At 41.4% G+C, this 144179-nt stretch overlaps 8 protein-coding genes across 8 annotated transcripts in view; 2 read left to right on the top strand and 6 right to left on the bottom strand.

The window, feature by feature from the left end:
• Positions 1–36124: 36124 nt before the first annotated feature.
• Positions 36125–42436, bottom strand: cpz (carboxypeptidase Z). The gene is given in 14 exon segments (XM_026360339.1): positions 36125–36643; positions 36764–36909; positions 37107–37206; positions 37375–37514; positions 37614–37749; positions 37881–38039; positions 38146–38307; positions 40000–40235; positions 40439–40654; positions 40748–40847; positions 40849–41071; positions 41221–41272; positions 41765–41797; positions 42185–42436. Coding segments are annotated over 14 exon segments (2004 nt in total). The 5' UTR covers positions 42282–42436; the 3' UTR covers positions 36125–36439.
• A 613-nt stretch (positions 42437–43049) lies between these two features.
• Positions 43050–47715, bottom strand: gpr78a (G protein-coupled receptor 78a). The gene is made up of 3 exons (XM_026360403.1): positions 47024–47715; positions 46762–46875; positions 43050–43582 (listed from the first exon to the last, which is right to left on the bottom strand). Exons 1-3 carry the CDS (start codon positions 47698–47700, stop codon positions 43339–43341), a joined length of 1035 nt encoding a protein of 344 aa, XP_026216188.1. The 5' UTR covers positions 47701–47715; the 3' UTR covers positions 43050–43338.
• An 8971-nt stretch (positions 47716–56686) lies between these two features.
• Positions 56687–61044, bottom strand: LOC113162098 (serine protease HTRA3-like). Its single transcript, XM_026360104.1, has 10 exons — positions 60462–61044; positions 59759–59864; positions 59225–59447; positions 58648–58842; positions 58514–58546; positions 57689–57803; positions 57542–57592; positions 57361–57418; positions 57085–57180; positions 56687–56911 (listed from the first exon to the last, which is right to left on the bottom strand). Exons 1-10 carry the CDS (start codon positions 60937–60939, stop codon positions 56743–56745), a joined length of 1524 nt encoding a protein of 507 aa, XP_026215889.1. The 5' UTR covers positions 60940–61044; the 3' UTR covers positions 56687–56742.
• A 2038-nt stretch (positions 61045–63082) lies between these two features.
• On the bottom strand, positions 63083–72959 carry pi4k2b (phosphatidylinositol 4-kinase type 2 beta). Its single transcript, XM_026360105.2, has 11 exons — positions 72441–72959; positions 68652–68803; positions 67967–68047; positions 67545–67664; positions 67162–67293; positions 66270–66423; positions 65977–66047; positions 65453–65555; positions 65099–65232; positions 64905–64964; positions 63083–64445 (listed from the first exon to the last, which is right to left on the bottom strand). The coding sequence occupies exons 1-11, from the start codon at positions 72763–72765 to the stop codon at positions 64272–64274; spliced, it is 1506 nt and encodes a 501-aa protein (XP_026215890.1). The 5' UTR covers positions 72766–72959; the 3' UTR covers positions 63083–64271.
• Positions 72960–75459: 2500 nt separating this feature from the next.
• On the bottom strand, positions 75460–77516 carry zgc:195282 (LIM_TLP_like domain-containing protein). Its single transcript, XM_026358851.1, has 4 exons — positions 77330–77516; positions 76224–76318; positions 75913–75967; positions 75460–75797 (listed from the first exon to the last, which is right to left on the bottom strand). The coding sequence occupies exons 1-4, from the start codon at positions 77370–77372 to the stop codon at positions 75787–75789; spliced, it is 204 nt and encodes a 67-aa protein (XP_026214636.1). The 5' UTR covers positions 77373–77516; the 3' UTR covers positions 75460–75786.
• Positions 77517–86587: 9071 nt separating this feature from the next.
• Positions 86588–108891, top strand: rnf38 (ring finger protein 38). Its single transcript, XM_026359828.1, has 13 exons — positions 86588–86685; positions 87687–88382; positions 98236–98297; positions 103363–103565; positions 103655–104021; positions 104112–104276; positions 104542–104712; positions 104938–105123; positions 105244–105347; positions 105450–105534; positions 105809–105930; positions 106042–106141; positions 106629–108891. The coding sequence occupies exons 2-13, from the start codon at positions 87767–87769 to the stop codon at positions 106689–106691; spliced, it is 2244 nt and encodes a 747-aa protein (XP_026215613.1). The 5' UTR covers positions 86588–86685; positions 87687–87766; the 3' UTR covers positions 106692–108891.
• A 4934-nt stretch (positions 108892–113825) lies between these two features.
• Positions 113826–121392, bottom strand: chrnb5a (cholinergic receptor, nicotinic, beta 5a). Its single transcript, XM_026359694.1, has 8 exons — positions 121347–121392; positions 117080–117225; positions 116861–116905; positions 116663–116772; positions 115389–115915; positions 114794–115287; positions 113962–114107; positions 113826–113841 (listed from the first exon to the last, which is right to left on the bottom strand). Exons 1-8 carry the CDS (start codon positions 121390–121392, stop codon positions 113826–113828), a joined length of 1530 nt encoding a protein of 509 aa, XP_026215479.1.
• Positions 121393–132600: 11208 nt separating this feature from the next.
• chrna6 (cholinergic receptor, nicotinic, alpha 6) overlaps positions 132601–144179 on the top strand; it is a 21206-nt gene continuing 9627 nt past the window's right edge. The window contains exons 1-2 of the mRNA XM_026358761.1: positions 132601–132727; positions 143498–143637. Coding sequence (XP_026214546.1) covers positions 132670–132727; positions 143498–143637 — 198 coding nt within the window. The 5' untranslated portion in view covers positions 132601–132669. The remainder of the gene's footprint in view (positions 132728–143497; positions 143638–144179) is intronic.

Consider the following 144179-nt stretch of genomic DNA (forward strand, 5'->3'; position numbering starts at 1 on the left):
TACCAAGACAAGGCTCGTTCCTTTCAAGACAAATTACAAAATTGCAATTTCGTTGTACTGTTGTACCAAGTGTGACTGTACAATGACAATAAAGCTTTATCTTAAAATAATCTGCACTTTAAAAACACACATCAGACTCCAGAGTGAATTCACCAACTAGATGAATCCTCCCAAAACAGAAACAGAGTTGTTTGTTTTCTTTAATAACACGTCTTTGGTGTCATCTGCTTTGTGGAAAGTGCATAACTTTAAATTATTGTTGGAGAGAACAGGAACAATCAGCAATCAGCAGTAACAGCTAGTTATATTCAGGACTAGCCAATCCATTTAAATTAATTTAATTAATAAAAATGAAAGAAAAATTGTGTGAATGTCAACTTCAGAATCCAAATATCTATAACTATGATGTCACCTATATAAACTACGCATTAGGAGCGACCAAACAGGCAACTTCAGATGAGTTTTGAAATGTGTCTTTTAGATTTCTTATATTTTGTTAGAGACTTGTCATAATGGCCTTTATTTCAAATATTTGTGCTTCAAAGTGTTGAAGCATAAGTTTTAATGTCTGGAACCTCATGATTTTCCCAAGACAAAAATATATTTTCATGCTTTATTGATCCCTACAGGGAACCGTTTAACACTCCCCGTGCCACAAACTCACTGGGAACAGAGTGGAACTCATTCATCATCATATCATCATCATCATATTGTGGCATCATATATATATATATATATATATATATATATATATATATATATATATATGTTGCAAGTTATGTGACTTAATCAATGCTGCCCTTTGACCTCCAGTACACTTACCCTTTACATTTTTAATAATAAAGATTTATACTGCTCCCCATTTCTAAATAATTCCTGCAGAATACTAAATGAACATATTAAAGACAGAGGCAGACATTTTGATGTAAATTATGTCAAAAACCATGACATAATTTGTTCATCATGGCTCCACTGCACCACATACTAAAGACATCTCTGGGGCTTTCATGTGCATCATTATGCATGTGATTCACTGACACCGACTGTGTGTGTGTGTGTGTGTGAGTGTGTGTATTCTGTGAATAAAAGAGGCCTGTTATATCCAGCAGGCTGTCTCGTGTTTCAGAGCTGCTAGAGAGTCACACCACTTTTCAGTACCCACAATCCCTGGCGGCTACCCACTCAGACATGACGACAGACAGTCAAGATGCAAGGTGTGGCCAAATGGTATATTAGTAATATTTAAGTTGAATTTAATGGAGACATAAACTGAAGATATCTTAAAAGCAACACTGGACCTATGGACTGCAGAGAACAAGGTATTTATTTTTATGTCAAGCTTTTTTTCTTCCACTTCCATATTAAGTACACTACTTCAGAGCTTGTTGTTCGACAGGCTAATTGTTCCTACTGGGCTCTCTTCATTTTGTCACTCCATCTTCCTGGTCCATTCTTGCACTGCTTGCCTCCCGCCTCTTGCCTTGTCATAGCTCATCACAGTAGTCTGTGCATTGAAGCCCGACAGTGTGTGATCATGACTGAATGAGAGGGACTGAGGAGAAGAGTGTGCAACAAGGACAAGAGAGAAAAGAAGGAGGAGGGACGGCTGAGAACAAGTTGATGAGTGTGTGTTTGTGTTGGAAAAACTACAATTACGTTTGTATTTCTGCATGGGTCCGCGCCTCTCTATAGCAGAGGTTGGGAGCAACAAAGTGCCGTTCCTGTTGGGTGGAGAGTGACTTAGTGTGTGCGTGGACACTATGCCTGTGTAAAACTCTCTGGCAGCTCCTTTCTGCATGACTAGATGGGGGCCCCTCTCTCAGCTCGACAGTTACTTTAACCTCTGATGACCTCTCCCAGTCATCTGACAAAGGTCATCTCCCAAAATGATGGAAGAAACCACCCCCGACCATATTTCTGCAACATAGAAGCACAAAAAAAAAAAAAAAAAAAAACTATCAACAAGCTTTTATATGGCTGAACCTGTATAGATGCGCCATTTTTGGCTCCATAGGTTCTTGATGTGTGCAGTGTATTTCTAAGATATATGCAGCTAAATAGTTCCTGATTTAGTGCCAACCACAATAGCATTTGATAAAACATGCTACATAAAAAACAAAGTGTAATCAGCATTTGCATGTACTCTCTGCAATATCCGTCGCCTCCGACAAGCCAATGTATGGATTCCCCTGGGGGTGTCCCCGATGTGGCAACCCGAGACTAGAACTACATGACACAGCACATTGTAAAGTAAACAACATGGCTATTAGTTAGAGGGGAAACCTGAGACAGGAGGTCTGTGTATGTGTTACACTTAAAGACTGTTTGATGGCCTATTGATCTGCTAATTTACCCCCCCCCCCCCCCCCCCACACACACACACCTCAACCCCCCATCCCCAATAATGCAAATTGCTGGAGGAAATTGAAAGATGGCGAATGGGATGAAATTAGATAAAAGCAAGTGGTACAGACAAACAGATAAGAGAGTGTAGGGGTGAGAGGAGATGACACCAGATTGGACCAGGGCCAAACATTAATTGCACAGCAGGCAAAGTAGGAGAGTAAAAACTAGTTTGTACAGTATAAACTGGGCCAAAACTTGTATAGGTTGTAATGTTGCTGAATAAAAGGATGTGTGGACCAGTTCACCAATGGATGGACAGACATGCATCCCTGTAAGCCGACTGTAACTAAATGCTACTAAGAGATAATGTATTCAATTTGTCTTGTGTGATTTGTTAATTTCATTGAACAATAAACGTTACCATGTCACTTTAAAACTGATTTGAATACAGTAAAATATAACATAATACGATCCAATATAACCAGAAAACACATTCCATCCTCTCAGCTTTTGGCTTTTCATCTTCAGTATCAGCTGCAATCTGTAAAGTTATTAATAATTACTTAAAACAGCACATTTTCATTTAGCTTTAAGTGAAACTACAGACATAACCCAACTATAAACAATAGATTCAAAGACTCCATTTAGATCAAATCTATGTAAAATAATCTAAATGCAATAATTTATTCATTATCTCAAACACGCAAACTCTCTCTCTTGCACACACACACACACACACACACACACACACACACACACACACACACACACACACACACACACACACACACACACAGTGTATCAATTAAAGGGCATTGTCTCTCACGTCCTGTCCCCTCAGACACCCTTGTCAGGATAATGTGCCATTAATCTACCACTGAAAACACATTATTGGCAAATCAATAGGTAAGATGGAGGGATAAAGGGAGAGGAAAGAGGAGAAGGAAGGACAGGGCAGGAGACAGAAGAGGGATGCTCTAAGTCTGGGGGGAGGGAGGAGGGGTAGGTCAACACTTAGCCATAACACCAGAGAATGAGTTTCACTGTGTGTCGACATGGAATACTGAATGTGGTTTTAAAAAATCATTTAGAAATAATGTTGGTGATATTATGTTACACACATACACGTTCACTCTTCAGTATATTCGAACCAAACGTTATCTATATTCATGCTCTTATCACTGCTGGCTCGAGTTAAAGCGCCCACATTCAGCAAAGATTAGACAACTACACTAATCGCACAACTCTATTTTTACATCTTTTAGGCACACACACTAAACATTATAGACACTATTAAACTGTTTTTGTGGCACTGAACACACTTACAATATGTACACACACAGACTCAACCAGTCACAAACACTTTAGACCACAGGGGCACGCACAACTTTTCCCATGCACACCTTGATGGTCACAGGATGCAGTCATCCAGATCTAAGCAGAGCAGAACATGCATTGTGCATGTACTGGAGCTGACCTGCGTGCCTCTATAGTGACATGACACACTGCAACACCCAGAAGACCAGACAGAGACTAGCGTACTAATATTTAGAGCTTCAGTGGATACTGTTAAATGAACAGCTCGAGTGAAATCTGTCTCGAAACACACAGCATCCAATACTGTGCACATGTAACCTGCTGGCATCAACAGTTCCTCTCACACAGTTGCAGAACATACACGCTAGCTTCCCGCAGTTTTTGCAGTATGCTGTGTCACTTTTTGGCCGAGACAAAAGCTACGTCAAGAAATACACTTCTTTGATGTCTAAAGTCAGACTTTTGCATATCCATGAACGGTATTGCTCTGTTAAGTTGCAACAGAAGAACAAAAGGGATTTGTTTTACTAGAAAGGATGAAACTTTATAGATTTACACTTAGGCCCTGATTTACTAAAGGTGTGTGTGAACTAAATCACATGCAAACTTGACAACACCCGCAAAAGTAAGGGCTAATAAGGGAGAGCACTTTGAATTGAACAGAATAGTGCCCTCTGTGGACTTTGCCTTCAAAAATTTGCAAACTGGGGTGTTTTAGCCCAAGTGGTCACTATACCCCCCAAATGAGTTACTGTTCCCCCTTAACTACAGGGCAAGCAGTTGACGCTGCATTTTTTATTAATTACAGCACATCGTCCTATTTAACATTTGGTGCATCCACAATGCTTCACAAAACAAACAGGTACCTGTAACACAGAGAAGAAAATGACCAGTGTCTTTGAGATACATAGCAGCAATAGGTACCAGCAGAGCAAATATGGGATGATTTTCACTGTTACTTCTCCTGACTGCAAAAAATATTACATTATAGGCAAGAATGTGTTGTGCATGTACTGCACTGTTCAGAAATTAAGATAAGATATACTGTAGTACCCAGCCCATTCTTTGCACTTGGTATTGTCATGATCCCAGCCTTTATATTTTGGTCTTGAGCTTCACCCTCTCTTACTCACACACTCTCACTTTCACACATTCTCACCTGGCCTCTCTCCCCAGTCTTACACACCCCTGCCGCCATGCTCCTTCTGTCTTACTGAAAATAATGGTATCCCTTCGGATCAGTATGAGGCTGACTATGTGACAAAGTGCCTGTATCTGACACCCTGGGAATGAGAACAGGCTTGGGAAACAAATACATCTAATGCACATGCAAATAATTGATGCACAAGACAATAATGATGCTGGTATGATCACTGAACTAAAAGCCTGTAAATAACCACTTTCCTACTTCCTACTTTAGAATTTTTGACTTACATGCAAGGTATTTTGTATTGTTTATCACACTTAATCAGACATGATAATTATGTTACTTTCCCAAAAAACATACACAACAAATACACCTCTTAGGCCAAGTAGTGAGAGGATCTCTAGAGGCTTGTGCTCCCTTTTGGCCAGTTCAGCGGAGGCTCTAAGTGCTCTGTAATAGCTGGCAATCAGCACAGATGGATAGAAACCAGCATCTTGCCCTCAGGAAAGAAATATAAATAAATAAGATGAATAAATAAAAGCCTGGTGTTCTCACAACCACATATTGCATTGGGTATGTGTTTTATAATGAATATAGATTGAAAGGTTGAAATATTTATGGTCCGGGGGCGGTGTGAGGTGGGGGGATTGTCTAATGGTGTGAAATCGCATCCCAAGTGGACGGAAATGAAAAAGGAAAATTCCTCTTGGTCCGGAAGCTTCCAAACAAGTTCCATTTGTGATGCCTCAACTGGGATTCTGTAAACATGCTTTTAGCAACACGCCTTTGGGATGGATTTCATTTATTCATTTTCTTTACTTGTGTCATAAGCATTATCCTAGCTAGACTATCATTATAGAACCTATAAGCTAATGGTCAACATCTGTATTGCTCATGACATCCTCACAAGCCCTGTGTGGTGCTATACAACACTCTAACCCCTCAAATACAAATGCCTTAACACTTGGTGTCACCTGAATTACCCTACACACCACCATTACCTAATTTGCTGTATGAAGCTTGCACCTAATAGTCATAAATAGTTAAAACCCTGCATTGGTCAGTGGAGAGGTGTCTGGGTATACAGGCTGACTAAGAACAGCCCAGGGGCCAGATGAAGAATAACTGAGTAGAATGCTGTAGAGGGGGAACATATTGTTCCTGACAGGAACAAACATTAGACTGATAAATAAGTGGCTCGGGGTGAGCAAGCATTTTAGGGAAGCATGAGAGCGAGAGGATAAACTGTAAGCGGTAAGAGAGAGTCAGAAGAGATGAGCCAAGATGAGCGCCGGCTCCCAAAATAGTCACATCGTGGCCTCAGGAGAGCTCGGAGGTTCACCGTTTCTCTTACATCATTACCTGGGATCAGCCTCAAGATGTTTTGTGTCTGTGTGATTGTATACATGTGAGTGCGTGTGCCCTGTGCGTGAAAGAATATTTGCGACGCTATGGATGTGCAGAAAAGCCTGTCTGAGTGTAACAAGATAAAAGTGTAAATCCACTGCTTTTACTGATCTTGGAATGAACCACAAACACTAGAAAGCGTTGAAATAGCTCTGGTTGAGCTCTGACTCACTAAGGCAACTTAGTTCATCAGAACACTGTACATCAATTAAGCGGACAGAATAGAGATGAACATGAGACCTAAGTCAACATTAACTACTTTCACCCTGCAGCATCGAGATTGTCTATCAATACGAATGTGCATGTCTCATAAAAGTGTCTCCCGGCTTTTCTGACAATAAAAAAACACGTCATCCGAGAACTCTCCTTTCATAGCTGCACTTCTCCCGGCACTTTCACTACTTAAGAGGCATAAAGCCTGCTTGTTGTCAGACAGAAAAATATTTCTGTCTTGCAGTAAATATTTTGTCCCGTATTTGAGGGGCGGTTTGAAATGTAAGTGTTTTAAAGTGTCGTTTGGGGTTAGGGGGCTCAGCGGAGTGCTGGGGAATATTTGAAAGAGGCAACTTCTGACAGCAGATGGAATAAAAAGTTGATAGTCTTTTGGGAGGGTTTAATAATGAAACAAGAACATGCAGACTTGCTAGAGTTAAGTACACTTAGGAGTGCACTCAGAAGTGTTGTGGAAGAGATACCGGATGACAAGTTGGGACGAGGAGGTGCCAGGAAGATGGTTAACAAACCACAGCTCTAAATCTGGGTTCTCTTTATCTTTGATTCTCTGTCGATCACAGAAAGTCATCTGTGAACTCAAAATAAAACAAGCCTGAGACGTAATTAACAGACTGTCATAAAGCACACAGCTTTAATTTTTTTACTGTGACTTATTTCTTACTATATAAATTTAGAGACGCTATGAATCCATCTGCTTTATAAGCAAGAATCGCTGGGTGCTGGTGACTGAGTGTTGTGATAGAGCAGTCTGAACAATAATTTTAAGTGCCTTCCACTTGTGTGTATCAGCATAAGAATGTGTGTGTTTGTGTGTAGGCTTTCTACCATCAGGAGGTTTTAATAGAGTAGTATATTCCTTTGCATTTTACATGACTTTAGGGCACGCTGCTCTCGCCTGTCTGCTCTGCTCAGATCAGATGCTCAAATTGGAGCACAGAATGGACTGCAGGTTCTTCATACTATCTCGCTCTGTAATCTGTGTGTGCCTCTGTGTGTTTACAGGCACGTTAATTCTCATTTAACATATGCAAAAGTACATCCTACATTTTAAACTGTACAGCACATGTTGCCTCAATTGTAGTGAAGGCAGGCAAAAATTCAAATACCTTAACAATCATCTGGTCAGGAAAAAGCCTACAGCCTAAGAGACGATGACCAAAAAAAAAAAAAAAAAAAGAAAGAATAATGGCCTTTGAACTTGTACATAAAAGATTTCAGATCTGATGTCCAATATAATGACGCTGGACATCAGATCAGTGAGCCTTACATACTCCTGATATTGTCTCCAGATGTTAAAAGCAAAAGAACTCTTTGCTTTCAACATTTTTGAACAATAACAAGTTATGAAGATGGAAAAACAGACAGAGATGGGGATGAAACGAGTTCAACACAGCTTTCTCAGCCCCCATTTTTAGCAAATGTCATCCCTACAGTAGGACAGTCTCTGGAGATGGACGCTGACTCATTTGCCTCTGAAGGTGTGGAGCAGCTCCAGTGATTCCTGTTGACCTGAGCTCATTCAGTCTTGGCTTGTAAGAGTCTACTGATAACCTTCCCTTTCTGAACCTGATGCAGCAAAGCAGGCCCAAATCATGATGTTTCCTCCACCATACTTTGTGATTAGGATTATGTTTTCATGATTATATGCAGTGACCTTTTTATGCCAGATGTAGTGCTGTGTGTTCTTTCCAAATAGTTCAATCTTAATTTCGTTGTAGATCTTATAAAAGCTTCTTTTGGTGAGGCATGGCTCACATAAGCATTAAGCATAAACAAGTGTTTTTTTGTCAGTCAAATTAGCTCTAGTCTACACCTCCAAACTAATTTTCTTTCAGGTATATTAATGCCTGACTCCAATTAGCTTTTTTTGGGTTATTATTCCAAGGGTTGACTTACGTTTTCTGATAGCATTATGAGGTTTTTATGGTTGTTTTCAAATAAAGACACGGAAGAGCTGAATTATAGGCACATTATATTTGTTAATACTCCTTTAAAATGGGACAGGCTAAACAATAGACAACAAACAGAATTACAGAGGTTGGGGTGATTTTTATTGTTGTATTGTTACAATATTAACAATATAAATCATTCAATAATATTTTTATTTGTATTGTTGCAAAATGCCTTTTGTTATCCGATAAATTACAAGACATAAAAATAATTGCGGAAAAGATATCAACTTGATAGATGATCTGTTGTAAAAAAAAACACTCACACTGATCTATTTATTATTATTAGTTTATTAAATAAGTTTCTACTCTAGATTATATGTAGCCTTAAATAGTAAGTAATTATGCCTGGTTTTAGAATTGAAATCAAGTGAACACTGGTCTTTCTGTTACTGTTATACTGCATTGTACCATTATTGTTTGATTTTTTTTTTCTGTTTATAAACTTGCCCATAACTATATTAAAATCGAACCTCTGTGCAAACTAGCTAGACTACACGTATTGCAGTGCAACTGCTCCCTGTAAATGAATAAGTAAATAAATAAAACAATGATAACAAGTAAATTACATTTAGATTGTAGCTTTGATATTAATGTTACCATTTGCTGTAAATATACTCTAAAAACAAGATCTACTGTTGCAAACCAGCTGCCATAATTTGCAGATTAGTAGGCTAAACATTGGCTACAGATGGAGTAATGCTAACCAAGACCTGGTTTGTGTTCTTTCACTTTCTCTGGCAGTGACGTCTCAGACTATTCACTGATGCATTTCTGTTTTCACAACAGAAACAGACCTCTAAGGCCGTTTCTCACACTTCCTTTCTCCCACGCCCCTGTCAACTTCTTTCTTCAATACATGCTGAACTTTTCATGGTGAATTCTTTAGAAAAGGAAAGTTTAATCATTTATCCCTTCATACTTTAACAAAGAATCAAAATCTTGAAAATATTTCAAACAAAGGAGTAGTGCTGTTAACGAGGGGTTGCGGAAAATTACACTTTCAGTTTCTTTGAAGCAAATTAATTTAACATGTGTAGAGCAGGTCCACTGACTGGATGCCATGCTGCAAATTATTATGTCAAAACCACAAACGCAACTGCTTGATCACAACTGCCCCGAGATCCTTATTTTTATAAACCAAGAGCTGCTATATTTTCAACGTTACCAGGACAAATGAATATTACACTTCACATTGCTTACACTAAAACTGCAGAGTTAACTACTGTCACATGCAGGCTCACTGAGCACTCAGAGAGCCAGAAGAGTGACTGACTCTCACATTTCCACACGAGAGAGCAGTGAACTGAACTGTATGACCAGAGCGAGAGAGAGAGAGAGAGAGAGAGGGAGAAAAGAAAGAGTGAGGGGGGGTTGACAGCAGATATATAAAAGAGACCAGATGGAGACAGGGACTGGAAAAAATTAATGTTGTGTTAATAGGAGAGACAATATTTAAAACACTCTAACTGGGAAATACTCACCAGGCACATTAGGGTGAAGACAGTTATATTAGAGCTTACTGCATTTTATAGAAATGTCATTAGAGATTAAGTTGCACTGTGTTTGTGAGAATATTAAACACAGCATTTGGATGGTGGAGCCTGTAAATGGGTGTGTGTGTGTGTGCTGCTATGTACTTCTGTGTGTGAGAGCATTTATGTATGTCTTAACTTAATGCAAAATTAATGAGACTTGCCCTGCTTGCCTGAAGAAAAGTGCAGCCAGATCCTCTCTTCCCCTCTGACAGGGCGAGGAGTGAGTGAGGAACTATTAAATGTGAGTAAATGCCTACAGGACAGATATGTCAGACAAAGGTGCAATTTAGACTGAGGAAAATAAGCTCATACAGTAAAACATGATGAACGTGAGGGAAGAAGAGAGACAATATAATGTAGATGTGGGTCAAGTTAAAGGGTAAGGCTGGCAATACCCTGTAGTTTCTTTTTTTGTCAACATATATCATGAGGGCCAAAAATATAAAAATAAAAAAGATAAATGCACTGTATGTATAGCTTTATAATGCTGATTAAAAACAATAATTATTACATATGCATGTTTCTGCCTTTGTGTGTGTACAGAGTTCCAAGTGTAGGTCAGTAAAGCTTTTATGGTCTTTCAAGAGACTTGTTGACAATGATGAAACAGTGCCAGCACTATTTTCTTGATTTCTAAATATCTTCCTTGCTTACTTGACACCAAACAGACCTCTGGACGCTTTTCTAGTCTGACCACCTAAAAATATCCCCTGTATGCAGCACCCCCGCCCCCCCCACTCCATCTTCACACTAACTTGAATGACTGAACACAACTCGATTCACGGAGTCTGGGTAGAGTCACTGATAAATATTAGATGGGATACTTTTATTGCACAGAGCATGTTGTGTTTGTTGTTTCAAATGAGTGCTGCCTGTAGTTACACAGCAAACCAGAGAGTGAAAAAAAAAAAGACTGAGAAAAAAAAAATTTAGGCTAAAAACAAACTCAAAGACCAACACAAATAGTGTGCATGCCTCTAGAAGGAAAAAAGAAGGCTCGATGCCGCACTACCTTTAATACTGTCGGGATTTCACCTGGAGTGATCAGATGTTTCGTCCTCTTTGGATCTCTAAAAAGCTTTTAACAAATGCTGCAGCATCTTCTTGATTCAATCAATATTGCAGGCGTGTTGTGGGGATAAATAAATAAGTGAATAAAACACATTTCGGGGCTGAAATGCTCTTACAGCTGCAGAATTTCCATGTATGCCCTCTGGCTGAGCAGCAGAGGAACATGTGTCCCATTACAGAGTCGAAATGCACGGAAACGACAAACCCCAGCTCTTTGTACACAGAATAAAAATGAAAACAGTCCGTGCTAGACTGTTTTAATTATCAGGCACCAAAGCAAAGGTCTTTTTTTTTTCTTTTCTTTTCACGTTTTCACTTTGATTGTTTTCGTCTTTAATCGCCTATCGGGTTACAGACAGGCCGAGAGTGACTTCATCTGCATCTCCCTGTCCTGTGAAACCCATCCACCAGATTTATTATGATTTCATGAGCTACATGTGTGTGTATCTGTGTAAAGGGAGGGAGACTAACAGTGAGAGAAAGAGTGTGTCTGCATCTTGATTTATGATGCCGTATTGGTAATCAATATGGTTCTTTTAAGTCACGTAGTAGCAGTGATTGATACTTCGAGTGGTCAGCATATGGGCCGGGAACTCGAGCTGTAAGTCTGACCGTTCCCATATGGGTAACACTATCTCCACTGATGCCAGTGCATTTATTGTTTGTGCTCATGTGAATTAGTTACAAATAAAATTGTCAAAGAACTGTTGCCTTGATACATCTGAAATAAGAACGCAAACTAATCTTTAGTCATTGGAGTAACATCTGAAAACTAACAGGTCTTCTTTGGGGATTCTCCAGCTCCCCGTTTGCAGCACACAGGTTAGTGTAGGGGGTGTTTCTTGTTTCTCTTTCATGTGCAGGTTGATTTGACAGGAGGGTTAGATGGAGATAAGAACATACAGAGCCCTCTCTTTGGCCGTCTGTCAGCAGACAGAGACAAGACTCCCTCCGACAGACATACTTTACCTCCGGCCAGGCACAGGAATAAAGGTAGCTATTTTGATTGAGCTTTGATTAAATGTTGTTAACAATGTTGAGAACTGGTCCGGCCTTTTTCTAACTTGGCCGCCATACGAGTGGAGCGGCCATGGACAAAGACCACAAAGAAGTCCCGCTTGTAGGTTGAGAACATAAGAAAAGCTGAACTCTAAGTGAAGCTGCTGGCAAATTAACCTGTCATGTCATGGGTTCAACTTTTGGATGATTATTTCATTGTTCTTTGAAAGGAGATCCAGGACTAATAAAAGACTAAGCACATGTCAGCTTATGGTATGTTTCTCCTTAAAAAAGAAATAAAAGATAATCAGCTGGGTAAGAAAATAAATTATTTTGATCATGTCACATTTCATAACAATCTTTTCAGAAAATTCAGTTTTAGTTCTGTCTTATTTTAGTACATTTGCACATTAGCTCCACACATACAACTGATTTTTTCTGGCTTTTTGCACTGATGCATAGATAGTGTTGCTCCGACTATCTTCATCTAGCATACGTTAACAGCCTGTGAGGCTGATCCAAATTAGAAAGGAATGTTTCATCCAGGCCGATGAAAGACAACAACTGCACTCATCTTATCAGGTCTTGGTGATCAGGACGGATATTTAAAACCTTACACTGGGGATCTGAGACCTGGATACAAATAAAGCCATACATATCTGCAAAATGCCACATTCTTACACACAATAAATATAAATATAAGGTACAATAATCTAAATAATGAGTGACCAGCTACTTACGGATGCTGATGACAGGCAAAATAGCTTTGTTGAGAAATAACCCTCCCAACCCAACAATGACTCCGTTATTTCAACTTTAAATCCTCTGGAGCTGTGACATGGTGTGTTTGAGTGATATCTCAAATAAGTCACTTTTTTTCTGCAGAGGTTTTTCATTTCTATTTACATTTTTTATTCTATTATATTATTTTAGTTAAAGTTTGTTTTTGTTTTACGTGAAAATCTTTTAGAAAAAAAAGAAAAAACAGATTAAGTTTGAACTGACCTGATTAATGTGGTGGTGGTGGTGTAGTCCACTATAAAGTATGTAAGTTGTGTAAAACTTTTTTTGGATATAATAAATTTGATTTGATCTAAGACCCAGACTCATGATCTAGGAGCTAGGACAGAAAAAGCTTGGGCTTGAGTTATTTGTCTGATCATTTGAGAGGCCTGGTAGACCGGTGGTGGACAAATGATGGCCCAACGGCTCAATGCTACTTGAAAATACCACACTGTGTAACACCACATTAAATGGATTTTACAATGAATCCTAAATTTTATAGAAACCAGTACAACAAAGGCAACAATAAAACAATAAAACATAAAAAATAAATAATGTGTTGGTTATTTGCACAGAAAGTAGAGCCATGAACCTGTTATATAATTACAATGTCTCATCATCAGGTTTGTGCAGATATACACTGTTTTTACAGTTTATCAAGTAAACCTTCAGCAACGAAATTTGGGTAGAAGGAAATAAAAGAACAGAACAAAACACAAACTGATTTCCAGTATAACAGCATGCAGCTGTAACTCTAAATGGTGTTTGTGGATAGCATTTTAATTCTCATAATAACAGTAGATCCAAGCGCAAACACACAGTCAGTGTAGCATCTTCAATAAAAGCAACAACACAAACATGCACAAATGTGAAAAATGCCTCATCTTACATATTTCACAACGGCTCTACTAGTTGTCTCATTGATTATTTTGGACTGAAACCGTAACAAAATCTCAACAGGCATCTGCACAAACACACACACATACATATACACATACATATCAGATCTCACTGGCCTGTATTTCATGTCCAGCACTGCACTGATTGCAATAGATTTCAGATGAGAATCAACACTTTGAAACTGAGTCTATGACCTGAGGGCTAAGAAGAAAGAAGGGAAAGACATGAAGAGAAAGACAAAAGGAAGGAGGACAGAGAAACAAACTGGTTGAAAAAAAAAAAAGGAAATGAAAGAAAAACACAAACAGGAAGAAAAGAAAACCAGTAGTACAGGTTAGTCACCCAGAAACGCTTTTAGTGAATCAAAGTCAAGGTGCTAGTGTGGATGTTATGGCTACAGTGTGATAAAAAAAAAAAAAACAGCCTTGACACATTCACAACTATTTGTGTTCTCCTGAGTGAAATCTGTGTGCAAGAAAGATGTATTCATACCTTGGCATTCATATTCCAATCTGTGACTGATTTAGCTGTCTGCTGCCCAGGAGCCAGGCAGTCGCAACGGGATACCCCATCTAACACTCTGCTTTCCCACACTGGGACAGTGGTACACCAAGATACCCCCATGAGGCTGGAGCTGTGTTGGAGTGGACCGATCACCTTAGTCTAAAGTGACATGTCAGCTTAACACACACATGCACACGCACTACAGGTAGTGTGTATGACAAGGGTGTGGAGGTGATGCTGCATCTGTGAGGATATGTGCTTTGGCCCGTGGTGTAGAATGTCGTCCCTGAAGGGGCTAGAGGTGTGCATGTTTGATCTGCTCTATGTGTTTCTAAGTTTCTGTGACTATGAGAGATTGAGCGTTGCATGTTTTGGCATGTTCTCCAGCAAGTAACGGAGACACAAAAAGGTCTTACAGATATATTTTACTGCCCGGTAATGGTACATTCGAGCAGCCTGAAAGACATTCACAATCATACAAAGCAGACTGAGGAAATACTCGCTGGCATTAATCCTCAGGCAATGATTTAAAATTGCCTATGCCTCGATGTCTGGATAATCGTTAACATGATTTTCACCACCGTCTTTCAAATGTTCCTGGCTGTAGCCTCTGGCTCTTTTCTGTTTCTAAAATACCAAAAAAAGCTCCTATTATTGTTTTTCATACATAGATCACGGTCTGAAAATATACCACGGTGATGAATATTTTGAGTAATGGCTCCTCTCAAACCCTATTTGGCCTCTGAGTGAGTGCTAGAAGAACTTACCAAACCTAATCTATAACTGTAGCCTGCAATAACTGAATCTTCTTTCAAGGCCTTTGAGTTAACAACCAAAAACCAACAGAAAAACATCCTGGGTCAAGGGGTCACGGTACCTAGGGGGTATTGTTGTTCTGTGGATCTCTTGCCTCTCGCCCTCCATAATGAATATGAGAGGCCTAATAGACCCTCAGTCTGACCTCCAATAAGTGCTCCACGCTCGGAAACATGAATTGCTGTCTTCAAAGCGTTGCCATTTCCTGAATGTTGCCCTTTCATTCAAAGTGTGAAGTGTGTGTGTGTGTGAGTGTGTGTAGACACACACATGCGCTTGAAACCAATGCGGCAGAGGTGACTGCCCCCTGAAGCAGTGCAGAGAACCAGGGGATTCCAGACTCAAACAAATTCAACAGTCACAATTATTCCTAATTGCAGAGTAACGTAAAGTGTGTGTGAGTGAAACAGAGAGAGAACGGCGAGAGAGCCGCAAACTGACAAACTCAATAAAAGGCTCAAATGAGTCTAGTGAACTAGTGGGAAAAATAGAGGAAGAAAGATGGTGAAACTTCGTCTTTGGGCAAGGTTTGGCACTGATAACGTTTTAACAGAGGTTCCTGTCAATACATTGAAACACTTCTGTTTCCCAAATAAACCTAAATGAAGACATCATCCAATAACTTTGATTATTTTAACAGCCCTAATAAAACTGGTTCCAATCTAACACAAGCCCAAGGAGCAGAAATCATGCAATTTGGATTTTCAGCTCAGCTTTACCTGAAGATCATAACAAAATGATCAAAATGAAAAAAAAAAAAAAGTCCTCTCTTGTACTTTATAAATTATTACAGTTAAATGTGCACTTTCACAGGCTTCCTCACACAGGACACAATCAACTGCAATTAATCTGATCAATGGAATGTTAAATGGCGTACAGGATATGCTGCGGCAACACTAAGTGCCCTCGAGCCCCAATGAGGATATTCGACGTGATGGAGAAAAACCATGTCCCCATCTCCTCAGGGGGCTAAATCTCTCCCATGTTAGATAAATTAGTCTGGGTTAGTACCTGGACTTCCTATAGTCAACTTGCAACCTTTTGATCTCTAACTACGGCAAAATGGATCCAAGCTGATGAATTTGTACGCCTTGGTTATGATTGATTATGTGGGTGCTCAGGACGGAAAGGCCTGTCAGTGTTTATTTTGAGGATTTTTAGCCTCAGCAAGTCCGTTTCTTTCAATATTGTTGGATTGTGGTTGAAACGGGAACAGGATTAGAGGGAAAAGTCAGAAAAAATAGAGAACCATCACATAAAGGCACGCAAACACAGGAGGAGAAGTCATTGAGTGTAGCTAGTATAGAGTGACTGTGTGTGTGTGTGTGTGTGTGTGTGTGTGTGTGTGTGTGTGTGTGTGTGTGTGTGTGTGTGTGTGTGTGTGTGTGTGAGAGAGGGAGAGAGCATGAGTGTGAGACAGTGAAGGTCTTGGGAGTGGCACTCACTGTGTTGGACAGAGGGCAAGTCTGAAGTTAAATGATGACCCTAATGAATGAGCCCGTAATGATCCCGTCTGCAGCGGCTGGTTCCTATATAGACCAGTAAGCAAGGCTGGAGGCCACCACACATATCCACACACACACACACACACACACACACACACACACACACACACACACACAGGATAAAACAGAAACACATGGTGGCTGTGTAGATGTGTCCGCTGTGCGTAGGACACACTAAAAGCATAAAATTACTTCACACCCAACACTCACTCTTCTTTTTCCTTTTCCTTCGAGCCTTTACACAATAAGCAGCAGGAAGGAGCTTCCTGTTTATTTCAGTGACCGATTTACAAGACCTTTGCCTGCTCAGTTAAGACGCAATGGCCCATTTGGTGCATTCGCATTTTCACAGATAATGGAAGCTAAGCGAAAAATACAAACAACATTGACAAACAGTTAACAACCAGTTGCATTTGATTGTACAGATTGTAACTGGTAAACCAGAACATTTATTTACACTATAATAATTCTATTTCCATCATAGATGTTTCATTCATCCAGTAAACCCACCCAACAACATGCACACTGCAGCTTTGGAGGTGATTTCTGTGTCAGTCTAAACTTTTGCCTACCTTCTTCTTCCTGCCTGTCCAGTGTGCGCATTCAAAGAACTCCCATTGCAAATTAGATGTTTGTTTGCAATGAGCAAATCAAACAACACAACTAATGTTACAAGTAGTTCCTTCTAATTCAACACAAAACACAACTTTTAATAGCCACTGCAGTCTCAAAATTATTCAACCCCTTCATGGGAAGCCTCATCAGCTCCCTTTTGCTTTTATAACCTGATGCAACATAACATGATGCATAGTCAGACACCTACTTCTGGCAGTGGTCCTGAGAAATCTCAGCCAATTCCTAGTGGGCAATGGCCTCCAGTTAACACCTATATACTTGGTGACTGAAACTGTATCTACAACAACAAAGGCACAACATACACTCAATAATATCATCCTAAATGTAATATAAAAGAATAACAACCCTCCCTTCACATTGTTCACTAGATAAAGTTTAAAAACAATGAATATGTAGAAATCTGTCACTATGGCTGTGGATTCGCTTGTCATACTTCACTTCACTGCTGTCTTTAGCAGAAAATCTGTTAATAATAAATGAAATTTGATAAATGAAATTTCTTTCTGCATGTTTAAGAAAGCTTAACAGTTTTTTAAGAATGACTATTATTTACTTTTTACCTGCTTTAATCATGCGTACAGTATCGAGCACAGTTGACTCCATTAATGAGTTACACTTTACCTGAGATCTTTGCTACCTCTCAGCCTGCTGTTCACTGTATGTGTAGAGGATTTGATTCAAACAGACGCAGACAAAATTAGGCAAAATGGCTGCTCCAGTAACATTTTACAAACCTAATCAAGCACCTCCAAAAGCCTCATGCTTGAGAGCACAATAAGTTCCCACTGTTGTACAACTTTTTTATTATTTTCAATTTTATTTGCTTTCATTAAAAAAAAAAAAAAATTAAATTTTCCTTAAATATGTCAAATTAGCATTTTAGGTAGAACATTTTGCCTACCAAACCTTAATAAACATTTATTATTTGTACTTGTTTATACTGCATATATTAGACCATTAATGATGGTAACAGTGGGCTTTTTAAATTGAATAGAAATATTTTAAAAGAAAGAAGGAAGTTGTTCATGGTTGTTTTGTCAATAATGCCTACAGTTAAAACATACCTCACACAATGTACTGTAATACCTGGGGTTCTTAAATTTGTCCTGTTATTTGTCTGTCCACTTTAGTTTAGACTACAGTGACGTTATTTTACAGTTTCATATCAGTCCAATCAGCTGCACCATCCAATCATCAAGAGACTTCTAGTAGAGGTGTGTGTCGGACCATCAAAAGACAAAAATGGCCTCATGTATCCTTGTTCATAGCTCTTTAGAGATCCCTCCCTCAAATCAGGGAATTGGGATGTACGCTGTATGCAAGTTGGAGGGGATCGATAAAGGGTGTGGTTGTGTTCATATAACGTATGTGTGTGTGTGTCTTAGTCCTTAACATTTCACATTAACAGTGAGTGCTGGTATGACTTACACCCTGAATAAACACACTAAATAAAAAATAAATATAATTTGATCTACTTTCAATGCCTACACCTTTTCATCATTCTAGCCTTGAGCCCCTCCCCTCCCCCCACCAGTGTAACCATGGAGATGACCAAATGCATATCATATGCATGCATGACTTTGTGTGGCTTAAGCGCTCAGGGCTGGGCGGCAGGCGGAGGGGGAGAGTGGGTAGAGCAGGGTGCGACACAGAAATGTGTTCTACTTAAAATGCTAATTTTACATATTTAATGCCGTGGAGCAGTTTCTATTGGGAGACGAGCAAAGAAGCAGTGAAGTGAAAGGAGAGGGGGGAGTGCACTTATACACTCGACTATCCTACATGAGGGAGGGGGCGAGGGGGACAGTGAAAGCACAAATTCCCTTCTCTCCACTTAACTCATTATTCATCTGTTTGTACCCTATCCCTCCTGCCTCTCTCCTGTCCTCAGCTCTCTTTCTTCCTCAGTGTCTCGCACCTTCTTATATAATTGTTCTGAGTGTGGCAGATTCACTGACAGTGGTCCAAACTATTTCTCAACCAAAGAGATTCTTTGACTTGTTGCTGAAAACAACAACTTTCAATGTGGCACAAGATACAATACAGAACAGAATTACATAACACAGAAATAGTAGTTAAAAATAGTAAGTAAAATCCATGTTAGATTCACATAAGTTCTCGCTATTAGTTCAATGTCCCAGAGTTCTCTCAAGGTCTCTTCCTGTTGTGCTCCCTGACCCCAGCTAACATGCAACCATCAGTGTTTTCATGGTTGATTACAGCTGTTCCTGGATTACTCCTGTGTTGTTTTTGGGGCTAAAGGTAAAATCAGATTAACTCGACTTTGGATCTGTGAACTCAGCTGGAAGGCCAGAGGGTTGGTTCTCATGGAGAGATGATGGACACGTACATCCATGGAGAAATAGCGCATACAGCATCCAGCATCCAGCACACACACACACACATAAAGATCAGGATAACATGTCGGGAACTAACGGGGCACAGCATGTAAGATTGGGTGCCTGTGTCCACCAGCACTGCATCTGTAAATTCTTTAGGGTAAAGGGATAAATCATAACATCAGAGGTACAGTATCATAATAACTGGAAAAAGAATTAAGTGTGCATTTTCTAACTTTTAACACGGCATAGAATAAGTAATATTACAAAATCATTCCTGTCTTGTCCTAATGTGTGCTCAGGATATCAACTTTAAGTGGATGCTGAAAATGTTCAGTTTGCTCTTGCGCAGTAATTCTGATTTTATAACTTAACATTTAAGGTTGCTTGGTGGGATCCTCGCTGTGCTGGATGATGTCACTTGTTGCTGTTTACATATTTGTGAATCACGAGGAAATGTACTCAATGTATTCAATTTATGCTGAAATAAAAAATAAACACACGTATAACTTTATCAACACATCAAGTTGGTAAACTTTCAATTCCACATTCCTCAGTAGTAATAGTCAGGATTGTGGCTTTCCCTTGCTCCACTCATTGTCTGTCTTTATAACTCCTGGATTCAGCCTTAAGTCCAGAGGCCACTAGCATGCTGTTTCAGTACAGTTAGTTTCCGAAAGAGTCAACTCCTGAACTCTGAAGCTTTCTGTATCACACTGACAGGTTGCCTCTGCTATGGAGGTCAGTTTAGCCAGAGAGTCCTGGGTCTCTCTCTGGCTGATCATGCCTATGGCTGGCTGGAGCTATTGACAGTCTCCTACACTGACAGCAAAGCAATCTGCCTCTAGAGTCCCCGGGCTCGCAGTTGGTGTGTATCTACATTTGTGTGTGCACGTGTGTGCATTTGACGCAGTCAACTGACTTTCAATTTCCAAAGCTTTCTGCGTGAAAATGTGGAGTTAGTTTAACCTAAAAGCCCCCCCTCCCTTGGATCTAGGCTCTTATAAATGGGTGGTCTGCCTGGGTTATAGGCCTGCATGGATTATAAGGCTAGAGCCTAATCAAGGGAAAAACTAGGCAGCATGAGTCTCCAGTGATTTTTTTTTTTCACCTACAATGAATATGTTTAATAGGTACAAATCATTATTTTCCCTCTTGGAGTAACCCTGCTCTTGGTGACATCTTATCTGACTTTATAGCAGCACTGTCATCATTTCGGAGTGTACTAGATGGCCTTTTGGTCATTGTAGACTTGAGTGAGCATGCCGTCTTCCAGTCACAGACATCCTTACCGACTATTTTAGTCTGAAGAAGGACAAATAACATAAGATAAAACTGACAGGTTAACCTTTTCAATTATCTCGTAGCCATGAGGAAAAACAAAGCCCACTGTTAATGCGATGTGGCACGAAGACAATTGAAATATCATTGCCCTCATATCCTGGGGCCCTACACACACTGTATCTCCATGAGATACTGCACAAAAATGCCCAAACAAAACAGCTGGAATTCTCATTTTGGGCATGTTTGTAAAGTTCAACTCGCCAGTGTCAGTACAGTCTGTGTCGTATGTCTCAATAAAACAAGCCATAAGCCATAAAAAAAAAAAAAAGAAAAAAGAAAAGGCACACACAAATCTCGCTGAGTGGCCTGCTAGACACACAAAGTTTCCCCAATCCTCCCACAGGCACCAGTCCAGCCCATGAGGTCATCGCCTGCCGAGACCCAGGATTATAACTCCAAAGGGACCCTTGGAAGCATGTGGTTATACGTTCTGACAGCCCAGCAGCCTGATTAAGCCCCCTGTTTGCTAATGCTAATGCTAAGCTAATATTAGCTTTGTCATCAGGCTAAAAGTGCCTTTTTGAATTGCCCCGCCAGGCTGAGCTATGGTAGGCTAGGCTAAAGCTATGCTAATTTCCCCCCAATGCACCCCTGTATTTCCTCTGCAAATGACTTAACGCACTGTGAGAGATTCATCATCATGTAATAAGCTCAATGCACCGAGCTAACAGAGGATCACTTTGGTCTAACACGGGATTAAGGACGGTCATATGCAGAGGATTTGGCTTTAACTAGTTTGGAGACCGAGGGAACAAGACTGAAAAGAGTCAAATGGAGGGATGCAAGCTCAATGCTGCTGCCTGCCCTCAAGATAAAACGTACTTCAGCAACTGAATGAGCTGAACTGTACAGCAGCTGCTTTAGCACATCATTATGTAGAACTAATATTCTTTAAAAAAAAAAAAACCTGCGTAACCCTTTTACCACCTCTTGATAACCACAGCAGTCAGAACCTCGTTTGGTTCAGCTGTAGCCCAATGTGAACCCATAGGTCAAAAAATGTTTTGCACTACCTAAACCAAGGGTTTTAGTCCCATGTATTAGTTTGTTAGGAAATAGTCTAAAAAACCTTGGCATAAATAAACTCAAAAAATAGTTCCAAATTCATTCAGGTGTTTTTTTCATGAATATGGCATGTGCATCCTGTGACTGTGCATCAATACGCAGATTGCTTTAGTATAAAAATAGGATGTTTCATTACCATTTGAGGAATCGGCTGTTCAATCTGAGTTCTAAACATCTGAACAATTCAATAATGGACTGTTGTTGCATGCCACCTCTGACTAAAGCGTTCCACTGTCAGTGTCATGCAAAGGCAATAAAACCTTCACAGCTGATGGAAATTAAGCTACCCGAAGAGGATCAGCTGTTTTTTCATTCAAAACACATATTCAAGTTAGCGTGGTCTTTTCATGTTCGTGGAATTTCAGCATTAACATTTAATCAGTTTGAGTTGCCCTGCTCGAGAGCGACCCTGCAGTGTAGATGCCACTTCTCTCAATCTCTCCCTACATGTTACCCATCAGTGCAGTGAGTACTTGGTGGTTTTAACATCAATTAAAATCCCAGCGCCACTTGCTGAGCCGCACTGTGCACTGTCACATCGCGTTGTGTGATCTCGCAGTGTGATGAGCAGTGACAAAAAGCTCCATAGAGTTTCTCCGCAACACACACGTTCACAGGGAAAAACACTCTCTCTCTCTCTTTCTCTTCTCTCGTCTCCTCTCCCTCGCGGTATGTAAACATGCAAACGTGTCTCTAGCATACAGCCATTGTAACAAATGTGCTTGTGTATACACATTTAAACCAAAGGCTCGTGCATGCCTGCACAAGCAAACACAATTAACATATAATAAGATTTGGCCGAGAAATCAAACGGAAAGTGTCATTAAATAAGATGGGACAAGAGAGAGAAAGAGACTTGTGTGAGAGAAATCAACCATCATCATCTCCATCAGTCAGAGTTCTCCGCTTCATTCTCCCTGTCCTAACACATCGCCCAGTAAACAGGCTGAGGCCAACAGCTCAACTCAACGCCACCACATGTTATCCCAGATTGCCTACTTATGCCTTCCTGGGTCTAATCAGCTTTGACAAACCAAATATCTCTGAAGAATTTATGGCACTTGGTTTGACTTGTCGATTGACTTTTAACTATGTAGCATATCGCATGGCTTTGAGGTCAAAAGCTTTTTCTACCGTCACAAAATACCTCAAAGAATTATACACCGGAGTTCTACTAGTTACAGTAAAGTAGGAAACAAAAAATAAAATCATGATAATGTAAAAAAAACTGATCTGAAGACTTAACCCCAGGGTTGTAACATTGACAAAACTATATTTAGCTATATGGCTAAATGATGCTGTTGTCATTTTCAGAAACAAAACAGTTTTATTTCAATATGAGAAGAATAATGGTACCATCATATTCACGATGGCTGTCTCAGTAGCTGTGTGTTCAGTGATGCCGACCGTGTGTGTTCACTGGTGCATTCACATGCTCTTGCATGACAGCTAAAGTAGCTCCGTCTAACGGCACTGATGTTCCCTGCCATTTGCCTTCAGGGCCTTTCCTCATTCTCTCCCTTCCTCAGTGACTTTTAAAGTGTGTGTTCTCCCTAAGGAAATGTGACCAACAAAGCTTGGCTTTAGAAAGAGCGAGGCCACTGATCTTAGTGTCTGTTTAGTGAGTTATCGTGGCCCTGTCAAAGTCTTCTGCCAGTTTACATGTCATTCAGTAAAATACAGGTTGAAGAGAGATGAGATCATGCGAACATGTGATCCAGATTGTGAGAAAACTCTCAATTTCAATGAAAATTTATTTTCGCCATGTATTATTTTATACGTGTAGTAATCAAATAAGGTTAGCGGACTGTCCACTAATGATTAATTAAATTGTTCTTTAATTGTGGGCATATGGCTCTCAGTTTCAGGTGCTTCCTTTCAACAATTTTCTCTTTCCTGAGTGATCCCACTTGAGCATACTATTTGGTAGCCATGTGTAATAATAACACATGGTCTACTTCTCAACATAGCATCAGGACTAGATGGGAGCACAAGAACAACAGATGCCTCGGGGTAACAAGCACCTAATTGAATTATATTTTAGTTCACTACTTTCCACAGAAACTAAAAGGGCTGGAGATTGAGGAAAATAAACAACACATAAAAAAATAAATAACAACAGCTTTACCTGAATTGTACAAAGACAATTTCAGAGCACTCTCTGTAAAGATGGTAGCTAATATCTGTCTGTTGTGTCTTTTTGACCTTAGTATTGTAGTAAAATATTCAAGTCCTGGCATTTTTGATGATATTTCAATTTTCACTGTTTGACTTTGCCAACCCACTTTATCATCAGTCAGACAGTGACAAGAGAGATAAGACATTATTTTAATTAACTAAATGTTCTTACTGCTTGTCCATAAGGAAATCTGTACAGATTCTAAAATAAACTAATATCATTAACCACCTAATCATTTTGCCTCCATATGCACCCTGAATTTGATCCTGATTTAGTTTGCACTGGAGCAGATAATTGTCACAGTGCTTTCACCTTTTTTCTTCTCTACTTGATCATTGCTCACTTCCCTCTGAATCATAATGACTAATACTAAAAATATGTCTTTCCATAAGTGCATTCTCTGGATTTATATTTGTTTCTGTGGCCACATGGCTTTAGGGCATTTTACTGCTAGAAAAACAGCTAGGATCAGATGAATTTTAGAAAGCTATTTGTGTGTGTGTGTGTGTGTGTGTGTGTGTGTGTGTGTGTGTTCAGCTGGCAGTCTTAACTCCAAAAGGCCGTTTGAAGGTTACAACTTGGTTTTATGGTTAGTCTGTGGTTAGTCCTTTAGTTGTCATGGTTAGTGTAAGTCTATTATGTTAACAATTTTTTGTATTAATTTGCTGTTGGCTTTTTTTGTAACTTCTTAGTGTAGCCAGGTGGTAAAGTTACTAGGATGCAATTTTTCTGAATAAATCTCAAATCTCTGCAATTTAATTATTAATTATTGTTAGTATACATTCCAACTAGGACTTAGTGTTTACAAAAATGTATTTATTTTGTTTTATTTTGTGTATATTCATAGCTTTCTGCCATATTATTGTTGCCACATTTTTCTCTTTTACTCTTGCTTTTACGCTAAAGCTACAAGTATGGCAGTTAATTTCACTGGACTGTGTTATTTTGAACGTTATCACTCATAGGGGTGAATCCCAAACTCTAAAGCAAAATAAATAAAAGTGTGCTGTTTGTCAATGACTCGCTTGTTTTGTCTTGGGCAATACTCCAGCATAGTCCTTTTCTTTACAATAGTGTTTTCACCCATTTCTAATGTCTATGGCACAACCTCTCTCAGCCAGGTTGTGCCATAATTAGTTCAGTCAAAGGGTTTGACATTAAAAGATCAACATGAGACAATAGATGAACATGTCAGTTTTTATTTCCAGGTGTTTATGTCTGGATCCAATAAATAACTTAGAAGATAACACCTTTTGTTTGACCCCACTACTTGTTTATGTGAGCAAAAGTATTGGAACACTTGACTGACAGAGTGACAAACAATTGTGAAGCTGAGAGATGAAAAATCAACCACTGCACAAACATTGATCTTAACCAGTACAACCATTTGGAAGAAGCTGAACGAGTAGGCTAAGAAAGACAACAGCAGTTGACAACAGAAACACTGTGAGAGTTGTTACAACAGTTAGTAACATTAGCAACAACCTCCATCGGGCAGGAGTGAAGGTATCACAACCCACTGTTCGCAGACGATTTCCTCAGGCTGGAATTTGCCAAAAGATGAGTCTTTACCAAAGTGATGAAAAAGCAAAATTTTGGAAAAAGAAAGAATCTACTCATGACCCCAAACAGACAAGTTCATCTGTGAAACACGGTAGAGGTGATGTCATGGCTTGGGCTGCATGCCTTCTTTAGGGACAGACTCCATATATATTTGTCTCCCGATTTAAAGAAAGATACAACCAAAGTTATTGGGAGATCCTTCATCATGCAGCAAGACATCGACACAAAACTCACTGAAGAAACAACAAAGGAGTTTATCAGGGGCAAGAAGTGAAATGTTTCAGAGTGGAGAGTCTTCATTCTTCATTGCTCTCGGAAAAAGTTCAACTTTATTTATTGTTAAATCAGCAAAGGATTAAGACTTGTTAGCTTAACAAGGTTCAGTAATTACAAAAAATATAAACAGTTACAGCTCTCCACCAGATTCATACAGAGGTAAGTGATTAGGTTACAGTGATTAAGGGTGGTGAAACGCATTTCCACAGAAAAACAGACTTCCCTTTCCCTGAATCTCCTCCCGAACCTCAAAGGTTCAGGAAAATGCTAATTTCTTTATTCACCCAGCAATAGATATGGCAAGGCCAATACTCCTGTGCTGCTATGATAATAAAGAACTATATCAGAAAAATCTCTGCACCTGAATGTGACAACATTATGCAATATAAAACTAACCAACAAGAACATGAGACATCTGTGCACTGTGTCTTTTAGGGTGTAATTTATTAATTCACAGCATTTGTTTTTCCAATTGAGTCACAGACTATTTGTGGTTTTCAAGTGCAAAGCATATTTCCAAGTCAACTAGTAGTCATGCTAAATAATTATTTTCTTCAATATGGAACAAAATAATGTTCTTTTACACAGTTTGCCAGATATTGTGCATGCTATCCAACTTTGAGAAGGTGCCGACAGAAGTTGCCCTAGGAAATTGATGTAATCACACACAAATGGTGAGTTGTGTCCAATTTCACAGGTATTGTTGCTGCTTAGGGCTACTTTGCCCTGACCTCTGACCCATTCAGCAACCAGGCTGGCTGCTGTGGCACAATTTTATGGCAACAAATCTACAACCAAATCAAAAGCAGATACTGTCTTTTAACAAATCATTAGCAATGTAATTCAACCTTGTGAGAAACTCCAATGACTGATTTACAAGGCAACCAAGTGTTTTAAGTTAAGCAGGAGTAATACAAAACTGGTACTGTGACAGTAGTGCACTGAAAATTGTTATCTCATGTATGTAATGTTTCAGTGTTCCTATTAATTATCTGACTTTCTATCTGAGCAAAAAAGAAAACCACAACAAAAAAGGAGTGCACAACGAGGGATGAAACTGCCACTTGTCAAAAGAGCTTAAACTGGCAAATTAGTTTTGGGGTCAGACCCTGACTCTGTTCTATTGTCTGCCATGATCCTAGTTTGTCATGCCTCTGTAGAGAAAACCAAATAAAACAATAGCAGTGTAACAGGAAAGATCAGTCGATGTTTTAGTAAAACCTCGTGATGGCCATTGTAGGAGTCATGGTTGGGTAGCCATGAGAGTGTTTAGTAAAGGAAGTGACTCAGAGAGATGTCCAACTGTGTGCTACTCACACAAGCTTTTAGTTATCACACTTCAACAGTTAAACAATGAATCTCATACATTTACAGTCTCTGAGTCCTTAGATGTCTCCTTTCATCCATCATTACTAGAAAGTGTATGTATTTTCAAAAGAAGGAAAAGAAGATTTTTTATGGATTATTGATGCATTTAGAGGATGCAAACAACCATTAACTTGTTAATTATAAACTGTGAAGCTGTCAGCTGCAGTTGCAAGATGGATCTGTTTCAGCTGTTGTGGCTGCCCGACTAAGGAAGATTCTCTGTTCAATTCTTAAATCGAGCTTAACTGTATGTCTACATTTGCCCTTTCCCATGTCCACAAACACACAGACACACACAAAAGCATACATACACTTGATTTCTCATGCACCCCTTAACCTACCTTCTTAACACACACAGACACCCATACACACAGTCTTCTGTTCCTCTGCCCTTACTGTGTGTACGTCCAGCAGTAGCAGGCCTGAGTCTGTAATTGCCGCCTCTGTGGAGTGGACAGACAGGCGGACTGGGGATTGGAGATGACACGCACCCATTATTAGTGGACCAAGTGCTGTTTTTGCAATTACCAAAGGTTTGGCTGAGCACACTGAATCGGACTCTGGGATTCTCTATTCAGGACCCATTTCAAATCCAACTGGCTGCACAGCTTCTGTTGTCCTCATCCTACGCAGCACTGGACTGGGCCTCTCTGTGAGCTTGAAAATACATTCTGTTAGGGTTTGGAAAAGATAAGAAAACCTGTCTTCACTTTTAAAAGTGTCTTAATCAAGAGTGAAAAACCATATATATATATTTTCTCTCTAAGGTGCAACACAGAACTTGAGCATCATCGCTACAGAGAGCATTAACAGCTACTATACTTGGACTGAGCTGGAGGCTGATTTCTGTTCAAAAGGATCTTGGCTATTCACATGGTAAATCAGTTATCCACAAACCGCAGGAACTCTGGTTTAATGCCTGGTTACTCATAGCGGCTCACTATGTGTGGATAAAAGTGCCTGCAAAATGTCTGCTTATGTCTATTAATTGAATAGTTCAACAATATGGAAACAGATGAGAATAGTCAATAACTGTCAGTTTTAATTTTGCTAAGGTGTGCCAATAGTCCTCTCTCTGTAATTTCATATTTCCTTCCAAAACATGTAAAACTATAAATCACTAGCTGTCAAATAAGTGTTTAATTGTTGTTTTTTTTACATCAAATTTAGAACATTAGCTTATTATAGAGTTTATTTAACTGTTCCAGGTTGAATTATGCTGGTTCAGGCGGACATAGAGTCCTGTCAAAGGAACGTTTGAGAAGCTATATCCTTTTAATTGTTTATTTAAATTATATCCAGTTTTGCCTAATTTAGGGTGCAAGGGTCATGAAGCTAATTGTCCATCTCAATTGTCCAGCTGCTCACTGATCATGTAGCTGCAGTGCATGTGGCAGCAATGTCCGAGTGAGGCAGTTAGGTGTCTTTAGAGCTTCTTTCCACAAGGGGGTACCGTTGAGCTTTCCAACACAGCTGTTCCCCAAATATCTGAAAAACCATATTTTTTAGTCAAAGCTTAGAAGGTGCATCTGTGTCCTCTTCTAAATATTTGGGAGGCTGGATTAGTAATTAGTAGCAACTGCTTATTTTTTTTCCACTGAGGCAGTCTTAACTCATTCACCTTTTTCTGTCTTCTGTTCTTTCCACTTGCCCTAACCTGTCGTGGCAGATGGCCGCCCACCCTGAGCCTTCTCCTAAAGGGAGTTTTTCCTCTCCACTATCGCCCAGTGCTTGCTCAAGTGGGGTTATTGGGTTTTCTGTATAATTCTGTATGCAGTTAGATTTCGTAAGGTCTTAAACCTTAAACACATGACTTCTGTGATACTGTGATGTATCAAATTGTATAAAATTGAATTGAATACAACTTAATTGAATCTGATCCAGAAAAGGTCTCTGTTACACAACCCACTTGCCAGAGGACAAGCATTGATACCGGAGTAAGTTCTCCGGTATCAATGCTGTTCGGTATCAACCGGTATCAACCCTCAATTTCTGGCATTTGGCAGGTAAAATCTGATGAAGGCCAGGGAAGAGATAGGATAGCAGGAAGACATCTGTATCAATGCTTCTAAGTATCTAAGTGTACACAGTCATGGCAGTCATGCACTTAGCAAAGTTCTGAATTAGTAGTTTTGTAGTAAGATGTCTTTCATCCAGTACAAATGGGTGGATAATTTCTACCTCAAGATCCACAGCACAGGGGAGTCTAACTTATGATGACTATGATGAAGCCTATTGCTTCACCTTATTCTGGTGCCAAGGAAGTTAAGCACCATCAGAAGGAACATGCTGCTTTGACTCGAAGGCTTTGACATTTCGTGAAGATCTGTGTGTTTGAGCGTGTGACAGGATGTGCCCTTCTGCTGCTTTGAAGTCCACAGTCTCACATGCTGTCTCAGCATCAGAGCCACCCACCCTGGGAAGTGGCCTGGGCCAGCTCCTTTCAAGACTGAAATCTGGCAGGGTATGGAAGATGGAGTCAGTAAATGCTGACCTCTTCAATTTAACGTCATCTGGTTCTGCTACTGTGGCAGGAATAACCAGCCACTGTTTACGTGGTTGAAGCTGGCTGAAGCTTCCAGCTGGCCAGGTCGGTTAGGTTCTGGATCTTTCCCACACAAGTTCCAATAAAAACCTTATACTGGCCAGATTCTGAGCTTAACTAGTATAGCACCGTGGTGAAGTATGACTGGAGGAAAACATGGTTTATGGTCACAGTCAACTCAAAGTGAATCGCACTGGCCATCTGAGGACCAGTGAGGGCTGCACTCACCTCCAAGCAGAAGAGGCAATGAGAGCTGTTTTAGGGGGGATACTCTTGACTTGGCTAATATTAAGGCAATGTAAACCTTCCTCTGATCATCTGTGGTGCACAAGTAGGCAACAGCTCCTAATGCCCCATCTGAAGCATCACAGAATATATGGAAGATCTATAATGGAGGATGGAGACATCAGATCATAACCATTTGGAGAATCTTGACGTTTTTGGTGATTTCAGGACAGCTCCCAGCTTGGACTGAACAAACTGTCTTGGCTGGCCACACTTATCTTGCAGTGCCTGTAAAGTGGGCTGTGGTTTATAAACTTGCTTAAACCCCTTTCTATGTTAAGGTGGAAATAGAGATGAAAACTGGCAGTTTTCAGCAGTAAGAAGGGAGGCAACTTTGGCAAGTTTGGCCAGCATCAGCTGTTTCTGGGACTGCCCTGTCCATTTGTCTGATGTGTTGCTTTCAATATGGCTCAAAGGACCAGTTACAACAGAGTTTAGTGAACTGCTCCATGTTGAATTATGCTGGTTCAGACAATATGGACATAGATTCCCATCAAAGAATCAGGCTCTTGAGGAGATATGTTCTTTTAATAGTTTATTTTAATTATGTCCACCTCAGCCTCATTTAGGGTACAATGTTGGTTGTACATAAGTGTTGCATATGAATGCATATAAGTATGTGAGTGTTGTATTGATTCATTAATGCACACGGTTAATTGTCCCTTTAATTGTCCGTAAGCACACTCCTCATGTAGCTGCAGTCCCCATGGCAGCAGTATTACAGTAAGACAGCAGACATTAGGTGTTATTAGCAGTTCTGTCCACAAAGAGGTACTGATGAGCTTTCCAATTGCTTCTATGCCACACATTAATACTAAAGTTGTTTTGTTCTGTAGATACTTTCCTATCAGCATAATAGTAGTTAAACAATCTCCAGAAATACTGTCCAGCTGTGTATTCTCAGGTAGACAAGTTCCCAGGAAGTCTAGACATACATATTAGTTCTGCTCAGGAGCTCAGTAAGAGAGGGGGCTGACTTGGAGCCAGCTAGCCACTCAGCCATGAGGAAGGTTTGAACTTAGCTAGTCTATATGGCCTGGTGTTGGGGCTGAGGGTTGTCGCTGTTGTGCCGGCAGCCAGTGGCTACTGCGTACCTGCAATCCCCCTGATGATAATGCACCATGGCAGCCCAGAGGGCAAAGCCCATACAACTTTCTCAGCCCTCTCCGAGTAATTGGTGACCCCTGAACCTGCCCTCCACATAAAGGGAGGGAGAGAAGGAGAGAAAAGAGGAGGGGGAGACAGGACATGGAATAGTCAACAGAGACACTGGAAAAGGGGAGACAGGGTCATAAAGAGGAAAGGAAGACAGAAGGCAGAAGAAAGAAGAAAGAAAAATCAAGGAGACACAAGCTGGGAGGAAAAGGTTAATCTCTTTTACTGTGGATAGTTTAAAAGTTCAACAGAGACAGAAAAAGTCTGCAGCCCAGTTATGTCTATTACACTTTGGGGGCAAATAGGGAAACCCTTCACCTCCGGTTTGTCCCTGTTACAGACATTACATTTAGCCTTCACTCAGTTATTTATCAGTATAATCATAAGGGCTGTTTATTATGCTAAACCAAGCATACCTCCCTAAAGATAGCATTTTTATATACCAACGTTTGGGCCCACACAGGAACCACCATATTTTCAGGAAAAGATACAGGTCTTCAGCTGTGTTACCATCATTTAAAAAGGGTTTTCTATTAATAATTATCCATTTAAATTAAAAAAGATTCTATGTGCAATTGGAAGACAGGACTAATATTTACTGATGGTAGACCTCTGTTGGTTTATGTAAATAGTCCTTTAAAAAACAAGTTATTTACAATATTATCAATGTCTACACTATATTTCTAATTAATTTAGTGTTGTAAAAGTATCTTTTTTCTATATAGGTCAAAACTTTTAACTGGGAGTGTACTTTTACCAAATACATTGAAGATAGCAGATTTTGAGCCTCTCTTATACCAACACTGAATGAACTAAACCGAATCTCTTTTTTTCTTCAACCTTGATGATGTTTCATTAGTTCATTAAGTTAGCAAAATTCCAGTAGAGCTTTTTTTTCAGCACACAGATACAGAGTCTGCACACTATTTGCTCTGTTCCTGCTGTTTCTCAGCATGAGTCTGTTATCTACAGATAGCTTGCAGGCTAGAAGTAACTCCTCAGTCTATCCCTAGATGCAGTTGCGGTCAATATTACACATGCGCTGACTATTACTTCCTTCAAAGTTAGTTGAAGCCATAATTAAGGTGAAAAGTATAATTTTTAGTAACCTCATCATGTATATTTAGTTCCTAAACCTAGCCCAGATGTCTTTATGCGTAATCCCAACAAAATTGCATTTGCACTGTCGTAATTCAGTCACGTGACGCAAGTCAATGACAAACATCATAGTAGCAAACCTGTACAGTTAAATGGGTAAAATAACATTTATCAGATCATGACAATGTCACAGAACAGCCGAAGGACTCACAGTGCTGATACAGGCTGCTCGAAGTCATTTTAAAATATGAATTTCCTTAGCCACTGATCACACCCATGCACAGTATTTCAATATGCAGCACAGACATTTTGAGAGGTTTTTGTTCTTAGAGCCCATTCTAGAAGAAGAACTATTCTTTACCGGAGGTGCTCTATGTTCCCCATCTCTACCTTTGGGCAGTACAGATTACTCCGTTCTACTACATTCATTGCTGCATCCCTGTCTGTGTGGGTTTTCCTATGCAGTATGAATCCATTTGTCTCCACTGACGGAAAATAATTGGAAAGCAAACAAATCATCTCTGCCACATTGAGCAGGCCTCTACTCCTGGGGCATAGCAGCTAGATAGCTACAAGAATGAAAGACAGAAAGACAAAGAGAGGAACAGAGAGAGAGGAGGGACAGGAAAAGTGAAGGATAGAGGGAGTTCAGAGCAAAGTGGTTTGGCATTATATATGCAGAGTGTTAAAAAGTGTTATGTTAGAGAAACTGATGCAGTCAGATTGAAAGTGACTACATGGTGCATTGGGAAAACCAGACAAGAGAGACACACAGCGAAAGAGAGAGGCAGAGACCCCAGTGGAAGTCTGCCAGATGGAAAGTCACTCCAGGAACATAAGGAGAAGACATCTGGGAACGCACTGCTTTGAAAAGAAGATAATTATAGCACGATGCAAAAAGAGAAAATGTACCAATGCATCGTCAACTGTTCATGTTATGCTGTATGTCACGAACATTATCAGTAGATAGGGTTCAATGATGAAACAAAAAGATACCTGAGACTCAAGGTAGTTTTTTTTTAGCAAGTTATACACAGAGTACACCTACACCTGCAAAAATGTGAGTTATTATACTTGTGCATCCTTTGTCAATACTCGGCAATTACACAACCAAATTGCTAGGTGGCAGTCAAGTTGTATAATGACAAACATCATAGTAGCAAACCTGTACAGTTAAAATATAATATTGGTATCATTTCATATGTATGATTAAATAAACAATAATCAAAGTTAAAAGTTTCAATGCAAGACATGAAGAGTTTACCAAAAATAAAATTCATCTGAATAATTTGACTGTTTATAAAATCACTCTCTTGTTCACAAATTCACTTCTCCTTATCCAACATACACTTCATAGTTGACTAGTGAGCACTGAAATGAAATTTCTAACACTATCTAATCATCTTTTAGCATCATTGTCAGCAGTCATGTCTCTATTATTGACAAAAATGAGAATCACTGTAGTGTGTGTTGTTAACAGAAACACCACTGTTTTCTACCGTAATTCCATCAATACATTTAAACACTCGTAATTTGGATAGTAAAATCTAATGGTAGGCAGTTCTCCTAAAAGAAAAAACTAAAGAACTGTTCAAACACTGGCAGAATAATAAAACACTGTCCAAAAAAAAGAGTTACCACCTGTTTTTAACTAAGCAAACAGGTAGGAGCTTCCCATTAGATAATTCTTAAACAACCGTGTTCATCCTGTGGTCATAGAAAAGATGTTAATCTGTTTCAGAAGGATCAAATTATTGGCATCAATCAAGTAAAGAAAACATCTGAAATTGATGAAACTACTACAACTGGGTTAAGAACTGCTCAATGGAAAAAGGGTATGTGGTCTGATGAGTCCAGATTTACCCTGTTCCAGAGTGATGGGATCAGGGTAAGAAGAGAGGTGAAGTGATGGACCCATCATGCCTAGTTTCTATTGTACAAGCCTGTGGGGGCAGCGCTATGATCTGGGGCTGCTGCAGTTGGTCAGGTCTAGGTTCAACAACGTTATATGTCCAAATAATGAGGTCAGCTGACTACCTGGATATACTGAATGATCAGGTTGTTACATCAATGGATTTTTATTTCCCTGATGAAATGGGCATATTTCAAGATGACAATACCAGGATTCATTGGGCTCAAATTATGAAAGAGTGGTTCAGGGAGCATGACACATCATTTTCATACATGGATTGGTCACAACAGAGTCCAGACCTTAACACCACTGACAATCCTGGGGATTTGCTGGAAAAGACTGCAGTGCAGTGGTCCAACTCTCCCATCATTAATACACGATCTGGAAGCAAAAAATTAATGCAACTCTGGACGAGAATACATTTTGTGACATTGCAAAAGCTTATCATAATAATGACACTGTGAATGCATGTTGTAATCTAAACTAAAAGCGGACCAACAAAATATTAGAGTGTGTGACTTTTTTTGTCCTAGAAATAAATGTTGCAGACAATGTGTGTGCTGAAAATCACTGACTTGTGTGTATGTGATACCTTGTTTTGGTCTTTACTTTGAACATGTAGCATCACACATATCCACAACTGCATATTCTGCTTGTGCCTCCAGATTTTCATCCCTAAATTTACATGTATTTTTTCTCACATTAAAATAGGCTTATTACTTACATATGATAGCTATAAGAACACACTAGTCTGTTGCAGAAATTACTGCCATGAAATTGACCTTAACATATCCCCAGTACACATTTCCTCCTTGCACACACTGGTGTAACCAATGTCAATAACAATGAGATCACACCTTTCAGGTATGCTGCATACTGACTTCCTGTCATGGCAGTACAGCAGATTTCATGATTTAATTTGGGGCAGCACTCCCCCCATTGGGTGTTCAAGGAACATTGGCGGGGAGGCTCACAGATGAACCTTTCCAGGTGGTTGTATAACAGGAAGGAATCATTTCATTTCAAGTCTCATTTTATTTATAATTTAATGAAAATGTGCAGATTTTGATTATACTCTGTTTTTTTTTTTGTTTTTTTTGTTCTTAAAGAATATAACTTATGTCTGAGGTTGAAAAAAAAAACAATGCTAATGTTGGACATTTGGCAGTGACACTCAATGTTATGGCACTCATAACATGGTCATATCATTAAATGACAGCTAAAAAACATAAAGCATTCTTTGAGGTGGTGATAGGTTCTGGGGCCATGCGTCTGAAAGCCCAACGACTGACGTGTGTCTGCAGATTATTTATGACTTCCTATCTTCCACTTCAAATCTACAAAATAAATGCCAAATACCAAACAAACCCTATTATCTTATTATTCTGTTATGCAGTTTGTAAAAACATAACCGTAAACTAATTACTGAATTACAAAAATGAGTTTGTGAATTAATGTACATTTAGGAATGCATGCTCTATTTAACATCCATCACTAATTAAACCAGTCATTCTATGTTCTCTGGCGCCCTCTGCTGATCAAAGGCTACAAAACACCCGTGTGAAAGGTGTCACGTACAGTACTTGTAGGGCCAGTGTCCATTAAAGTATGGTCTGTTAAATGTTTTTAAAATAAAATAAAAAACAAACACAACATACCTGAAATATTTGACATTTATTTTTGATACTTGAAACAAAGCAATAATTTCAAACGGCACAGTATCGCTGCTAATCCAAGCTTAAGTGAAGTGCTGAATATGAGATTTGGAGTGGCTTGCGTGATGCGTTAAATGTGGCTACAGTACAAAAACAAATCCACCTGTGTAATGTAATAACACATAACATTTTTTGACAGTGAACACTTTAAAAGGTGGACCATTTAGGCATTCGTTATTCTTTAACTTTTACAACAAATTAAAAGCAACTTCAAAGAAAATATTGCCCAGAATTCCACTTAAAGGCCTGAATTAAGTTCACATCACATTAAGTCACATCCTTCCAAGAAGCACTGAAACCTATTTAGGTACTGCTGATTTCAGTGTAATAGCTCCTGCTACAGAGACGCCTCTGAGAGCATCAGTAGGATTTGATGTGAGACCGTCCATGACCAGTCTCCCTCTCCGGTGGGACGATGGGATCTTTATTGTCCTAAAGTTGGATTAGACATTTCGCAGTAGCCACTGTGGAGGTGACACACTGCCAGACTGGGAAAAGTAGGCCCACCACCAAGGCTTCTCCTGCTGCTCGATCATTTCTTCATTCTCTGGCTCCCTGTTGCGCTCAAACTGGTTGTAAGGGTCAAATCGATCCCATGTGTCTATTGTGGGGAATAGGTGGTCGTCAATATCAGGCTTCACAGGGACCTGGATGCAGGTGGGGGGTTGGGGGTGAAGGTGGAAAGCAGAGGTGATTGATGAATGACCATGCATGTCAAGAAAGTGAGATTTAAAAATAATGAATTGCGTCAAAATGAAGACTCAGACCTTCTTCAAGACAAAATCTACTCGACCAGCTTTGTTCATGTTGGCGGGCAGGCGAACCCTTTTGCTGACTTTGGAGTAACCTTTGGCTGTGGCTGTCAGGATGTGAGTGCCAGAGTTCAGCAGCCGCCAGTAGTCTCCATCTTCAGCTGAAGGCACAGAAAAAGAGGGAGTAGGAAGAGAACAGGATGCAGTCGACATGTCAGACACGATGTGACACACATGAAACTAAGAAAAGCAATGTCAATGCTGATGCGGCTGAGAACAGTCTGGCTTATTCCAGATATACACCATGACACAGCAGCATGACAAGGAACAATAAATAAGCATGGAAGAATGTGTTCACCTGTGGTTATGTCTTTCCTCATTCCCTTGACAGAGATAGTTGCACCTTTTATCCCATTTCCATCCGGATCTGTAACTTTCCCCTTTAATCCTCGATGGACCTGTTCAGGGACAGAAACCACGATGACAAGACATGTTATTTCCCTGTCTGCATAGGGGCTTTGAGAGAAATTATGCTGCTTCACATTTTCATTGTCAATGATTCATCTTTTAGTGTCATTTAAAAACATTTAAACACAAAGTAGTCCAGTTACTGAAGCCTTCCTTACAGACTCGAGAAAACTGAGCAAAGCTTCCTTATTCCTCTTCCACTCTGGATAGAGCTCCACCTCTGAGGGGAATTTATCACAGCCCAGCTCCACAGTGATCTCCAGACAATTAGTGTGCAAGTAGTTGAAGTCTGGCATGCCTGTAAAAAAGACGTGCACATAATGGGTCACTCTCAGTCAACGTTAGGAGTACACAAAACAACGTGTATGTATCTGCACTGTGAAAAGTGGTGTCTCACCACCAGCAAAGCTGTACCACTGTGCCCCATTGAGGATGCCTCTAGTTCTGTAAAAGCCAGCGCCACACCTCTCCGTGTCGTTGTTTGACATGGTGGCGTGGGCATCGGCGTAGGTGCGAGCAAGCTGCTTGAAGATCTGACATTTGGGAGATCACGAAGAGAGGTTTATACACAGGTTTTTAGATTTGAAGTCATATTAAACTGTCTGTGGAGTACAGTAAGTGATTAATCTACCCACTGATTCACAGATCTATCCTTCCATCTTACCCTTTCATCTGGAGTGGGGGAGAACATCCTCTCCTCAAGCGGGTGTCTAGAAAAGTCAAATGGATAAGTGACCACCAGTTCCCCTCCATGGAGACTGGCAGACTGAACAAATGGCAGTGACCTGGTCCACTTCATCACTGCATAGGTCTCTGGTGCCACCTGTGGTCCAAAGGTAGAATTGGATTGTTTCGAGATCAAGGCTGAAATATCCAATGCAGATAGTTTTACATATGGTCCTATAAATGGAAACGAATGCCCCCCTTACCTTTTCAGACCAGTAGGAGTCTGGAATTGGGATGTGGTCAATGCGGTAGTGTCTGCTCCGACGGTTCCGATAGTAGATGGTGGTGAGGTCTGGAAAATTTCGATTCAAGTCGATGTTCTGGGCATTCGTCCTGCCATTGGTCCAACCATTTAACAAGTGGCCCTGAAACATGTAAGTTCCAAAAGCTCGCCGTGTTAGACAGAACTGTAAAACACTAATCATAATAATGACGGTGATATTAGTGGAAACAATGATTATGTGATGGAGACGTTAGAGAGAAGTACAAGAATGAACATGTTAGACTATATTTGTTAATTCTATTGTTAACATGTAGACAAGACCATATATCCGTCATGAGAAAATCTGTACATGTGGGGAAATAATTCATATTTCAGGTGAGAGGAAAATGCACGAAATCTATGATTTTTGCATTCAAACTATCAAAACAGATTTTTTTACTTATGCAAACTGTAACATATTGTGCACATATATGTATACGTTGCCACATACAGTACAAATATGGTAGCTTGAGGTTTAAATTTGCTTTCTGAAATAACAACATGCAATGCAAAATATATGACTACATTCATAACTTCATTCATAGCTTCATAACATTTTAATTCAGATCGTATTAATAAAAGGCACAATATTCTGCACACTTTCATTAATGTGTCACCCGTACGTATTGTGCATCACTAACACTGGTGCCAGCTACCAGATTAAAACCCATGCATGTAAATATATCAAATGTATTCACTCTATGCTTGCATTTCAAGGGCGTCTTCATTGATTTCCAGCTGACCGCTGATGAGTCTTATTCAAGTACATGCACAATAGCTCTGTGCTTCCACAGGAAGCTGAAGATGAAAATCGGTGAAGTCACCCTTTAAGAAATAAAGCTACAGATTACATTTTAGATTGCACGTTGCATACATGGCCAATAATTATGTTCACAGTAGACCTAACAGTGTGATCTGCACAGTCCTGTGCCAAATGACTGCTGCACACGTTTGAGCAATTAGGTCTACAGCATAATCATATTGGGTGAATGCTGAACTTGTTAGAGGTACTGTGACAAAGCCAAAGGCAAGGACTCGCGTGATTAGTCCTTTTCATGGTTGTCACGTTGCCTGCAGAAAATCAGTGTCGGCTGTCTGAACAGTCCTACAGGATAATGTGCAGTAGAATCAACACAGAGGAGAGAGACTGTGACAACTGCAAACAAACCGCTACAGTAATTAGTACTTCAATCTCTGGTTAGTAAAAACATAGCATGCATGCAGTTATCCCATTCCCCATAATGCTTTGTTAATGCTTTTTTCTAGAACTAGTGAGTCTTTGCAGACAGATAGGTAGGAGGTGGAAGTCTTAAGTAGTCGGATTATATACAGCTTATATCAGTTTAGCAAATGTAGCTACAGTAACCTCACTACTACCTATTCTTCTTAACCAAATTACCCCTTAAATAGCAACATCATCATATTACCAATAGTAAAATGATTCATGATCAAGCTGCCAAGGATGTGAAATACAATCAGTATAACTAAGACCATTGCCCATGCTTCAGGATAAGAAAGTTAAAGGTAAATATTTCCTTTTCTATGACTTTTTATATCAGTAGCCTCTGTGCTGACTGATACTCACTGATATAGGCTGTCGCTGCTGTACATTTTTATAAGGATGCTCTATTGTGCCCTATTTCACAACCCACAACTGCCCAGTACAAACCCTTTGCAATAAGAATCTGAAGACTCCGTCAGCGAGTACCTAATTCCTCCACCTCCACACCTCAAGCTTGAGGTGGCATGACAGCGGATAATGGCTTTGTCTTTTTTGACTGTTAACAATATTTACTTCTGGGTTGCTGAGTTCCGGGTCATCGCTATCCTCTACCTCTGAGGCGGCCACCTCATAGCCATCGGGGTTCATGGATGCCAGAATATGGATGCGTGTTGTGTTGATGATGGACTGAATTCTGTGGTTTCCCAGAATGTACTCTGAACACAGGTACTGGGCCAGGTAGATGAGAAGCTGGCGGCCCAGCACCTCATTGCCATGCATGTTGCCCACTAGCTTGATCTCTGGCTCCACTACAGTTCTCAGGGAGAAGCAAACAGGATTAAAGCTGCATTCAATGTTTTTTGACCACTTTGTCACAACACAATGTTGACTTACTATACGATGATGAAGGTTATGGCACATGTGCTGGCTAAAAGGATGGTAAGTCTCATTAGCTTCTAATCCACTTGGTACAATTAGTCACAATCAATCTGCGCTGCAACGTCTTACTCACATAGCTCATGCTGCCCAGGGTTGTTGGTAAACTCAATAACTAGCAAATCTCTGCCCTCTGTGCTCCGTCCAATGCTGTAGACGTGAGAGATATGGGAGCACTTGGCTGCTGTTCTCCTCAGTATGCTGTACATCTGAGAATTGGAGGTGTGGGTAAACTGGATGATGGTGCTGGGTTCCTCAGGAGAGATACCAGCCATTGCTATCTCCTGTCTGGCTATAAGAGAGATACCGGGCATTTAGAAGGGTGTTTTTATTTTGTTTTTACAGGTTTGAATCTGTCCAACAAAAAAACTGTGATGAGCGTTACCTTTGAGCCCTCCCAGTGGGTCAAAGCAGCCTTCTTGGTCACTAGCAAAAAAGCGGTCACAGTCGAGGAAGTACGGCCAGGCCATTTCGATAGCCTCAAAAGGCATGGGCACAGTCCTTCCTCAGCGCCTCACATGTGCTACGGCAGGGCTTGATCATCTTATTATCCTTGCAGGGCGAGGCCAGTACCGAACAGCCTACGAGGCGTATCTCGGGGGAGCACTCCCCATTGAGCAGGCCATGGATGACGCTCAGGAGGAGGTACTCTGCCCCCGATTCAGCCTCCAAGCGATTCTGGTGGCCAAGGATGTTTGGGAATATGGTTCTAGAGGAGCAGTGATTCAAAACATGATATTTACATTTAGATAACAAGTCTTCATGTCTTATGAAGAAATATTAAAGCAGGAAAAGATATGTATTTTTAGCTATCACGGATGTCCATGCATTGGTGCCAACTTCTACACTACGACCCACCTAGAGTATTCCAAGTCATTGCAGTAGCCCAGATTCAGCTCTGTACAGGTAGCTGTGAGAGAGAGAGAGAAGGTAGAGAGGCCAGTATTTACAGACACACTATTATTTAATAGCTTATCAAAACACATAACTTCTTGATTTTAAAGAAAATCTTAAACTAGCTAAATCCTTTTGTGCTGAAGATCTGCACATCTTTAACAGGATACATTAAAGAAACACTATGATCTTCACACTATGAACAACTAGAGCTGAGTAAAGCACCTGGCGTACAATAGTACATTATAGGATGTTTAAAAGTCCATAAATCCTGCTGGCATGCTGCAGCTGAAGAGGAGACATGTTGCATCTTGCAGCAGCATTTGGCTTTTCGAACAGCCCTGAAGGTGAAATGATGACCTGATCTTTCAACGTCATTCCACTTTACAGCAGATGATGGAAAACTGTGTTCAGCAATCAGAACTTCTTACGCTGGTTATTTACTGTACTGTACTGACACTTAACAACACACACATGGAAACAAATAATGAAGGAGTTATCCACCTACGTTTTTCTTCATTTACACTGTTGCTGCATCTTCCTGGGAAATAAAACACAGAAGACAAAAAAGAACAAACTTTAAAAAGGTTATAAACGCGTAAGTGGCTCACGAACAGGACGCTAGGGGGCGATGTCTTCAAGAGCTAGACTGATCCCAAAGCAAAGACTGTGCCTAAGTTAATCATTGTTTATTTCAAGGCTGTTATGGTTCTGGAGCAAACAGCAGGTGACAGTGTGTCTACAACATGAAGTCGCTGTCAGCTTTGCGTGACGGCAAAGCCATGGAAGAATGAGAGGCAGGATGAGCGCTGAAGCCGCGGCAGCCCTAAGAATAGAGACTTTGGCGATTCACCCTCCATATTACTCATTCCACTAGTCCTCCAGTCGCCCAGCACGCACTGTAGCCTCAACCCTGAAGCGAGCTTACCTAACGCCTCGTCTCCAGGATCACAGCTCTGCTGCGGGGCGCACCAACAACTTCTCGTCCAGGAGACAAAGAGCACCAGGAGTCCTACTGCGTGCATGTTGTCAACGACGGAGCGTGATGTGGCAGTGCGTGTTTGAAGCTGGAACTTTCTGCGCTCCCTGTATGATAATTACCACCCACCGCACGGAGACCTCCTTCCTTTGTTTGAGCGCAGAGCATCCATGACCTGAAAAACGAACGTGTGTGTGTGTGTGTGTGTGTGTGTGTGTGTGTGTGTGCGCCAGCGCGTTACGAGGGAGCGCAGATCATATTTCACTGCACAGATTAGTGTGTGTGTGTGTGTGTGTGTGTTGGTATACAAGGAAGAAACGTGGCTTGTGAGAGTTGACAGAGTTTCATTACCGATTAACTTTTATCTCATCCTTTTGTATTTATGAACTAATAACTTATGTTCAAGCTTGACCCTCTGGGGAGGTCCCAAGAAAGTCCTGTCAACAGGCAAAGGAATAATAAGAGGAGCCTTTCTCGGTGTTGGTTTTCTGATGTCTTTATTTCACCTCTTCAATCCTTTCATTAGTTTGAACTGCGTGTGCTAAGATTTAAAACAGTGGCAGTGGAGTTACTTCTTTAATGTGTGTTGTTGCTGTGATATAACATTATGGCAAATCCTCACATCGATTTCTTTTTACACTTACGTATATGGTTACAGATGGCACTCATTAACACACACTTTAATAATAACTTCAAAACAGTTATCGGAATAAACAATTTTTCAGTTTTCACTGAAACATGAAGACCCATCTTTACCAAGTCAAACATTTCCACTGATGATGGTAATAAACATGGTGTTGTGGATTGTATGTGGTGTGTCCTTGGCAAACCGACAAGCCCTGTGGAAACAACAGTCTGTGGAGTCTGAAAAGGCTTTTGGCACACATCAGAGGCCAGTGAGCTCTTACTGAGAATACATTTTTTGTGTCTTTCGCAGCTATCCCAGTGCACAACACTGTGGTTCAACAGTCTCATGCTTCAGCCCTCTGTTTTAATGTTGTTGAGCAAGACACTGACTCCTTTCCGCCTTATCTATTAAGACACAGACCCAAGAACAGATGCAGGTGTTGAAAGATTTATAACACAACCCTAACACATTGACCTCAGGTGATTCTAGCAATACAGTTGTCATCTGTGGTGTCCAACGTGCTGCTCATGCTGTGGGCGGACAACAAATACCGATCCTTTCTCAGAACCCGGCTGATAACACTGACCAGGACCTTTCTGTATTGCTGCCGCAGCAAACAGTAGACAAACGGGTCGCTGGAAGCCTTGGCATAGGACAAACATTTGGTCGCAATGCCCCAGTAGCGAGGAATGGGCACAGAGAGCAACAACTCCACCAACCTGCAGGAGGAATACAAGAAGAAGATGTGAATCCTGAGCCACCTGGTGTTCTGAATATGAAAGCTCAAAGAAATAAATAAACAAAAAAAAAATCTTTGTTATTTCCCCATTGAGGGGAGCTTTTCCCATGATAACCAGATTGGATTAAATACTTTTTTTTCAGCAAAATTAAGGCGTGACTGTGGCTAAGTTGGTCGGGCAGTCCCCCGGAGTAGGTGGTTTGATTGGCGGGTCCCCTCAACTCTGAGCCATGTTTCGAAATGTCCCTGGATAAGACATTGAACCCTGAGCCCTACCCTTTCTCTAAGGACATTAAGAAAGTATCAAACAATACCCCATAAAGACAATGTGAAAGACGTTTGTTTGAAATCTTTGCAAATGTATTGAAAATAAAAAAATGAATATATCACAGGTACATAAGTATTCACAGTCTTTGCTTAAACTCTGGTACATCCCTTTTCCACTGAGCATCCTCCTCCCAATGAGCACAGTGGCCTCCATCATCCAGGCACCACTCCCCACGTTGCCAATACCAGCCCTACAGTGAAGCATGGTGGTGGCAGCATCATGCTGTGGGGATGTTTTTCAGCGGCAGGAACTGGGAGACTAGTCAGGATGAAGGAAAGATGAATTCAGCAATGTACAGAGACATCCTTGACGAAAACCTGTTCCAGAGCACTTTGGATCTCAGACTGGGGTGACGGTTCATCGTTCAACATCATAATCAAAAAGACTTGATGCTGTAATTGGTGCCAAGAGAGCATTGAGCGTTGTGAATACTTACATGCATGTGTGTACATGTGTTGTTTTTTTTAAATATATTTTTAGTTTTTATAAATTTGCAAAGATTTCAGACAAACTTCTCTCATGTTGTCATTATGGAGTATTGTTTGCAAAATAATGAATTTAATCTGTTTTGGAATAAGGTAACATAACAAAATGTGCTCTGTGAACACTTGCACTGTAGTGAGACTGTGATGCCAAAAAAATGTCAGCATATTATTTCACCCAGTGCCATAAAACATGTTTACATCCATGTCACAAATCTCTCTGGGCTTCAACACAGGAGAATGCTGACAGTCAACAATATATAAAAACCTATACAGAATGGTGCTTGGGTTCATAAGCCCTTTGGAATTTTCTCTATTTCTGCATAAATATTATTACAATGGGATTTTCATGCAAGTCTACACAACTAGAGAAATAGAACCCTATTAAACTAATGAGACAAAAGAGGTGGCTTCCTCCTTGCAACACACTCTACACACTCTGTTGTTGTTGTGCTCTTAAACACATCCGATTTGCTCGTACCTTTGTTTTCATATTGATTAATTCCACTGTCTTCATAAACTGAAAGCAGTTCTAATGGTTCCCTATTTAGCATAGGACAAAAAAAGTCTGCAGGGCTGTATGCACACATAGGACTCTCACACAGAAATCTAAAAAAGGAAAGTGGAAGATGGTGGAGCACTAGACTCCAAATGGAAGAAAAGTGTCAGTAGTTCTGAAACCAAGACACTGCAGCACGTCTGATCTCTTATCAGAGAAAAATAAAATGCATCTACTCTTCTGGAAAACAGACTTACCCAGAGTTATCTGTGCTGAGCAAGTCTGCTGTCATATTTGTATCATAAGAATGCTAAAAAATATGATTATAATTTAAATCCTATGATATTACATAACTGTAGAATCAACAAAAATGCAATAACCTGTTATTTTGCACAAACACGTCAGCACTCAAAATTGCACAAGAGTGCTCTTGAATATTTGTATGTTGTGCTCTTATCTAGGAGCACATCCCAGGTAGCAAAACATTTGTGAAGACGGTTCCTCTGCAGAGTGAATAAGGCCCATTGACTGACTGCAAGAGTGGCCTTTCAGTTTCCTAGAACTTAACTTGGGGTTTCATGTGACTGTTGCTGTTTCATGTTCTGCTTGTTGACTACTCCTTGGGAGAGTAGCAATGGTGTTAAATGTTTCCTGACCACTGAATGATGCAGTCCGTCAATTTAGGAATTCTTTTGTAACCTTTTCAGTACCAAGTAACTCTTCTTCTACAGTCATCAGAAATCTCCTTTGTTCGAGCCACACTTTAACAAACCTCTGTTGTCAAGAGCAGACATGAATAAGAGACTTCTTTAAATAAGGCAGAGTCTCCCAAACTCAACTGATAGCCATCCCACATAAGTTTCCAGAAATAATGAAAGTTTGTAATTTTCTGGTACATTTTCCCTTTATCTAATTTTAGGACTTGGACTAGGAAAATCAGATTTTTTTTTTAAATACTTCTTCAACAGCAGAGAAAATTCTTAGGGGTTAATAGACTCAAGCATATTTTTAAAGCATGACCACAGTCATTCCTGAACCTAAACCATGTGTTTATTATTGTAACAATGACAAAAGTTCCCCTTTATTGTCATTTTAAACCGACTCATCCGACTTATCCCCAAATTGATCTAAGCTGTTTTTGTGCCTTAATTTAACCAAAACTATATACACACACATATATATATATATATATATATATATATATATATATATATATATATATATATATATATATATATATATATATAGAGAGAGAGAGAGAGAGAGAGAGAGAGAGAGAGAGAGAGAGAGAGACTTCACAGGTTTTTTACAGATTTTCTTCTTACTTTTGTTTCTAGTGGCACAAATGAGCTTCCATACTAAACTATGACTGTGTGCAAGCATTTGTTAAGCTGGGTCCTTGAAAACTGCATGTCGTTTTTATGAATACTTGTACAGTCTAATGGAATAAATTGCAATAATTACAATCTGTTGAATTTGCTTGTTAACTTATTTAATCTGGGGCTATAAGTTGCTCTTTATTTAAGTATATAGTTGCAATATATTGGAAATACTTTTCTTTGTCAGACACAACTTAACAATAAGTAGACATTGAGAATTTTGCTAAGGTAGTATTTCAGAGCTCTTGTATTGAGTTGTACAAACTACTAGTCTTCATGATATTGTTTCTAGTTATCCCACAATAACAATCTGAAATAAACATGGTCAATACAAAACCCCCAATTATATCAACTCTTACAGAGTTTGTTTTTCATTAGAGCCACTATTGTAAAAGCACCTGGGAATGTAAAAGCTGAACAGTAGGTTAACCAGGATAAAAATAGGCAGTGAGCTGCTGAGCATGGTGTTACCTTGTTATAACATAGGGTGAAAAGCAGAGGATGAAGGAGCCGATGAAGATGCAAATCTTTTTAGTGGCGCGCTGCCTCCTCTTCTTCTGTTCAGCTAGACATCTCTCCTTCACACTGACACAGAGAAAAGAAATCAGGACTGGTATTACAAAACAGGTTTCATGCCATTTTTAGTCATATTTATCTTTATTTTTTACTTTATAAATATCAAACTGCAGTGTGAACATCATATGCAGTGCTGTCTCTAAGATACCAACTGTACCTGGGGTGGAGGTCCACAAGCAGGAGCAGAGTCTGCACTGTGATGACATCTATCCTCTTGCAGTGGGATCTGGCCACTCTCAAAACTTTCAGATAGGCGAAGCACAGAACAAGGAGGCAGAGCACAAAGCTGCTGAGGTGGAAGAGCACTGTGAAGATCCCGTAGGCGGCCCGCTGCTCGCGCCTCTCCTCTCTGTTCAGGTGCAGTGTGCAAGAGGCATATGTGTGGCTGTATCCTCCCCAGTCCATCAGCATCTGGGTCAGAGAAAAGGTGAGAGAGTGCAGCCAGGAGTAGGCCAAGATCAGCAAAGCGTCCCTGTAGCGCATCTTACTGGAGTAACTTAGGGGAAACACCACGGCTATCCACCTGTCCATGCTCAGCGCCGCCATGCTCAACATGGCATTAGTGGTAAGAAAGGTCTCAGAGAAGCTGACAGCTTGACAGAACAAGTCCCCGAAGGGCTTTGCGCGTTCGGCCACGCCGAGAAAAGTGGCAGGCATGTTGACAACAGCGAGGAGGACGTTGGAGAAAGAGAGGTTTATGATGAAGAGTCCCGGCACATGGGATCTTAAGTCTGCGCTCTGGGTGAAACATAGCAGCACTGACAAGTTCGTTAACAACGAGACCACAGTTACCACCACAATGGACACTTCCAGGAGGAACTCCGGGATGCTCATCTCTCGAGGCTCGGCGTTAGCAGCAGCAGTTCTGGGGAGGATGCTGTGGAGAGTCCGCCATGCGCTCTGCTCGTGCCCTCCACCAGCTGGTCCTCCTACCGGCGCACATGGCAGAAGCGCGCTTGTGAACACGAGACACGCGGAGAGAGCTGTCCAGTGTGCTGAAATTGTAGTCAGTGACATCAACTTGTTCTTTTTTTTTTACCTCACACGCATGTATGTTTGCAAAGATACCCAGATATTAAACTAGTGCTGGTTGTGTTTTCTTTTCTTCAGTGGGTAGTTACTGTTGTTGGATCCAAAGTAAGAAGCTGTGCAGATGATGACTTCAGGTTACCAAGTGCTTTCTCTCTCTGTTTACTCTCGATCATGCGCACTATCCAGCGCCTCCTCTCTGGCTGGCGATGCCGTGCGCTCTGCACGTGCCGGTGGTAGCTGGCTCATGTGATGCTTGAACAATATTCATGCAAGCAGGAGTTAATGTCTCAGATGTGGGTGTCACGGTGTTTGCGCACAAAGTCCAGTTTTTACCCCATAATGGGAGTTGTGTTTTGGCACAACTTGTGTGATGCTTGTGTGTGTGTTTTTTTTTTTTTTTTTTTTTTTTGACACTCTCTGAAATGTAAGAAATATGATTAATTTGTGGTCTGTCTGTGTGTGTGTGTGTGTGTGTGTGTGTGGGTGAGAGTTACTCTTTGTGTCCTTTCTTTGCATATATTTCATGTTATACCTTCCAGTGGATCAACATGAGCACATAGCCACAGTTACTCTGTGACCACAGTGACAGATTAAGTCTACGCCTCCTAAACATCAGGGGAAGAACACACACATGCACACACACATGCACAGAATCACTCATCTCCATAGCAACACCAAATCTCTGGTGGCTTCATCACTCTTTGAACTTCGTCTTCTTTAGCACTGATTTGTGTTGATCTCTCCTCAAACGTTTAATTCCACATTTTTGAAAATATGAGACGCTGTGTTTGCTGTAATCTACAGTATATTACAAATGCAGGTTGGAGCGAGGAAGGGGAAGTAAGCAAGGATGGAACCCGAGGCTGAGAGGAAAAATGAATAAAGATGAAAAATACTTCGGTACACCCTCTGAACTGTAATGCTAATGAGTTTTAATCATCATCATAATAGAAGAGGCTAAAATCTCTTTACATGAACAAGGTGGTGACAGTGATGTGGAAGTATTTTAGTACACATCATGTGTGGTTATATAAAAGGTTTATTTCAATTGTTATTTATTAAGGGTAGTCACAGAGAAACCCTGATCACAATTACCAGGAACCTTCCCAGCACGACCATCTGACCACTGCAGATCCACTGGAGCAGGTGGGTTAAGGGCCTTGCTCAGGGGCTCAACCTGGTTGGGGATTGAACAGTCAACCTTCTGGTGACAAACTCACTTCTCATTAGGATTTAAAATGTCTAAATAAAATAAAATAAAGTGGAAAGTGAGTAAAATACAGTAAATAGGTTTACTGTTATGTGTTTCATGTTTATGTATGCATTTTACAACTGCTGTGGAAACTAATGTGGCCTTTTCATCTTGCACTCCTAACTGTTTTAAAAATGTTATTTAAAAATAACACCACATGCAAATGTATGTAAAATCTAAAACTGAAATTGAGACTTTACAAAGGTATGTTGTTCTGTTTCTGTGGCTTCAAATTGTGTTTTAAATTTTCTTGATATGACTCTATTTGTCTCAAATTGAATTGATTCAATGTAGTTGAAAAAAAGACACATGTAACTGGGGTTTATGAAGCTTTGAGTCATAAAATAAATCAAAATAAGATAACAAAAATACAGCATTGAGCCACAGATTGACACACAAAATCAACACTCTGTACATGGAGAGATGCACAGAATAAAATATACCCTAACTACAAGACACACTGCACAGCTCATCATAGTGTTATTTGCTATAACACAGAGTAACAAGTCAATTATCACCCATACCCCTTCCTTGGTAACAGAATACAATGGCATGGTCAGGGTTTTATACACACCAAGATTACCTTGTTAGTGAACTGAAAACAGCATGTGGCCAAAACCATCTATCCCTATTGTAACTAAGTCAAAATCATCAGTATCACCAGACAATGTTTTAAAAGTGTTTGGTCATGCGTACATTGCCAAGATATGTGTTATCAATAATTTTACACAATGTACTTGCATTGCTAGTTGTCCCATGCAATTCTCCACAGCACTCAATTTGTCTCATATTTAATTGACTGGGTGCAGTGGATGGGAGGGACTGTAGACCCAGATAAGAGAGTTCAGGTAGGCAGGTGCTGTTGGGTTGAGCACTTTATAGGTAAGGGTCAGTGCTTTGAACCTGATTTGGGCAGGTACAGGAAGCCAGTGCAGAGATCTGAAGGGTGTAATGTGTACTGATGAAAAATGAAATGTGACGCTGCATTTTGAAATCTGAAGGGGTTTGACGGTGCATGTTGGTAACCCGGTCAGCAAGACATACAGTAGCAGTAGTCAGGACGAGGTAAGAGCAGAGCCTGCACAATGAATTGCGATGCATACAGAGGAGGTGTCGTAAGTGAGGCTTAGTTGATCATCAATGTCGTCAGCATAGCAACAATAGGAAAAGCCATGCAACTGGATGATGGGACCTAGGGAAGCAGTATTGTTATGAGAAAAAAGTAGATGACCAAGAACTGAGCCCTGTGGCACACCAATGGAAAGGCATTGTTAGTTAGAAACTTGTCCCTGCCAAGATACCTTGAAGGTTCACCCAGACAAGAAAAACTTAAGCCACTGACTTCCTGGACGTTAATCTGGAGTCTGGACCCTGGAGTGTCGATCTCATGAGTTTTTGGATGACCTTTGATTCTTGTTAAAGGTGTCTGGCCTTTTAATTGGGTGTCAAAACTAAACTTTTCACACACATGTTGTTTCTCTGTATTATGATGTCATTATACTGTGGCATGGAAGGTACTGTGTGTGACTGCTTGGGCAGCTTCTTCCTCAGTATACATTATACACATTATATAGGTTTGTCTACAGTCATGAAGTTGGGTTGTGTTGCTTTTCTTCCCTATGCCCAGATGTTTTTTATCCCCACTGCTGCTTTTATATCCAATTATTAACAGGTTCTCAGAAGATCACATTTACAGTATATGTTGTAATGCACTCAATGTGGTGTCCTTTTTGTGCTGTCCTCAGTGGACAGCTTGTTAACTTAAAGGCTCTGTCGCTAGGAAGGAAAAACCTCTTTGTTGCTAAGAAGGAGAAGGAGTGCGAGTGAAAAAAAAAAGAGGAACAGAGAGAATGAGAAATCACCCTTTAGCTGGAGGGAACTCTCTCATTGGTCACGTGTTTCTTCTGGTTTCTCATGGCTGGAGAGGCTGTTATGCAAGATGGCTGTGTTTTTGCACAGAAGATGCTGATGGCAGAAGCACTTAAGAAGTCCCGTTAGCAGGCGAGGGAACTATCCGACTTCCCCCATAAGCCACTGCCCCTGGTTCTGTGACTCTCTGTATATGCTGGGAATGTGTGTGTGCGATTACATAACATCACTGTTCCCACGGTCGGCAACACAACAAGCTCTCTCCATCACCTTAAGTTTGCATTTGTTCCTTTCCCTTTAAGCAAAAAAAAAAAAAATTCACTTTCTTTCCAGCACCCATCTTTGCCCATCGTTCTCACTGCTGCACGCAAGTCATCCTCAGTTGTCCTGTGGCTTGATTCACTGCAGGTGAATTTAGCCTATTTGAAACTGGAAAAATACATTTAAATGCACCATTATTCCAAAAGCCTGCACCTTTAAGTGTGGCTCTTTAGTAGTAGCCACTGAGTGAATAGAAAGACACCTTTTTGGCAGCAGTGACCCTGATCTGTCCGCTCTATTCAATTCAACTGTGCACTTGAAAGACCTGAGAGCAAGGCATTTTGCCGAGGTGATAGTAGCACGCTCCTGTCCGGTCATGATGGTGATGGTGATGAGAAGCGAACAAGATATAAAAGATGAGGGACGAGAAGCTGATGCGGGTAAGAAAACAAATGGAAACAAATGTCATGGGTGAGCGTTTCTGGAACGTGGGAGTCTGGGAGTATAAATAGGTCTTAGCCCTGTGAGCTACAGAGCAAATGCTCCGAACGCAGAAACGCTAACTCACACAGACACTCACATGTCCAGACACACACGTAGACTCACTCTCATGCATGCTCTCTGTCACTCTCCCTGTTCACTCCCTGCCTCTCTCGCTCCCTCTCAGTCACGTGTTCACAGTATGGGAGCCTTACCAGAGCACTAGTGTATGCAAGTGTACGATGCCAAAAAAGATGCAATACTTTTTCACGCGTTTGTCTGCAATGTTTAAGCTCATCTTTGTTGTTGTGAATACTCATTTTTTCTTCTCTGTGCACACATATATTTAATGGGAGTTCTGTGCACAGAATATCTTATAAATAGTTAAGAAATAGTTTCTACCTCAAAGTGCTACAAATAGTGTGTGGTATATGTTTGGGAGAACTGTTGTACCATCTAACTTATTTCAAATGGGTTTGAAATGTTCTAGGTTATTTTTTGGATATAGTTGGCCAGATAGGAATTTGTGTGTACTTGTGTTTGCAGACTCAAATTAAGGCAACATGTATTTTGAATAAGTGTCTCGGTGTTTGCTGAGAGATCCGGAAAACTGTTAATGTGAAATCTCCAAATAGGAAAAGGGACGGTACCTGGCAGATCAACCAGTGATTTGAGCTCATGTGACTAGAAGGAACCAAGTCATTTCTGCATATCAGAGTCTTCATGTTTAAAGTTACAGTCCACTGGTCACTATTTGGATGCCTATTGTCTTTGCAGTCCATGGAGGAGTTTATTATTTTAGAAATAACCATTCTGGCTGACTCCTGAGCCATTAGAGAACATGTATTTCTCCTTTGCAGCAAGATTACACTTTCTGTTTTTGTTGGCTGACAGTTTCTGTTTTTGTTGGCTGACAGACTCGTTATTTATTTTCACAAACGTGAGCTCCAGATGTCTCTTTTTCTAAATATGTGAAAAGGACACGTCTGGATATTGGATTTTTCAAAAACTGCTTTCTTATGTTGCAATTTATTTTGCAATTTGGTTTTACAAGCATAACAAAAGGTGTGTGACCAGTTGTGACTGCACAGCACCTCCTGCAAAAAACAAAAACGGTCAGGATAGCCAAGCAATACTAGATATAAATGGCAAGACAGGACAAGCTTTCCCTACCATAGCCAAACGCTGGTTTTCACACAGTAAGGCGAGTCTCTATTCAGAACAAAGCGGGGTTTATTCTCATTAAATCAGCTACACAGCTACAGTAGGAGCCAATTACTGTGTTTCTTCAAACACTAAAACTGCACCAGCAGAAGACGGGTGAGTCTAACATGGGTTACACATATAAACACGCCCACACGCACACCATCCTTACACTCCAAACCTAACCAGCACTCCCAGTGAAGCGCGCACACACACGCATACACCCACGCAGGGGTCACAGGGAGAGCGAACGCAACTGAATTATTCAAAATCCCAGAAAGAAGACGAGTTGAGGGAGAATGCAGCAAACTGGATTATTAAGGAAGAGACACAGGCAGACAGTGATGGAGAGAGAGAAAGCATGAGTCAGCAGTCTGCCAGAAAGAGGGAGCTGGAGGAAGGGCTCACAGGATTTAACTATCGCTGGAGCCCTGACAAAAGAATTTCTGGGCTCACTTTCCTGTGTGCGTGTGTGTTTGTGTGTGTTTCCTCATCAAGTTTGGTGGAATCTGTGTAAAACCACATCAGCACACTGACTTTAGAAAGAACTATGCTCAACAGTTTTGCTCAGGGCATGATGGAAATGCTTTCATCTCAGGGGAATAGTTCCGCATTTTGGGAAACGCACTGATTCGCTTTTTGCCAAGACTTAGATGAAAAACACTGATATCACACACTTGTCTTGTCTTGTACTGAGCCGTACCCATTAAGGAACTGGGCGATGAACTCATAGTTAGCCTAGCTTAGCATAAAGCCCAGAGACAGGGAGAAAACTAGGTTAGTTGAGCTGTAGCTTTATGAGACATAACGTGCTGTAAGTTTTTCTTGTCAGTCAACTTTCTTCTTTCTGAAATCATAATGCATTCTAGTAACAATCAGTCAACATGTGCGAACATTACACATTCAACTGACTTTATTATTTACTGTGGAAACCACAACAAGAGACACCAGGACTTGTTTTTCTTCTCAGGAAAGAAGAAACGAAAGTTGGAACAAGAAACAGTCAAGTTGTGACACTAAAGAGCTGAAATGAAGACAATGACGAATGACACAGATATGCAGAGGAGGTGAAGAAGTGAAACATAAAACCTTTCAGCAGCTGCATTGGCACATCTGTGCAAGGGTCACACATTCTTCGAAATATTCTGTTATCCTTTTCTTTCTTTTCTGATAGAAACCTGTTAGGAGGGAATAAAAGGACCAAACGCCAGAGAAAAACACAGGAGAGGAGACATCCAGTATCTCACTTCTGTCCAATAGCAGCTTTAATATGACAGTGGATTGGCTGATGATTTCCAGAAAAAATCTCAGTATGAAGAACTCGTACTTATCCAAGGATGCCTGGAATTCCAGTCTCCCTTAAATCTCCAGAAATCTACATGACCTTTGGAAAACTCAAATATTATGAAGCCTCGTAAAGCAGCAGTCTGAAGCATGTACAGTAGATTATGCTTGCGTGTACAACTTTGCACTTGAATGCAACATAAACTAATTTTTATTAGGTACACTTAAGGAGGAGGAGGTGCTGCGTAGATGCTGGGCAGAAAACAGCACAGCATATAAATGTACTCTGCTTATCCCTGTAGCCTTTAGCTTTATTACGCTGCGTGCTAACAGTATGTATGTGTTTGTGATGTGATGTGGTGAGCTGGGCTTCTGCATAAGTCTGCAAGTTCTGGTCAGTGACGCGATGAGTCATACAGGAAGACTTGGATGATGGAAACAGATGGAAGTAGTTAGGGCTCGTAGTACTGTAATGCCACAGTTTAACGGGATTTTATAACAAATCGTGTCGACTCTGTCTGTAGCTTTGCTGCCTCACCAGATTCCTCGGTCTGCATTCTGTGTCTCTAGGTCATCCATCTTTCTTTACCCAGTTTATCTGGTTTGCTAAAGATTTAAATGTAATTTTATAATTTAATTCTTCATTAAACCATGTGCATACAAGTCCTGAAATCCTTTATGTTACTGATTCACAGGTTAGGATTTGCATGCCTTAAGAGCAGAGGCTTGAATCCCAGGTTAAGTTGAATGACACATAATGTGTATAATGTGTCTGTTTGTGTATGTGTGTGTGTGTGTGTGTGTGTGTGCTTTCTTTCGGGCATCAGGGAGATGATGCTGATTACCATCCATTAACGGCACTCTGAATGTTATCGGGTGCTGAGGTCAGTAATGACTCACAGCTTCACATTATATAGAGGAATAATGATTGCAGCCTTTCTACAGTCTATCTCGACCTGACCCTGTCCCTACTCAGAGGAAGTGGGGTCACAACAAGTGTCAACATACTGTGTGTATGACTGGAATTAAAAATACCAGTGAAAGGGCAGAGGAAATCAGAGGAGAGGGTTATGAGCGGTGGGGATGAAAGTCGGGATGCACAAAGAACAGGAAAAAGGAACGTGAAACCTTTGTCTGCAACCCATAACAACAACAAGTAGACAAGTAGGGACAAGTAGATATTTTCAGCATTCAAATACATACAGACTCCCTCAGTGGCCACAATCCTCCTATACAGCAGTCCTATAATCATCTGACAATCTGAGCAGTTGCCACGTCAGGAGAAAATGTTTATACCCAACTCGCCATCTAGTGGCCGAACATTGTGTTTAACTTTAACTAGATTAGTTCATTTAACGGGGCATGCAGTCCTTAAGGGGAATATCCTGCATATGTTGCACTTTGGATTAATGCATTTGCACCTTATCTCCAATTTTAGCATACATAACATGCATATGCATACTATATATTCCTCTTAAGTACTGAATGTACTAGTTAAATTAAAGTGGCAGATTCAGTGTCACGTTTCCTCCACTTGCTCTCCTGGAGTAGTCTGGTGCTCTGCTATGACAAGATGTCTTGGCAAGACTAGAAAACACACACACACACACACCCAAACAACTAGGTCAGCAAGACACATACCATTACTGCAGCTAAGGCTCGAAAGATGTTAAGGGAGAATATGTTATTAAGGGGTTCACTGGGTTATTCTCTTTGTTATTCAAGCTTTTTTTTAGCTTCTGTGTCGACCACAGTGTCACAGCCAACTGAAACATGGCACAGCTGTCATTGAAGCCAGCAGTCAGGATTGTCTGTCTGGGTCCAGCGTGTGAGATTAACACAAGCGCCCAGCTTTCCAGTCCATTTATTCTTTCATGTTCAATATGCATAAGTGCATTTAATTTATAAAAATCTACAGTAGTTTTGAGTTTGGTCATTAGTTTCGAGGTACGCTTGGTAAAACTAAAACACCCCACACAGGACTTCTGTCCTTGACTCCAAGGTTCAGAGAATGTTATGCGTGACGAATTTCATTACCAAACCAGGAGAAGATAAGAATGGCTTTTCCAGCAACAGCACTTTGTTAGATACGTGTGTGCGCGCACACGTGCGTGTGTGTGTGTCGTCAATGTCTGTGGGTCAGTTTAGGTTTGTTTAAAGTAGGCATAGAGGAGGGAAGCGGGATGAGAAGACATAAACAAAGGAGCCGATCCTGTGGCCTGTGCAGATGGACAACAGCTGCTGAACCGGCTGCACAGACAAATATACACTGGTGTGTAGATCCTTATTTGGAAGCTTTTATTCTGAAACTCCCTCAGTACACTGTAGAGTAGAATACACTTTCCTATGCTGCATTTTGAGTATTGTCTGCTATTAAACACACTGTGTGTGTCATTCTGACAAAAAAAATCGAACAATATATACATTATCAGACTGGTATCAGTGGACAGGAAAGGATTGGTTTTTCATAACTGCTCCAGTAAACTGCCCAGTCTTCAGTGTAAGGTAACCTGGGGGTGGATGTTGAACAGTAGGTCGTCTCTGCCGCGATGAATCTCCAACAGGAGAGGCTGGTCACCCTGCAGTGCTTTGTGGATGTCTTCGGTGGTCTCCACTGGATCTCCGTTCACCTTCACTATAACATCACCTTTTTTGATCCCTCCTCTGAGACGCAGAGAAAGAAAACAGTAGTCAGCAATTTGGTTCGAGCATGTGCGAAGTGCAACAGAAGTACAATAGCCACGATTATAAACCGCAGTGTGGAACTGCACGTTTCGCCTGATGAATTCTTGCTTTGTGTTTCGCATGTGTGTGTGTGTGTGTGTGTGTGAACATACTTTTCTGCAGGAGCGTTAGGTATGACCTGTTGCACCAAAACTCCACTGCTGACGTCAGGAAAGGCCAGGTTATGTCGTTTTAAATTTGCTATTAGACTGAAAAGCAAAAAAAGAAGAAATAACGCTAATGCTAATGTTAATGGTAACACAAATACTGTAAAATGAGTACTAATACTCAATACTGAATATGGTTTACTGCTTGTGACATGTTACAAGAACTAGTTGTAATGAAATAAAGCCTTTGCAAATAAAAAAACTGTGTGTGTTACAACTCACGCTTTGGTGATTGTCTCCATAGTGATGCCTAAAAAGCGTCTCTTCACTTCTGATACTCCTAAAATCAACAGAAAATGATTAACCTTTAAGAAAGCCAGCGCAGCACCTGAAGCATGTAAAGGATCGTAATCAGGATATTTACACCCATTACGCCAGGCACTACTACATCAGCATTTCTCACCTGTGTCAGACTGTGGTTCCTCTGTACCTCTTCTTTGTGGTCTTGCCGTTTCTGTCAACAACAACTAGAGTGGAATTTACTGAGAAATGCAAAGAATGACCTGTTATTTCTACAGGTAGCAACGCTGTATATGGTTTCACCCCTGACCTTTGTTGTGTCTGGTCTGAGACTCTACGAGGAAGAGGCTGATCCTGTCTGAGGGTATGGCGAAGGCAATCCCCGCTGTCACTTTAAGAGTGTTGATGCCAATCACCTCGCCATCCTGGAAAAAATGCACACATACTGTTCACACAGACATATCTATAGCACATCTCAAAGTCTGTCCAGTGCCTCTGAAATACTCCCAGTGGACGTTAATAAAAGTTAATACAAAAAGAAAAATGTTAAAAATCAGGATTTGAGAAAAACATTGAATTCATTCAATATTAACACTTTTTACATCATTTATCGGATAATCTGCATAGTTAAACATATAGTAATGCTAATACTATACAGTATGTAGCATATACCACCACTGGTCCAATCATTTATGCAAATGCTGAAATCTGAAATTCATACTGCTATTACTTTGTGAATTTATTTGAACAGCTAAACAAATCTGAGAAGTAGTAAGTTCGATAGTGGAGCAGTCTAAAACCTAGAAATAGATACTTCTTCGTGTCAAAATAAAATCTTTAATTCGTAGATTACCAGCACAAGAGAACAACTTTATACATTTTCAGATTGTTGTAAACCCATTTTGATTCTTCATTTGCAGACAGTGGGCTTCAGACATTTCTAAGACAGAAACTAAGGCTATTTAAATTTTAATAAATAAAAAAAAAGTTAATATCTGAATGGTACAGTTGGTAGCTCTGTCATGTTCTTATATAATCATTCTCCATCTTGACAACCACCCAAAGTGTCAGTCCACTGTATAAGTATTACACCAACACAAACAGTTCAGTCATCACACAGTGACATATGACTCACCAGGTTCACAAGTGGTCCTCCAGAATTGCCGTACTGTGTACAGAATAGAAAAATATCATTATGATACTGAGTTGTACACAGAAGAAACAATCGTGCTATAAACAGGACGTATGTAAGAGTGTGTTTGAGCTCACGTTAATAATAGCGTCAGTCTGGATGTAGTCCATGTCTGAGTCTTTGATGCCCAGCTCCTTGCCGTCTCTCTGTGCTGTGCTGACGATGCCGGTGGTGACAGTGTTCTGCAGCGCGAAGGGGCTGCCAATGGCAACCACAAACTCCCCTGGTCTCAGGTCAGCTGAGCGGCCCAGAGACAGCACGGGAAGCTTCTTCTGCTCACACACAAAAAAAATACCAGCACACATGAGGCGAGACGTGGCGTGCACACAGTTAGATATGTCACACAGAGACATACTGAGCTAAGATAGTACGCTGAAAAGTGAATTTAGAGGACAGGCGGAAAGGAAGAAGAATTTAAAGCTTACAAAACTGTCCGAGTATTTGAGATGTGGGTGTGAGAATACACACATCGGCGTTGTGTCTCAGAGTCACAGAGCTTGTGTTTATGAAAAGTATTCCCACTAGCCTTTTGAGCGTCTAGCAGCGTTGGCACAGAACTCGTCAGGATGTGGGGTTTTGCATATTAAAGCATTTCAGGTGTGGAGAAGGACATTTTTCACGCTCCTGACTGGAGGATGTACATAAATGTGTCACCTCCGCATTTATCTTGACCGTGGCGATGTCCGCCCTCCTGTCCACGTCTCTGACCACGGCCCCGTACGCTTCGCCACCGTGGAGCTGCACGCGCAGCTGGGGCCTCCCCGTCACCGTGGCAGCAGGGGTTACCACGTGAGCGTTGGTCACAATCACACCTGAGTGCGTCACGATAAAACCAGAGCCGCTGGAGAGACGCATGTGGCGACCGAACAGAGGATGTCTGGAGAGAAAGAAAAGACAGAGGCTGATGAAGAGGGATGAAAAAATGATTCCTGACTGTAAAAGATTAAAATATAAAGATTTCTACAACTTAACCTGATGACTTTATCTTCATTTTAAGCTTGAGTACATCTTTTTTTTATGTTTTTCATATTCTTCCATTTGCCATTCTAAACTCAAAACAACAAATAACTACATATAACATTTGTGATCCTCAAAGACTAGTGTGTCTTTTCAGGGGGGAACATCAGCAGCAGATAAGAATTAAAGGCTGTTCTCTCTCTCCACACACACACACACACACACACACACCTTACAAACAGCTCGATGTGGACAACAGCTGGTGCTATTTTCTCCACTACGTCAGCGATGAAGTTGAACTTGTAGCGAGGGCTGCTGAGATGAACCATGGAAGCACCTTTATTGACAAGAAACCGCTGTGTTAATTACATACTCACACACACACACACACACACACACATCTACAACAACCACTGCAGCAGTAAATCTCTGTGAGCAGGATTTAAATGCTGCAGCATTGAAACACCACTGAACTTCTGACGTCTGTGACATGTCATTTGGAATCTAGGGTCACAAATCAAACATTTTCTGGTATTGAAACACTGAGGAAGAGACATGTCAGTAATAGAGAGTTCTGTCCTTAAACACAGCTATGAGGTATTTTCACCTTCTGCTTCTCCAAATTTCAGCTTCACTGTAAATATTATCATGTAGTTAAACATTAAAGTGATGAACACAATAATGCATCAGTAAATATAACTCAATAACTTCTTTTTCTTGCTTCTTTGCAAGATCACTTTGACTTGTGGAGCTCATAACTCCTACTTTTACACTTCTACTTACATTTTGAACGCAGCTCTTGTAACTTGTGGTTACTTCTACACTGTGGCATTGCTATTTTGTCTTAAGTACAATATGAGGACTTTTTCCACCACACTCTGGGCTTGAAGCCTCACATTCACCCTCCAGCCTTCACTCTCACCAACAGTCCCACCTGCGCCTGGAGACGAGCAGGCTCCTTTGTGCGCTTGGCTCACCGCGGCTCTCCCCGTCTGACGAGCTTTTCGGCTGGCTGCTCTCATCCTACACACGTTGCCGTACGTCCTCCCGTCGCTGCCGCACACTTCGTGCTCCGTCTTACACCGGCAGACCCGCTTGGAGCCCCGCCGCCTCCCCGGGGCCAGCGGCTTGCACTCCAGACCAGCCCCGCAGGGCAGGTCGTTCTTGCGGCCGCAGGGGTCTCCCTCCCGCGGCGAACACACCAGGCAGCAGTTACATCGGTCCGGGACGTACCCACCGGGACAGCTGGGAGTCGGACACGAGCTCACATCGCAGCGGGAGGCGCACTGGTCGGAGCGCACGGCTCCGGCTCCGGTGAGGTCGTGAGTGAAGAAAAGCGCAACTAAAAGTAACTGTGGAGTCGTTAATGTGGACATGGCCTCGCAGCTCGGATGGATGGACTGTCTCCTCATGAAGTCATGTTAAAATATTATATTAAAAACATCCAGTAAAAGTTGCCCACAGCTGGCTCCACTGGTGGCTGCTGTGAGAAAAGGCCTGGATGCAACTGGTTTTCAAAGATCTGTTAGGAGCGGACTCTTCAGTGTCCACTTGTACATATTTTGACAGAGTTGTCAGTGAACATCCTTCAGTGCCACCGCCGGGTGAAGCCAGAGGCTGAAGGGCAGCGGAGTCAACGAGCAGCCTATGAGAGTAAAGGGATAATGAGCGCCATCTAGCGAGGACGCGGACACATGACAACCCCGGTGGTTACAGCATTTCAACACCACTGATCCACAGTTTTTAATTCTCTCTGCACTGAATCAGTGAATGACCAATTGAAAAGAAGTTCTGCTTTCATAGAATTAAGTGGGCTAATTGCAAATATTGCATGAATTAAACCATTAAATCCTATAAGGAATGAACGAATGACTTGTTGTCAGCATGTTTACAGTGGGGGTCACGGGTTTGGGAGAGGACCTGCACTTTACATGCAGCAGGGACATTGTTGTGTTCCAAGGCATTCAGGGGATGAGACCAGAAGCAAGAGCTGTCAGCAAAAACCAATCTTGAGGACAAGGAGGTGTTCTGCATGAAGAGCAGGAAACGATAACTGAATACACACATAACCACATGCAGACTTAAAATCTTCTGCTCTCATGCGTATTCAGATTTACCTACACATGAAAACACAGCTCGTGAGTTAAATCCTAACCTACAGGTGTGGGGACAGTTTTCCACACGAGGGCAGTGTTAGTCAAGGTCACATTGGTACTCAGTGCTGAAACACACACACACACACACTACATACTTCTTTTCTTTTCAATTAGCGTGCGGTTGCCACGACTGTCTAAACAGGTGTGTGCTGACACTCGCGCCTGCCTTTTTTTACGCCACCGTCATGGCATGATGGAGGAAGAACATCTTTATGCATGTATTTTGATATCACGTGCATGTAAGGATATTTTAAAGAGACAGGTCAAATATGCAGCAGGATTTCTAAATTCATTGGTCCCAGGATGGTGGAAGATAGTGAAGATGGTGCATCTGATGAGGCCTAATCGCCTCTTATGGCACTTTTTTTCTCCATCACTGATTAGTTGTTTAGGTTGTTTAAGTTGTCCTGCACCAGTTGAGTGCAGCAGCATGTCCTAAGGATTTCATCCTGGCACCTCTCAGCAGTCAGTGTAGCTTTGACTATGACATAAAGGCCAGCGCACCCTCTAAGGATATGCCTCACCAGACCACCACTGATCCACCACCAAACCGGTCAAGGTCGATTACGTTACAGGCAGCATAGCTTTCACCACGCCATCTCCAGACTCTTTCACGCCTGTCACATGTACTCAGTGTGAACCTGCTGTCATCTGTGAAGAGAGCAAGGTGCCAATGGCCGATCTGCCAATTGTGCAGTTCTCTGGCGAATGCCAATCGAACTGCATGGTGCTGGGCAGCGAGCACAGGTCATACTAGAGGACGCAAAGCCCTCATGGAGTCTGGACTACCTGTGCAACCTGTTTGGGCTGCAGGTAGTGCCTCATACCAGAACTGATAAGGACAGCAATTAAACACAACATTTTTCAACACAGCCCATGGAACTGATTCACAATCACATGCTTCCCTAAGTATCCCTGATGCTGAACTGACTGGGTGTTATTTAAATAGTTAGTTAAGGGTCTCTTCATTTCTTTGAGCAGTTTACTAAGGAATTAATAGAAATTTGACTATGTTCCCCCTGCAAGGTCTTTGAAAAACCTGGATGGTCATCGCTTGCACCAGCAAACCAGTGTTTATATCTGACTACCTAAGCTAAGATATTTATCAACCTTAGCCGAGTGGAGGTCACAATCATGACACCAGATAACACTACAAAAAAGACAATACAGGCCGGTCGACCTGCATTAGAAGTCAGCAGTTAGTACTAACTGTTTATCATCATCTGTTTATCAAATGGAAACGCTCGTCTCACTCATGTCATTTTAGCTCTGCTAAATGTGTAAACCTTGTGTTGTGACTGTAAAAATACACAGTTGGTGCCATCTGATGCATTTCACACCACCTTCATAATTGCCTTTTCTTTTTAAATAGTCACATATAAATAGTGAAAACAATGACTCAATTTTCCCATTTTATTTTTAATTTTAAATATACAACTTTTCTCATACAATCATAATTGGAATACAAATTTCAGGATGCATACATAAGAAAACACAAGAGCATCGAGCAAGTGTGAAATATTTGTTTTTCCTCTTCATATAACGCATAATAAAGGGGAGGGATGAGACACCATCCCCCATGCCACGAGGTTCCAGAGAAAGCTGCTTACCAGCAATTAGATACATGTCATACAAGAAATACATTCATTGTTATGAGAAAAGGTTTTTTTTTTTTTTTTTTTTTGAAAGCATTCACTTGTATTGAAATGTTTAGGAGCAAGAATCTGTGTAGAAACCTGTAAACAGATTACATTCAAGCAATGTGTTTATTATTAGTCCTCCTCCTCCAAATGTTCTATTCAAGTTTCAACGATATTCTCGAGGTCTTTTCGGTGATCCTTCCACAAACAGATTTTGGCAGTAGTGAGAGTTGAAGACACTTGCTTTGTGTTGGTTCAACAGATGTGGTTTTGAAATCTAACACTGGGTGAAGAGCGGTCTGACCCAGCTGGAGGGGGGGAAATAGTCAAACACTTCCAGCACTGCAAGTGCAACATCTATATTTCAACAAGTAACCCTACAAGGCAAAGCAAATATTTTTGGACTCTATCCTAGACCAGGATCAACATGGTCCTAGAGAAAAATTCACTTTGTGGAGACATCTGAGAAACCAGTCCTTCAGATTCCCCAACAGTACTGCACCACAGATCTGGGTAAGGGACTGTTCTTTGGCTGTTAGTCCCACTACGAGACCTAGCAAAAGACAGTAGGTTTAAAGAAAAAAAAAGAATCTGCCTCCAAACAATAAACAGAGCCCAACCCTGTGCAAAAGCTGATTACCCAATCAAGTCACTATGGTGACCGCAAACAGCCCCCAGGTCTCTAGGAGACAGCGGTATGCCAGCCTCTCCAGCTCCCTGGCTTCTCTGTGCTCTCTTCACAAACTGATGAATGGACCTAAACCCAGTTTCTCACAAAACATTCTTCATTTCATCATTTATTTCCCAGCCAAGACACATATTAGCAGTTTCCAGTGTGATAATCTCATCTCCTCCTCCTCCTCCTCCTCCTCCTCTTCCCAAGAATTCATCCTTCCCCAGTACAGGACTGACGTTTGGACAGAAAGCTGTGCAGTCACTCTTTTTTTGCTACCAAGAGGAGAAAAATGGCCGCTTGCAGTGGAAGGTTTGCGTGAAGGCGTTGCCCAGAGTGACTACGCGTCCTTGGCCGCCTGAACGGCTGCGCTCTACAACAACTCGGGGCATTTGCACCAGCTGAATGGGACTCTTCCCGTCCTTCAATGCCTGTGTCAGGTTCAACACCTGTGGACAAACAGGATTCATGTGTGAAATATAGAAACTGTGCAATGCAAATAAAAAGAAAAGACCACGGTTAGTTACTGGTGTAACAACATTACGCAGCCTAAACTGAACATGACATCTGGAATAAGTAAATACAGCAATACTATGGAGGTTAACCTGCTGCTGTTGTCCTTCTTTGACCTTGCATATTTCCTTTAAACACTGTGAGCGGGTAGAATAATAGTGAAGGTGTAGGAGTAGAAAGAGAGTAAAGCTAAAGCAACACAGCAGGGTGAGAAATTAGGTTAAAATGGATGGTGACATGGTTATAAAGCAAACAAGTGAAGTGAAAGTGGGGCATTTGAGAGGAAACAAGAGCAAGGTAGGATATAAAAGGAAAGAACAAAAAAGAGGGCACAGAGGAGAAAAAGGCAAAAAAAAGACAGTTTTAAGGACCAATTCTTTAAAATGAAAACTCACCTGTCCCCTCATAACGGACATCTGTCTCTCAAACATGGCTTTGTCAAAGCCCTTATCTGTCTGAAATACAAGGAAATGTCTCATGTTAGCAGGTGTCCAGTCAGACAGCTGCTTACTTCCTGTTAAAACTAGCTTTATTTCAATCTTTATGAACAGAGACAAAGAAAAAAAAAAAAAAGAGAAAAGATCTGTACCTTGAACATCTCATAGAGGTCCTCACAAAGGTCCTGGACAAAGTTCATGTCAGAGAGTCGGGACAGCACCAGGTCTCTGGTTTCCTGGGAGAAGGCCACCTTAGCCTGGGGGAGCCATGCCCAGTGGAATGGGTCTGAAGAGGCAGCATAAAAGTACAGTTTGTTACTACACTGTATGACATTATACAACCTCTGCCTGTCATAACAATGATACTTCTGCTCTTTCTAATGACTGGTACAACATTTATGTCCATAATGTTGCTGTGATTTGTTCTGAATTTTTATTTTTTTATTTTTTTTAACCTAAAGCTGAGAGCTGACAGAGGAGTGAAGAAAGAAAATAGACCAACGTACAGGCTCTCCATTCATCTGGGTGTTTAAAGGGGAAGGCCAGGCCGTTGTCGATTGCAGCGATCTTGATGCAGCAGTCTGGACAGTTCTCTGGCCACTCTGCATCCTGCAGCGAGAGGAAGCAGTGAAGACATGACCAGTAACTGACTGACTAACTGATTAATGACTAGAAACTTGGCCAGGTATTGACCACTGTCCAAAGAGCTGATTAATTGGATGGATAGATGACAGCCCTTGCTCATTTATCAATACATGGCAAATAATGATTGATGATAGGTAATCGGATAGTATGGTGTGGTTGTTCTAACCAGCAAGGTCGCTGGGGCACTGGTGTGTCCCAGACCTGCAATATCCAATCCATTGTTTGCTTATGTGGTCTGTGTGAATGAGCGACAGAGCATAAAGTACACAAGTGTGTCTGTTTGTTTATGCTTTTGTGTACGTGAGTGCAACTATGCAAATTAAGACCTTAGAGATTCCAAATAACCCTTACGACGTGTTCACATTCCAGCAGATTTTGACCTCACCTTGTGTTCGTCATCCTCTGCTCCTTCTCCTGGCTTCTCATACTTGATCAACCAGTTGTCATTTCCCCGATCTGAGGAGGAAGACAAAGAGAAAATAAAGAAGAATGTAGGCATTGTTTTCACACAGAGGCACAAAAGTGGGCAGAGAGCATGATACTGAGCCATTATTAAAAAAGAAATGCTTCTTTTTAAAAACTGTGTAGGGATTAAACAAAGTTTGATTGATTGGCTGTTGTTCTGTGCTGCGTTTTGGTGAAGCTTGTGATAAAATGTCAACACAGACACACCCTCACCTGTGTTTCTGATAACATAATCCAACACCACCAGGCGCTCAAACTGTGACTGCAGCTGCTTCCTGATGTTCTCTGGCAGTGGTTCGGCTTCAAAGCGGCGCAGCCAATAGTCTGCTTCACGGTAACCCTCTACAAACAGCTGAAACGAGCCCACCTGCAAATACACAAACACGGGTTACATCACATATAAGTGATAAAGCAGTACATATAAAGTGTATATATATATATATATATATATATATATATATATATATATATATATATATATATATATATATATATATATATATATATATATATATATATATATATATATATACATATACACACACACACACACCACTGCAGCATTCAGTGGTGTCTATATGTGCAGTAATGATGTAACGTGAGCATCTTGACTGTCAGTGTGACAGTTGACCTGTGCTACCAACTTCCTCATATTACTTCCTGTAGGCGTATGTCAAACAAATTTTCACAACATCTAACTTCTACAAAGACATACATTAACCAGAATATTGTCTCAAGAAGACAAACACATGTTCTTGATAATACTGATACAGTACGGTATATAAGAGATAATAATAAATAAATTACTTAAGAACTCTATTTAAAGTTCAGATGACATTAAGCTAACTAAACCAGACCGTGTGTTCCTCTGACCATCCTCTGCAACTGCTTCATTTCACAGGGGAAATACATGGAAAATACATTTTTAGTAAATGTGTAAAAGAAATCACACAAAATAAAAAGATGTGCGTTTATAATCACTAGTGGTATATTTTAGTTGTTTATGCAGACAGGTATGAACCAAACAGGAGTTGTCAGCATATGCTGGTCGTGAATTGCTTAAATGAAAAACATCAGACGCTGAAGAATTAACAGTCTCTCTTACTTTGGGGGGCAGGCCCACTCTGTGGAAGCGTCGTCCCACCTTGGGGACTTTCTCTAAGGCATATTTCTTCCCTCTGGACTTTGCTCTGTCGATGGCACTGTAGTGGAAGGTTTCACTAGCCAGATACACCACCTGATAAAAAAGATATATACATATATTTAGTTAACACTGGTTTGGTTGCATTTTCTATTGCACTGCTGAATAATTCCCTAAGAGACAGGAGTATGTAACAAAAATATGCACACGACTGCATCTGTATCTTCTTTCTTTAAGACATTTTTAGGCAAAGTTGACCTCATTTACACATGATCACACATCAGTTTGACTGAATGCTGTTTCAATAATTTATGCATCGATTTATGCCATGGTAAGCATGCTCCCACCTTGGTTTTCGGCACCACTCCCAGGCCGAGCTTGGTATCAACCAGTGAAGCAGCAGCCTCTGAGAGGTAGCCCTGGTTAGGTAACAAGCAGCCACGGCCGAAACAACACGGACAACAGAGCTAATGAGAGAGACAAGGAGACGAAGAGAGTTGTGAGATGCAGCTGGTATCACTATCCCATTAGTCTATAATTAATTCAGAACACTTGTTTGTCTGTATATCTGTGTATGCACTGTCACTACCGACTGGTGAGAAAGTGAATGCCAAACTGAAATTCTGTTGTACTGGTACAATAAGTTAAATATAACAATCTATTTTAGGAAATGAGCTGAGAAAAGGAGACAGAAGGAGAATTTAAAAGTGAAAGTGGACGGCCAGGACACACCGCTCACATAACATGTAAGACACGTAACACAGTGTACCTTGTGAAAATATTTGGTCCATTTTGGGTTCAGGTGACCGTAAGGTTCCTCTGACTTTGGTTTGAAAACGCCAATGATTTTCTGTGAAAGAGGAGAAGAGGATGGTGAGGGAGGATGGAGAAAAAAAACAAACAAAAAACATAACAAATGCATTTTATCAATTATTTGGCACAAAGCTGACAAATGGAAAAAGACAACACAGTCATGTATAAGTTTACTGTTCACAGGGACGGCCAAGAAGTGTAACATGATATGCAACAAATGTAAAGTGACAGAGATGTGACTAACAAGTCAGATCAATATCCCACCCCTGTAGCTCACATTCAAGTTGTTAATGTGATGCTAATCGCGTACGCGGCCTGTTATCAATGCGAGCATCAGCTGCTGCATAATTCAGCGAGTCTCGGCTGTAGATTCGACTTCCTGTCTACTTCTCAACTCCTCACTTCCTTTTCAGTCCTTTCTGCCGCTCGACTCTTCTCGAGAGCAACGTGCAACCATAGGGGAGTTATATTGAGATAAAAGTCAAGAAGCTGGAAAGTTTAATCAGCAGCAGAATGGGGACAATGAAGGTGGTATCCTGTATTAAACTGCATAGCAAACACATGCACACACAAACAAGACCAATACAAAAAACTTTTTAGCTTTCTAATTTATCACTGGCATCCCTCTAACCCCAGCTCACCCCTTTGGGGTCTTTGACAAAGTAGCTCCCACTGGAACCCTGGGATATCCTCTCTGGAAAGACGCCATTCTCGATAGCTTGTTCTGCCTTTTGGATAATATCTGCAAACTCTGGATCGTCAGGGAAATGGTTGAAGTCACCACTGTTGGTACCTAGATGGGAAATAAGTGAAGGTTAATATCCGTATTCATAAACTGGAGCAATGACTTTGATTAAAAACAACAATAATAATAATAACGATATATCATAGATAGACATTATGATAGAATATTCATAATGCACAATCATGCCAGTTCCAAAATATTTATGTCATGCAGTTAAAATGACAATAGTAGCATCATTAGAAAGACACTTGATATTTCTAGATCATGAGCTTCAATGGCAAACAATTATGAAAACAGTCATAAGTGAAACCCTGCAAGCTAGAGACCACATTTTAAATGGTAATGTCATTATGAATAGCAAAAAAATGTTAAGAGCATATTTTGAACAGGGAAAAGGAGTAAAATGGTGAAAGCACTGGGCCATCTTTGAAGCACCAATCATTAATCATTGGACATCGTCTGTGTATGAATAATGAATGAGCTGCAAAATACTGAATTTGTTACTAGCCTAAATGATTGAACTAAAAACTGAATATTTAAGAGCATTTGTGAGTCATTTAGGTCTTTGCAGAGGAAAAGGATAATATTGTTCCATTTCGATGTAAAAGCAGATGCAAAGAATTTTGCATTAAGATCAATTTGCCAACAATCGAAGCTTAACTGAAAATGTCATAATAAATAAAGTTATTTCCATGGTTGCAAACCTTTCCCATCTTCCCTCTCCTTAATGAGCCACTGCACTGCACATAAACTGAACGTGATAGGCAACTGGAGCCATCTGTCCATTCTGCTCATCCTGTCCATGGTTATGGAAGGCTGTTCCCAGCACAAACTGCATGAGGCGTGGGGTATAACAGGTGGCTAGTCTATCAGTGGATGCACAGACACATTTCCAGGCAATTTAGAATGACCATTTCACCAAAGTGGTCTGTCTTTGGATGCACAGATACAACCTCAGACACAGGGATGCCCAGTTGGTCATTGAGTTAAGATCAAAGATGCTCTTTCTGTAAGAGGTGATGGCACCAAATAAACTACCACTTGTCACACAATGACATTTCCTTTTGCCTTGCAGATCTAATAGAAGTCTCTGGGATGTGGGGGGTGCTAATTATTCCTTTGATGAACGCCCAGTCATATGGCATGACACGTTCTACCTTCTCTTCTTCACTCGGGGCAGAACAGTCAGCTGACAGTCAGCTCCATATGCTCAGTCACACTGGGATGCAGGGAGAGATGAAAGGACAGACACAGGGGGGAGCGGAGGAAGAATGGACAAAGGGACAGGAGGACAGTTAACGTGCCATTTGTCACAGAGAGATAAGGAGAAACAAAGATGGCTTTGAAGCTAATTCACTTGAAGAGGGCCTGGAGAGAGAAGCAAATTAAAAAGGAGGAAGGAGAGAGGAGGAGGATGGAGATATGCAAATGGTACCACAGGGATCTGGATTATTTAAGAACAGGATATTTGTCAGGGTCCATGTAGACCTGACTACTTACTGATAAATATCCCAATAATATGAATAATTATAGAGAGGGCTTCAGAGGTAACTATATGTATACATGGTTTATGTAACAACTGTCCAAAAGCCAAAAGTAAAAGCATGATGTGCACCGAAACATACTCATGTTTTAAACTAGGCTGGACTTGTATTGCAAAATATACTAAATACTAAATAATACTGTAATATGATTTGTACCACAAATTGAGAGGGAACCTAAAAACACAGCAACTCCATCAGTCTGTGTGATGAAGCTCTATAACACGGCTCTCAACACAAGACTATCTGACCTCCAGATGAACCCAACTTCTATTAAGTGAAGGCGTTTGGAGCATGTGAACTGCAGCTCTGCGTCTGCTGAGCCATCTGTGATGTAAAGTTTGGTTCTTATAATTGTTCCTATAGCCCCAGGTCACAAGACATACGACCATAAAGATAAAACGGTTTCCAGTGAAGAGGAATTTTTAAAAACTGCTCCATGGTGTTTACATCCATCTAGTCCAGAGGGACTGTGCCTCTGGTTAACATGTGTAAAGCAGAGTTGACACTATATTTTATTGTTATCATTAAACGTCCAACAATAGATCCAGTGTTTACTCAGCTGTCTTGCCCGATGAGGGATGTATGCCTGTATTGGACTGTGCTGTTGGTGAAAGTCTGTGATAATGTCATTGTGTAGTGTGACTGCAGAAGCAGGACTATCGCTCTTCTTTCTCTCCCTTTCCATTATTCTCACCCTGCAAAAAGCCAGGGTGAAAGTAAACACACAGCCAAGCTCCCTCCTCATCATCACGCACTGTACTCGACTACAGAGTGTTGTTTGTCTGTGCATAGGGCCTTGTGCATTTTTAATGTGTGCATCTCTCCCAGAGCTCTTGGTCAGTTAATGGGCGCAGCAGAGTTCTTTCACAGTGGGAGTGCAGCTCACTCAGGCACCAGAGACCTGCTGACCTGCCGTGCACACGCAGCGTGTGAGATGTCACACAACGCTGCGTTCTGAGTGTGTTTACTGCAGAGATGTGTGGCCAAAATGAAACAACGCTCACATCCTCATTACATCAGCACTTTCCACACTGAATATATTTGTTTTTTTACACAATTACATGACAAAATGTAAATGTTGCAATGTAAATAAATGCATAGGACTCTGCGAGTCCCGATTTGTAAAACAGTGAATACAAACTGGAGCCTCAAACACCATTATTCTGTGAGTCCACAGGAAATTCAATGCTACCAGCTGTGATTTCAGCCTGTCTACCTGTGGCCTAGATTTCTTCACAGAACATGGCCGAACAATAGATCTCGACAGAGATGCAGGGAGACTAATAGGTGAATATAGAAAGAAAAAAAATCATTATGTTGCAGGGAGAAAAATGTGGGTGTTGTGAGGAGGAGTGGTATTAAATGCTTTAAGCAGTTAAGTCAGAATATGTGCTGCTTCCATGGCGACTAGATCACCTTTTCTGTTTCCCTCTCTACCTACCATCCTTTTTTATTTCACAGTCGAAAGCAAATCCAAGCTAGTGCCGTCTTTGTTGTGATGTCATTTTAGGATTGATCACACTCGGAGCTGTAGTCTGGACTTCCAGCTACTGTTCGTGTCACCACCAGGTGAAAGCGCCAGCTCATATCATGCAAGTGGGTGATAACATGCAGCTGTTACATCAGCTGACTGGAAAACACACACACACACACACACACACACACACACACAGGGTACAAACTTCATTACAATGCAAACACAAGTCAAACGCGTTCAGTCCAGCTTGGAAGTGTGATTAGTTTTCAAAACAATCACAAGAGTTGCTTGATTCCCCTGAGAAACCTGCCACTGTAAGTTCAGCTTGCTGCTTTCTGTTTAGCCATTAACCACAGTGTTGGTTTCCAAATCAGACCCTGCAGGGTCCTTGGACGTGGCTCCAGCTGGATCACCACCAACCCAGTTGACATTACCCACAAGGCTTAACGTTACATAACTGCACAGGGTTTTGACCACGTAGCACTTTTATGCTGTCATCCCTACACCTGACTGTAATCACCATGTGCCACCTAGTTCTGATTCATACCATATGTTCCTCAGCTCACATCCTCACTGGCCACGACTTGCTCTGACCTCACTGGTCGTTCACCTGCCCGGGATTGCTGTAACGAGATTTCAAAAGGCCTTGATCCGAAAGCGTTACCTGGGGAGGCCAAGGTGTCTTTATCCGACGACGAGCTGTGTCTGTTCCGCCTGCTCCGCTTGTCCCGGGCTCCCCGCGGCGACGACGCGCTCCCGGCTAAGCACGGCAGCAGCAGCGCCTCTTCGCCGGAGCCGTCGGTCTCTAGTTCGGTCAAGACGCTTTCGCGAGAATCCGAAATGCGAACGGCGGCTCCGGGGTTCGCCGCAAGCCCCAAACCTACCCGGTTCCGGTCAAATAACACCTTTGGACGATCGTCGCAGTGAAAGTTAGACTCCAACACGGGCTCGCTGCCCTCAGCCTCTGTCGGGTCGCATTCTGACATCATTGTCGCTCAGTCTTTAACACAACCCGTCACATTAAACTACACCGACTTCCCCTCAGCGAATCAAATATCCATTTTAAAAGAGACGCTCGGTTTTTATCCACGACAACATAAACCCTAAATAAATGATTGGAAAGCAGCCGATGCCTCCACATAATCCACCAGCGACGCTGCTGCTTCCTAGTTATCTCAACACGCATGCGCCGCACAGGCACAAAAAAAAAAAGAAGAAGAAGAAAAAAACGCAGTTGGGTTGAGATGCCTTCAGGTGCTTCTTGGTAAATAGGAACTCACGGAAGGTGTTAGATGGAAAAAAGTCCAAGTCCGTAGTGCATGTCACATTTCTAGAGTTACAACGCCCCAAATTACGGTCAAACTATTAGCTGACAGTCAGTAAAGCATGTAGTGTGTAAAAGTGGTTGCTGTGGCTTTGTCAGCCGGCCAATTGAATAATCATTCAGCCATCAACTTGCTTTGCAAAGAAACATGCCCTGACCTAATTTTAATTGTTACATCTGTCTGTAGAATCTTTTTAAAGTTCATGTTGTGCACGAAATAGGAACACCTACATTAATTTATGTAGCTACACTAACTTTACCCAGGAAAAGGTTTCTGCTCTATGCAGGGTGATGTGATGCAGCTTAATGGAATCAGTAAGATATATAAATAACGACAGGCATCATCATTTTATTTAGAAATCAATTATACACACAGGTTAAACATAAACAGATAGAATGTAACAGTTAAAATGAGAAAATCTGATATAGCGGGCTATTTAATTTATCGACATAGTTGAAAATGTCAACATGATGCCTTCACTGTCCATTCGCGTTTGCTTTTCGTTGAAATGTATCAGTAACTTTTAAAGCCACTAGATGTCGATAGTGATATACTAAAAAATGCTGCTGGAAAGGGCTGCTGCTTTCTTGTTCTAGATGTAAAATACAAGCGCTTTTTAAGAGAAATCTAATTATTGTTTGATTTGTATGATTTGCATGTTATAAGCATCACTAATAATTGCTGGCCTACTTTCAACATGTCTTTAAGTTTAGTTTGGCATTACAGATGGGCAGGAAAGTACTCAGATTATTTACCTCAGTAAAAGTAAAAGTAAAAGTAGCAGTACAGTGCAGACGTAAGGTTACCAATAAAAGTCCCAACTTCAATATGGCACAGGTATAAGTTAAAATAAATAGAAGATCAGAGCAAAGAAGAATACTCGAATTATCAAAAGTAAAATTAGGTTTTATGCAGAATAGTTGACTTCCCATCAGTGAGTATTAAATAATGAAATTATAGTTATTATAAAGCATTAATGTGTTCATCGATTTAAGGCTGCAGCTGGTAACCATGGAGCTGGTTTTACATTATATGCTGTTTAGTTTAGAATCACCTAATTTTAAACTTGAATTACTCTACATACTGATGGGTAACAGGTCAATTTAACAGCAGCAATTAGAATAAATCAATGTCGTATTATTATTCTATAACTTGTATTAGTAACCTGATTCTGAAAAGTAACTACAGTTGTCAAATACATGTATTAGAGTAAAAGTACTAGATTTGCCACACAACATGAACATAATGATACATTTTATTGAGCTACCTTTTCCAGTGCAGAGTGAATTAACACAGGGTGAAGAACCTCTGAAGAACTTTGCCAAGTTTAATACAGTATTTTATTCCTTTGTTTGGCTTTCCCCTCCTACTTCCTGTCTCCCCTATAAATTAAGGGTCCCTCTCCTTTCTTCTAATTCTCTCAGCGTCCCTCAATCACCCAGTGGTCTCCGGTAATCCTCAGCCCCTCTCCACCTATAACTCGGCCCCTCCACCATCAACCGTCTTGCTAATAAGCTAGCATAGCTGAAACACATGCAAATGAGCAGTCGGCCAGCTGGTATCACAGCAGTCATGTGATCTATCAAGGTAGGGGGTTAGGGGTGAAGGAGATGAGGAGGAGAGAGGAGGGAGGGAAGGAGGGGAAGAGTGTAGAGAAAGAGGAGGTGGGGGAATGAAGGAGCGATCCACGGGGGGGGGGTGAGAGGGAGATGGATAGATTCAAAGACATGTTGTAGAGGCATAAAGGCATCACTCTGCTGGCACTTTGCTAGATGTTAAAATAATTCCATCAGCCCTCCCTCTATGTGTCCATCAGCTGTGCTCTCTCCACCCATATGGTTTCTGCCTCAGCCTTCTTTGCCCTTTATTTTTGTATCTCGCCATCCTTCAAGGACAAATTCCTGAAATGTCACCCGTGTGACACAAGACACTTCATACATGCATAGCAGCACATCCTTCTCTTTCCACATGTTTGTGTGTCAAACCTATGTAATTCACCCACCACTGGGTGACAAGCCCCTGCAGCAGTCAAGCCACACTGCAGACACACTGCATGAATGCATGTGTCTGCAGTGTGTGCGTGTGTGCGTGTATGTGTGTTTGTGGGAGAAATCTGTCTTTGCTTCACTGTAGCACCCATTCCAGCAGATTCTGCTGGCATAAGATCTGGTTTATCCTGCCAACAGCAACCACCCTCATCCACTCCTGCTTCCTTCCCTCTCCTTTCCCCCCTGGCTGCCTGATGAGGGAGAGAGGGGAGAACCCTATAGCTCAACAAAATTTTGATGAGCATGTTTTCAGCAATGATTAGAATATTTGTTTGTTTTTTACACCATGCATCAAATATCCCCAAGGATATGATGTTGCAATGTTGAAATGCATTTATTAATACTGAATTACAGTACATGTAAAATAAAGTTACATTATAAAAATGAACAGTCACACATGCATGGCATTAAGTGGTCATTTACACATTTACTGTTTAAATATTTAGCTTTTTACAGGTGTAAATACACTAAAGTGGATGTAACATTAATTATTTGTCCATAATTTACACATGTGTATTAATTTTCTCATGTTTTGGCCAAAGAACAGGCCCCTGAATGTCTTTTTATGTGAGCGATTGTCCACTTTCGCTTAGACTGATTTCTGTGGAGGGGGTTCACTGTGCCGTGGCGACACCATTCACCTGTTACCTGTCAAGAAAAATTCACACAGAGAAAAGAAATTCAGAAATTGTGGGATCCAGTGTGTTTGTATTGTATTTGTGTGCGTGAGCGCATATGTATTCCTCGTGGGAAGACAGCATACCTCTTGGCCCAAACATCTTCATGTAGCAGTACGGACAATATGGCTTCTCATCGTGCTGAAACACCACCAGAAGAAAATATTACATAATTTATCTCTTAGAGTCATGGCAACTGGACTTCCTTCTTGTGAGGTTGAAATGTTTCACTAGTCATTCAAGTGGCTTTTTCAGACTGACTGAAGAAGCTACTTGGAGGAAGCATGAAGAAGGTCCAGTTGCCATGACTCAACTTGCAAATAACTTCAATAATTACAAAATTTACAGCATTCTCCTTCATTAATTATGATTTGACTCATGCATTGTCCTCATATACCTCAGCATGTTGTCCAGCTGTGAGTTGTCTGTTACACTTTTGACACTTCAGACACAGAGGGTGGTAGTCCCTCCCTAAGGAGCGCTTTTTCTCACCTGGAAACAGCAAATATTACAGCTGTATTAATGATAGACAGGGTAATACTAGGTGATTTTAGCATGCATGCACCTATTTTATAACATCAGGTGTTGTTTCTTAGAAAAGTATGGCAATCAGTTAAGAAGAAGAGCATGATTCAACTGTCTGCGGTTCATAATATACAGACTGTTACTCTCATCACCACAAATAGGCCAGAGACTATGGCGCTGAAGGAAGCGAGCTAAGTAGGCTAGGTCACTTCAGAGAATTTGAACTCAGCTGGCACACGAATTGGAAAGTACAGCTATCAGCAGAAGAAGAACAAAACAGACTAATAGGTTATGGTTAGAAGCACTGCTGTGCATCTATAATAGTGAGATGTGAGGGTGGGAGAGAATTCGAATAGAAGAGACAGAAGGCAGTGTAAGGAGGAAACCCAAAGAGCAGCATGCAAGCTTGTTTGGCTAGACCCACATCCTGTTGTTATGATGGATACGTGTGTGTGTGTGTGTGTGTGTGTGTGTGTGTGTGGGTGCATTTATGTGTGCCTGAAAGAGTAGCAGAAAGCCAGACAGAAAGTCTTTTTCTCCGCCAAACACAAAACAGATATTAATGAACCATTTATATTCAAAACATATTTTAAGTCGACACAGTGGCAAAGCACAGGTGTAACTATCAGTGTTAACAATAAATACTTCCATTTAGTGCATCAGTTACTCAGCATGCAAAATATCACTGCCCCAAGAATAGAAAATCTGAACTGAAAGCTTTTTTTTTTTTTTGCACGTGGTTTTGGAATGACAGACAATTGAGTAGAAATGTATTTTATTAGTACATTTTTACCTATTCTTTTCTTCCACCGTCTTACATTTTGGTGCATAGTTTGGAAGTAATTTTTAAAAAGCTTCAGTAACACTCTTTTACACTAGTTTCTTACTTTAGTATAAAGAACTAAATAAAAAGGAAAAAGAGAAAATTCCAACCAGAAGAAAGACAGACTAAAAAAAAAAGAAAGAGGTAAGACTCACCAAAGTAGACGGGCTTCCCACAGATTGGACAGTAGCCGACCATGATAGTATATAATTATTTATCGTACAGTTTGTGTATGTGTGTGTGTATGTGTGTGCTTAAGTTAGTGTAGTGAAAAAAGAAATCCTATGAGAGCATACGTGTGTTCAAGAGTGTGAACTGAGAATCGACAGGAAAACCGTTAAAGTGTAGATGTGCTGGTGTCTTGTGAAGTCACAATCAGGATGTGGTAAGTGAGACGTCACAGGAAAGCAAGAAAATGTCAGACATACAGCATGTGCTATCATCAGAGGAAAAACAGAGATTTTCAACAGAGAAGGTTTTATGAAGAGAGTAATTACTTGTGTATTTGTATATACTCATCAAGTGCTTTTGGCACCCTGACTTGGCACCGTAAAAAAAGAAGTAGGGAGAGAGAGAGAAAGACAGAGGGGTCAGGAGAAAAGGGACAAAAAACAGCTGTCAGCAGCTCAGATTCCCAGCTATCTTCTCTCCTTTCCTGCTCTTTTCACCCTCTTTTCTAGATTAAAAACAAGGAATCGAGCCTCTGAACTGAAAGGGAAACCTGACACTTGTGCCTTTCTGTCCTTCTTTCTGTCAATTCTCTCTCTTTCTTTTTTCTCTGTCACTTATTCACACACACACACACACACACACACACACACACACACACCTCCCCCTGTCTGTCCCCCAACCAACCGAGCCTCACCCTGCCTCTCCCTCTGCTCTTTGGCAGAAGACTCTTTATGTGATGTCATTGAGGAGAAGTACAGCCTTTTTTCTGTGTGCGTGTGTGTGTGCGTGTGTGTGTGTGTGTGTGTGTGTGTGTGTGTGTGGAAGCGGTTGTCCCCTCGGGATAGGTGATGGAAGAAGACCTGAGGAGGGACAGGGGTGAGGAGATATGAGTGAGACAAGGATGCAGACAGTAGCCAGCCTCAGCTCAGTGGGGACAAAGAAGATGAACTCTGATGAACTTTGCAGTGTCGAACCGGGCCACTGTAGCCAGTGGGAAGACGGGCGAATGTCTGTGTTGTTCCATTACAGTGAAGGGATGAGTATGACTTGACAAACGTCTAATGCATAAAAATATACCACTGGACAAAAAAGTACTCATTAAAGACAGACTACCCCTGGTATTTTTTAGATTACTATCACATCGCTACTGGTCATTTTATATTGTAGCTGGGAGTTTCCAGCTGGGAGTTTCCTTAAAGGGGAACTCTGTGACCAGTTACAGTACATAACGAAGTCAATGTATATATCTTGGTGAGTACTACTGCATTTGAAATAGTTAGGTAAAGCTCTTTGTCACTTCAGAAGGATTTGATGTAAAATGTGATACATTGATTGTGTCATTAGAGACACAAGGCTAACCTGGCTAGAAGTGGTATTGCTATGGTAACCTGGCTGGCATACTGTAACAGGGTCAGCTTGGATTTAACTCATTCCCGTCTCCAACTTCAAACTTCCAAAGCAAAGGGAATGCACCATACACTCCCAAATATGTGACTGGACTGACATTGAATTGCATTATGGGCAATGTAGTTGTCCAGTAAGACAAATGCATAAAATGAGACAAGACTGGATCCGCTGAAACAATTCTCATCGCCATAACTTCTTCTTCTTCAATATTTATTGTTAACTCATATATGTGCTTTAGACTGCAAACAAGTAAAAATATAGAAACATGTTGGATTTTACAGAGACTGTGTGGAACAAAAGCAACAGCCAGCAAAAGTGAAGCTGAATGCAACTTCTAACAGGTACTCCTGTTAATTCATTATAAGACACCATTTTTTATTAGTTGATTATATGTTGTATTAAGAATCGGCATGTGCCCAGTGACTAAAACTGTAAATGTAGAAACTGCCTGACAAATCTGTGGCATTCTACCGATTAGTTTGTACAGATATCGTGTGATTTGCTCCCATCCTCATCTACTCTCCCATTGCCAAATCATTCCCAGATCATCACGTTTCCACCTCCATGCTTGCTTCAGTGGTGTGGTGTGTGTGTGTGCGTGTGTGTGTGCGTGTGTGTGTGCTTGTGTGTGTGGCTACTCTGCCCATGAGACAAACAGAACTGAATCGTACTATGTCTGTGCACTCTGGTCTTGAATTCAGTGATTCAGTGCTGCAGCCAGTTAAGGAACGGTGAGGCATCCGTTTTTTAATGACGATACTTTTCAGTACTGTCTTCTTGGACAGAAGTGCACTTGGGCCTTCTACTGTGTCTTCTGTCCTGATTGAATTTACTTGCAGCATGTCTCTGGATACAGCAGTGTCCACCTTCTAATGGAATCTTTCTTGGCCACATCTCATAGAGACTAACCTTCCTTTCTGAAGACAAATATAGACGGAAGAGTTTCTAAGTAAAATCTGTTTTTTACACTGAATTGGATAGGTCACTGAAAATAACAGGTCTCTCTACCCATAGAGGAAGAGTCGAATACAAACTAAAATGATTGTTTTTAAGACCATCCACACTTGACTCTCTGAATAAAACAGATTGCCCTGATAGCATTGATTGAATAGTAAATGGTGGTTGTTTTGTAAAAAATTTCCAAACTTTTTTTTTGGCTGATGAATGACAATTCATCATATTTTATGAATTAATTAGAAATGTAAAATATTGGTATTCAAAATAACTAGCTTTCAGATAAATAATGGCCTAAGTAAGACACTTCTCGCTGAATAGAAATGTTAATGGTCGACTTCACAGATGTTTAACTGGCTTTCAGTGCTTCTAACTTGAGGGGTATCTGTATAATATATGATGTTTAACCTCCCTCTGCCTTCCCTATATTAAAATAACTCTTGCTTCTGAAAAGCTTTTCCAGACGATGTTATTTGGAGGAGTTTCCCAGTTCAGATGACATCATTCGGAGGAGATGAACAAACCAAGACTGATTATAGCTCAGGGACTATTGACTGGATATTTACAGCAATATTTTAATCAAGGGAAGGCAGAAGGACGTTTAATAGCATTCATTCACATTTAACATACTCCTCAAACTAGAACCACAGGAAACACATTGGAAATTGTGGGAGTCACCACTTGCATCATTACACACTACTTTAAGTCTATAATGACGTATACATGTACTCAAGTAAAGTACAAGCACATTTAAAGTACAGTAACTCAGTATATTACTTTCCACTACTGCGAAAATAAACGTGTAAACATGCACGTGTGCTTGGCTTACAACATTTATTATGTCATAAATGATATTTTCACATATTACAAATGCATCTGCATATCATTTCTGTTGCCTGTGAACTCCAGAAGGTCTTTCTGAAGTATTTCATCATTTGCATATTTGCCAGCATCCTTCTCCTGTGTGTCATGCTTTGCAGAAGGATGGAATACCAAGTAGCTATTTCATCTGACCAGCCGTCCCTACAGTATAACTTATCATGTCTCTCCATCAGCATTCATTGTGTGTGGACAGCGCTAGGAGAGTTACATCCTGAATTGAAGGCCTATATGCATGCCCAGCTTACAATGTCTTTTGATGCAAATTATGATGTTGGGATTTTAATAGAGCACAGATAGTAAATATACGCAAAGAAAAGAAAAGAGTGAGAAGGAATAGCTAAGAGGAGAGTAAAGGAGGATTTCCACAGGTTAAATGTGAGGCGAATGGAACTGACTGGAAGGGTAAAAGAATGAAAATTGAAAAGAAAAAGGGAGAGGGCCGTGGAGAAACAGAGGCAGCGTAATTGTGAAAGAGAGAGAGAGAGAGAGAAAGGAAACGAGGAGAGAAGAGAGGGGGCGTTAAAACCACATTTCCCAGTGGATCTTTTGGTAAGACTGTGCTGAGAAAACTGCCAAAACTCTTAACACACATACACACACACACACACACACACACACACACACACACACACACACACGCACAGAAGCACTGGCACGCACATATGCACGGTTCACTTCTGCCAAGTTATATGAGATACACCAACACAAACTGGATGGAGAGATGTGGGGATATTTGTGTGTGTTGGGTGTGTGAACAGGATTTATACTATAACATTCAGCAAGCAGTGGAAACAGGCTGAGCTTGGAGGACAGCGAGAGAGAGAGAGAGAGAGGGAGAAGGAGAGAAACACTGGCTACTCTCCTCCGTCTTCCCTGGTGGGATGGATCTTGCCGAGGCCAAACCCTTCGACGCCGGCTTTGGGAACTGTGTGCTGGGGGGACACAGGAAGAGGCTTAGGAAAGAAAACTGCTGGAAGGATTCCTTCTACCCACACATAAATGCACTCCTGATCACATGTGTGTACACATGCATGTACACTCACACACACACACACACACACACACTCAGACCAAAAAAAAAAAAAAAGGAAGGAATCCTTTTCCCCCACTCGCTCTCACACACCCACTCGTCATCACGTTTCAGTTCTTGGCATCCTCCTTTCTCCTCCAAGCCCAGAATATGACATGGCTCTGGGGTTGCATCTCAGCTGCATACACACAATCAGCCTCGCGGCACAAGACATATGGAAAACAAAATCAAACAGCATTACAAGCGTTTGACGAAGGCGAAGATAACCGAAGGAACGGACGTGGTGGTTTGCTTTGGGATACCTGTTTCACTTGTCTAAATGTGAAAATATTAGTTTAAACAATTACTTCTACTTGCTTCTTTTGAGTCACCATCAAGAAAAAAGGAAACAGCTTAAGCCCTTCTCCAAAAAAAAAAAAAAAAAAAAGAAATCTCACCCTTTGCTATTACAAAGCTATTCTGGTGTTTATTTGGCACAGCTGAATGGATATTTTGGTGTGCTGTGCACCGTGGTGTGGTGAGCCATTACTGGGGTGTGTTTTTCCACAAATATCCCCCTCTGTGACGGCCTTTCTGGAGTCAGACGATCTAAATGCTATAATCCTCTACTTAGGGTATCAGTGGATGGAAAAGTCAGGAAAATAAGTCCTTGTTTTTCACTATTAATCTGGTAAAGCCTATAAGTCCCCTCATGACTCTATGTGGTGGAATATTTATGACATGGCGTCCATTACTACATGATGAGTAGATGTGAGTGGCCGGGTCAGTCAGATTGCATTAGGGGATATTCTGTTGTTTTTGCGTGGCGTGAGCACAAACCAGCGGAGGGATGTTCTTTGTTTGTGTGTGCAGTGAGTGTGTGTGTGTGTGTGTTGGACAGGTGTTGATGCTGCGCTGGCTTTCAGTTCTCCGTAGGGATGTTATGCAATGCCAATCCTCTAAATGGCTAAAGCAACAACTTGAAATGCCACACATACAACAACACAAACACAAACAATGCTAGAAATAACAAGAGTTGAACCTGTAGCATGATGCACAACGCAATCGGCTCGTTTATTTTCTATTCTTTGCAATGTCTCGCTCATGTCATTGACTCATTTCTTATCTTGGCACCTCCCTGACATGGCTGTTTGTTTGCCATCAGCCTCGAGAGCTGTTAGTGGAAAGACCCATACAAGTTTTCTGATATACTTTTAGCCAGGCTAGTGTCAACACCAGGGGTAGTAGGTTATTGAATACACTTACACAACTACTGTACAGTTGTGTGGTACTTACTTCACTGCATTATTTCCAGTGTATGTTACTTTTATTAACCTACAATTCAGAGAGAAATATTCCACGTTTCCAATTTTTCTTTTAAGTCTTACCATTGACAGATTGTCAAACAAATGTGGACTAGACATTTTATCTACGCCACTGATAATGTATAAAATACTCACAGATTAGTACTTGTACTTTAAACATTAAACAGTGCCAAAGTTCTCAAAATCGGATTCTGTCTGCTTTGTGAACTTACAACACACAATATGTCCCCATAAAACAAAACTGATGCTAAACATCAGCATTTCAGCATGTTCACTGTTACCGTGAGTATTGCTGTGCCTAACAACCGCTTCTTGGAGCTGCATGGCTGTAGACTCTTGGTCCTGTTTTAACATAACACACAGTGTGATAAACGATGTGAAAAGGTTTACTTTTTTAGTAACACTAGTTACTCACTGTGGTCTGCAGGTGGGCCAGTCCATATAAACTCACGCTGTGCAGTCAAACATTGTTCAAACCCACAGAACCTTAAGTTTGTTAAGTCTAAATTCTATTAGAGCCTGAAATGTTTCCATGTGATTTAATGATGCAACCACAGAACATGTATTTCTCTGGTTTCTAAAAAATCACTCAGTGTTAAGATCACACGGCTTAAATGAAGATTTGGAACAATCTGATGCAGAATGATACAGCTACACTGTGTGGAATAAGATGATTATACCAACCTTAAGCTACTTAGGGGAAAACAATAAGGCAAGGCTGCATATTAAGGGGATGACATGCTCGTTATACACAGTTTCAAACTTGCAGAGTCGACTTGAGACACTGAGCAGGGCAGGATAGGTTCTGAGTGTGCGGCGTTCGGTTCTCAAGGCTTGTCCTACCTATTGTTTAGATGTGCTTGGGGAAACAGAGAGGCAGGCAGACGGAAAGAACCTAATGTGTTGCTTCTTGCCTGTGCATTCTTGGCATAGCTCTTTTGCCCTTTTCATTTTTTGACTGTGATTTTTTTTTCTCCCTTGCTTTAATAGTGAAGCCAAGGGTCCACAGCCAGCCAAGTCCCACCGCTCCAGTCTGGCTAAGCCACAGAAAGCTTGGCTTCCTCTACTCTCTCTCTCTCTCTTATTCTCCATGTATCACTACAGTATGCATCCCTCTCTCTTTCTCTTTGTATGTTTCTCTATGTTGCTATGTGTCTCTTGGTTGTCTCTCTCCCTTCTGTTTTATTCCTGTCTGTCTGCACTGGTTAATGTGCCTCTTTGTCTCAATTTCTCCCTTTTTTGTGTCTTGTTCTCTTCTGACTAACACACACACACACTCGCACACACACCACCCTCTCTATTTCCCTGCCTGTCAGTCTGTCACAGGCAGCGGACTGGTTTAGCAGGCGGGGTTCAACTGGGCTCCACAAACACATGGCTCTCAATCTGCCTTCTTGTATGTGCTGGAATGGTATTTCTTTTCTACGCTGTTCATACTTTCTATTTAATTTCCTTTTAACTTTATGGATATGTTTAAACACCGCCTAGTTCTTTTTTTTCTGTCTACTGTTCATATGGACATGGCAGACATATGGTAGACCATATGTGGAAGCATTGTATCTAGGCTAACACATTTCACCCACTGATCATTTGAAATGTCTTTATTGTCAAATATAACCTTCAAAAACATATTGCATAACCAGTAGGTAATGCTGGTTTTAAAGTAGTGACGTGTCATCCAAAATCCAGCTCCTCAGAAGACACGATGTAAGTTTGAATGTATCCAAAGGACACTGTGTTGGCAATTTGCACCTCTCTGTCTCTCAAATGATATTGAATTATAGATCAAGAACCCCTTGTGAGCAATAAAAACAGAATTCTCCAACTCAAACAAAGCCTGCTCCCTGTTCCACCATGCCTATTGCTATCTGATCAGCACCATTCATTCCGCCACTTAGACGGGAATCTAATTAGACCAGAATATCAGCATTAAAACACACATCTGCCCCCTCCCTCCTCTATCTCTCTCCCTGTTTCCCTGCTCTTCCCTACAGCTGGTGAGAGTATGGTTTGTGGCTGCCCCTCCCCCAGCGTTTGAATAAGCCAATAAGAGAGCACGTCAGCAAAATAACCCCCCTTTCCACACACACACACACACACACACACACACACACCATCACTCGTTTTCTCTTACCACCCTATCCATTCCCAACCCCATCCCCCAGAGCCCTCCCTACACCCCATCCCCCTTTTCTACCACCCCTAACCCACTTACTCATCCTGCCTCCACCCTCCCACACACCCACGAGATTTCTCCACCCTTTCTACTTTCTCACCCCTGCTCACCAGCCCTACTAAGGGCTCCCTTGTCTTCTTCCTTTTCCTGTCCCTGGGCTTTCCACTCACCCCTTTTCCTGGACACCCTTTCTTCCTTCCACCCACTCGCCATTTTACTTATCCCCATCTCTGCCTCTCCCCTTCCTTCCCCTACCTTGCTCTCCTCTCCTTCTTCTGTGGCCTTATCTTATGAATATCGGTAGCACACTGGGTGAAAAATTGATCCTCCCCGCCTGTCTGTGGACAGCACATTAGCCTGTGTGTGATGTGTGATGTGTGTGTGTGTGTGAGAGAGAGAAAGCGAGAGAGAAAGAGGAGGTTTGCTGCTTGTGGGAGAGAGGGAGGAGAGGAGGAGTGAAGGAAGGAGGGTGGGAGGCATATTTGCATATCATCAAAGTAGGGAAAGGGAGTGTAATGATGAGAGAATGTGTGTGTGTGTGTGTGTGTCTGTGTGGTGTATGTGTGTATTAGAAGTGGTGTTGATGGGCTGGGGTTGAGTGTGTGTGAAATGAGAGAACAAGACCAAAGGAAGAGGGTACAGGAAGTAAGATGGACTGGGTTAGGTGTGTGTGTGAGACAGAGAGAGACAGAAAGAGGACAAACAGAGATCAAAAACATGTTTCCCCTCACATGCCATCCTTCTCACCACAGGATATCATTATTACACATTATTTCATGGTACAATTCTATCATAGGGTACGTTTGTTTCACATAAAGGCCATATCCTTAACCTTTGGTACAAGGGGCTTTTAAGTGTTTCCACAAAAATGTGTAAGCCATACAATACCTTCAACAGACATATCTGTTCTGTCTATGAGTAACGTGCCTTAGAGCCTATATTAATTCCTTAAGCCATGTTGGAAAACTGTTTTTTTTTGTTTTACACCACATTTTCCTTAATGCTGTCTCCTTCTGTAGCTACTGTAAAATCGTAGCCTATGTAACTTCAGCAAAGACGAGGAATACTTATTTTTAAAGCGAACTTTTGGGCTCCGGAGGAAACAGCTGCATTGGGTAGGCTCGGTATTTGTAAATAAATAATTTAAATCCCCTTTTAGCCTGCCTCTCTGCTATCCATGGCTTCTGATTTAACAGTTCCAACTAATCGAATACCGAACCAGAGCCAATTCGTCTTGCCAGCCACCACGCAATTCTAACGCGATGGGACTGAGGAAAACAGCGACGTGTAACACTCTTTATCCGTGCTTCGTGTTTTTTTTTGCTTTGTGTGAATAAACGAGCGAGGTGGCTCCCACAGACAACTACGACAATTACAAACGCCGCCTGTGCTCTGGTATCGATTGGTCGAGTCTGGTGAAATCCGACTTGAGCGTTGACGGTCTGTCACATTTCACGCTGACACCGAGCGAACACTGGGCGAACACACACACACTCACACACACTCACACACACTCACATCCACTCTCACACACGATATTATCGACAGATCCGAGTCAGGAGCACAGTCGAGGAGAGCACACTGAAGGTAAGCTGTTGTTCCAAACTACTCAAGGCAGGGAAATGAGACCGGGTTTCAGCGGTAGACTCAGAGGCGGGGTCATTGGTTAGGATCACGTTAATTTTAGCCGTGGTTCTTTCTTTGTAATTTTAGGTTGACCACTTTTTATTTTTCTCTGTGCGCTTTGCTGCTTTGCCCCTTCCAGCTGGGGAAAACAGTGCCGGGCTGCTCTAACTCAATGAAATCGCCTCGAATAAGTTTCAAGTCAAGCCTTTTTTTTGTTTTGTTACTATTACCCAAGCATTTAAGAAGGGATTCGAGGCGTGGGTGGCTAGCTACGGGTTTTTTCTCTGTGTTGGTCGGCAGAGGAGGAGGGGTTGGTATGGCTTGCCAAGCTAGCGAGCGACATTACGCAGACTGACTGAACAAGTTTCAGTGTGTGTTAAAGTGGACAAAGTTGCCTTAAACTCAGTTCGTAGATAACCACTGTTATGAGTAAGCGAGCGGGTATGATAGCACGGGTGTTTTGCGGCTAGAGTAAAGGGAATAACGCGTTTACTACAGCATGCTATGCGCACTAACGTTAGCATCCCCCCAGTGTTAGCCTCCTGTGTGCTAGCGAGCCATCGCCGTACTCAGTGTTCGTTTGTTATGGACTTAAGGTCGCTAATGAGCCGTGAGATTTAACGTTACTGTCCAGGGGAAGTAACTAAATAATAAAATACCAAAGTTACTGACCCCTGTCCACAGTTGTGTTTAGTTAAAACACAAGTGGCCGATGGTATCTCAGGTAGACAACGTTGACTAACGTTAGTTGTTGAACCAGTTTGGGGAATCGTGCCGTGTTTAGCAACGTTACCTTGACAAACTCGGGGGGAAGTAGCTAAGTCAAAGTTTCAACACACACGTTTGTGACAATAAAGAGTGCCGGTTCGTGTGTAGTGTGCTGAGGGTGTCTGTCCTCGCAGAAAGTCCCCCACTGTTCGCTTTAACTGCTAGTCACCCTCCAACCCTGTGTTTTTAAACAGGGTCTAAAAGCTTCTTCTGTGAGAGGAAACGAGAGGAAAACGCAGGAAAGAAAGAAACAGAGGAAATCCCCCGAAAGGAAATGCCAATCGCAGCCGCTGGACAGCCAACGACTCAGGAGCCCAGAGTTTGCCCCCGGCTGCCCTCCACCCCGGAGCCTGTCTCTAAAGGGGCTGATTTATTCGACGAGGCGGGGGCGGCGGAGTCGGCAGAGCGAACAGAGTACAGGGGCGCGGAGGGGGGCACAGGACTCAGGGGCTATAGTTACAGCCAGAGCGGCGCTAGGGGCTTTGTACAGCTCGGACCCAGCAACGGCTCTCCGCCGCAGTCTCCAGCCGCGTCCTCCTCTTTTCTCTTTCACCCCGTTCACTCACACCAAATGGCCATGGAGCCCCCAAGGACTCGATCGCGTTCTCGGTCTGGATATTACCAGCAGTACGGTAGTGGGAATGGCAATGGAATTACTGGCAGCGCAGTTATGGGAACTAACCATCACCACCACCACCACCACCACCATCAGCAGCAGCAGCAACTGCATCCACAGCAGCAGCAGCAGCAGCAGCACGGTGCCGGTTGCGCACCACTTGGAGCTCACAGCAACCACCCGGAGAACCAGCAGCGGTCCCCAGGAAGTAACGCCTCTCCCGGCATTCAGAGGCTATCTTCGGTTCCCAGGGCGCACCGCATCCCACCGGCAGGTAAATGTCCCCAATTGTCAGTGTTACTATATGATGGTCTAACCTCGAGCAAGAGGTGCAGGTGAATAAGACCTTTTTAACTGGACTTTTCTGTTCCCACAAGCACCCAGTAGAAGTGAAGTCTGGGTGTTTAATACCTTGGGGATGTTTTTGAAAGGCAAAATGAGAGCAGGAGGGGGTGTATTGAGGTTGGTATGACAAAAGTGTCTGTGCATGTGTGAACGCATTTGTTGTATTCTAATTAGACGGGGCGTTTTATGGGCTTGCCACAAAGCTGCAGTGTGAGTGTAGTGCACATACAGTAGGTAAATGAAGAGCAGTCTGTTGTGTGGGCAACGCTTGCCTCAAGCGTATTGAACTGCTGTGCATAGTTAGTTACCCAGACTGTGTTTCTTAAGGCACTGTGGCATGTCTACTTTTAGTTAACTACACAAATATTGATGTAGCTAGGTAACAAGCCTGACAGTTTGCACAGGCTAATCTTTGTCTAAACTAGGCATGGTCTATTCCTTTTCAAAGACTCATCTGTACTTAGAGTAAAAATTATGCTAGATAAAGCCGAGGTTAGGGGTTATGGGCTGCAAATGGGAAGTTGTGAATAAGAAATAAATCAGGCACTCCTCATATTTCTGTAGTGACTCTCACCATCATTTTAGGTACAGTCTTGTATAGCTCAGTGGGGAGGTGACTCTTTATTTGAACATGCACGTATTAAAATTGTAGCGCTGTAACCCTTCACGGGCTTTAGTGAAGACAACTGGCTAAAAGACAAAATGGGATGCGTCATGTTACGCAGAAATGGTTGGTCATAGTCTTTGTAATAATAGACATACAGGTTCCAAAAGGCTGTATAGGCTGATGGTGTATTCTCAGATAGGAGGATTCGCTTCTAGCAACTACTTTAGTGATCAGCATTTGGATATTTTTGCCACACAGCAAAAGAAAACTTAGCAGCAGTGTTCACGCACTGGTGTTGGGTGCAGAATACATGTGAGGGCACTCTCGCACAGTGAATGCAGTGCAGTGAACCACACAGCGTAGGAACAGCACAGCTAGAGTTTCACATTGAGCGAGGCTATGGGAAAGCTTTTCTTTCAGCACACACACACCTAACAGGCTTCTCAGGTTAGGAAAATGCTTGTTGAGTAATTGTCTCCTGTGGTGCCTTGGGAAAGCTTTTTATATCTTCTTAAAGAAATTTAAAAGATAATAATGTGGCAATTGATTCAAATTTTGTATAAGCTGATTTTTAAGTAAGAACAGATTTGAATTTATTCACTACCAAGATCCTATCACGAAACCACCCACTGAATAGTTTGCTCTGGCCAGAGCCGAGTACTTATAGAGATTCTACACATTATTATCTAAGTTATTATGCAGTCAGAAGACTAGTTCAGATAGGATAAGAAACTTACTTTAGACAGATAATGTGCCTAACCCTGGAACATCTCTAACCCTGGAACATTTTCTTTTGACCACACCTTTCAACTACACACTGAAATGAAGAGAATGCATATATAAAAGCCAAATCCAATACTCTACCTGTCCAAATTCCTTAAACAATACTAGCACCAAAGTGTGTGTTGTTTTTACACATGAAACATGCACATGAAAGGCTGAGTACATATGTTTGGTGACTGGAATTACCTGTCTGAGAACACACATACACAAACTAAGTTTTTTTGTTTTGGTCTCCCAGCTCATAAGTTGTCTTCTATGTCGTGCTTTGTGAATACTTACTTGGTTACGGAGAAATCAAATTCTTTCATGTGACCTTGTTCGTATGAGTTACAGGGTTTAAAAACTGAATGAAAATACGGATTACTTTGACAAGTCATGCTGCACCAACACGAGTTGAACCAGCCATTGTCACAGTTTAGTGGTCTTCCCTGACCTATGACCCATACTCTGTCATAGTTGCTTGGCTATGACATGTAGGATAGCACAGATCAATGGCTAGAATGACTGTATTGTATTTCCATCCAAATGGATTTCGATCTACAGGGGAGGGCTCGGACTAGAAATTCTATAGACACTCGCTCATTGTCAGGGCTAATTTTAAGACCTGTAATGTGCGCACACACACAAAACTGCAACTAAGAATAAAAGCAAGTTTTTGTGTGTCGGTGATATAGGATGATGACTGTAGCGAAGATGCAAGAACAAACTAAGGTTATGTTTTGTTAAGCAGCTGTGACAGCAAAGCAGTTGCTTTACTCCAAAAAAAAACCCAAAAAACAACACAGTTACTTTGTTTTTGAGAGCTATCTACATTGTTGATTTAGCCGAAAGAATCCTCAGGGCTAATTTATAGTTGAATATTCTTTATACACAAGTGAAGCAGCTGGTTAGCTGAATTTTTCTCAACACTACACACCTTTTATTAGGCCCTCTTTCCATTCCCAGAATGGCTACTGCTTGTTAAGAGAAAGCGAGAGAGAAGCTGAGATACTTCTATTCTATATACTTATACTACGTCTATTCTTCCCATGCTAGTCACCTGCGTTGGTCTTGAAAGCTAATGATATCCTGGACTCTTCACTCCCTCCCCTTCTGTCTTCTCCTTGTAGCCTATTCTAACTCTTTTGGCCCCCTTTCCCTCTACGTGCCTTGTTCTTTCATACCAGTTTCATACAATTTGTAGTGATCGCACTTTGTATTTCTTCTTTTCATTATCCCGTCTCATGTTCCAGGCACATAACTTTGCCTGCAATGTTGGGAAATTAATATGAGGTATAAAAACTCCTGAAAGGTACAAATAAGAAACGGAGCAAATGTAGAAGTACTTAAGCAAAAGTGGCCACTAAAACACTTAAAACTGCTGCCAAATTGGTCCAAGTGGATAAAAACATCCTCTGTAGCAGTTGATATCTTATCCTGAGTCTGACCCACCTCTGTCAGCCAGTCCTCTTTTAGTCATTCATTTCTCCCTCCCCTCTGGCTCAGTCAACCCTTTCTGTACCCCTCCGGTCCATTTTCTCTGGCCTCCTCCCTCACATTTGGTTAATGGAGGGATCGTTTTAATGGATTGCCCAAAGCAGCAGAAGAGATGACGCTCCTTTCACTCTACCTTTACCCCTCCTCTCTACTATCCTCTCCATACTTTTGTCTGCAAAAGACATGAAACCATGCACTTTTATTTTTTTACTTTTCTTTGTCTTGTCACCCAGGCAACCCCCCTGGATTGAAGAGAAACACTTTGACTTGAATTGACCAAGAAGCATAGGTTCTCTTCTCCTCTATTTCACTCTAAATAACCAAGTAAACCGCCTGGTTTAGTCAGCAAGACAATATCCAGGGGTTGACACTAGTAATCCCAAATTATCTCTGAACTCAGGGGTTCTCATTTACTTTAGGAAAAAAAGATGTACTTTTCAGAGGGAATCGGAACAAGGATGCCAAAGATTGCTAAAAGCCTTGACGAAGGTCAGAGTGCAACAACTGAGAGGAATAGGAGAGGAATAGGTCTAGGTTTCAAAAGACGTTGGTTGCATTAGGCAATTGTAGCAGTTGATGCAGAGAGGAAGTGCAGCGTTTGAGTTTTCAGATAGCCAGGTGCAGAGAGAGGATGAGGAAGGGAACAGAGGTGATGATTATCCGGATTCACAGGTGAAGTCGCAAGAGGAAGATGTGAACAAATTTTACTGGATAGGGTAGACTGTTGGAGAGACACAGGATGTCACGTGTATTGTAACAGTATGGTAGAGAGGAAGCATGCTTCACATGCAGCAGTTGGGTTTACAACCAGAGAGGAGGCGTGAATACTGTGACTGGAATTAGAGAGATGAAAATAACTGGGTGGGAGCATATTCCTCAGCCAGTGAGGAAGCAGAGGTAAAGGTGTGTATGAGAAAGGCATGAATGAGTATTTGGCAAGTTCAAGAGAAAGGAGTGAAGTAGGGAGGGGTTATTTGCATGCTGGCTCATATCCCTGTTGATATAACTGGGAATGTCCACCGGATGTGGCTTGGTTGTGTCATGGGTGCAAATGTGTGGTTGCAATGTCGGGTGGATGAATTTCAGAAGGACAGCAACAGTTCTTCCTCCTCTTCTCACTCTTGTATTTTAATCTTTAGTAACAGTTCTGTTTCTGAACAGACTGTTAGTGTCTTCAGCCTTTGCTTGTCGTTTCAACATGATCCCTGTCTGTGTCCTTTCCTATTTCCACATCTTTTTGTCCTCTTTCTGTTTCAGTAATTGTTTAGAAATGATATGAAACATTCATCAAGTAGTCTAAGACTGTTTGCATGTAGATCAATGCAGTAACTAAGTTTCTTTTGGGTGTTTTGTAAGAAAATATCATTTTCTTTTAAATTTTGTCTCTGAACATAATCCACTTTTCATCTATCCACAAATAAGTGTTTTTAGGACAGCTATCATTACACTAGCATGATGTGGCTAAATGCAGCCATTGAAAATCTTGACTTTGATCCTGACTTTGTGGAGCACTTTATGGGAAGCATTTAAACCACGCAGTTTAAGTTGTATTTGACCAAAGAAATACTGTTTAATCGTACTCAGCATGCAGATGGGCAGTGGAGAGGCTACGTGAACGTTTAAGCTTCAGCTTTCTCTGAATCATAATTGCAAGTTTCTGCTGTCATTTTAAACCCTTTTCCTCCAAAGGCCATACGATGTAGGTCTTTGTGTCTCTGCTGTTGTATTTCCTTCATCTAAATAAGGTGACATCTACCTTTTTATTCTTATCATCTCAGATTTGGAAAAAAAATATTATTTAATTTTCTATTTCTTAGCTGTCTATATACTAGACACTATTTCTAGTGTATGAATTGTGCATTAGCTGCCCCAAAAGATACAGAACAAGTACATTTCTTACAAGCTATTTCCATTTAGCCTTTCTGAATCTACTTTAAATGACCTAATGGCTCAGTTTGTGGTAATAGTGTTGAGATTTATGATGGATTAAGAGAACTGAGACTGTCATATGTCTCTGCTTTTCTGTCTGTTACATTTTTTCTATTTAAGAGCTCCGTCCCTCAGCTGATTTCTGTATTTTAGTAGCGGAGCAGGAGACCCGTAAGGACAGAAGGAGGAGTGAGAAAGAGTAAGGACGGTGAAAGAGGGGTTAGCGGTGCATAGCGTGTAAAGTTTGTTCATATACCACTATGTATCCATGTATGTATGCACACCTTGTTTACTTGGTGCCTGGGTGGGCTGGTAGCAGGAACAGGGCTGTCAAGAACGTATGCACATATATAAAGTCACTGTAGAAACCTCTTCTGTTAGTGCACTGAGAAATATGTAAAAACAAATGCTATAAAAGCTAAAACACATTTTTCATGCGTGTCTGTTTTGGATGTCTAGCTAAACCCACTTCAAGCTAAACTGTTAGAATTAGTCTTTTGCCCAACAGCTTTGAGTTTTGTTACCAAACGTACTAATGGTAAAATGCAATGGGTCAATGAGTTGCCAAAAAAGACAATCCCAGTACCAGGGCTGAGAGTCTCATAAAGAAATGATAAAGATGATTGTGTAGGAAAGGTTCCTGTTAGACATGTGTTGAGGTAGCAGCTCCTACTTTGAAAGAAATCCGCCAGTGACCTTTGCGCTTTTTCTAAGAAAAAGCAATTTAATGATTTGTACATCCCATGATCCAAATGACATTACCCTATCATCTCAATCTAAAGAGATAAAAATGTTTTTGCTCTTGTTGCTTTATGTTTCCCATTTTTGTAAAAGCCATTCTGCAGCCTATACATGTAATAACTTCACCGTCAAGTGCATACACCAGCCCGCGTTCACAGACTTGAGAAGAAGTGCAGGATGGAGGAGCAACCTCAAGGACTGCGGCAGGGACCGAGGAGAAGATAATGAGAAAGACAATTAGGAAAGAGAGAACAATAAATAGTTGGAGGAGGACAATGAAGTGGGAGAGAAGTAGAATAATTCCTGTTTCTATATGCACTCACTCGCCATCAGGTCTGCGTGAAGCAGTGTTAGGCAGGTAATGGCTGGGCAGGCGTTACATGCCCGCCTATTTTAAGCCTCTATGCCAGCTTGTTACTCGACTCTGCTTTGCACTAGGGTGTGAAGTGTGCTGTGACATGTGTTCAGGAGGCGGGGTGATGTGAGAGGTGTGTGTGTTTGTGTATGTATGTATGTATGTATGCCTTCACTTTCTATACTTAAATTGTTAAGTTATGCAGCAGGTTTTGTCCATTTTCTGTAAATTTTTCTATTTGTTGATATTAAACTGGGAACTTGTTAACCAAGACTCTCTCTTATCTATCATCTTATCTATCCAGTCGCTCTTTCTGTTCACTCGTTTTCTCCTGTGTTTTTCTGTTTTGACACAAGAGGAAGAGGTAGTTTAAGAGAGAGCCTGCGTGAGACGGGGTGATGGAGATGGTGCGATAGGGAAAGCAAGGAAATGGGAATGCTGTGAGATAGAGCAGCAGGAATATATGGGAGAAAGACAGGCCAGCAGATAGGGAAATAGATTGGTGGCAGGGAGGGATGGTGATGAAGTGATGGAGAGTGTGAGGAGGAGGAGGAGGATGTGTGAGGAGGGTGTCTGAGCTGAGTGCAAGGAGGGGGGGGGTGAGAAAGAGAGGGAGAGGTGGAGGAAATGGATAGAAATAGCTGATGCACTCTGAGGCTTACAGAAAATCAATAGCAGTCAAGAGGGGAAGCCACAACCCCCATCCTGCTCCCTCTCTCCGACTGCTCTCTCACCCTCCACCCTCCCTCTCTCCCTCCAGTCATCTTCCTCATGTTTTCCTCCCTCTTTTCCCATTTCCCTTTCCCCTTCAGCGCTTTCACCCTTTCATGTGTGCTTCCAGCCTCGTCGTCTTCTGCACCTCCACTCTGCCCTCCTCTTGTCCCCTGCATTTCTCTCCTTCCTCCTCACCTCCCATCACTCTTGCACCCATCTTGTCTTTCACCCTGTTCCCAAGACATCCTGTTTATTACTATGGGTTGTTGCAAGCTTTCAGGGACTCTGGGATTCTGTGTCCATAATTTCTCTCTATTTTTTTTTTTTATTTCCAGGACAAACAACTGAATTCGGGGGCAGTTTTCTTTACCAATTGAGAAGGTGGGGTTGGGTGTGATGATAGCAGATAATAGCAACAGCTGATCTCTCATTGCCTGTGACTATGTGCTGTTCAGTCACACACTTTCTATGGCAAGTTTAAAGCTGCAATATGCAACATAAGGTAAAATGAGGAGGAGACTCAAAAGCTACTCTGCTCATCTAAGCCCTCGTTCCTCCTCTCTGATATATTCCATCACACCGTCCCAGTGCTTCAAGTAGTCGTGGTTATGAAATTTTAGAGAATGAGAATCTTCCATAACTTTATAATCAAGCAGAAATAACTGAAATAGTCATACAGAAATGTTTTAAGGCAAATATCTGTGCACTGCTGGCAGTTTTTACACTTCAACACCACCTCTCAATGTTAATATACAGACAGGTGACAAATTAAATGAAAAGCCATCATGAAGTGTCATAATAAGGTGTTAGGCCACCACATTCTTCCAGAACAGCTTGCTCCTTGGCATTGATTCTGAAAGTCTGCTGGAAGTCTGTGCGAGAGATGGATCTCCATTCTCCCAAACATTGTTCCCTAATTTGGTGTTTTGAGGATGATGGTGGTGGAAAGCAGGTGTTCACCGTGTTGAGATCCTGTGACAGGTCATAACGTATGATTAATATTCAGAAAACTATTTGGTTACTCTTTTTGTTCTGTATGGGTGCTTCTGACTTTACTGTAACTATTTTGGTCATGGTAGTTTGCCCTAAGCATGTACACACTCTGTCTGTATTACTTTTCTTTTCCACTGTTCTTAGGTGGTAAACTGAACAAAGTGAAGGTATTAAAGTACTCTGGTTCTCGTCTTTAAGTCTCTGATGCACTGTGTCTCCCTCTCAAGCTGTGCTGCTGCTTCAAGGACCGGCTCTCACTTTTCTTCTGTTTACTCAACAATTACACTGAGACAACACAAACGCACAAACAATAATACCACCTTTAAAACTGACACAGTCTCAGCAGGGACCCCTGGTTTACACAAATGAAGTTTTACACAAGGAAATCTTTCCCATTGCCATAGTTCCATTATAGTATTCTGTAAAATTCCCTAGATGTAGGGAAAGAGTCATGTCCACACACGCTGAAATTCATATTGCTATCCTACCATTCAACTCTCCTTGAGGCCCTATCTGTAAACCTAGATTGTGTGTACTGTGCAGTCTGTGTTAGTCCAACAGTGGACATGATGTCATATAAACATTTTAAACCTGTCTGCAGCTTCTGTATTGTGCTGTGTAGAGTGACTCCGACTGAATGACTCGTCTCTGACTCAATTTACCAGACTCTGACAATGTGCAAGTGAGACCATATTCAGGAACGGAGCTGGATTTTTGCCTATTGTGATCTGTGAATGTGTGTCGGACAGAAGAGCGCTGTGCAGTCGGCAAGTCCCATCAATGCTCCACCAGTATTCCATCCCAAATCATCTCTGTGAAAATAGCCTTTTAGCTGGTTTTCACTACACTAATATAAGCTTTACTTACCTCAACCTTTTTCAATCCATTTATTTTGCCTGCTCTAGAGATTGAAGTATGAGAGGAAAGGCCTTTTTAAGGACCGAGGAATTCAATTGTGAAAACCTCACTCTGTCTGCCTCTTCTTTCTCCTTCTCTCTCGCCTCTTTTCTTTGTTGTCAATCATAGCTTTTCTTCAAAGAGAGAGGCTGTGAGCTGGAAAAATCCCACAAACAAACAGCCAAGAGGTGAAAAATGCTCTTTTTAAAAGGCTGTTTTGCATCTATCCCCTTCTAGGTTAGCTTTCTTCATTTCCAGCGTAAAGGTAGCCTTGTCTGGAGTGCCCTTGGGAGCGGTTACCCTTGCAGTGTTTACCACTGCCACCATCTGCGGTGAGGACGTCCCCAGCTAAAGACGTGCCCATGACAAAGGGACAAACAAAGGCCAGAATAAATAGAAAAGACAATAAAAAGATGAAAGGATTGTGGAAAAACAAAAGAGTAAAAGTCTTAGCCATGATGCAAGCAGTGGTATCATCAGAAAGCTTTTCTAATCCAGGATTACTGTGTTTGTTTTGTGTGTGTGTGTGTGTGTGTGTGTGTGTGTGTGTGTGTGTGTGTGTGTGTGTGTGTGCACCTACTACTGCCTCTGATCTGAGACAACAGTGTACCATATGTGTTTGAGTCACTTCTATGCTGTACACACGGTCAGCATCCCTTGTCACAAACATGTTTTTTTTTTTCTTAAATCCCAGTTGCATGAGAACAATGACAACAAAAGGATTAAATGTACTGTATACAGATAAACAGGGCTCTCAACAATACCTGGTTATAATGGTGCTATCAGTTGCAACAATGAGTATTAACATGTTTTGTATATTGCAAAATAGTACACACTGCAGCACAACAATTGATATAGTAGCCTGCAGACACACACAAAGCAGAACAAGACTTTGATGAATGTATAGATTCGGACAAGGGCTCCTCTGTAAGCATAGACAAACAGACTTAATGATTTGCCTGAAAGTTTACATAAAACGGAGAGTTTTCAGTGGCTTTTTCTTTTACTTACCGCTAAAGTCGTTCAGTGTTGTCATGCTCACACCAACTCAAGGTCTGTGTGTTTATACTAGAAACACTGTATTGTTGACTAATTGCTGGCAATGTTACACTAGCAGGGGTAAAAGGGGCTGCATGAAAATTAATATGTTTTTAGCAGTTTGCTGTTTTGCCATTGTTTGGGCAACATTACTGAACTGAGACGTATCAGTTTTGATTGCTACTGTATGAATTAAGAGTTATTTTATCTCACCGTGTGACCTGTTCTGCTCTTTTCTTCTCTGTGCAGGAGCCTCTAGCGGGGCCTACCACTGCCACCCGGACCACGCATATGGAGAAGAGAGCGACAAGGTAAGCCACACACCTTTTAATATAATATAAACTTAAATTTCACACTGTTGTGATTGAGATCATGCTGCACTTTGACTTCGTATTAAATGATATTTAGGTCTGAAATAGAACCTCACAGAACCGGTTTGTCACTTAGTGCGTGCTGACTGTGTCAGTGTCTTTCTCCCCGGCTTCATGAGCGAATAGGAAGCTGTGCTGTAGCTAGTAAATATGACTGGAATTGTGTTTGTGTTGTTGCCGCTGTGGTCATGAACTCCATTAACTCATGGATTTGACTTACTGAGATGTTTTTGTGGATTATCCACAGCCAGAAGTTGAGAAGTTCACATCTACTGCAAACACACCAGGTAGAAATGAATACTTATTGTACCCAAAAAAAAAAATAATGTACTAATATAACTGTCAAGGCATAAAATAATTCAGCTTGTAATAAAATGTACAACTATTTAAAATGACGACAACAAATTAATTAATAATTAGACTGTAATGAGACAAAAACAACTTAAACATTTTCTCCTCCTCCCTTTAACTTTGAAAACTTTGATCTTTATGCCGTGCTCACTGGCTGTTAACCGTTTGTTGTGTAGACGTTCTATTAAGAGAGGTGCTGCCTTGAGAAACTCAAACGCAGCACAGTTTGCAAATGGCAGCTCTGCTTTGTGTTGCACAAATGCTGAAGTATGTTTATACATTATACAGTTTTAAATGGCCTGTGGCAAGCATGCCCCCCATGGATGGAGAAATGTAAAGTGTTCTTGTTTGTTGTTTAAGCATATTCCTTATGGGCAGCTGTGCTTACATTGTTTAGTTTGTTTTTCATTTGATTGGAGGTACAGGAAGGTAGCTGTGATTTTATAAAACATAGTGTTACTGATCATTTTCAGCAATGCTGTCATATCAGTGATGGTAATATTATAAAACCATACTTATGTACACATAAGCATAATTTCACCAGTTAGTGTACTTCACAAAATGAAGCACACTTATAGATCATCACAAGTGAAGGTCTGTGTTAAAAGCAAGGAGATAAAGGGGGGAAAGGGTGAAGAAGGAGAAGCGCAGAGACAGGATGCTGAGGAAGGTGTTGCAGAAAGCTTGGAGGGAGAGAGTGAAGGGAGGGAGGCGAGGCCAAAACCAGGGAGGGGGTATTGCTAATGATTTCACCTCCAGCTGTGGGACTTGGTTGGAGCAAGAGAAGGGAAAGGAGGGGAAGGATTGAGGTAGGGAGGGGAAGGAAGGGAGGAACAGTGGCAGAGGAAACAAAATGGGCTTTGAAATCTTGTTGATGGAAAGAAAATAAGTGGGGGAGGGAGAAGTGTTGGAGTGTTAGTGGAAGCATGTCTGCAAATATTAATGAATCTGTAAAAGCAAATGACCATATTTGCTCAGTCTGCACATTCATGCACAATTTCTAGGGCATGAAAGCTAGGAATGCAAAACCTGGGCCTGGTTGCGATTCTAAGGTGTGTGTGTGTGTGTGTGTGTGTGTGTGTGTGTGTGTCTTTATTTTGTTGGTTCTCAGTAGTGACAGCAAAGCCAGTTGCTGACCACAGTTGCTTTGTGTGTGCTACTTTGAGTGGATGTATGCATATTCCAAATGTGGACACAGCGAAGTAGAACATGGTAGGGTGTGTCTGTGACCATGCTTCAGGATATCTGCTCACCCTGATGTGTGCACTCCCTTATCAAATCTTTCATTCACATCCTCTGTTTAATTTAGACTATCTTGCCTGTCTGACATGTCAGACACTGCAGGAATTTGTGAAGACAGGGAAAAAAAAAAACACTGGCACATACAAACGCGTGATAATTCAGTAATGCTGTTTTCAACAACACACATGGCAGACTGGCTTAAACAAGTCAACAAAACAACTGCAAAAAAAACTAAATTTGCTAGTGGGCACTTGCTACCATTCAATGTGTTAAAGAAGCAAGAATTCACCCTTCATAATTTTTCATACCGTCAGTAGAAATTAGTGTTTGGCCTCAGCCTACTGCGAGTGTGGTGTTTCTTCTGTGACCTGTAGCAGTGCCACAACAGGTTTACCTTCAGATAACGTAAAGTGAACCCTGCAACATAACACCAACGCTTTCTTTAATTGATATTCACAGAACAATAAAATAGATGTGACATTATTCCTCTGTGTTGTCGATACTTTTGCAGCTACAGCACAGCGCACCCATTGAGGAGCAAAATGAGTCAGGACAGGGTTAATGAATGTCACAGAGCAGTGACACAATGTTGTGAAATCCCCACATCCCTTCAACGTAACAGCATGCCCATGGTTTGTGATAGTTAATGACTGCTGTGTCAGTGTTTCAGTGAGTCATCCCTGAATCACAATTAAAATGATCAATTGTACACATAGACGCTAGTGAAGAATCAGTTATTAATGTATTTTGTCTCACAAAACAGTGACAATAAGTGAAACAATAAGTAATAATATTTTAACAAATGGTTCAAATAGGATTCAAAGTTTGTTGAAATGCTTTTGAAAACATTTTTGAAAGTGTGTGTGTGTGTGTGTGTGTGTGTGTGTGTGTGTGTGTGTGTGTGTGTGTGTGGAGCTAAATGTCTTTTTTTTCCTCAGTATATTCTAGTTTTTGTGGAAACTTGTCCGGACGAGACGTGTGTGTGTGTGTGTATGTGTGTGTCCTCAAGCAATATGCCATAACGTGGCCTTATGTTCTAATAGAGCGCTTGATGTGAACACACACACACACACACACACACACACACACACACACACACACACACACACACACACCCACCCCTTTGTCTGGCTTTGCTTCCCTCCCACTAACGTGGGTAGACAGGCCCATCAAACTTTCATACTAATGGGCATTACTCTGCATGTGTTGTGTAGACTGTATGTATGTGTTTGTGTGTGTGTGTGTGTCCTATCTGAGAACTTCTTGTCTTGTCCCCTCAGATTTTAGGCTGGGGTCTTGGACAGGACAAACAGGGAAAAAAAGGGGGGTTGTTGGTAGGCAAGAGGAAGAGAGAACTGTAGAGGGGTTCAGCTTATCTGATGTAAGGAAAAGGGAGGGGGATGGGAGGAGGTTGTCAAGAAGAGTAGGATGTGTGTGTGTGTCTGGGGGAGTGGCGTGGGCTTGGGATGGAAGAGCCTGTCTCAGATATGAAAATGGGCCCAGTAGCTGTCCCTAGGGTTTAGGGGTTGGGGCTAGGCTGGTAGTGGGGTGTCGGGTCAGAAAAGAGGGGGTTGATAAACAGAGAGGTTTGGGAGGGGGGCTGGTTCGCTGGTGCCCTCCAGTCCTCCTGTGTAAAATAGGGGCATAGATAGTGTGTATCCTTCTTTATATCAGCAGTCAAACGAGACCTAGAAAAGCTTGTCTCTCTCTTTGTTGTGCATGTTGTGTAGGAAACTTTACAGAGCTGAATCAGACTAAGCAGAGAAACCCCAGTCATCACTGCCTGTCAGTGAGAGTTAGCAGAAAAATATTCAACAGCAAAACTGTATTTTGAGAAATAGATAAGGCATAGAAGGATGTGTTCCGGCTTCGGAGGGGCTTGGAAAAGCTTGCTGCTGCACCAGTTGCCTTAGGCCCAAATGTTCAGGCGTGGTAATTTACACGGCTTATAAAAATACAGGCAGGCTCTGACAGACACACTCTCGTTGAATCGTTGAGTGCAACTCTTGCTACAGCCCAAATTTGTTCTGTCATCTAGGGTCTGGTGCACCCTCAGGCTCCATCTAGCTTTACCCCCTCTTCCACGCCTCCATGTCCTCCACATTCATTCTATCTGTGCTCCTCTTTTTCTTCCAGTGCCCTTCCGTTTTTCCAGCCCTGCCCTATTGAGTATCCCAGTCCAGTCAAGACTAAATTAAGTCATTGTTATTGTTTGTTTCCCATAAGCTGCTCAAGCTCAGGTCACATCCAGTGCTATGAGGGAGAAGTTGTGCCATTAGTGTACAGCGTGTTTGGCCCTACAGTCAAAATACATTTTGTTCAGGGTTGTTAAAACAGCAGTCTTCCTCAGCAGAGCATTAGAGGGTATTATTCTTTATAGGCTATAGAACTCAAACAGTGGCAGCTGCCCATGTGTGAGTGTGAAAGTGCGCATGTCTGCAGGCGCGTGTGTGTGTGTGTGTGTGTGTGTGTCTGTGTTTCTGCAGGCTGCTCTCCAGCTGTTTCCTGTTAGCTATCACACTGCTCTCAAGGTTGCTGAGCTGTGTGTGTGTGCGTGTGTGTTAAAAGTCACAGCCGCTGAGTCATTTTTATCACACTTTAACAACGTGTCTCTCCCACGAAGAGGGGAGGTGGAAGCGGGGATCAAGTAAGAAGAAAGGGGGGGAAAAAGTGTTGAGTTGGTAACTATGAGGATGTATGTGTGCATGTGGGGTGTATCTTAAGGAACCTGTGTGCTCTTCAAAGCAAAGGGGAGTATGACTAAGAACTGACACATACGAGCATGTGTGTGTGGTCTTGCCTCACCAAGTGCCAAGTAGAAAAGTCACTTCTTGACTGTAAGTGCAGTGACTCAGAGATGAGTTGATAGGATTGAAACAAGAGTAAGCGATAACGCTTTAGTCAGTCTAAACCTGGATGACTCCATAGTCAGCTATGTCACTGTTTCTGTGTGTATCACGGAGTGTTCTGACTCCCCGAGAAAGTATTTGTCGAGCTGTCCTGTTGAGGGTGTGTGTGTGTGTGTGTGTGTTTGTGTGTGTGTCTGTATGATTCGCACACAGGCCCCGTGGTAGTGAGTGCTCCTCTTGCGCCTGCGTTTCTCTGCCCCAAGAGGAAGTGACTTTGAACCCTCAGGGCCTTAGAGTGCTGGTGGTGTAATATGCTCTCTTTCACACACACGCCTGTAAGAACACACACACACCCATGCTGGATCATACAGGAAATACCATGTGTCACAAAGGAACTTAGTGTCTATGCAGCAGTGTGGATTGTAGGCCAGAGGGACTGTAAAGCATAGTGAAATTGATTAATTTGATATGAGTGCTATGGGTCACTAACCACAATGCCCCCTCTCCCTCACTCCCCTTCTTTCTTGTGTTTCCTCCTCCGTTTTCTACTTCTCTCAACGTAGAGTGAGGAAAGCCCCAGTCCAAAGCGCCAGAGGCTGTCCAGTCAGTCAGTCTTAGAACAGCTAACCTCATCTGCTCCCCCATCATCCACTCCTTCTCCCCCCATCCGGCCCTGGGAGTCAGGACCCCCAAGTCGGAGACAACCTCACCCTCACACACACTACCACCAGGAGAGATGTCTCACTCCTGCACGGCAAAGACGCAGGTAAAAGTTTCATCAACTTGGTTCCACTGTAATAAGTTACCTGAGGGGCTCCCACATTTAAAAATGTCCTTTTTCTCCCCACCCTTCAGCCCGCCAGCAAGGCGTCAGCGAGGCCGTCTCTCCAGACCCACTCGTCACTTACCTCTACATCAACACGCCTCCACCCAAGGGCCCGCACTTCGTCTGTCGCCATCAGAGCTCCAGGACGAAAACTACCAACACATCCCCCATCACTCCACCCACCAGACGTACCCAACACACACTCCCAGTGCTTACACACAACCCCCCACAGCTGGTGGCTCAGGAGCAGGTTCGGAAGAACCTAGAGCTTTTCACCCACCCACGTTATCGCCACGGCTACTACACCCGGCTTCTCATCCCCACCACCATCATCAGCAACAGCACCATGCAACACAACCGCAGCAAGGAGCCATGATCATGGACTTGCATGAACAGGTTAGTCTGGAAAAAACATTCCATTTTGTGTGTGTATCTGTTATTGAGTGAGACTGTGTATTGACTGTGCGAACCGTGATTTCTCTCCAGCTGCAGCAGGGCAGTGTACCAGTCTCCTACACAGTGACGCCGGTCCCTCCTCACGGTCTTGCAGCGCCTTTGTGTAGTGGTCAGCACCTTCCACCTACCTGTTCGTCACAACAACAGGTCCCGACCTGCAGCGTGGTCTTCAGCGCCGGACAACACTACCACCCGGTGAGAAGAACAAAGCAGTATGCTGTTTATAGAACACTGTTTTTAGGTTTGTTTGTAACAGAAAGTGTACTCTCCTTCAATTCTCCTTCCTCAACCAAAGATAAAGGAAAGTGCCTAAAAGTAGCAATGACCCAGAGAACATATTCTAGTTTGAAAGGGCTCTTTAGTCTGGCCAGTCTTTGCTGCCACCTTGTGGAAAGACTCGGCGCATCATCATATTGAGAGAACATACCAATAAATCATTTCTCTTCTCATTTCTTTCCAGATGCTACAGGCATGTTCAATGCAACATTTGCCGGTGCCCTTCACTTTTCCGTCACTGCTGTCCAGTGACCCTCAGTTCCTGATTCCTCCCCCACACCACCTCCCTCACCACCCTCCACACCTCCCAACCCCTGGGCAGTTCCTACCTTTCCAGACACAACAGCCTCGATCTGTAAGTGAAAGTTTTACGTTTTTATAGTTTACCTAGGACTGTGGAATATCTGCTAATAATCCACTAATACAGTATTTGCTACTAGTAATTAGAAATTTTAAACAGTGCCATAAAATTATTGAGCTGTTTAAGTTTTACAACCAGCGAACATGATTTTGCTAAAATGTTCAAACATTATTGACTAATAATAATAATGATTATTGTCCCACTTCTTCTTCTTCCTAGCCGTTACAGAGGATTGAAAATGAGGTTGAGCTTCTCCGAGAGCAGCTTTCAGTGGGTGGAGATTTCAGCTACGCCCACCATCACCACCATCACCATCACCACCAGCCTCCCTCCACGTTGCCGCCCTCCACACCGCTCCAGTTCCTTTCGCACCATGACCCTCTGTCACAGGAGCTCTTTACAGTGGTGAGTGCAGTGATTGAATAACATACTTGTTTGGATGATAATGCAGTATATGATTATGGTAAAATCATCACCCCAAGCTCAGTGAAATAAATTTTCTTTACTCTTTCCCATTATTCACAGCCCTATCCACACTTCATGCCTCGTCGATTCACAAGCCGGCGTTACCGTTCTCAACAGGCTGTTCCTCCAGCACCCTACCACCCCAGTTTCCTGCCTTATTTCCTGTAAGTGTTTTGCACTTCGTCAGGTCTATGTTGGAACTATACAGGTGAATTTAATCCAGTCTGCTAAACATGTGTTCCTTTGCCTTCGACCACTCATCACAGATCCATGCTTCCCGTTCCCCCAAACGTGGCCCCCACTATCAGTCTAGAGCTGGATGTGGATGACGGAGAGGTGGAGAACTATGAGGTAGAACAAACAGCTTCTATAACATAAAGCCACGAATATTTTTTTCACATGAGAGGGAGACCTATAACATTAACAATCATGATAACTTTGTCTACGCATGCACCAGGAAGTCCAGTCACTCCAGTCAATTTCAATTCAGCATTTCTTTAAAAGACATTTTGTCATACACTTTACATTCTTTTCATGGATTAAAGAGCATTTATAATAAAAGAAATTATACAACTGCACTTACTATTTCCATTGTAACCTTTTTCTTCTTAACCTTGTTTTTCAGGCCTTGTTGAACCTCGCAGAGCGTCTAGGAGAGGCCAAGCCCCGTGGTCTAACAAAGGCAGATATAGAACAGCTTCCATCGTATAGATTCAATCCCAACAACCATCAGTCTGAGCAAACACTGTGAGTACTGTTTTTCAATTCAGAAATAGAGAGAGAGAGAGAGAGGATCTTCTTCTTGGGCTTCATTGTTGGTATGGTGTGATGTTAAAATGTATGAACTTTATGTTGCAGGTGTGTGGTATGTATGTGTGACTTCGAGTCTCGCCAGCTTCTGAGGGTGTTGCCCTGTAATCACGAGTTCCACGCCAAGTGTGTAGACAAGTGGCTTAAGGTGAGTGAAGACACTGAACTGTAAATGTATCAGCTGTTTGCTCACAGGGGTGGTTACATGAGAAGGCGGCAGAGCAAAATTCATGCACAGGTCTTTGTGAGACATTTGGTCCTGGTGACATTAACCCAAGGCTACTTGATGAGCTAAGGGCTAAAATGCTAGCTTATCCACCTAGCACAAGTCAGTCACAATAGCTTACCAATGTTCTTTATATTTTTTCTGTGTATTTAACTCTAGTGTTATATTTTTGGGATTATGCACTGTTTACAGTAAATATTATAAGGTGAGGTAAATAATCTCACTGGACAATATGGTGACATGCAGTAGTTTAAAGTGTCCTAAATATTGGTGTGAATAGGTCTTTTATCAACTGACTGGTAAATAAATAAATGGGTTTTTGCTTTTTGCTATGTGTTTGTCTCCTCTTATTATATATTATATAAAATATTTATAAAATGAGTTGTATCTCGTCTTTCCCTTCTTCCAGGCTAACCGGACCTGTCCTATTTGTCGAGCCGACGCCTCTGAGGTGCAGCGGGACTCTGAGTAAGCTCTGACTTGGATCAACACCAAACACCCACAGTCCCTGGCTCTCTTTGACTCCCTTTTGGACGCATCAATCAGTGAACTTCTCTCCATTTACACCTCTGCTCACACGTTCTATCACGTAACTGGGACCACTGCTCCTTAACCCGTCACTCTTTCTCCCAGGACACTGTAATTCTCACCTGAGATTAGCATTTAGGGGTGTGGAAACTTTCTACTGACTTGTGTTCACTTTATTGCTGGACTTCATAGGCCTTCTGTTTAGACCCCTAGTCTGCCTTCTGCTCATGATTACTCCTCTCTAAGAATTGCCTTTGAAACACACATTGGATATCATGTGCAGGTGGGTGTTGTTTCTAATTATTAGCCCTTCCAAACTGATGCAACCAGTTCAGTCTTCTCCCTGATGGACAGAAAAAAAAGTGTAGTTCTACTAACAAACCCCAAGGGACAATTGGCGAACCAATGGTAATTTCATTGTTATTATTCTGGTTGTAATTGAGTATTCATCTTAACTTGGCTATATTATTTTTACTAGACTCATTACAATTACAGTTTTGATTTCTGTATATGTATTCTTGCATTCCTTGGTGTGAGGGCAGCGTGTGACTGTGTGTTTGTTCAGAAATCTAAGTTTAGGACCAGGAACCCCTTTAGGAAACACCACACATATTATACAATTTGAATGTGTTACTCCATCTACATTGTTCTCAAATGTGTAGAGGGTGAGAACTTTTAAGAGAAATACTAAGTGTTACAGTATATTCTAACTATTAAATTAGTCTCAACATATCCACAAGTCCTCCCCTCTCCCAAATCACATTAAGAAAATAAGTTTAGATCCTACAGAGCTGTTCAGGTGAATAGAAAACAGTCATTAATAATGTCATTAAACATTCTTCCATGCAGTTTACTAGATTTAATATAGGAATACGGCCTTTGAAAACATGTCTGTGTCTGTCTTGGTACTCAAGCAGTTTTCTGTAAGTGTTGACAGATAGAGATGGAATGTTTTCTCAATCGCTGACAGGGAACAAGTTTAAAGAGACTTCTAAGGTCACAGCTAAATCTACTACGTTTCACCAAACGGTGGCTCTGGCACTTTAATATGTAGATTTAAGACCTTCATACTCTTTTCTAAATAAACCACTGATGCCCCCACCCTCCCCACAGTCAATGGGTGTATGAGAACAAACGCAAATGCATTAAAAACATACAACTTGTTGTGCCAATAAGTATCCCAGTATGGAAATCCTTTTATAATCTCACTGCACATCTGTTCATTTCCAGGTTTTGGAGCTGTGTTTCTTGATAATACTTAATCTCTGTAAGGCCTTTGTCAACTTGTCACATCGTTACTTCTAGATGTTCACGTTGTGCACAGAGCAGGTTTTCTAATGTAATTTATCACTATTTATCTCAAATGGTATTTCGTGTAAAGATGACAGCCTAACATAGGCCTTAGAGAGATTGCCCACACGTAAGGTTGGTTTGGAAAGTTCAGCTACAACGTTATTTTCCAGGTAGAACTTGTGTCGGTCCAATGTCACCACATCAGACTAATGCGTTTATTTAAACTTGTTTTAAAATGCAAACCATGTGTGTCACTGTCCTAGAAGAACATTCATCTGACACAACTGCTCGTCAGTGTTGTCAGTGTGTAACGTCTTGTAATATCATGGGAATGGAGGGAAATTATACTTTGTCTTTTTTTTTTTCCTTTGAGGTCAAAGGTCATATTTGTGACTGTATGCATCCATTTTGTGTCTTAGGATTGTTTTTGTGTGTGTGTGTGTGTGCGCGTGTGTTGGACAGTTTTCTGTTGCTTGGTACACTAGCAATTACCTCAGTCCCACTATTTATGTCTTTTCAGAAAATGGTGCCACCAGTATGATTAGTGCTTATCCATTCATTTTGCTAATCTTTTCCATGCAAGTTGTTGGGTTATTTGAATATTTTTTTTCCTTTAAATGCTATGAAACTGTATCATTAAGATGGCATCATAGTAGTTTCAGTATGTATTATATCTGTAACCAAAATCATCTGAAGGCCTGTTATAATGATAATGAAATTTTTAACAAACATTTGTACATTTTGTATGAGAGTTATTACTAGTAATACCTTATTAAGTAGTGCAATGATTTTTTAATCCTCTACCCCATCTTTTGGATTTCAAAAGCTGGTTCAATAATAAATGTATAACATCCTCTTCTAAAACTTTGTGTTTTCAAGTTCTTTTTCCCCAGACAGCTTTTAAAGATTCTTCACTTTCTTCTTTACTGACAGGTGCTGTTTTGAGGACTGTCCACTTGGTGGCAGTGTAGTTCTGATTCAGAGTTACACTAGTTTGCGATTTCCAACCCCCATACCTACAACCCTGTATACACACACAGACAACTTTATCAGCTACATCTGTGCAATATGTTAAATTCTACATTTACAAGTTTATAATTTTTTGTTAAAACTGTGAGAGGTTATAATTCGACTATATGTTTGTTGTGAAGACCTACTGGATACTGGAAAGCATTATATTAAGAGGTAATTCTATTGTTATTATAATTAAGTCAAAGCATTAAAGTGCTATTCAATCTATGTAGACAAAAATCTCCAGTGTCCAGATCTGGCCCATATACAATATTTCTACACATGTAGGTTGATTCAATGTGCTCTCTTTCAGTGTTGGGTGACCCGGCATTATTTCTTTTAAGTGTAAACAAGAATGAGTCCAGGTGTAGAGGAAGCATTCATGCTCTACAGTACGTGGGCAGAATCAGTGGAACTGTTTACATGGCACTGAATGGTAGGATGATCTTATAACTGGAAGCTACTAAAAGGGAAATCTCCACTCTTCCGTGTGTCGTCACCCATGGACAGAGGCTGGAGACTCTGCTGCTTGTACGTATGCAGACTCTGATCCCGGAACTCAAACTGCAGACAAATTTATGTTTGATGGAAGAAAGTGCAGTTCTGTCTCAGAGGAGAGTATTTGTCTTGATCCACCGTTTAAAAATGTTTATCTGTAAGTTTTTACTTTTATTGTCATCTAAAAGACAAACTTCATGACAATCATTAAAACAAATTTAGACATGTGAGAGATGCAATTACAAAATGTTTTTACACATACCAGCTTCAGTTTGGGTCCATTTACATTTGTGCTCTGCCTCTTTCAGTACTTGTTTCTTGACAAATGGGTCATCTTTGGTTATTTTGAGATCCACTTTCATCTTTGTTTTAGTATTCGTGCACTTTGTGACCTTTACAAAAGCTCCCCTCCCAAAAAAAAGGCTTGTACCTCATAGCAAGAGGCCAACAGGGTCCCTTTCTGTATCAGGAACTTGACTATGGAGGAGATAGACACATACAGAAATCACATACATATAACAGTAAAATGTAAGGGTTATTAATTTTAAAAGGCCTAATTTTATATCCCCCATAACGGATCATATATCAGTATCAGATACAGTTAATTGTATGCAAAGATGCATGTGTTGTCAGGCACATGCGCTGTCTTTCACACTTTGCTCCTGTCATTTACTGTCCCACAGTCATCTCATCTGTCCCCGTTCTCAAGGCTCTAGTGAAGGAAAAGCACAGGCGATGACGAGTGAGCCTTCATCTCCTGATCCGTTAAAAAGATGGAAGGTCTTTGTTATAAGTAGAACTGATTCACCACACGCTGGACTTGAACTGTACTTGCCCTCAGATTGCAGCAAGCTTCTAATCAGGGTTAGTGACTGAGATTCTATTAGGTCTAGACATGACTAATGGAGGACTGATTGAACACTGACACTAAGAACTTAGGAAAGACTTTACACAGTGACAACTGCATCCTAGTTCTGACTCCCAGAGGTCACATAAAGGTAACTATATGGCTATAGAGGTACAATCAAAATGTGATACCATGTAGCCAGAAAAGAACAACGAAAGACTCAAAATGAATTCAGAATAACACACACACACAACACAGAGTGAGCAAAAGTATTGGAGCAGACAATTTTAAGTTAAGTGACATTGACACATAAGCTTGTGTCAGTGTTGTTTTTCATTAGTTTCATATATCACTGTAATGAGTCTATATAATATAGTTTCACTCTTTGAATTTAATTATTTAAATAAATGATATTGAAATTTGTTACATTTATTTTTTATAATTTATTATACTTTAGGGTAGCACATCAGTAGTGTATCTATAATAGCTGTCTGCCAATGGTTATACAACAGAGTTGTCATGAAAAGAGTGAGAAGCTCTACAATAATTCAAAATGTATTATAATAAGAGCTCCATGGACTGTGGTTCCCAAACTCAATTCAATTCAATTCAATTCAAATTAAAATGCTTTATTTGTCCCCAAGGGGCAATTTAAGGCACATAGAGTAGTACAGTAAAAAACAAGAAATTATAGCAGCTGTAAATAAAGACACAAAAGTGTTTGGGTGGAAAAAGAGTATGAAGACAAAACATGAGTGCAAATTTTAAAAAAAAGTAAGTAACTGTATAAAACACAATATATAATAAAGTCAAACACAATACGATATGACAAACTAAAAATAAAAAAGTATAAAAACAACTGAATACAAATATAGGATCAGGTGCATCTTACAGCTTGTGATTTACTGAACACACCTGATCCAGGTAATCAGCAGTAGGTGGGACACAAGTAGCTGGAGAACGTTGGAAACTTGGAAACCACGACCATCGAAAATACTCGAAATGATCCTGAATTAAAATAAAAGAAGTGTCCGGAGAAAGACCCAAAATCGTAACTAGTAATAATATGTGAATACGTACAGAGAAGAGGATGAAGGAGGGGCGCAGCAGCAGCGTAGATGAGCTCTGTTGGCCCAGCTCCAGGTATAGCTTTTACTGAATACCACTAATGGTAGAAAACCACAGTTCAGTCAGTTCTGCCATCTAGTGGTGATCACGATACAAAACGTACACAGGATTCATTCCTTTCTCATTTGCTATGTCTTTTTTTTTTTAGAGGGCTTCACTAAGATGTAGCTTCTTGAGGAAGTTGTATCTCCTATTTACAGCAGATAAAGTGTTACCTGCATCTACAATAAAATGTGGCTACCTTCATGTTTATGTGCTAGAAAATACATGTGTGTGTATCTTCACTCACCATCAAGCAGAACTACAGTGGCAAGTTAAAGTGAGTCATCATCTTATATCTGATTGAGATGATTTAAAAGTAACAGTGTGACTGATGGTTTGAGGCTGATCGAAAGCTGCTGTCGAGACAGATCAGTAAAGTCAGAGTCACCTAATCCTCCCAATCTGGGAAAATCAGCTACACTGGGTAAATTATTTTAAGAAATAATGTATGACTGTTAATCTCATCTTGATGCTAACTCTCATTTTGTTGGCTGCCTGTCGAACAAATCAGTGGGTGAGTGATGGAGAGTGATGCAGAATCAAATCCACATATTCACGACACACGCGGTTACAGAAGGATCCCCGCTGTATTGCTTATGGAGAATCTATGTCGTCGATACAGTTTGTACAGACTCTGTGACTCAGGCTCAGCACACACACATGTAAACACACACGCATGCATGTTTAAGCCACACGCAGCTGTTTGACTGCTGTCTTTTGAGCTGTTTGATCAAAGCACGAAGAAAACAAGTTTGCTAAAAGTTCAAAATGCGTTTGAGGTCATCCAGATGAAGCACGTCACACCTGACACATTAGAGTCATTGTGTCGACTTCTGAAAAGTATAAAAATACTTCCACCGTTCCCTACCGACCTTGTGCGCCCCTCTTTTTGAGTGCAGAGCACTTGCTTTTATCCCAAAGTGTCAGGACTCAGCTTAAGTGTTTGCAGAGTGTCAGTTATCTCAGCCACTAAAGCAAGGCAGTGCTTTCTCTTCCACTTAATAGAGAAGTTCACGTTTGTGAATGTGTTAAAAAAACAAAAAACATTTGCACAATCACATAAAATTTGACAAGAGAAAGAGCGACACTGACCCCGATGAACACGATGCTATAGATGACATCGTGTGTCACGAATGAACATACAGACAGATAGATTTGACTTGTCAGAGACAACTTCGTCGGTGTAAATCTTAAAAGACGTGCAAAAAAAACAAAAGGTGCACTATTTATTGAGGGAACAACACTGAGAACACCCACAGAAAATTCACAGCTTTTTATTTGACATATTAGATTCAGATACAGTTAGTGTCCAATATGTGCTACCTCAGTTTATTTTGGTCCTAATTGATCTTCTGTCAGGATTTCCAACCACAGTTTAAGGCAGCTGTAATAGAGAGGGCTGTAGAGAAACAAACATGGAGGTGGAGTTCATCATTTCCTTTCAACCAGTGAAGGACAATAAGCAAAGAAAGTGTGTCTATGTCTCTTTTGAAGACTCCTTTGCATTTTCTATGTTCTGGTTTTCAGTTTTCTTGTGATGTGCAGACAAAATGGAAGAAAATAACAAGCAAGTGAAAAATAAAGAAACAAGAGAAAGCGAGTGGGATACACACTTTTTTCAACAGGAGCTGAAGACGCATTAGCAGCTAGGACACTGCTCGGAGTGTGGGATGGTGGAGATGAGGCACAAGGCTCTGAAGCAGAAGGGAAAGACAGAGCGAGAGAGGTGGTGCATTAATAGTTTCATGAAGAGAAAAGGCAGCACAGTCAGTCCACAACGAACCACGCGCTGCACGTGGCCAGGAAGGTTCATCGCTTTAGTGTTTTTGTTCTTTACATTGTGAAAGTTGAACATGGGAAAGAAACTGGCTGCATCTGTTGTCTTCTTCTCTGCATGACAAAACCATGTTGGTTGGAGTCGGCACACGTGCGCACGCTTTCTAAGATTTGAAAAATAAATCGAGACTGTCAAGCCTGTGATGGTGGTGGAGCTTGGATGGAGTCACAGTCCATCAGAAACAGAAGTCATGCAGTAAAAAAAAAAAAAAAAAAAAAAAAGTGTGTTGCTGTATGAATTCTGTAGGTCACTGTTTGAAGTCCACTGCTGGAAGCACAGCAGAGTAGCAGGCTGCAGTGATTAGGCTGGTTATCTATCACATCCATCTAACAGAGATGGGTCAGAGCCAGACCTGCTGCAGCCTCTCAGCTTCTAGGAGAGAGGCTCTTTTGGTTGTTTCCTGTCTTACATCAGAAGAAATGCTAGAAATCTCCATACCTGGAAAAATGGAAAGGAAGGAAGGAAGAATGTTAAATGGGAATGAAGTCCTGTTACACTCAAACAACAGGCCTCCGCTCTGTGATGTACGGTAACCGTGTGCTTCAGTGTGTGACTCACTCAGTTTCGTCGGCGGTGGGTGTGTTGTAGCTTTGGAACAGCGGCTGCATGAACAGCCCCAGCGTTCCTACTACACACACCAGGATGAAGATCCACAGGAACAGACGGTCTATCACCATAGCTACATACTTCCAGTCTTCAATGATCTGGAACCAGAGCAACAAGACTATTACGGGTGTTAAGACCGATCAAATCACATCCATGAAGTGTGTGTGTGGGAACAGACCTTTGGGGAAACATGATGTTTTTCCTCTCAGCTCAAAAGAACGCACGCTTGTGAGTGGTGTCTAAAGTTTTGCACGTCAAAAGAAGTTTCATTAATTGCTGCTGTGGCTGTGGAGTTTCTGAAAGTACTCTGCAGCCGGCTGTGATACAGGCAGGAGGAATAAACCTGCCATGAGCAATTACAGCTGTAATATTTATTAAGTGTGGGAGTGTTTTTTTTTTTTTTTTTTATGTTCATTTTTATTCTTGGAAGTTAAAAAGCCCAGAGCCACAGACTTGGGAATAGCTTTAGTGCAGAGTTCACATTGTGTTTGTATGAGTGTGTGTTCTAATGTATCTAATGTTTGACAGGTTAAGTTAAAGTCACACGAGGACAAAACAAATACTGAAGGATTTCAGACACGTTCCATGTCTCATCTTGCCCTGATAACCTCTACAAATCTACTTATTCATCACTGTGGCATATCACATCTGAATAATCTGCAGTTGTGTTCCTTCTCTTCCCTCTTATAGGTTTTCTTATTATTAATTTTTTTAATCATCTGATCCTACCGCTTCTGCTGATCATAATTATTATTCTGTTGTTTTTTTTTTTTCGTCTGCTCACCCCTTCGTCATCATCTTCCGTCTTCATGTGTTCAGCGATGTATCTCACTCCATCCACTGCTTCCTCCAGCTCTGCATCCCGCTCAGCACCAGCCACGGGTCTCCGCAAGTCTGAAAACCCACCACCTCCATCTGGAATGTCTCCCATCTTCCAGCAAAGCTTGTTGGTCAAATCCTCGTTCACGTAGAAGCTGTCATTGTCTGTTCTGATCCCTCCGAGTCTGATATTAGAGTACTGTTTCTTCTCTCTGCCGCTCTGGGAACTGTTTTTCCCGGTGCTGCTCCAGTCGGCATACTTCCGGCGGAGTTTATCGCGAACGCTGGAAGCCCCTGGACGCCTCATGAGAAGGAAGGTGGGGAGGCGGACTAAGAAGAGACGCTTGACCCAGTCTGGCATGTAGTGGGTGGACGGGGAGCGGTGGTGCACGTTGAGGACGCAGACAGTGCTCACGATGGAGAAAGTGACCAGCACCATGGTGAACATCAAGTATTTGCCTTAGAGATAGTGAAAGAAGATGGAAAAGACATTGTACAGTGTAGGTTCACATGCTCTTATTTCTCACATTCACACACAGAACAACATATAAAGCACTGACCTATGAGAGGCACAGCTAGAGAGGTCGGCGGCACTATCTTTGATATCAGTAGCAGGAACACAGTGAGGGCCAGCAGCACTGAGATACACAGTGTCATTTTCTCCCCACAGTCAGACGGCAGGTAGAACACCAGGATGGCCAGCGACGTGATCAGCACACACGGGATGATGAGATTGATGGTGTAAAACAGCGGCTTTCTCTTGATCACAAAATCATAGGTGATATCGAGGTAGGTGATGTCATTGGGGTCCTCGTTTTTGCGTGCGGGGAGAGAGACAATGTCCCACTCTCCACTAGGTGTGAAGTCGTCACGACTGGCAAAGTCGCTCGTGAGGATCAGGTCAATTTCCGTGTGGTCGTACGTCCAGGAGCGGAACTTGAGAGTGCAGTTCTGCTGGTCGAAGGGGAAGTTCTGCACCTCGATGGCACAGGCCGATTTGTAGATGGCCGGGGGGAGCCAGAAAATGTCCCCAGTGTTGGAGACAACAGCATTGCAGTAGAAGGAAACCTCATAGACACCATCAGCACTGTGAGAGGTTTGGAACAGTATAAGATTAAAAAGAATACAGAGAAAGGCTCCTGACCAGACTAACTCAGTGATCATATTCTCCCACCATCACCCTCCCCTCATGCATTTACAATCAACACTCATAGTAACGATCAAACAATCAAAATACCACAATCAATACCCCTCTCATCGCCTTTGTGTTAAATATTCTGCTCCAGGCGAGAGGTGTTTGGATACAAATTGACACTTTCACACTTGTTTGTGTACTATTTCAACGAGATGCGTTATTACGTGAACATATTTGTCGGCCAGCTTTGGGAATGGCATCAGTCTTCTCTCAACGCTCGGCAAGAATATGATTAGCATGATAAAAATGTCAAACTAATCCTCCAAATTAGAGTTTCTGGAGTCAGCTAACTAAAGGGTTGGCTCTGATTACCCTTTCCCCCCTGTTATCAGAGTGACAAAATCAATCAGACCCAAGCTGAAGTGATAATACAGCCAGATTAATCACTAATCCCCAACACCTCAGTACCTCAGCAACGGTTTGGAAAAATGACAAGAGATTACATAAAAATAACAAAATCCCCATAGAAAAACCTGTTCAGTTCAGCATCCTGTGAAGTCTGGGTGGCAATATTAGGAAATCTCTCGTTGCTGTTGCATCACACACACACACACACACACACATATACACAACATGATCACCTAAGTTAAATGCTACAACATGTTGTCCTCTTTGGTTAGATAACATCTACACACTTACTTATTGTAGAGCACTATATCAGGAAGCCAGATGTGTTTGGATGGTATTCGTAGTTTCTTGATGCCGTTGTACTTGTCCGGGTCCCATCTAAGCCTATAGTCATTCCACTCCTGCCGACAGAGGGTTCATGAACTCTTTTACAGGAGATACACAAACATACTGTAACTAACGGGGCAGTGTCGAAAGACTGGACTGTACCTGAAACAGCCACAAGTTGGTCGTCATGATTTGTTCTCTTTCATTCTGCAAGAAAAATGTTGTCTTGTCATTTCCGTTCAACTGCTTCCAGTTTCAGGGTCCTTCTATATTGTGCATGCTGACTCGCTGTCACACTGTCACGGCTTACAGGGGCTGGTCCTGATCCTGGTACATGATGGTATGTATTTGTGCGTGTATGTACGGTACAACGATACTCACCACGCTGATGAGCTGAGACAGAGACACCTGAATAGAGATGGTGACCTGCTGGCTCTTATTGACAGCTGGTCTGATCAGTTTGTTGTAGCGTTCTGGACCCAAAAGGTAGTTCACCAGTCGCTCCTCTGCATTCTCTGCCCCAGTGCCTTCAAAAACATTTGGATCACGACATTGTAAACATGCTGTAAGAAAATATCTTTACAATCCAGGCACCTTGAAAGAGCTGCTGCTGCTTTAAAAATGAATTTCATAAGGAAATAAATGTGAATGTGAACGTGCCTCTTTATTTACAAGCAACAAAGGTATTGTGTCTCCCTTTCAAACATGTCACAACCTCCTGTGTGCGCACGGTGTCATCATGAATAATAAACAAGTTGGCTCTAAATGAAGTCAATTTACCAAAGGCCATCAGGGCCGGATCACGTGTTCTCCATAAAAAAACACATGTGGTGGGGGGTGGGGGAAGACTGTGACAAAAATCCAGTCATGCATCCAGCCCTGTGAGAGGATCCCTGAAGCTTTGTGTTCCCTCAGCCCTAAATGATAGGTTATGTAAAAGCGATTGTATGAATAGCGCAGAAGCAAAACGGTTTTGACCCGCTCTCTTGGCTTTCGCAGACACTGTGTCAACATTGTCAAACTAAGTGACAACCGCACACAAAGTGCTGAATATCTGGACTGCTTCACCCCCTCTGTGCCACATGGATTGTCTGTTGTCGCAAGATTGCGCACGGTGAAAGCAGAGTGAGCATGGATGTTCTTTTTTCAGCAGCACCCCACTGCTTCGACTGTTCATGTCACGATGAATGCAAATGTTTTCAGCAGTTAAAAAAGAAAAAAGGCACAAGCAAAAGAATCTATTAGAACTAATGGATCTTTAACCCACAGTTTACTTTAACTTCAGAGGCTTAGAACCTAGAAAATCTCTTGGAGGAAAAGAAAGGTCTTGGTTGATAGTTAATCTAACCAGCATGACATGGTTTTAGTGTGTGAACATGTGTGTTCTTTAGTTTAAAGACTACAAATCACACCCTTAGTATGTAGAATCTGCAATGAATAGAAAACCTAGAGTAGATTGGTAGTTTGGGGAATAATGGGAAAGAAGGGGTGACTGTGTTTTTTATGGTATAAACCCTTTCAACAATTAATATACGGTGGCAAGAAAAAGTATGTGAACTTTAGTCCATTCTTCCTACAGAACTGCATTAGCTCTGCTGCTTTCTTTGGACGTCTTACGTGTGGCTCTCTTAAAGTCGTTCTATAGCATCTCTGTTGGGTTGAGGTCTGGACTCTGACTTGGCCACTCCAAAAGGAGGATTTTGTTTTTCTCAAGTCATTCTGTTGTGTTTTTCAGGTCATTGTCCTGTTGGATCACTCAACGTGTACAGAGTTCCAGTTGACATACTGATATTCTCACATTACCCTGAAGAATTATTTTAAAACACTTAGCAACTCATCTTCCCTCCAATCACTGCAAGCTGGCCAGACCCTGATGCAGCAAAGCAGACCCAAATCATGATGTTTCCTCTACCATGACGTTTTCATGATGACATGCAGTGACCTTTTTACACCAAATGTAGTTCTGTGTGTTCTTTCCAAATAGTTTGATCTTAGTTTCATCAGTCCACAAAACATTTCGCCAGTAATGTAATCTTTCACAAACTTCAGGCATTCAGCAATGTTCTTTTTAGTCAGCAGCAGCTTCCTTTGTGGTGTCCTGCCATAGACACCCTGCTAATTTAATGTTTTACCTACTGTAGACTCATGAACACAGATGTTAACCAGTTCCAATGATGCCTTCAAATCTTTGTCTGTCTCTCAGGGTTGTTTCTTTACCTTATTATTGAGTGTTTGTTGTGCTCTTGTGGTCAACTTCTTCTTAGAGTAGTGTCTCCATTTGTCTAACTGTAGACGGGTGAATTTCTATAGTCTTTGACATGACTTTGTAACCCTTTCCAGCTTCATGTAAATCAACAATACTTAATCGTCGATCCTCTGAAGGCTTATTTTGGCCTCACATAAGCATATTCTTTTTGTGCAGGGCAAACTCAAAAGGTTAGAGTGGTTTTTGTCAGTCGAAGTAGCTGTAGTCCACACCCTCAAAACTGTTTTCTTCCAGGTATGCTGATGTCTAACTCCACTAGCTCTTTTTGAGGTCATTATTCAAAGGGTTCAGATACTTTTTCCACTATCACTATGAGCTTTTTAGTAGTGTTCTCAATAAAGACATGAAGTATCAGATTTTTTTTTTTTGTGTTATTATTTTAGGCACATCATATTTGTCAATACTCTTGACTTAGATGAAGATCAGATCATGTTTTATGATAAAAATAATGCAGAAAACCATGGTATTCCGAAACGTTCACGTCATTTTGCTTGCCACTGTATATTGTACATGCAAAGAAATTGAATGGTGTGATGTGCTGCTGCATTTTAGACCTTCTGGAGAGGTTTGACTACATAAAAAACCTTAAGATTCTATGTTGATGTTGATGCTGTGCCATATTTTCATTAGCGAGCTCCAACAATGTTCCACTCCCGCTGGGTAGCAGAAAAGTGTTTAAACTGTTGCCACAACTGATACTTGATTTTTATAAGATATATTTTTTCACAACTTACTTTATTACTTAATTCATTCAATTTTGTGCAGCTTTCTCTGGAGCCACTGAAGGTTTTACACAACCAAACATGATACCTGATAGTACACGGTCTGGTCAAATCTCCAGACCCTCAGGGAAATAATAAACCCTCACAACAACATGGTGGAAGACACCACGAAAATGTATTATGTCGTTTAAATAATTTAGACCTGGATTTCGGTGTATCTTTGTCCTGATGGATGTTGCAGACTAATGCTCAACTGTGTTTCCTGTCATACCCAATGTTTGTCAGAGTCCAGTCAGATTTGAAGAGTGGGTATTAACTTTGTGTTTTAACCAGCCAACAAGCTAAAGCTGGAGCTTAGACGCTCAAGCAGTTTCATAAGTAAAGGATAGAAAACTCAGCACTCCATGAAATAAACACTTGAATTAAGGTCAGGGTAATAAAAGGAAGTTCTTCCACACTTGTTCTGCCTAAAAGACAGGAGATGCTTTCTTGGAGGTATGTATAAAATAAGCCCTCTGTAAATTATTCAAAAAGCCCATCAGCTTTTACCTAAGTATTTTAAGAGTACGAGCGCCACACAGGGTTCTTAAAACCCTGAGGTTAAAGTTGTTGTGGATGCTTGTGATTCAAAAACCCAACACACGGCACATCCTGTTTGTTTGGGACACACAGTGCTCCCTCCTCTAAATTTGTGTCTCTGTCTTTTATCATAGAGATGATCAAACATTACACCAGCAATAGGAATCAAATTTTACAAAAGAACATAATAATAATATCAAGTAAGACAATTACAAGTTTTTCAGATATGTGAACTAACCACACACAAAGTGAAATCTATTTTGATATTCTTAGAAAAAATAGGATAAAAAACAAGGATATTTACCAAAGGCACCAAGGTCATGCCTTTGATATTATTTGTATAAAATTAAAGGTAATGTTTCTACAAATAAACACAAATTACACAAGTGGCAGTAAGCCTAAATCTGTGTAGTTGAGGTAAACTACTACTACTTTATTTAAAATAAGGATATACATTTGCACTGCACTGTTTCATGCTGACAAACTTTTCCCACATAGGTTAGTTTCAGGGCAGTATGCAGTTACAGTACAGCTCTGAAACATTTTGCCCTACAAAGGATGCCTATGTTTTCATGCATTGTGTCAAAGGCAAATTTTAATTAAAGGGATTTTTCACACTAAAATTTAATTAAGTTCTGACAGACTGAGCTTGGCGCAGCATTTTACTGCAAGCCAACATCAAATTCAGTTTTCTGTCGATTTGATATGTGCGTGAAAATCTACAGGACACGTCATTAATTCAACTTTCGGATAACTGATCTCCTCAGCAGTTCACTGAGACTTAAACCTAACTTTACTGCGCTGATCGTATGAACGTATGGGAGACCAGCAGCTGTAGTGCGTGTGTAGAAGTGTGTGTACGACACAGCAGGTTCATTTACACTGTGTATTCTTTAAGACTAAGTTGTGTTTATCAGCACCGTGGACAGCGTCTAGTGTTTTTACGCACGGTAATGAGACTGGGCGAATCTCAAAGAAAACGCTGCTACTGTTTAGAAAACACTTAATTTCTGTGAATCATCGTGAAATACACACACAACAGTTTGGGAAGTTGTCGGAATAAAAAAAGAAAACAGCTTACTTGTGAGAACAAGAATAAGGAGCAGGAGATGAGCGGTGGTAGACATCTCCTTCCCGCTTGGCCGCACAAACTTGATATTTTCTTACAACGGTCTCCACAAAACGAAGAGTCCTGACTATGGACCGTGGAAACCCACCGTATTTATAATCCGCCCCTCCCTCTTCTCTTTTCCAACTCCGGCTATCTGTTTGTGCTGTGGATGGCACACACCGGCTCCGACTGTTTGTTGATGAAATGTTGAGCAGCGCAGGAATGACACGATTAAACTTAGGCTGATAATAATAATACAGAGGATATTTGTAGAGAGTGTTTATTTGTCAAAGGTGACATGTTGGTCCTTTCTTTTCGTAGCGTAATACAACAGGAGCTGAGCTGCTGAGCGCGCCGCCGCCTCCGTCACAAACCGCTCCCGATCCAGATCCAAATGATTCAAACGCTGTTACTGTGGTTAAAAAAACAAACAAAATAACAAAACACCACAATGAACTTCTTCTTTTGTGAATGGACTCTCACCAGCGATAACTTCGCTGTCTTCTAACGAAGTGCTCAGAAGTACTGGTGCGTTAAGGAACTGGCGCAGCTCAAAGTGGAGGACGCACGGTGGAGATTTTGTTCCTCGGGGTAACTACTGGTGGTGAAAGTCCATAAAGAAGCCAGGAACGATTTTCATGAAACCCCGTGTTGCCCAGAGGAGAAGCCACAAGGAGAAGCGAGGGGTGAGAGAGAGAGAGAGAGAGAGAGAGAGAGAGAGAGAGAGAGAGAGAGAGATCCTTGACGGGTGAAGATTCACGTCATGTCTCACACTGACGTCCAGCTGTCAGTCTGTCCTGGATGTCGTCAGTTCTGTCGGTGCTACTTTGTTAAACGACCATCAGAATGTAAACAAAACCACATGTGAGACACGTGTTTTCTTTAAGTGAACATAATTTAGAGATACAGTGAGAGTTTGATCCCTGGAATATGCTTTTTATCTGCCAGCTTTCAAAACCACAAACTGAAATCTCTTACATGCACTAGTAAATAAGTATTCAGACTCTTTTCTCTAGCACTCCAAACTGTCCATCCTGTTTGCTTTAATTTTCTGTGATGTGTGTTTAGAACTTATCTGGAGTCAAGTTGTGAAGAGGCAGAAAGATATTTTACACAAATCATTTTGCACAGTGAACACATATTTTCTGGAGAAGGGACTGTGGGTGCAGGAAGTTCCAGTAACTGCACACAAACATGCTTTTAGTATGAATTAACCCTAAAGAATAAGAATTGATAGTAATGTTAGTTGACTTTCCATTTGGCATTTTGTTTCTCTGTGAAATATAACAGTGTTTGAAAAACAACATCTGTCTAAGTGTTGAGCTCTGATGCATATATTGTACAGTATTTGTAGGTTTGTGTGACATAAGTTCACACTAAGAGTATTTCTGTAGCTGGACTGGGTGCACTTTCTATGAAATGCCAAAACAGTAAGAGGAGAGTCATGTCGCAGGCCACTCGCCACCCAAGGTCTCAGTGAAAAGAGAGAAACGCTTGGGTGTGAAAGCGACGAAGAGGAGAAGACACGAACAGACTGCTCTTCTTTCAGACATTTCTGCGTGTCACTCATGCACAGTTCATTGCACATTCAGTGGCTAACAGTTCCAAGTACGAATTCATCTTGGCCGGGGGAATGGAGAGGTTTTTTTTTTTTTTTTGTTGAGCTGATACATAGGTAAAACATACAATACAATACAATACAGTGCTTAGGATTAATAAAGACAATGACCCTTATGAAAATTCAAACACAAAACCTTTATAAAAAAAACGATGAGAGACTTATCCTGTGCTGTTATTGATGGGTTAAGCATGTGCATAAATCCCTCACAGCTCGGGCCATATAGCTAACACATTACTCTCCTACACGGCCCAGTGGAGATTTCAATCTGCCATAATGGAAGTGTGTGTGTGTGCTTCAGTCAAGTTAACTGGCACGAGGGCATCACAGCTTATGGCAATTCACAACACTCTGCCTCTCTAACCCTGCTGTTCCATCAGCTCTCATACAGACAGCTTCAATAAATAAAACTGGACATGGACAACTGCTAGTATGGTGGTACCAACACCGTCCAGCAGCAAATTACGCAGAGGTGCTACATGTAGCTTCAGTTTTTATGTATGTACGGATAAGCTGGTATGTGTTATAAAGATTGCTGAGCCTGCAGAAAATTTTGTCAAAATAAAAGCGACGGAGGCAAAGTTGACCTGACTCTTAGTCCTTGCATTTCCCACAATGCAATTCACTGTCACGTTTTCTCCACCTGATAATCCAGCCCCTTTTAAATTCCAGCTTGAGCTGGTAGTCTTGTAGCCTTCAAGCTGAGCAGTGCTCCTCGTGGAAGTGTAACGACTGTGTACAGGGCAGGTTCCAGGGTAAAGAGTCACTCCATCTTAGAGAGCATCAGATGTAGCAGTGTGACATCCAGCAAGTTATGTACCGTACACCTCAGCCTGAGAGCTAGCGGCTGGAGGAAAAAATAGATTAGTGTGTCACTGACACAGTATGTTGTAGGAGGTGTGGGATGTTGTGATTAGGTGAAATAAACTATTGTCTGAGTGTTATTTCTGTGGTAGCTGCAGGAACAGTGTCCAGTCAAACCTCAAACACACACACACACACACACACACACACTGAACCCTTGTTTTTTAATCTGCTGGTTGTGTGGCTGTGAGTGTATGAGTGAGCCTCCCTCCTCAGCTGGACAAAAGAGGAAATGTGCTTGACAGCACTAATGCGCTTATGCTCCATCACGGAAGAATGCGTAAAAAAGGTAACACCAGGTGAAAATACCCTCTCCTTCCCACTGCCAGCAGTATCTGAAGACAGAGGACATTGTAACTTTTTATGTGCTGTTCGTTCTGTTGCATGAACGAACACGCACACACACACACACATAATAGACTATGATAAGATTTAACTGACCCAAATCCTTTATCTCAGCAAAAGTGGAGCCCTGATTCCTGAAGTCAGCACATCAGCAAAAATACTACAAGCCTCTGTTGTAGTGGACAGCTATTGACAATACACATATTTACTGTAGCGCTCCAGTGTGTGTGTGTGTGTAAGAGATATTTACCAACTGCTCTAACCTATCAGTGGAGGTTGACTGCAGAAAAAAAAAGGTGACAGATGTGATGTTGGTGTGTCTGGGGAAAATGCAGAAGATGACATGAGCAGACCAGCTGTCATACTGTAGTATTAGATTTTGTGATGTAATATCGTTCTGTGCAAGTGAGACACACACACACACACACACACACCAAAAGACAGTGATTGCAAACACGGCACGTTCCTCAACTTGCATTTCGCCCATTAATACATGGTGAACAAGCTCATATAAAATAAAATAACAACTGCCCAAATGAGAAGAGAGCAGGTTTATGCTTTACACATACAGTATGAACAATTCATAACTATATTACGATGTGCAACAAGAGACAAGACATTTGTGAACAACTTAATGTGTGTAACATTTTAATCATAACTAACCATGCAGAACTGCATTACAATATTTAGGTGGCATAACCTTTAATATCCTTAAGTGTAATGAAAGCTTAATTACATACTGGGATAAGTTCTATCCCTGACTTACTTCTGAATAGTGTCATTATTTTCCACAGAGCAGCACTTTTTCCAGGACAGTGCGTTTTAATGGGGCTCTTTCTGTTTCTTCTTTAGCCATCCTCTACAGTTACCCCTCACTCTCACTCTCACCCTCACCTCATCCCATCTCTGTTGGCAGAGCCTCAGCTTTACTTTAAGGGAACCCACATTTTCAGATCAGCAGTTTTCATCCAGTACTCGTCCAGTATTTCATCCAGAAAAAGGGTTTTGCGAATGACATAGAGCATCTTAGTGTTCCCAAAACGCTCTGTGGAGTCCCTGAACGCCTCACACGACTTACATACAACTTACGTATGAGTAAGTGCTGATACCGAGCTAGGATGAGAGAGAGCTATTGGTGGAGTTTAGCTGAGAACATCGAGTGAATAAAGTCTTTGCTGCTCACATCATTCCCTCTTTTAGTTGCAAACTAACATGTTCAGTTTACTCTTCACAGAAAATCGTACCGTATTACATTTGATGAACAGCGTTCTTTTATCACCAGCTTAGTTTTGACCACATTGTTTCAGTTTCCTCATTGGAATAGTTTATACATTGTGCTTTTTGGCTTTCTTACTAAGAATGAGATGAGAGCTTTCAAACCACTCTCATGTCAGCAACATATGCTTGGATATGAAGGCTCAGCAAGGTGATGGTTAGCATAGCTTAGCATAAAGACTGAAAACATTAGGAGACATCAGGTCAACTTTAGTTATGCTGCTAGTGATTTTTGTATTTTAGTCTTGTTTTTGTTCATGGTGACTGCGACTAAATTGTGATTTTGCCCTAGAAATCAATCACTAGCATCTTCTAACAGTTTGTTTATCTCACCTCATCATCTTGACATGATGCCTCAAACCAGGAAACAAGCAGCAGATTTATGTTCTCATGTCCTGCTATGTTTGTCAGTGTTAACAGAGGTCTATGTCGTGGTGGGAGATCGGGCTCCTAGCTTTGCTGAAGTTTCTTCAGGTTGCTCTACTAAATAATCGGGGTCTGTCAGGCATCCCTGCAGTCATCAAGAGGACTCGTTCTGCTCCATCTACCCTCCCTGACGCCTGAGGGTGGAAAGACTACTGCTCCTTCACACACACACACACACACACACACACACACACACACACACACACACACACACACACACACACACACACACACACACACACACACAGACACACACACATACCAAAAAACCTGGACATCTGCACTCTCCATCTCTTTGGCCCATTCCTTTTTCCTCTTTCTTTTTTCTATTCCTTCGCTTCCCCTCCTCCTTCCCCTTCTGTTTTCCTCTTCTCTCTCTATTTCTAGTTCTTAGATTCCCCCTCACCCTCTTTCAGTCTTTTGTAAATTGCGTGTGGAGAAATGGGAACTAAAAATACGGCAGTGATAAACCCAATTATCTGTCCTTTTTCACGCTACACGCCCAAATAGCTTAGAACATGGGACAGGCTGTGTGCCAGATATCAGCCTTCAGTGTGGATTCCTGTGTATGTGTGCGCCTACACCTGTGCATTGTACTAGTGGGTGAACTAATTTAACTGCTTTTCCTGTTTGTGTTGGTGCAATTGTGGAGCTACACGTAAACTGAATGTAGCATTAACGCTTACAAAATAAAACAGCTGATATAGTTTGAATCAATCATTTTGGACCAGAAGAAGTGCTGTATATGTTTGAGTCAGGGTGGAATTGTGTTTCTGCAGCAGTAGGGCACGCTCAGATGACCATGGACTAAGCATGATGGCTTGTGTCAGCTGCTTTGTCTGTGCATGTGTGGGTTTGTCCAGCCTGCATGCTGGTAAAAAGACATAAGCACAGGACCGCTGCACTCGGAAATAAATTCAAGTTGAAAAACCAACGCGCAACTTTTCTTTCCCATGGACCAAAGTCAGAGCAAACTTTGAATATTTAAAAGACTTATCCGTTCCAATATTTCAGACTGCGGTGGGCTGATGCGCTGTATTTGGCAGCTAAGATTTAATTTGGGCTTTTCAGTTCATTTTGGATATCAACCCGTTTAAAAACATCACCAGTGTTGACAGTACATTTGGGCTCTAATTATACTTTCCTTCCCCTTGTGCCTCCACGCTGATGAATAAAAGATATCCAGCTCTGCAGACAGTAATGAGAGTGCGATGCTCTTAAACAGCACTTATGATGTACTAACAGAGGTTTTGGCTCCGTTCAAGCATTCCTCTTGCCTCTGGCTCAAGTACATGAGTGTCGGATACTCCTTCCCTCACTATCACAAGCTGTAACAATCAAAGTGTTGCCAGACTGGTGAGCTGACACATTTATTTCACATTTATACCCATCAGTTTGCGATTCCTGACTTGCAGTCGCCCGCAAGAGACCTGTGGATCTCAGTGATTAGCGTGACATGTGATAAATCACATATGGGGGCAAACTGTAGGACTGTAAACTGATATACTTGGGGTTTTGTGTACAATTTGGAGCAAACACTGGTGTCCCCAATTTGATTGACTGCAATTACACTTAGCATGAGCTAACCCAATTTTGGGCTACTTGCACCCGACCATGACATTTTACTGTCCCAGGGGAAATTAGTTTTGCTAAACCAGTGCAAAGTCATGGAGCACGAATGGACATGCATCTTGTGTGTAACTTGTATAAATCATCCCTATGTGGGTCTAATGCACTCCCAGGTGTCTATGAAGCTATAAAACAGCAGGTTACATCTATAGGGCTGAACATGAGCAGATCCAATCACCTTACTGCTTTCCCTAATCAGACAAATGAGCAGATGCATGGACATGTGTGCTTTCACCTGTTTATATTTGCATGTGTTTCCTTTAAGCTGCTAATCCTTCATTCATGAACAAGATTGCCTCTCTGGGCACATTATTTCTATATAGACATGTTTGAATGTATTGATCTCATCGGTATTTGATTTTAGTGCTTCAGACAAAACAGGATCCAAACATTTGCCTTCAGGCAGAGACTTTAAATTAAGTGGCATCAATCTTATAAACAACTTTTAAAGCTATAAATTCCATTTCACTACAGTGTTTTATTCCTGCCCCATACACAGCCAGTGAGCAGTGTGGAGTTCAGTATCAAATCATTTGCACAATAGATTTTGGTCCTGGTAAAAAAGGTCTAACTGCAGATCTCAAGTCCAGGGATTCCCTAGCCTGTAAACCAATAAGAAGGGGCCACTGTATGAGGTGCATTACTTCTTTTATCTGATATATAAATGCTAATTTTGACATATAAGAGCAAACTGGAATTGAAGTCAGGGTTACTGTGCCTTCTGGGTAAAATGGTAAATACAATTCAAGACAGAATTTGAATTGTTATTGTGGAGATTGAAGTTGAAAATATGAAATATATGAAAATATATATGAAAATATGTTTTGGATTGTTTTATATATACTATGTGATTTAATAATAATGACATACGGCTGCCAGACAGTACATAACGGCGGTACTATGCCAAAAAACTGGAAACAGTACTAGTACACAAACCTGAGAATCCTTTCTATCCATACACCCACTTTCCCAACCGCTTGTCCTTGGGTGATGGGAGTGCTGGAGCCTATCTCAGCTGTCACTGGGACAGGGTACACCCTAGACATGCATTTAGAGGCAGACAAACATTTACACCTACGGGCAATTTAGAGCCAACCATCAAACCAACAGCGTGTTTTTGGATGGTGGGAAGAAGCCAAAATACGCAGAGATAAGCCACACAGACGCAGGGAGCACGTCAACAGCTGGTACATGTTAGAGAATGAAAAGAAGGAGTAGATTTCCTGGAGAGAGACACAAGAACAACATGAACTGTAAAGACTATAAAGAAGTGGAGGTAGATTCACTTTGTAAAAGAAAGGTACCTTCAGGAAAAGCTGTATCCCTCAGACTTGACGTCATCAGCTGCTGACGTAGGTCAAAATATGACACACGTTCAAACAAATCTTGGTCAGAGCAGTTTGCAGCATCAGTAGGGTTTTAAGACTAAATAAATGACACGACACACAACGATTTTCTCTGCCAACTGTCGACACAACCAAATCACATTAAATACTGTGCCTGGAGTCCCGCTCCCACTGCCAGTCATTAGCAGACTGAGTGTTTTCAAATCTGACAATACAGAAGTGACGCACCTCACATTTTGCTCTCAGATGTGAGGTCTGCAGATGGATCCTAAAACAACAATGGTTATGTGATGATATATTGTGACCACATAACAGGAATGAGCCCACAGTTGTTGAGAACGTGTGTCATTCTAAAAACCTTTACTTAAAAGCAGAAGAACTGTGCTTCAGCATTTCCCAGGCAGCTTTTAGGTCTTGTTTAAACATGTAGATACTCTGAGTGGAGCTACCTCTCTAATATGATTAATTTAAAGACGGTAGAAATGCAAACTGGGTCTGTATAGTACTTTTCCACACAACGGGAAGGCATGATTATCCAGATTATGATAATTCACATGATCAAGAAATGTTTCCGTGTGTTCCCAGCACACTTCGACATAGGGGGTTCAGGAGGTAGAGTGCACTATAATACATAAAGTTGCCAGTTTACGTGGTGCGACTACTGTACTTAGAGCTAGTAGGAGTTATTGCAGTAACCTAGCAGTAAATTCTACAGCCCTTTTATGAACTGCACTTTTTGTGTTTCCCATTATTTTGGAGTTACAGTTTGCACTGGGTTACAGCGGATGAACTGTTGCAAGCTGCAAACACCAGATCAGTTTAAAGAGGCTGTAAGAAAGAAGCTTATTGATGGGGAAATTACAATACACATGATGTATTTATCAAAAAAAACAAAAGATGAAAGTGACAACTTCGTCTTCAAAGGTTTTACGCTGTTACAATCATGTGATGCACCCAACAATTCTGACCTAGTTTTTATCTTCAGGGTCAAACTAAAAAAAAAAAAAAAAAAAGAGGTTTGGGCCATGCAGTTTTAGTGTGTGTAGAATGTAAAAAGACTTAACATTATTACATTTGCAGCCAGCAACCACTTCAATTGACGTACGTATGTGTATTGCGTTGGTGTGACATATTTCACTTATGATCCTGACTTGCATCAGGGTGCAGCCATTTGCAGAACAGACTGTTGTTTGATGACCGACTGCTGTGATTCCTGCAGCGGCGCTCAACCTCTCTGACAGGCAGAAATTCTCAGCTGTCCATATCGCAGCGCTGACCTTTCACACTCACACAGACTATACTCTTATTTCTTTTCTCACTTTATAAAGAAGACGTGACATCTGCCTCCCTGCCTGCTGGAAGCTTCCAGAAGCATCCGATCACCTCCGCTCTATTAAACCCACCTCGGCGAGACAATCATGCCAGTGAGAATAAAAAAAGGGGCCATCCAGATTTCATTACTTAGGGTTGAAAATAAAAGCACTTCTCTCGGGGTCAGGGGATGTGGTGCAGATATGCGGATGTAAATAATTCAGCACGGTCTAAAAGTTCTAGCGAGGGAGATAGATATTTTTATGTGTTGTGTTTCATTTGAGGCAGAAAGATGGCACCAGTGTACATTATATGAATAAGAGCAGGTGCAGGGGGAAAAGCACGTTGAGACATGTGAGGTGGAAGGAGAACGGAAAGGAGGGCTTGTATTGAACAACGAGGAACTTACAGACTGGTAGGAGGCCTGGGGGAGGACGGAGCGTGATTAATAGAGAAAGTTGATTTGGATTGTTGAGATGAAAGGAGAGGATGATGCTCTGGAGACAAAAGAGGACGACACTAGTGGCTTTTGGACTCGGTGCATCCAGCTTTTACAGAACGCATGAATTAAACATTTCCCCAGGCAGAGCAGCGGGACAGGCGATGGTGTGTCACGCTAAACAGTCCTGGCAGAAACACTGATTCTCACCTAGTTCCTCCTCTAACCCGCTTCACCAATAAGGCTGGCAAAGACGAGCATGTCATGACGCCACTCCGTGAGCTCAGCACTTGTCAGGCGGTGACACCGGCAACAGCAAAAACACATTACCCCTGTTGTGCTTATTCTGTTTTCCTTCATCTGTCGTTTTTATGCGGCGCTTGTCTGCAGGGATTAGACTCGGTAAACTTCCTTCCAATAGCTAAAAAGGCAAGAGAAGAAGACATGCACAATGTTTTGATGGTTTCACTTGTATTGAAATGAGGAGATACTGATTGTTTTGACAATGCTCGCACGTCGTTTTGAAGGCTGATTGTGTTCATCCTGGGTGATACGGCCTGAGGGTGAATAAGAGGTGCTGATATAAAATGTGTGTGTAGAAGCATCAGCGTACACACACCTCCTGTATTTACACTATATTTATAACCCATACGCCCCATCTGGTTTAGCTGTTTCTCATACGTTTGCCGATGTTTGACCAACCTTGTTATACACTTTACACGTGTTAGAATGGATAATGATACCAGGCACAAACTCAAGGGTTTCTTCTTTTGTAATTCTTTAAAGACAGCTGCAGTGAGATAGAGCCAAACCTAATAGTGATAATGATATACTTCATTGATCCCCTTGGGGAAATTGCTGCTTGGACAGCAGCAGTAGATGACAGCACTACTGTGGGGTGTCAGTGTCTTGTCCAAGAACACCTCAACATGTAGCCAGGAGGAACCGGGAGTTTATAGACGACTGCTCTAAATCCATAAATGAAAATAGCCAATAAATGAATTATTGTGCACATTAAGGTGAAGCTGGGACAGTCTGGCACAAAATACTTAGATAGTAGATTTTCCTGCATAGTCCACCTGCACAGTGAATAACTTTATCACAGTATGTCTGGATTTAAAGCAGGTAATTGTTAAAAATAAAAGAGTTCAAAACAAAGCAAACCTAGTTGAACAGGGGGCTGTGATGTCATGAACCGTGCACGTTGTCTTCCTTCCTCAACACTCAGCTCAGTGTTGCCTCATTAACGACTGTGTTTGATGACGTCAGACCGAGGATGGGAAATCGCGGACTAAAACTAAACTTGGTCCTGATGCTGGTAAACAGGCACCTGGGGAGCTCCATAGTACAGTGGGATGGGCGCGTTTCAGTGAGGCAGACCTTCCTCCTCAGCGCAGTGCTGCAGTTCAGTGGCCGAGAAAAGACACAGCACCACAGTAATGCAAAGAATGGACTCACAGATCAAATACACACATTTCATCTTTCTATTTGCTTGTTCATTTATTGGTGACGACACGTGGTGAGAGGTCCCAGTAATACAGGTGAATCAGCGTCTCTATGAAAGTTATAGAAGGCCACAGCGGGAGGAGGCAGCTGGTTTCAGCACCTCGGACAGCGCCGACTGAAAAACAACTTTCTAATATCATCTGTCGGCTGGAACCTGGCAGGACTCCTGCACCAGGCTTTAGTTGTTACACTCCTGTGCCAAACATTTCTCCTGATCTCACTTCGTAGCCTTTCTGTTTCTGTCACTCGCCGCTGAACCACACTGCGCCTTCAGAGCAAGTGTTCGGGCTGTTTTTTCCCCACTTCCTGTGTGTGTGTGTGTGTGTGTGTGTGGAGTCGTTGTGGATGCGCCAGAGGGGAGCCTGCGCTCATAGGGGAGGGACGACGAGCGAAGTCAAGTTCGGATCAGATCCAGAAGCAGCGCGGGCAGAGACGCACGGACGGCACCAGGGCAGAGACGCACGGTCTCCTGTCTTCTGACTTACACCGACCTGGTTCATTCAGAAAAATAAAAAATAAAATAAGTGAAGAGACATGCAGCCGGTGGCGAGAAGGACTTTACTGCTTTTTCTGGTGGTTTTGACAGCGCACGGTAAGTAGAGCTCCACATCCTGTTGATGTGATACTTTTGGAGAAACCAGTGCTCGTTTATGTGGTTTGGTTTAAAAGGCGAGGTGGGGATACTGTGGGGAGATTTACGCGTCCATGTCCAGATGGTTAAGTTCAAGGTTTTGTGACGATTCAGTCAAACGGCTTTGAAGGTACTTTGTTGTTCTTTTAACTATGTCCAGGACTTAATCATGATCTTATTATAAAAAGGTCGCCGATGGTCAGTGTCGTAACTTTTTTAACATTTCTATATTTGCATTATTTAATTAATTTAAACTGTAAACGTTAGTAAAACCAAACCCAAACTATTAATCCAAGCTGTCTGAGCTCAGACATATTTTAAAATCGCTCTCTTTTTCATAAGATCATGAAGTAAAGCTTACTCAAGACTTGGGTTTCGGGATAATTAGGCCAACATTACCAGGCGCAAAAGAATCATTTTCATAATGCTGATTTTGTTTTGGGGGCGCAAGTGGTGATTTGAGGAAACCGAAAACAGATTAGAATTTGTTTACAGGATGTGTTTCTCTGCTCATGGCTGCTGGGAGAGTTTGTGGCTTATACATGCCAACAGTGTTTTGCTCAGGCTGAAGCCAGATAGGATGTTTTCAGTCAGAGGAGGTCGGTCGACCGCAGGCATGTGAGTGAAACATCTTAGAGCAACACTCGTCTTTGGATAAGTGGGATAACCTTATTTAGTTTTAAAGTCGTCTTCATTTATCACTAGCGTGTGTATTAATCTCTTTTTTTTGGAAAGAAATATGTAGAGCTTTAGAGTGAGCACATTTTTTAAAGTGGGATCATTTTTAGTTGCAATTGATTGTATGAGAGTGGAAGAGGGAAGGAGGCATGCAAGAAAGGAAGAAGAGAGGAGGTAGGAAGAAAGGGAAGGGAGGGAGGGAGGGAGGGGAAGGAAAGGTTTGCATTATTGAAATGCATCCAGAGACTTAATCACTGACCGGTGCAGAGGCAGAGATCCTGGATCTGACCTGCAGGCACTCTGGGAAATAGATGCAGAGCTGGTAATTATGCAGCAGCATTTCAAAAACATTAACATAAACATTCGCTTCCAGGGCACAAACAGCAGCTATCTGATTTATGTAAGGTGGCAAACAGGCTCTTTTATGGTTTATCAGCTTCCACACACATTCTTTATTCCACGCATGACCTCTTGTGTGTTTCCCCTCTCTACCCCCTCCATCTGGCTTTTTTCTCCCTTGCTCTCCGTTTCCATAAACACACTTGGAGCCGGCTTTGCACCTATTTGTAAATGTTTGTGTGAAATTGTGAACCTGGGCGTCAATCTGTACACGTAAACGCCTGCTTAGGGTTTAGTACATGGTGATAAGGCAAATCATCCTGAAATTACTGGTGATTACAAGCTAATTTTAGTCAATTAGCACACTAGCATGCTAATGTGGGAATCAGATCTTCCAACGGGTTCACTGCAGTTCACTGTGGAGTTCACATTTGCAGATCTGAGTAGACTGTGACAAATTTACAGACCACATCAGTGCACATTTATCAGCTGTTTCACAAACGTGTATACACGTCAATCTCTTGATTTTACAAATTGCCTTCACATCATCATAATCAGATCAAGTGTACTTGCAGAGTTCGCATCTACAGATATTTTTACACATTTGTAAATCTGATAATATGCTGTTTGTATACTCTTACATACTTTTTAGGTTCTTTTATACATTTCCAGATTAAATAACCATGTCTCCCTATGCAATACAACACATTTGCACTAGGAAATACACTCGCTCTGTATATAAAACAGGACATTTCAACAACACAACAAAAGGCAGCCAAATTGATCCTACAGTCGCATCAGAGTCGCCTCTAAAACAGCAAAACCTTTCAGCAACATTGACATAGTGAGAAAATGTCTATACTAAATGTAAAGTTTACACTGAATATGAGTACATTTATTTCATGGAAAATAAAGCTGTGTTACGCTACTCAAGAGGCTTAATTAACCAAACAGTATGGACTTAAAGACAATGTTGACTTGCACACACTCACACTGATGTGTAAGCTTTGTAGACACGACTAAATTAAGCACACTTACAAATAAAAGTACAGATTTGCGTATTTGCAATTGTCCACACAAACTGACAATTGGTCAATGTATGACAAATTAATTTGTCATAAAAAGTGATCTGATCTTCCTTTAAGTCAAGAGTATTAACAAGCATAGTGCCTAAAATAATAACAAATTAATAAAACAATCTGATCTTTCATGTCTTTATTGAGAACAGCCATAAAAATCTCATAGTGATAGGAGAAAAATGATGACCTCAAAAAAGCTCAAAAAAGCTCACCCAAAGCGTAGTACTAGGAGGGTGTCTATGGCAGGACACCATGAAGGAAGCTGCTGCTTACTAAAAAGAACATTGCTGAACGCCTGAAGTTTGCCAAAGAGCCCATGCACCCTCCACAGAAGTATTGGCAAAATGTTTTGTAGACTGATGAAACTAAGATTGAACTATTTGAAAAGAACACACAGCACTACCTATGGTGTAAAAAAGTCACTGCATGTCATCATGAAAACATCTCCCTAACTGTAAAGTATGGTGGAGGAAACATCATGACTTGGGCCTGCTTTACTGCATTAGGGCCTGGCTAGCTTGCAGTGATTAAGGAGAAGATGGAAAAGTGTATCAAAAGATTCTTCAGGATAATGTGAGAATTTCTGTACATCAGCTGAAACTCTGTAGAAGTTGAGTGATGCTACAGGACAATGACCCAAAACACACGACAGAATGGCTTCAGGAAAACAAAATCCATCTTTTGAAGTGGTCAAATCAGACCTCAACCCAACAGAGATGTTATGAAACGACTTGAAGAGAGAGAAGACGTCCAAAGAATATAACAGAGCTAAAGCAGTTCTGGAGGAAGAATGGGCTAAAATTCCTCCTGAACAACGTGCAGGTCTGATTCACAGCTACAGGAAGCATACATACTTTTGCACTATGAGGTTTTTATTTATTAAAGATCAGAAATCTTTTGTCTTATTATTTTAGGTACATTATAATTGTTAATACTCTTAACTTAGATGAAGATCTGATCACATTTTATGACAAATGCGTGCAGAAAACCACCAAATTCTAAGAGGTTCACATACTTTATCTTGTCACTGTACACAGAAATAACACATTTATGTATCTAAGACCAAAAGAAGTTAAAAATCAGCGATACGTAATGCGTTTTGGAAACAAAACAAATATGATGCTAGAGGTGTGTAAAACCTTACTTGACCACCACTTACAAACTGTTTGCAATTTGTGCTTGTGCCAAAGAACATGTTTGTTGAACGGTTCAGCCTATAATATATGTTTTGGCATCAAACACATATAGACAAATATGAGAGAGGTCACTCTTGCCTTCAAAAATACGCTTTCACACAAGTACACACATATACTCGCACTGTAAACAGCGTGAGCACGTGTTACTTCAGCAACGTCCCTGACATCACTTGTTTTCAAATACGGGATGCCTCGCTTAATGAATTTGAATGACTGATGAACTGTGGTGATGAGGTGTGTGTGTGTGTGTGTGAACGTGTGTGTTTGGTAACAAGGCTTGTATCACAATATCGTTTATAGAGCAGAACACAGAGGGGGTGTGACTAAACACCAAGTGAGTCACACATACATTTGTGGAGAACACCTCACACTGCAGCGCCTCAATGCTGCAACCATCCACCTGTTTTCATGAACACACTCGACCTGTTCGCAAGATTTCACAGCTTTAGCAGAATGTATATGGCGTGGAAGCATTTTGTTCATCTCTGTGAAAACAGTGAAATGCACTGTCAGTCATCAGCGAATTCATGTTTTAACTATTTGAATAAGATGTGTAAACACAGGTTTCACTTTTAGCACTAATAGCAAACTATATTTAGCTCAGTATTTCTAAAGCCCACCTTTTTTCACTCTAGTTGGTCCAAGGTGAGAATGCACAGGCAAAATGTACATTTTGAAACAGCTGGACCACCATTCAGATACAGGGTTAAGGGTGCGATTCGTTCTGTCACGTGAAACATCACATGACAGCCTTGTAACCCCGTTTTTGCAAAACGCACCTTAAGGGAAATTACAGTAGGTTCAATATCTACCTGCTATCCATCCATCTGTGTGACAATGAGAGTGCACAGATATGTGTGCAGTCTAGTGTGAATGTCACATGTCTCTTAATACAAGTGTATTGGATCAATATTAGTGTCCGTATAAGCATAAAGTCATAAAAAAAAGTACTGTGTGAAGAAAAGGACGAATTAAAGAATGCTGTTTTCACATGTTGACAGGATGCGGTTATGGTGGCAGAGAGCATTTTGATGTCACAAACATCAGACACATCTCTTCTTCTCTTCCATTTAGTGGATACACAGAGAGAGAGAGAGAGAGAGAGAGAGAGAGAGAAACCCCTGCCCCAGTATGTGTATCTCACTTTTCTTCTGCCTCTACACGTTCTTACTCACAAATCTCCCAGATTCTGTCGCTGCCATCAGCTCTGCACTTCATCTCACTCAGCTTTTGTCATTTCTGTTGTCTCTCTCTTTTTCTTTACTTCCCTTCTCACATTTAATCTGTGTCACTTGAATCCAGCTCATCTCCACTCAGCTTTACTGATACAAAGGGGAAAAACAAACACGAGTTGCAGCTCAGCTCAAAGCAGATACGCCTTTACCTAGTGTTTACTGTATAAGCATTGTACATAATAATGATGCTTTCAGCCCTGGCTCTCTCACTGTCCCGCTGTCTCTCTCACACACTCTACTTTAAAAGCATTTGCAAGCTCAGGGGAAAACGAAGGCTAAATGGTTCTTATAGCATCCTCTAAAGTGACCCAAGATGGTCTCTTCCTCTCCATCCTTCATTATCTGCCCTTCATTCCTCTCATCCTGCCTTCTCATTTTCTCCCTCCTTCTGTCTCCATCATAATCTCTGGAACCTTTTTTTATTATGCAGGCTGACCTCCAACTGTCTCGGGTGCATTAATTATGTCACGTGATGAAACTATCTTGTGGTCTAAGTGAGTTGTGGCACGTTTTGCACAGTTAAATAACTGAAAGTGGACTTGATAGCATGCTGCTGATTTTGCCGTATAAAATTTTCTTATTTTCTCTAATACTTTCTCTTGTTTTACTGTAGTTGTTAAATAGTCAGAAAGTGATTTAGAATGAATGTCTGTACAAAAATTCAAGGAAACCAAACCAATGGTTGTAAACATACCTTTGACTGACTAATGAACAGGCACTTAGGTTGTGCTGCCAGCGCGGCTACATAGCTGTACAACAAAAAGAAAAGACACATAATGTACATACAACGGCTTTTTGTGTTGAAATATTATTTTATTATTATTTACACAAAGGTTGGTCAAAAGGCATTAGCCTGAGTGGAAATGCTGCAAAGACAGAGCCCCCACGCGGCTGTCATGACAGTAGGCTGTAGAAATGGAACAAAAAAGGAGCCAACTGCTGCCCCAGCTATTCTTCTTCACATGCAGCTTTAATGGTGTAAATGTATAAGAGATTTATGCTTTACTGGGAAAACGGGCTGTGACTATCCATAAAGTTACTGATTTTTATATCCAATAACTGCCGGGTGTAACTGTTGCATCATTACTGAAACCTAACATGTTAAATATGATTCATTTTGGGTTAAAATAGATAAAAACAGACGTTTAAGAAAATCCCAATTGCAATACACAATTTGCAAAAATTACGAAACAGGCACAGTTTGAAAAAGCAAAGGTGTAAATAACAGAATTAATCATGGCTGACTTGCACCAAGCTGCTTATTTTCCTAGTCACACTATCATGGCCTGTTGGGACATTTGAATATGTTAAAATATTTGTAGATTTCAGAAGTCACAGTCGATCTTTCAGTAATGAAGTGGATGTAGTTTATAACATAGTCTTTAGCTTTCAACATAAGGATCACTATTCATTCTAGTAAACAAGTTAGCCATAATGCTAACCATTGCAACTTACAGTATGTTGCAGCAGACTGTGTTTTGTCTAATCCATTTTTTTTACATTTCTGCTCTTTTGTTGCTCATACTACAATCTACTTCAACATGAGGAGAGGTTTGCAACTGGATTAGCAAACTGGACCTTTTTAAATCATGAGTGATGTACAAATGTTCAAAAAGTTTTGTGCATCTTTTTATATCAACATGCATTGTTCACTATTATTGTTTCTCCCCGCGCTAATCCCTTTCATGCCTTTTACAGTACTTTTTTGCATCATGACATCCTAGCATGATGAAAGCAGCCAGTATAAACTGGTCGACTAATAACCGGAACATGGAGGGAGAGGGTGGAGTGGGGTGGGGGGGCTAAATGTGATGAATCCAGATTAACTTTCTGTCATAATTGGTTCTTTTTATGATTCTCAACGTGAAATGCATCTGACCATGTCAGATGTGTGCATATGTGCGTGTGTGTGTGTGTGTGTGTGTGTGTGTGTGTGTGTGTGTGTGTGTGTGTGTGTGTGTGTGTGTGTGTGTGTGTGTGTGTGTGTGAGTGCAGGAGCTCTGGATCCTGTTTTGATCAAAGGGCTGGATTAGTCAGTGGACATGTGACAAAGAGCAGATGTGCCTTTGTAATTATACTAACAAGTAGATGAAACACCGTGACAGCCTGTTTTAGTCCGTCTAATTTCTCCACTTTTCTTCTTTTAATTAAAATGTACCTTCACTCCTCCCTTTCCTACTGTATGTTTTCCTTTCTTCTCTGTTGCTTGTGCTTGTCCAACAGTACTGTTGTTGACGCTGTGTGGTTAAATGTTTCCTCTTCTGCCAGCTATGGATCACATCTGCGGTACAAATATCATGTTCCCTTTAAACTCTATTTTGCATAGCATTACCACATGCTAGGCAGCTTCCAGACAGAAGGCTATGAAGTCTGAATTCACATAATCTTCTGAGTGACATCTTAAGAAGACTTTGCTTTCAGTCTGTCTCTGCTTTGACTTCATCTCCTCTCCTTGTCTTGTTGTCCTTTTTTTTTATTTCCTCTCCTCCTTGTCGTTTTCTCGAGAGGGCTGTCACCAAGAGTTCAGCACCAGCTGAGTTTCTGGTGTCATTGTGTCCATGAAGAGGGCTGTGGAGGGATCTTGATGTAATAGGGTCAGCACTGTTTTGTCATTAGGATTTCAAGGCCTTCTTCAAAAAAAGTCTATTATAAGTAAGAGACGTTCCCCTCAGCTATCCCAAACTCAGTTTGCAAGTGAGGATAGTTTTTAAAAGGTGCTTAGGGAAGAAACAAACGAAGCACCTCCAGGTTATGTCTGCTGGTGACAAGTTCTGCCTGTGTGGAAGACTTTCTGTTTGTGTCACTGATCCTAGTGTCTGTCTGTTTGACTACTGGTTTCGCATCTTTCATACTTTCTTTGTGCCTTGTCACATTTCAGTCCAGCCGTCTCCACCATGCAGCGACCATTAGATGTGTCCAGCAGAGAAGAATGTGGCATTGATCCAGTTGTGGAGGGTGATGTAGAGGGAGCAGGGTTTCTGTGCAACAGCTAAGAGCACTCAGGAGTGTAGACGGAGGAAGAGAAGGGGATACGCTTTGAGAACTTTCTGGGTTTACACAACCAACAAACCTGATTTCATTTGATCGAGAGATTAGTTTCAGTTGTCTCCATGTTAGTTACTAGATTTAATCTAAATCCACGCATTAGCATGTCTTATATTATCTATGAGGATGGATGGATGACCCCATTGCTCATAGTGCTGACTTTTATGGAGGGTAACGACAGAGGCATAAAGATGCCGTAAACAGTGTTAGGTATGTCTAAATTGAAGCATTTCATTTTTTTCTTTAATGGGCACAGAATTCTCCTAGTTGAATGATCAGGACAAAACCAATATTGCTTTAGAAAATATCTGAATCTTTAATAATTAGGCAAAGGTACAAGCTGGTTTACATATATTTCCAAGGGAGAACTTAACTATGATAAAAATGTGCTTTTTTCACATCACTGAGCTCAAAATACTGTTGTGTGCTGCTAATGGTGGGCAGATTTCAGTCTTGGTTGATTAAGTGACACCTGCGGTGTCTGTGGTGACAGCAGGTGCAGTTTTACACAGCAAAGAATCACTGAGCTGCTGCTTTTTCGGACATACAACAGAACAGATGTACTAGATTTGTTTTCATTGCAACCAAATATATCCATGTTGTTCCACTAAAGAAGCCAGCCCAAACTAATTGCAAGTGTGGTTTGATTTCATGCTCTTTCCACACAATAGCACGACACAGTAAATTGGTTACCTTGCTGAGGAGGCGGAGGTGTGCAGCGTGTAGCCGGCAACTTTTCATCAAACAGCCCATTGCGGCTGCTGCTTCTTTTTCCATTTCTCATAGCAACATGATCAGCTGTCAAAGTAAGAACATGAGGTATGGTGCTGTGTCCAACTCTCAGACAATATAGAGCCACCAAAAAACCCATGCGGGCACAGGGAGAACACAAAAACTCCACACAGACGAGCCAGAAAAAAAAAAAAAAACACTCAGCACAGGAAATTTGTGTTAAATAACATTCCAGCTACCGTATAGAGTCAAGTTTGAAAAGCTCCTCCCTCTCCTCTTGCAACTCTATTCCTTACCTGAGCTGCATAAACATATTTCAGTGCTCTATGTCCTGTCCTGAGGCTCCAATCAACAAACCCTCTGCACTCCATTAAAATAACTCGCTGAGCACTTTCCACTAGGTGGATATGCTAATGTTGTGCCTCCCGGCCTTCTAGGTTCCTTCCTGGATATTTAGTGAATAAGACCCTTCATATTTTGGTTATGTATACAGACGGCAGCTAAACAGCGGTCTAGCCAAGCACATACCTATATTTAGGTAAATTATAATAAATCATGTTCTCATACAGGATGAACCTCCTCAGCTGCCAACACCTACCCATCTATATTTACTATTAGTCAGGAGAAGAGAAGAGGACATGCTTGTCACAGTGATTTATATCCATTTAGATGTTCTATTTTTGTTTGAGCTTAAATTAGACTCTATTCTGGGACCTCTTATGGTAATATGTCACCTGTGCATAGCATTACCTAAATAAGAAGACAGTTTTGCACTAGGGATGTTTAAACAGGCTATACTGTGCATAATTTAATAAGTGACTGAAATAGTTATTTACGACTCCAAAAACATCTCTTATAATAGGCTCTTATAATGCGGTTTCTCTTTTGAACTTCTCTCTGAAAGAGTTGCTTTTAGCTCCTGCCCCACCCCCACTGTCGTGCCAAGCTTTGACTTAAATGTACAGAGACTGAGCACCCAAGTAAACATACATTTATAATTTACATTTATAATATGGACACCCAACATCACAAGAATGAAGTTACAATTAAAAATAACACATAACATACTATGGCTTCTGTAAGAAGTTCTTTTTGGACTCTATTAAAATGCCAGACACCTGTAAGGTTAGAAAAGTGTTCAGTGCACAATGCGTAATAGCTACTGACTGCAGGAGCAAGATGGCCAGGCTGGCTGGCAGTCAGGATCTGGGGGAGAGCACAAGGTTAAGAAATGAGGCTAAGGAGAAGAACAGTGTGGGTGGATAGTGCCTGACTTACTTGCTGTTCCACAATGGGAGCTTGGAGTGAGTGCTCTCCTCAAAGCATTTGGTCATGAATTTAAGGAATTAAACGAAGCTGACGAAATTGTGCATATTGTCATTGTAAAGTACACAGTCCTCAAAAACACAGCGCAATGGCAACAGTGTACAGTACATGCAGGGTAGCAATCTTGCTCTGTAGGCAGTGGGATAAAATGATGTGTGGAAAAACTGCACTGGCATCAAGAAAAGAAAAATCAATGAATTGCTACTGTGCAAAAACTGCAGTGGTTTTATAATTGTCGGAAGAGTTCACATTGAAAAGATGAGAGGTGAGTTATTTGGCTTTGATTTGGCGGTTTCATAATCCCCGAATAATATTGGACTTAAACAAATGATCCAGAATTCCAGTGTTGGTTTGTTAAATTGTGGTTTAACATCTGCACTTGTATACCTACTGGGTGGTGGGCCTGGAAACAGGAGCTATGACAAAGGTCACAACTGAATTAAATGAAAATAAATTGAGGTGGAGAGACTAAAAGGTCCCATGTCACTCAGCGCGGGGTGAGAGGTCAGTGAGACATCCGTGTCCTGAATGAAGTGATGATTTTTTTCCCCCCTCCAATTCAAATGGTCTCTGTGAGAGCAGTAAGAAAAAATGAATGGAATAGAACCAGTGGACCTGAAGAGAAGAAGAAAAATAACAAAACAGGCCGATGTGGGATTTAATCTGGCCCAATCCTACAAAGAAACCCCTTACAAGTTATCTCATGTCACAGACTTGTTCAAGTAGAAGCTGGTGATCTAAGCCAAAGAGATAAAATCTAAAAAGAAATCTTCATAGACGAATAACTTTAATTCCACAAATTTAATGGACTTAGTGATGTGACGCTACATCAAAACTGAACAAGGCTGATGTGTGTTTTTCTCGGTTTAATCTAAAAGTTACGTTTAGTTGATTAAAACTGAGACCTGGAAAAGACAGCTGTGGGTCTGTGATTGATTGGCACTGTCAGAATTAGCCTTTCACAAATCTATGGCTTCTTAGTCAGTCTTGATTTTTCTTTACTACTGCTTCGTCCTTCAAACGCTCTTTTTATTCACATTCCTTCATCCAGTCACTCACTTTTTATTTCTGCCTCTTTCTTCTTTGTCTCTGCTCCCTCAGGCTGCCACTCCTCCAAGGCAGAGGACCGGCTGTTCAGGAAACTGTTTAGAAGATACAACCAGTTCATCAGACCAGTCGAGAACGTCTCTGACCCCGTCACTGTCGAGTTTGAGGTCTCCATCTCCCAGCTGGTCAAAGTCGTAAGCTGGACACCCCATATGTTTTGTTTGATATGTGTGTGTATCCAAAATGCAGTTTGACTAACTACAACCGTAAAACAGTATATAGGAGTCAGAGCTGTAAGACGTCTTCCTGTAAGAATCTTGATGACATTTCCTACCCTCGAAACAGCAAAGCTAAAAGATAAGCATGCAGGATTAGACAAGCGAAAGCAGAAAGTGAATACAGTCTTTATTTAGTCTGTTCCATTTCACGGATTTGGGATTCTGAAAATGTCGCATAGCTTTGTTACACGGCTAACATTGTTTTGGCAATGTTAAGTTTAACGCAGGTGGGGGTGTCTTTCCAGCTGATTTCCAGCTGAAAAAAGGTTTTCAGCTGAAAATCGTCAGTTTAAGAGAAAACTGCCTGCAGGATCCGTTTTCAGTCCGGGCCATTATCTAGATATGTTCACTTGATTGGTCGGTTGAGGTTGATCAAAAGGTGAGTGTGTGGCTGTGCACGTGTCGGTGTGTAGTTGAACTAAATAAATGTGTCACAATGTGGGAGTCAGTACACATGT

Source organism: Anabas testudineus, chromosome 1 (genome assembly GCF_900324465.2).
Source record: "Anabas testudineus chromosome 1, fAnaTes1.2, whole genome shotgun sequence".
In the NCBI taxonomy this organism is placed as follows: Eukaryota; Metazoa; Chordata; class Actinopteri; order Anabantiformes; family Anabantidae; genus Anabas; species Anabas testudineus.

What these genes read in the sequence shown, in the direction of transcription:
- gpr78a (XM_026360403.1), bottom strand. Translation starts at nt 47,700, where the DNA reads ATGAGCATCCCGGAGTTCCTCCTGGAAGTGTCCATTGTGGTGGTAACT. An exon ending in CTTGTGGACCTCCACCCCAG is followed by an intron (nt 46,876 to 47,023) that starts GTACAGTTGGTA and finishes TCTCTGTGTCAG; the next exon opens with TGTGAAGGAGAGATGTCTAG. An exon ending in TCACCCTATGTTATAACAAG is followed by an intron (nt 43,583 to 46,761) that starts GTAACACCATGC and finishes TTCCTCCTGCAG; the next exon opens with GTTGGTGGAGTTGTTGCTCT.
- LOC113162098 (XM_026360104.1), bottom strand. Translation starts at nt 60,939, where the DNA reads ATGAGGAGACAGTCCATCCATCCGAGCTGCGAGGCCATGTCCACATTA. An exon ending in GAGGACCACTTGTGAACCTG is followed by an intron (nt 57,804 to 58,513) that starts GTGAGTCATATG and finishes CATTTTTTCCAG; the next exon opens with GATGGCGAGGTGATTGGCAT. An exon ending in CCTAACGCTCCTGCAGAAAA is followed by an intron (nt 56,912 to 57,084) that starts GTATGTTCACAC and finishes TCTGCGTCTCAG; the next exon opens with AGGAGGGATCAAAAAAGGTG.
- pi4k2b (XM_026360105.2), bottom strand. Translation starts at nt 72,765, where the DNA reads ATGATGTCAGAATGCGACCCGACAGAGGCTGAGGGCAGCGAGCCCGTG. An exon ending in GAGTGGTGCCGAAAACCAAG is followed by an intron (nt 67,294 to 67,544) that starts GTGGGAGCATGC and finishes CTTTTTTATCAG; the next exon opens with GTGGTGTATCTGGCTAGTGA. An exon ending in CAGAGGATGACGAACACAAG is followed by an intron (nt 65,556 to 65,976) that starts GTGAGGTCAAAA and finishes CTCTCGCTGCAG; the next exon opens with GATGCAGAGTGGCCAGAGAA.
- zgc:195282 (XM_026358851.1), bottom strand. Translation starts at nt 77,372, where the DNA reads ATGGTCGGCTACTGTCCAATCTGTGGGAAGCCCGTCTACTTTG. An exon ending in TGGGAAGCCCGTCTACTTTG is followed by an intron (nt 76,319 to 77,329) that starts GTGAGTCTTACC and finishes TGCTGTTTCCAG; the next exon opens with GTGAGAAAAAGCGCTCCTTA. An exon ending in CAGCTGGACAACATGCTGAG is followed by an intron (nt 75,968 to 76,223) that starts GTATATGAGGAC and finishes GTGGTGTTTCAG; the next exon opens with CACGATGAGAAGCCATATTG.
- rnf38 (XM_026359828.1), top strand. Translation starts at nt 87,767, where the DNA reads ATGCCAATCGCAGCCGCTGGACAGCCAACGACTCAGGAGCCCAGAGTT. An exon ending in CCGGACAACACTACCACCCG is followed by an intron (nt 104,277 to 104,541) that starts GTGAGAAGAACA and finishes ATTTCTTTCCAG; the next exon opens with ATGCTACAGGCATGTTCAAT. An exon ending in AGACACAACAGCCTCGATCT is followed by an intron (nt 104,713 to 104,937) that starts GTAAGTGAAAGT and finishes TCTTCTTCCTAG; the next exon opens with CCGTTACAGAGGATTGAAAA.
- chrnb5a (XM_026359694.1), bottom strand. Translation starts at nt 121,392, where the DNA reads ATGTCTACCACCGCTCATCTCCTGCTCCTTATTCTTGTTCTCACAA. An exon ending in CCTTATTCTTGTTCTCACAA is followed by an intron (nt 117,226 to 121,346) that starts GTAAGCTGTTTT and finishes ATGTTTTTGAAG; the next exon opens with GCACTGGGGCAGAGAATGCA. An exon ending in TGTCTCAGCTCATCAGCGTG is followed by an intron (nt 116,906 to 117,079) that starts GTGAGTATCGTT and finishes TTTTTCTTGCAG; the next exon opens with AATGAAAGAGAACAAATCAT.